We start from the raw sequence: 144179 nt of genomic DNA on the forward strand, positions 1-144179 counted from the left end.
TCTGTCACATACCTTTAACAACAGTCTGAGCCTCAGTGGACGTACAAACTCTAGTAAACATTTTATTCTACCATCAGAACCGATGAATGTGTTGATATCTGATTTCAAACATGGGTTAATGTCAGAGCCTTTAAAGTTCTTTGGGGTGGCGAGGACATTTCGAAACCACACCTTTGTTTCTGTGTGTTAAAGTAGGACAGGTGAGTCTGATTTCATGCCGACACACAAAGAGACACAGACAGGCAGGAAGCAGAGACTAAAGACGAAGAAAGAGGAGAAGGATAACACATTCAGAGGAGGCCAGGTCTGAGTTACCTGTCCACAAACATGATGACCAGGTCCTTCCTCTCAGAGTGTTTGAGCAGCTCCTTCTTCAACCATCTCACCTTCTGACCTCCACCCACCGTCCGAGCCACGTCGCCTCCCTTCCACTCCTCGCCTAGACCCAGGACCTGCACCACGGTCATGGTTATATCGTTATATAGATTTGTTTTTATTTGGATATCTCACTACTTAGAGGACACAAAAATGTCTATTTTTACACAGTCATAAGCATGTGTGTCCATGACGTTTTACCTTCACGGTGTAGTTGAACTCTCGGGCCGTCCTCATGAAACGGTTGAAGCCGTCCGTCTCCTCAGTGGCCGCGGTGATAACCAGCAGATTATCTAAACACATAAACAGAAGTCGATGAAACACAGGAGGGAGAAAACGAGTCTCAGACCCAGAGAAGAAACGGTTTTATACTAATAACAGCCCATACATCACTGCTGTGGCTCTGAGGATCACCGTGGTTTATTTAAGTAAACTCCAGCCTTCTGTGAAAGCTTTTAAAGAGTCACCACTCCAGAACATTCACCTAGTGTAGATGTTAATGTAGGGTATAAACGGGCCCTTGGTTTCAGACCTTTTCTCTCAGTTAAAACACATTCAGTAGTCTCATGATGATGTCTTTTTCTAAAAAGCCCACAAAGAGCTTTAACTATGAGTATGGCTGATCACAGAGGTAAATAAAGACTTAAAAAGTCCACTAATGAAGCACTTTAAGTCCCAGCACTCTGTAAAACCCTGATGATCCTCCATCCCCCCTCCTTCCTTCCAGGCTGTCGAGGAATTTCACTCCTGAAATTCCTCAGGAAAACCTCTGAGAGGTTACAGGGGGTGAGAAGGCAGCGGGGGAAAAGAGAGTTTAGTGACAGAAGCCTCCTTGTTGGGAGTCTCTCCAGGTTTCCTTCAGGAGTGGAAACTGAAGGAGGAAGCAGCTGCTGCAGCTCCTGATGTTGGTGCTGGACAGTTAATAATTCCCAGGTTTAACACCCAACATCCCAACAAACATGTAGACAATATAACAAAGATTACTGGGACACATGCTGAGCGCTGGTTTATGGGTTTTCATCATCTGAGGCCAAACTTTTAACACTAGTAGATCACTGATACAGCATGTTTCATGTGTTATCACCTTTACATAATGATTGTTTTTGTATCCAGTTTTGATGCAAAGATTAAAACTTTGTACCAACAACATCAACTGTTCCGCTCTGGCTGCAGCAGCCAATCAGAGCATCTTCTCCCCTCGCCGTCCTCTCATTGATCAGACGGCAGCAAACATGGCTGACAGCTGGCAGAGGCGTGCTACACCAGCTCTGCAGATGCTCACACTGGTGGACACAGACCAGATCTCCAGTCCTTGGACACTGAAACCCAGATCTAGAAGGACCCGCTTCTGCATTTTTCACAACCTGCAAACCAGTAACCCACTGATCATCAACTGGCAGCCCACGGCCCATATCAGGCCCTCCAAAGCTTCCTGTCCGGCCCCCGAAAGATCATGAAATTCAGAAAAGATGTTGTGGTTTTAAGAGTATTCGTTGGCTTTCAATGTCTGCAGCTGTTATATCCACCCACAAACAATTAATACTGAAATAGTTAGAGCATGACTTCACATTTGATCTGGTTTTACTAAAATTTACTGTCAAAATTAGTAGATATTTAAAAATAGGGTTAAGAATGGCTAAAATGACCAGGTTAAGTGGTGAAAAGAGGTTAAAAAGTGGCAAAAATTGGTTAAAAAGGGAAATATGGGCAAAAAGTGTCATAAATCGGTTACAAATTAAAAAATAGTTCAAAAAAGCAATAAAAATGGATTAAAAAGTGTTAAAAATGGATAAAAGAGAGGCACAAAGGGGATAAATATACATGAAAAGGGGGTTTAAATGGGTAAAAGAATGGCATAAATTGGGTTAAGGAAGCAAAAAGTGACAAAAAAAAAAGTATCAAAAATTGGTTAAAAGTGACAAAAACAGCCCGACAAATCAGTGAAAAAGTGTTCAAGAGTGGTACACAAGAGAAATAATTGGTGGGAAAGTTGCAAAAGGAGGTTAAAGAGTAGCAAAAATTGGTTAAAAGTAGCAACTTTTATTAAAAAATGTAATGAAAAGAGGTTAAAAAGTCTTAAAAATATAAGAAAAGTGGCACAAATGGGATACAATATACAGGAAATGTGGTTTAAAGGGGTTAAAGAATGGCTAAAACTGGATTAAAAAGGCAAAAAGGGGGTAAATGAGTTAATACTGGTACTAAATCACAGTTGTGGAGGGTTCAGTCTCTGGGATTTTCAGGGGTCCAGGTCTGCTGTCAGGCCTGTCTCCTTATTTTCTGCTGTGTTTGAAATAACAGGATAGATCTCTCTGGTAATGACTAAATCTGTCCTGTGTTTAGAAAGAAGATACAAATATTACTACAAAAATGTGTTATCCAGACCAAAATAATGATTTAATTTTTGTGGATTTGAAAGTCCGGCCCCCATAGTTCCTGTCCAGACTAAATCTGGCCCCCAGAGTTCCTGTCCAGACTAAATCTGATCCCCAGAGTTCCTGTCCAGACTAAATCTGGCCCCCAGAGTTCCTGTCCAGACTAAATCTGGCCCCCAGAGTTCCTGTCCAGACTAAATCTGATCCCCAGAGTTCCTGTCCAGACTAAATCTGGCCCCCATAGTTCCTGTCCAGACTAAATCTGGCCCCCATAGTTCCTGTCCAGACTAAATCTGGCCCCCAGAGTTCCTGTCCAGACTAAATCTGATCTCCTGAGTTCCTCTCCAGACTAAATCTGGCCCCCAGAGTTCCTGTCCAGACTAAATCTGGCCCCCAGAGTTCCTGTCCAGACTAAATCTGGCCCCCAGAGTTCCTGTCCAGACTAAATCTGATCCCCAGAGTTCCTGTCCAGACTAAATCTGGCCCTGGTGCAGATGGACTTGATGACTCCTGCAGTAACCCTTTATCTCGCTGCTGTTGAGTGCTGTGGCTCCGTGGCGTTTAACCACAGGTTTAGAAACAGGCGTCAGTTCTTACTACAGCGAACGAGAACACGTGAAACCACCCTTACACACATGCTATAGCCGTGTGATTTCAACACTGGATTGACACTTTACCTGACAGGACTTCCTGTTCTGGAGCGCTTCACGGCTGGTCTTCTTTTGTTCTGACACTACATTTTGGTTTAATCCGACGCACACGTCTGTTTTTGCTCCAGTGGTTTGATAAAACGATATTTGGTCAGCTGTAAGAAGCACTGAGAAGCCACACATCACTGATTTCAGCTTTAGATGAATGCAGAAGTGGGTTTCCACCTCCATGCCTACTAGACCCTAAATACTGGCTAGTTTCTTGATTTTGATCGCCAAAGCCTGCAGGCAGAATCCTGCAGAGCGTCTGAATAGCATCAAACATGCACAGATAGCCTCGTGGTCATGTCTGTTCTCCTCATTAACAGAGGCTGTTGTCTTTAAAGGTGGCAGCCTGGACTCAAAGCCACTTTATCCCCTGTCCTGTCTAAATATTACAAATGTATGCATTTCATCAACCTTTGACTAAATCAGACCAGAGATTATGAAGGATATCTGCGGCTATACCTGAAGGTAAGTAAAGACTTCTGGTTAAACATGAAGTAATAAAGGTTTATTAGCTCACTGGTAAACATTTTAAACTCTTCTACTGCTCTGGTGTAAAAAACCAGCCCCCACAGACACACACAGCTGTCCAAACACAAACACATGTTCATCTCCACAGAGGAACACATCAGCTCCCTGAGTCACGTCTGCTGATGCCTCACTTTAGAGAAAGAACACAACAGGACCGCTAATGAACCCAGCCTGAATCCAGATCTTTGGTTCCTGAATATCAGGGTTCTCTCTCACTAGGGCACTCTGTCACTAGGGCGCTCTGTCACTAGGGCGCTCTGTCACTAGGGTGCTCTGTCACTAAGGCGCTCTGTCACTAGGGCGCTCTGTCACCAGGGCGCTCTGTCACTAGGGCGCTCTGTCACCAGGGCGCTCTGTCACCAGGGCGCCCTCTCACTAGGGCGCTCTCTCACTAGGGCGCTCTGTCACTAGGGCCCTCTCTCACTCGGGCGCTCTATCACCAGAGCACTCTGTCACCAGGGCGCTCTCTCACTAGGGCTCTCTCACTAGGGCGCTCTCTCACCAGGGCGCTCTGTCACTAGGGAACTCTGTCACTAGGGCGCTCTGTCCCTAGGGCACTCTCTCACTAGGGCGCTCTCTCACCAGGGCGCTCTGTCACCAGGGCGCTCTGTCACTAGGGAACTCTGTCACTAGGGCGCTCTGTCCCTAGGGCACTCTCTCACTAGGGCGCTCTCTCACCAGGGCGCTCTGTCACCAGGGCGCCCTGTCACTAGGGATCTCTGTTACTAGGGCGCTCTGTCCCTAGGGTGCTCTCTCACTAGGGCCCTCTCTCACTAGGGCGCTCTGTCCCAGGGCGCTCTGTCACTCGGGTGCTGTCTCACTAGGGCCCTCTCTCACTAGGGGGCTCCGTCACTAGGGCCCTCTCTCACTCGGGCGCTCTATCACCAGAGCACTCTGTCACCAGGGCGCTCTCTCACTAGGGCTCTCTCACTAGGGCGCTCTCTCACTAGGGCTCTCTCACTAGGGCGCTCTCTCACCAGGGCGCTCTGTCACTAGGGAACTCTGTCACTAGGGCGCTCTGTCCCTAGGGCCCTCTCTCACTAGGGCGCTCTGTCACTAGGGCCCTCTCTCACTCGGGCGCTCTATCACCAGAGCACTCTGTCACCAGGGCGCTCTCTCACTAGGGCTCTCTCACTAGGGCGCTCTCTCACCAGGGCGCTCTGTCACTAGGGAACTCTGTCACTAGGGCGCTCTGTCCCTAGGGCACTCTCTCACTAGGGCGCTCTCTCACCAGGGCGCTCTGTCACCAGGGCGCTCTGTCACCAGGGCGCTCTGTCACTAGGGAACTCTGTCACTAGGGCGCTCTGTCCCTAGGGCACTCTCTCACTAGGGCGCTCTCTCACCAGGGCGCTCTGTCACCAGGGCGCCCTGTCACTAGGGATCTCTGTTACTAGGGCGCTCTGTCCCTAGGGTGCTCTCTCACTAGGGCCCTCTCTCACTAGGGCGCTCTGTCCCAGGGCGCTCTGTCACTCGGGTGCTGTCTCACTAGGGCCCTCTCTCACTAGGGGGCTCCGTCACTAGGGCCCTCTCTCACTCGGGCGCTCTATCACCAGAGCACTCTGTCACCAGGGCGCTCTATCCCTAGGGCGCTCTGTCCCTAGGGCACTCTCTCACTAGGATGCTCTCTCACTAGGGTGCTCTCTCACTAGGGCGCTCTCTCACTAGGGCGCTCTCTCACTAGGGTGCTCTCTCACTAGGGTGCTCTCTCACTAGGGTGCTCTCTCACTAGGGTGCTCTCTCACTAGGGCCCTCTCTCACTAGGGCGCTCTGTCCCAGGGCGCTCTGTCACTCGGGTGCTGTCTCACTAGGGCGCTCTGTCCCTAGGGCACTCTCTCACTAGGATGCTCTCTCACTAGGGTGCTCTCTCACTAGGGCACTCTCTCACTAGGGTGCTCTCTCACTAGGGTGCTCTCTCACTAGAGTGCTCTCTCACTAGGGTGCTAGGGTAGAAATGAAAGCCCCCGTAACACCTGCTTTGTTCTCCTTAATTAACGCCGACTCTGCCAGGTCTGTTTCAGATTAAAGCTTTGGAAGCTGGATCTGCCTGACGGCAGACACAGATCCAGACTGTCTATTACCTCTGCAAGGTTATTAAGGTGTTTTGTAAGGGTTTTTTTAAGGCTGTAGTTTTCAAATGGTGGTTCAGGTCAAAATAGTGGATCGGTGAACTCTTCTTTGTAGGGTCACAGATCTGTACCTGGAAGAAACTGTGTCTGAGTCTAAACCCTGAGTGGGTGTTCTTATTCTTGTCATTTTTCTCCAGTGGCAGTGATAATGACCACATCTTTCTAAAGGATCCTGACTCTTCTGTCTCATTATAAATCTGGATATCACAGGATGATGTGTTGATTTCTCTAAGTCTTAAAAATAAACCCCTAAATGTCCATTTTATCCCAGGAAACCAATTAAAATCAAATGTATGTATGCATGTCCTCTCTGGGCTTCAGTAATGATGTGATTATTAAACAGGATAGCTCTGTCAAACATTCATTTAAATACATGTTAAAGGGTTAAACACTCTCATGAATTTAGCTGTGATTTCTCAGTAAGGAGACTGTGCAGAGTCCTGAGGATAGACAATAAGAACTAAAGCTCTGAGGTCCATGTAGTCTTCTTTAAGTGTTAATATTAAGGTTAAATGTAATTATTCACTGTATAAATGCTATAAAATGCCACTTAAACACGATAAATCACACATAAGACTGCGTCCATCTTTAAGGAGAAAGGCTTATATTAATACATTTAAACAAAGGGAACTTTAGAAGCTTTTAAAAAGCAGAAATAACAGAAATATAAGAGACGAAGGGGTAAACCGAGCTGTTAATGCTAATTAGCCTGCGGGCTAACTTAAAGTTAGGAAGTTAGGACTGTGGAGGTTTTAAAACAGCTAAAACTACATTAATTATTACTACTCATACCATTATATACCACTTATTCTGTGATTTATGGTGCTGTTTAGTGATTTAAATACATATTAACGTGAATAACGCTGTTATTAGCAGCAGTTAGCTCCGAGACCCAAAGCCCGGCAGCACCAGCGGGTCAGGGTGGTCCGCCTGGCCGGGCAGAGGACCCTCTATAGCGGCCTTACCTGGAGAGAGCTTCCGCTGTTCGGCTGACACGGAGCTCTGGAGGAAGGCGAAGGCCAGCAGGCAGAGAATAAAGACAAACATGGCGGATTTTCTCTGAAAGTCCCAATAATTCTTCTGATTTTATCCCTTTTTTCCTTCTCTTCGTCCTCACTCCATCAGTGCTCCTCTCGCTCTCACGCTCGGATTCAAATCTCGCGATACTGAAATTTTAGAAACATGTCAACAGAGGCCAAAAGACGAAGCCCGCCCATTTTTGAAGTATCAGCCAATGAAAAGCGTTATACATCAAATTGACGAGCTTACTGACGAATCAGCGCGCAAACAGCGGTTGAGAGGAGCCAATCAGGACAGGACAGATGGAAAATGAGGGACTGTGATTTTTTTCCGTGGCTTCGGGCTACAGAAAGTTCGTGAAAAGTGGAGAAAGTGAATCTTTGCCACGTCTGTTACATTCCTGAGAGAGAGAGGGAGAGAGAGAGACATAGAGAGTGTGTGAGAGAGAGAGAGGGATAAACATTAATTTTAATAGTTTTAAAATATTCTTATTTTTACCGTTACATTTAAAAGAGTCCTCTGCCGTCTTTGGGGACTATTAATTTTAATTTTAAAATGTTTTATTTAAATGTGCAAACATTGGTTTAAAGCACAAAAATGTTTTTAAAAATTATTTTTTAATAGTTTTAAAATATTCTTATTTTTACCGTTACATTTAAAAGAGTCCTCTGCCGTGTTTGGGGACTATTAATTTTAATTTTTAAAATGTTTTATTTAAATTTGCAAACATTGGTTTAAAGCACAAAAATGTTTTTTTAGTTTAATTTTAATCATTGTATTTCCGTTTTAAAACGATAGTAGTTTTTTAGATTTATTTATGTCTCCTTTTACTTTAAATGTTTGATATAAAATATTTTCTCTGTCTCTCAGTCCTGATCCTCCATCAGTCAGCCTCCAGAGCAGGGTTAAAGTCCAGCACTCTCCACAGATCTGTTCTGATCTGCGATGATACAGAAAGTTCTAGAAAAATCCCTCATTAACACAAATGTGATAAAACTGGAACAGAACCTCCTTAACCTTGTCTCCCTCATTCTTGAATATTTATAACATTACATCTTATGCTATCTTTTAAGCTATCGTAACTTTGGGCGGCCCGTTGTCTACGTCACCAGCGCGTCACGTGTTACCATGGTTTCATAGAAACGCCACAGTGACGGACGGAGCAGAGAGGAGCAGGTCATCGCGGTTTAAACCGATTTCAGACCCGTTTTTAGAGTTTTCTGTGGGTTTAAAGTTTAAAGGAGTTAGAGGATGGCAGAGCAGCACAGACCGAGGTTCTTCACTCCAGCAGAAGTCTCCGCCCACAACACCGACACCGACCTGTGGGTGTCCTTCCTGGGCAAGGTGTGTGACCTGAGCCCGCTGATGGAGCAGCATAAAGGTGAGACCCAGTCAATAAATACCTGTGAATATGCTCTATTATTGATTAGAATAAAGATGAGACTCAGTCAATAAATACCTGTGAATATGCTCTATTATTGATTAGAATAAAGGAGAGACTCAGTCAATAAATACCTGTGAATATGCTCTATTATTGATTAGAATAAAGATGAGACTCAGTCAATAAATACCTGTGAATATGCTCTATTATTGATTAGAATAAAGATGAGACTCAGTCAATAAATACCTGTGAATATGCTCTATTATTGATTAGAATAAAGATGAGACTCAGTCAATAAATACCTGTGAATATGCTCTATTATTGATTAGAATAAAGATGAGACTCAGTCAATAAATACCTGTGAATATGCTCTATTATTGATTAGAATAAAGATGAGACTCAGTCAATAAATACCTGTGAATATGCTCTATTATTGATTAGAATAAAGATGAGACTCAGTCAATAAATACCTGTGAATATGCTCTATTATTGATTAGAATAAAGATGAGACTCAGTCAATAAATACCTGTGAATATGCTCTATTATTGATTAGAATAAAGATGAGACTCAGTCAATAAATACCTGTGAATATGCTCTATTATTGATTAGAATAAAGATGAGACTCAGTCAATAAATACCTGTGAATATGCTCTATTATTGATTAGAATAAAGATGAGACTCAGTCAATAAATACCTGTGAATATGCTCTATTATTGATTAGAATAAAGATGAGACTCAGTCAATAAATACCTGTGAATATGCTCTATTATTGATTAGAATAAAGATGAGACTCAGTCAATAAATACCTGTGAATATGCTCTATTATTGATTAGAATAAAGGAGAGACTCAGTCAATAAATACCTGTGAATATGCTCTATTATTGATTAGAATAAAGGAGAGACTCAGTCAATAAATACCTGTGAATATGCTCTATTATTGATTAGAATAAAGGACAGACTCAGTCAATAAATACCTGTGAATATGCTCTATTATTGATTAGAATAAAGATGAGACTCAGTCAATAAATACCTGTGAATATGCTCTATTATTGATTAGAATAAAGATGAGACTCAGTCAATAAATACCTGTGAATATGCTCTATTATTGATTAGAATAAAGGAGAGACTCAGTCAATAAATACCTGTGAATATGCTCTATTATTGATTAGAATAAAGGACAGACTCAGTCAATAAATACCTGTGAATATGCTCTATTATTGATTAGAATAAAGATGAGACTCAGTCAATAAATACCTGTGAATATGCTCTATTATTGATTAGAATAAAGGAGAGACTCAGTCAATAAATACCTGTGAATATGCTCTATTATTGATTAGAATAAAGGACAGACTCAGTCAATAAATACTTGTAAATATACTCTATTATGTTTTAATAATAAAAATAAGTAAACATATAATAAATAAATATACTCTTATCATTGTTTAAAGTGATTTGATGGAGCAAAACTGAGTTTTATTCAACAAACATTTTTTAAACTTGAAAATTAAAAAAAAAAAAAATATATTTTTTTTTTTCTATCATGTTTTCTCGTGTGAATTAGTGATTTAACTCTAAAAGTTCGAGTGATGGTTGTCAAAAATCTGACTTTTAAAGTTTCAAAATCTGGGTTTTTTCTCAAAAATTTCTGAATTCTTAAACTTGAAAATTCTAATTTTGGTTTCTCATAAACTTCTTACATTTTTACATGAACATTTAGAGACTTGGTTCTTGAAAAATTAAAGACTTTTTAAACTCATGAATTTATGACTAGAAACTTGAAAACATCTGGTGTGCTGAAAAATGTTTGCCTTTTTTAACTTTAATTTTTAATTTTTAATTTTTTTTGTGAATTGAGGAAAAAGTTTTCTCCTGAATTTGAGACATAACTCAAAACTTTAATTTCACAAAATTTTTAAAAACTTTTTAAACTCAAAAATTCCAGGTTTGTGTGAATCTGTCACTTTACATAAAAATATCGGGTTTTTTTGTTTTTGTTTTGTTTTTTCAAAAAAATGAATTTTTACACCGGAAAATTTTACAATTACCCTGAAAAAGGCACAGTTGTGTGATTAAAAATGTACTCTTTAATCCATTAAAGCCTAAAAACACAAATTATAGCCAGAAAATTCTATTTTTTGGAACTGAAATGTTTATTTTACTCTCTACTGAAATCCCAAAAATCCTAATTTCCATAAAATATAGCATATATATTTTTTTGTATTTTTTGTCATTTATGATCATGTTGATTAGATGAAGGTATCATACAACAGGCTTTAAGGGGTTAAAATGTGAAAATTTAAACCTTCGTCTGATGAATTTAAGACTTTTTAACTCTAAAATTTAACGTTTTTCATCTAAAAAATCATGACTAACCTGATTTTCTGGGGACCAACCATCCTGGGCCCTAACAGTTAATCCAGACTTGAAAATGAAGAATAAAAAAGTTCAGTATTTGAATAATTTTAATATAAATAGTCATCACGGGTTTCTCTACAGGTGACGACCTCCTGTTACCCATCATGCAGTGCGCAGGGAAGGACATCAGCTCCTGGTTCGACCCTGACACCAAAGACGTGAGTGTTGAACCAACCAGCCAATCAGTGAGCAGCTTTCAGCTCCTGGTTTACCCGCGTATGTTTTCTACCCTCAGATCCAGAGATACATCGATCCAGTGACTAACTGTGAGCGGTACTACACCCCCAGGGGGCGCTTTGTGCACATTCCACCCAGTTGTCCCTGCTCTGACTGGGCCAGCGTCATTGGCGCCCCCTGGTGGAAGGACGAGTGCTACCAGGTGGGACAGCTGTCGACCAAAACCAGGTGGATACGAGTCATCAACACGCTGACGTCACAGGAGCAGAGACTACAGGTGAGTCGTCCAATCACAGCACAGAAACGCAACACCTGTAGCTCCGCCCACCTTCACCCAATGTTTATACGATAAACATCTGCCAGACATTCTGATTTAGTGGCAGCGCCACCACCTGGTAGCAATGGCCATTACTGATTGAAGTATAAAGACAAATGTGTCTGGATGGTGTAGTCACTGGTTCATCAGGATTCCTGGCTACCATTACACCATGAACACAAAAGAACACTCAGAGAAAAGGTTATTGAGAAGTTTACATCAGAGGATAGAGACAGAAGCCTTCAACAGCTGAGAGGGACTCTGGAGACAACAACTGTTTGCTGTGGGGATGCTTCTCAGCAGCATCATGTTGTGGGGATGCTTCTCAGCAGCATCGTGTTGTGGGGATGCTTCTCAGCAGCATCGTGCTGTGGGGATGCTTCTCAGCAGCATCGTGCTGTGGGGATGCTTCTCAGCAGCATCGTGCTGTGGGGATGCTTCTCAGCAGCATCGTGCTGTGGGGATGCTTCTCAGCAGCATCGTGCTGTGGGGATGCTTCTCAGCAGCATCATGCTGTGGGGATGCTTCTCAGCAGCATCGTGCTGTGGGGATGCTTCTCAGCAGCATCGTGTTGTGGGGATGCTTCTCAGCAGCATCGTGTTGTGGGGATGCTTCTCAGCAGCATCGTGTTGTGGGGATGCTTCTCAGCAGCCTGTTCTGGTCTTTTTATTCTCAAAATAAAATTTTCTTCATTACAGATACAACATGCTGACATTAAAGGACATGAAAATTCCAGAGGAGTTTTTATGATCTTACTAACTTTCAAAAGAAGGAATTTAATAACATTTCTTTCAAAGATCTCACCTTAAAACCATGTCAGAAATATGAGCTTAATGATGTTATCCAAACATGCTGAAACTGATAGTTCCTGCCATGACTCGTGTTCTTCAGGTGTGTTCAGAGGAGACTTTGGCTGAGATCCTCCAGCGTTACCTGCGCTACAACTCCCACGCCCACAGCTACACCTGGAAACACAACGGACAGATCCTGGACATGAGCCTGACGCTCAGCGAGAACAAGATCCCAGATGACGACCTGGAGCTGGAGCAGCTGAGACTGGACCCAGACCTCTTCACCCCCGCCATCCTGCTGCACTTCAACGACGACCTGACAGAGGGCTGAGACTAGATGGACCTGAGGGACCAGAGGGCTGAGACTAGATGGACCTGAGGGACCAGAGGGCTGAGACCAGAGGGACCTGAGGGACCAGAGGGCTGAGCCAGGGACGATGACCCACACACAAAGTACTAATGAAGAGCAGGGCTTCTGTGGTTCCTGTGGATGTTCCTGATGAAGGTGTGAATGAAGAAAACCAGCCTCTCTGAGTGGGTTCAGCAGAATTAGTGCTGTCCCTCTGGCTGTGAGCTCTGAATAGACTTTGGCTTTGACTGAAAAACACATTTTTACCTCATTAGTGATGTTGGGACATGATCAAGCCAGCCTCCTCTAATCTTTGTTTTAGTTTTCTTTTGAGTCCAAATTGATGAGCCTAACTGTCAGGGCCAGTCTCATCATATTTACTGCATTTGTTCTCCCCTAATAAACACAGCAGTGAAAAAGTATTTGCCTCCTTCCTGGGAAGGTAAAGCACTATTCCAGTGCTTTCAGAGACTCTGAGCTCCAAAGTTTAGGTATCTAAGATGAAAAAACTGGTAGGAGGAACCTGTCACTGCCATACATGAAACTGCCTGACATTCATACAGCCCCAATTCCAAAAAAGTTGGTACGCTGTGCAAATGTAAATAAAATCAATGATTGTCAAATCTCTTAAACTCACATTTGATTCACAATAGAACAGAAAGAACAGATCAGATGTTAAACTGAGACATTTTACCATGTCATGAAAAATATTAGCTCATTTTGAATTTAATGAAAGCAGCACATCAAATGTCAGAGATGATCTTAGATGATTTTATGGGTTTATTTCCAGTCAAACACCAAACTGATGAACCTGCTGAACAGAACTGTTTCTATTGGCAGAATGTAACGAGTCAAAGTTCAAAACCAAAGAGAAAAGTGTGTTTAAAAACTGTATACAGCATTCTTTCACTGACATATATTTAATGAGAAGACTTTATAGATGAAGTAAGCGTGTGTTTGAACAGAAAAATGGTTCAGTAACAGCTCCATCAGATAAAGCTCTAACCCAGACACAGATTTACAAACATCCATGTTATCTATATTAAACCAAAAACACATTTAAAGACATCACATCAATACAGACAGAAACACTGAAGTCTTCCTCTGATTGGACAGTGAAGCAGGAAGTTAAGGGAATTTTAATGAGCGCATGATTGGTCGTGTTCTTCTTTTCAAGTAAAGACGTATGTTTTCCTAATTTTCCCACAGGAAGCTGTGGCTTCAACCTCGCTTGTTGAATATTTTGTGGTTTTGTAAGTGAGTCAGGTTTCGTCTTCAGTCTGGAAAACAGGAAGTCTTTTTTTCCTCAGCTGTGCACTCTCCAATCAAACTTCCTGTGTTTATGGAGGGTCCATGCATGGTTTATATTTCAGAAATCATAGCGCCTCCTGGTGGGGACAGGAAATTTCAAGGTTTACATAAAAAGCTTCTGTTAACGTCTCTTATAGATTTTACAACATTATTTTATCAGAGAAGTGTCAGGAAGTGGGGTCATGTCTGAAAAAAAGTGTGATTTTTTCGTCAGGGGGCGGAGCCTCAGCAGGGTGACACACAAAAACATCACTATTTTGTCTCGCCATGACTTTTTGGACGGTCGTAACTCGGGTGGACATCACTGCATTTACATATCTTACATATTTGAAGGTCAAGAGTCTGCATCAAAAGGCACGGTGATTTTTTGTTTGCCATGAAACAGGAAGTAGAATTTTTAGCTTAGTTTCGATCATCCACCCATTATCTATACGGCTGATTCCATTCAGGGTCACAGAGGTTGGAGGAAAGCCAAGTTTTCACTGTCCAAGAGGCGGGAAAGACCCCTGACTGGTCACCAGTCCCTCACAAGACCACCCATCATCATCATCATCATCATCATCATCGTCTTTCTTTAGTGTTGACCCACAGTCACTGAGACCCTCTCTGGTAAAACCTTCATTGGGGTTCCATTCCCCATAACAAAGTATGGAGCCATCCTGTCAGTGAAAGTGTGTGTGAAGGAGTGTATGAGTGTGTTAGTATCAGGATCAGAGAACGACAGCTCTCCTCTGTCCCAGTCCAGATTCACTCTGATCCTCTTTGGAGGATTCTTCCCTGAGAGATGAGTGGTGGCAAGTGATGGTGAAAATGCTGCATAAAAACCATAATCAGTTCCTATTTTCCATCCTTCAGCCTCAAAGCAAATCGCCCTGTCAGCAGACTCTGCTAACACACCCAGGTACCAGAGCGTACTGTCTCCAATCTGGACGTCCCAGCTGTGAGTCCCTGAGTTAAAGCCCTCAGAGCCCAGGAAGGAGTAGTGATAACCAATCTTCTCTGGGTTATAAGGACGCTGCTGCTCCTCTCCTCCTCTCACAGCGGTCAGATCATCAGACAGGATGAGGTATGGATCAGCAGTATTTGGGTCCAGAATGACAGGCGTGTAGGAGACCAGGTCCTTCATCTTGGTCCAGATCTTGAAGCCCAGGTTGCCCAGGTGTTTGGCCTGGTCTATCAGAGCTCCTGAGGGCAGCTGTGGCTTCTCCAGCAGGGGGCGCTGCTTGGGCCGTCAGCTGGTCTTCTGTGGCTCTGACTGTCTGTGAAAGATCTGCTATCTGTGCTCTCAGAGCCTCCATCTGCTCCTTCATCCTCTGTCTCTTCTGCTCCTCTTCCTCCCTCAGTGCACGCAGCCTGGCCTCCTCTTCCTCTGCTAGAAACTGATGAAGCTTCTTAAACTGCTCCTTAATCTGCCTCTCTGTGTGTCGAGCCTGGACCTCCATGTGAGCTTCTGGGCTTCTCCGTGAGCTTCTCCATGTGAGCTGGATGTTTTTAACAGGATTGTGGCTTGATTTAAAAAAAAAAAAAATCCAGACTAAATTAGCTTAGGCTGCTAGCTAGCTAACATGTATTTCCTTCTGTGTGGTCCTGGTGATAGCTGAGGGAGTTTGTTTGAACAACAGGAGCTTGTTGAACTTGTTTTACCACTACTGGGGGACTCTGTGTTATTCTGATATAATCAGGTGTCCAATCACAGACCGTCATCTACTGATCATTTTGATATAAACCCAAACTGAGTAGTCAGAGCTCTGCAGTTTGGAATATATTCGTACATTGAAGTCAAAAGTTAGAGGGCATTATAAGATTAAGTAACTGAGTTAGTTTCAACACAACAACCTCAAAAGATAAATAGGTCACGTGAAGGCAGACAGGAAGGTTACAGTGAATGGAGCAGTTTACCTGTAGCGACCTAAAGACATCAGTATCAAAGATTATTACTGTCACTACGACTCTCTTTACCTCTGGCTGTATGGATCCAGAACCTGGTTGCAGTGGGAGTATTCCCAGGATCCCAGTATTCCCTCTGTGCTGTCTGTAAGTCGTTCTCCTGGAATGTGCGTCTCCTCTGAGTGAAGGAACAGGTGAAGGGGCGGAACTTCGTCACAGCAGGAACACCAAACCAGTTTTCTTCATGAAGGTGGAATGTAAGGCTGGGAAATGTGCGTGATATATCAGGAATCATATCTGGACATGTTAGCTCAGTGGTGATTCACCATTATAAAAACAAAATTTTAACACTGTAGGAAAGAGAAAAATTATAATAAAGAAGTAGGATGGGATTAATAAGGACAGTAGCACTGGTCACAATAGAACAAATAAACAGTTAAATGTGGCCTTAGAAACTACAACTCCCATGATACATCAGGGTGAATCATCACAGCTGTCTGTTAAAGAAATCTCTCTCTCTGCGGTTTATTCCAGGTCTGAAAAACATCTTACCTCAGGTCTGAGCCCTCGATGGTCTGGAGAAACCATGGTCCCCAAAAGGGTTTAAATCAGGGGTGAAAAAGGGGCTCATGAGTACCAAAAACCTGAATGTGTGTGTTGTCTACAGCGCCCCCTATCAGGTTTAACCTGCAATCAGAGCAGTTTAGAGACTCTGAGCTCCAAAGTTTAGGTATCTAAGAGAAAAACTGGTAGGAGGAACCTGTCACTGCCATGCATGAAACTGCCTGACATTCATACAGCCCCAATTCCGAAAAAGTTGGTACGCTGTGTAAAATGTAAATAAAACCAATGATTGTCAAATCTCTTTAACTAATATTTGATTCACAATAAAATAGAAACAACATATTTTGAGTTGAGACATTTTACCAGGTCGTGAAAAATATTAGCTCGTTTTGAAATTGATGAAGCAGCACATCTCAAAAAAGTAAAGACGGTGGGACACAAAACAATTTTAAGCTTTTCCAAGTCTGATCCCTGGATGGTCTGGAGGATCCATGGTCCCCCAAAGAGTTTAGATAATGATTGATTATAATGATAAAATAATAATGTAGACTCTGAGCTTCAAAGTTTTAGTAAAAAAAATGAGACTAACACCGAGCTTTATCCAATAAAAAATACTAGTCTAGTACCTTTTGACCATGTGAAGACTGGACTAAGACTAAATGAAAACAGGTCTTTGTTCAAGGTTCAGGGTTCTTTATTAAACCCAAAGGAGAAAATTTGTTGATAACAATTCTGATTAAAATGTTGGCTGTTGAACATCTCTGATATTTTTACACCGTGGATATAACCAGTAAAGTGACTGCTGCATCTCTTACAGCAGCTCTGATCTATTTTAATCATTAGGGCCCTAGCACCCATCATTGGGGTCCTAGCACCGGCCGAGGGTCAGTGAGGACCCTGTTGTATCTGTATGCATCATTTCTATGGTAATCTGTTTTTTTCTGCATATGTTGTTTGCTTCTGCATGTCAAAGCTCTTTGTAAACCCATGTTTTTAAAAGTGCTATACAGATAAAGATGTTATGATAAAGTTATTATTATTATGTCAGAGGAGTCGCTAGTTTGGGGCTTTAACGCGCTCATAAACTCCACTTTACAGACTGTTGTCTCCCACTTGAAATGTTTGCATTTTGGTGAAAGTGTGCGGGTTCATCAAGCAGGGGCCCCAAAACCGAGATAAGGGGCTGGGCCTCAGCTACATGACTTCAAAGCAGCCTGCTGGGGCCCTAAGGCTGGACCAGTGAGGATCCAGTGATAGTTGGATGGGTTGGATTATTGATAGTCTGATTGGATTATTGATAGTCTGATTGGATTATTGATAGTCTGATTGTTTGGATTATTGATAGTCTGATTGGATTATTGATAGTCTGATTGTTTGGATTATTGATAGTCTGATTGGATTATTTATAGTCTGATTGGATTATTTATAGTCTGATTGTTTGGATTATTGATAGTCTGATTGGATTATTGATAGTCTGATTGGATTATTTATAGTCTGATTGTTTGGATTATTGATAGTCTGATTGGATTATTTATAGTCTGTTTGGATTATTTATAGTCTGATTGTTTGGATTATTGATAGTCTGATTGGATTATTGATAGTCTGTTTGGATTATTGATAGTCTGATTGTTTGGATTATTGATAGTCTGATTGGATTATTGATAGTCTGATTGGATTATTGATAGTCTGATTGGATTATTGATAGTCTGATTGTTTGGATTATTGATAGTCTGATTGGATTATTGATAGTCTGATTGGATTATTGATAGTCTGATTGTTTGGATTATTGATAGTCTGATTGGATTATTGATAGTCTGATTGTTTGGATTATTGATAGTCTGATTGGATTATTTATAGTCTGATTGGATTATTTATAGTCTGATTGGATTATTTATAGTCTGATTGTTTGGATTATTGATAGTCTGATTGGATTATTGATAGTCTGATTGGATTATTTATAGTCTGATTGTTTGGATTATTGATAGTCTGATTGGATTATTTATAGTCTGATTGGATTATTTATAGTCTGATTGTTTGGATTATTGATAGTCTGATTGGATTATTGATAGTCTGTTTGGATTATTGATAGTCTGATTGGATTATTGATAGTCTGATTGGATTATTGATAGTCTGATTGTTTGGATTATTGATAGTCTGATTGGATTATTGATAGTCTGATTGGATTATTTATAGTCTGATTGTTTGGATTATTGATAGTCTGATTGGATTATTGATAGTCTGATTGGATTATTTATAGTCTGATTGTTTGGATTATTGATAGTCTGATTGGATTATTGATAGTCTGATTGGATTATTGATAGTCTGATTGGATTATTGATAGTCTGATTGGATTATTGATAGTCTGATTGGATTATTTATAGTCTGATTGTTTGGATTATTGATAGTCTGATTGGATTATTGATAGTCTGATTGGATTATTTATAGTCTGATTGTTTGGATTATTGATAGTCTGATTGGATTATTGATAGTCTGTTTGGATTATTGATAGTCTGATTGGATTATTTATAGTCTGATTGTTTGGATTATTGATAGTCTGATTGGATTATTGATAGTCTGATTGGATTATTGATAGTCTGATTGGATTATTGATAGTCTGATTGGATTATTTATAGTCTGATTGTTTGGATTATTGATAGTCTGATTGGATTATTGATAGTCTGATTGGATTATTTATAGTCTGATTGTTTGGATTATTGATAGTCTGATTGGATTATTGATAGTCTGATTGGATTATTGATAGTCTGTTTGGATTATTGATAGTCTGTTTGGATTATTGATAGTCTGATTGGATTATTGATAGTCTGTTTGGATTATTGATAGTCTGATTGGATTATTGATAGTCTGATTGGATTATTGATAGTCTGTTTGGATTATTGATAGTCTGATTGGATTATTGATAGTCTGATTGGATTATTGATAGTCTGATTGTTTGGATTATTGATAGTCTGATTGGATTATTGATAGTCTGATTGGATTATTTATAGTCTGATTGTTTGGATTATTGATAGTCTGATTGGATTATTGATAGTCTGTTTGGATTATTGATAGTCTGATTGGATTATTGATAGTCTGTTTGGATTATTGATAGTCTGATTGGATTATTGATAGTCTGATTGGATTATTGATAGTCTGATTGGATTATTTATAGTCTGATTGTTTGGATTATTGATAGTCTGATTGGATTATTGATAGTCTGATTGGATTATTGATAGTCTGATTGGATTATTTATAGTCTGATTGGATTATTGATAGTCTGATTGGATTATTGATAGTCTGAATGGATTATTGATAGTCTGATTGTTTGGATTATTGATAGTCTGATTGGATTATTGATAGTCTGATTGGATTATTTATAGTCTGATTGTTTGGATTATTGATAGTCTGATTGGATTATTGATAGTCTGATTGTTTGGATTATTGATAGTCTGATTGGATTATTGATAGTCTGATTGGATTATTTATAGTCTGATTGTTTGGATTATTGATAGTCTGATTGGATTATTGATAGTCTGTTTGGATTATTGATAGTCTGATTGGATTATTGATAGTCTGTTTGGATTATTGATAGTCTGATTGGATTATTGATAGTCTGTTTGGATTATTGATAGTCTGATTGGATTATTGATAGTCTGTTTGGATTATTGATAGTCTGATTGGATTATTGATAGTCTGTTTGGATTATTGATAGTCTGTTTGGATTATTGATAGTCTGATTGGATTATTGATAGTCTGTTTGGATTATTGATAGTCTGATTGGATTATTGATAGTCTGTTTGGATTATTGATAGTCTGTTTGGATTATTGATAGTCTGATTGGATTATTGATAGTCTGTTTGGATTATTGATAGTCTGATTGGATTATTGATAGTCTGTTTGGATTATTGATAGTCTGATTGGATTATTGATAGTCTGATTGGATTATTGATAGTCTGATTGGATTATTGATAGTCTGTTTGGATTATTGATAGTCTGATTGGATTATTGATAGTCTGATTGGATTATTGATAGTCTGATTGGATTATTGATAGTCTGTTTGGATTATTGATAGTCTGATTGGATTATTGATAGTCTGTTTGGATTATTGATAGTCTGATTGGATTATTGATAGTCTGATTGGATTATTGATAGTCTGTTTGGATTATTGATAGTCTGATTGGATTATTGATAGTCTGATTGGATTATTTATAGTCTGATTGTTTGGATTATTGATAGTCTGATTGGATTATTGATAGTCTGTTTGGATTATTGATAGTCTGATTGGATTATTGATAGTCTGTTTGGATTATTGATAGTCTGATTGGATTATTGATAGTCTGTTTGGATTATTGATAGTCTGATTGGATTATTGATAGTCTGATTGGATTATTTAAAGTCTGATTGTTTGGATTATTGATAGTCTGATTGGATTATTGATAGTCTGATTGGATTATTGATAGTCTGATTGGATTATTTATAGTCTGATTGTTTGGATTATTGATAGTCTGATTGGATTATTGATAGTCTGTTTGGATTATTGATAGTCTGATTGGATTATTGATAGTCTGTTTGGATTATTGATAGTCTGATTGGATTATTGATAGTCTGTTTGGATTATTGATAGTCTGATTGGTTTATTGATAGTCTGATTGGATTATTGATAGTCTGTTTGGATTATTGATAGTCTGATTGGATTATTGATAGTCTGTTTGGATTATTGATGGTCTGATTGGATTATTGATAGTCTGTTTGGATTATTGATAGTCTGATTGGATTATTGATAGTCTGTTTGGATTATTGATGGTCTGATTGGATTATTGATAGTCTGTTTGGATTATTGATAGTCTGATTGGATTATTGATAGTCTGTTTGGATTATTGATGGTCTGATTGGATTATTGATAGTCTGTTTGGATTATTGATAGTCTGATTGGATTATTGATAGTCTGATTGGATTATTGATAGTCTGTTTGGATTATTGATAGTCTGTTTGGATTATTGATAGTCTGTTTGGATTATTGATGGTCTGTTTGGATTATTGATGGTCTGATTGGATTATTGATAGTCTGATTGGATTATTGATAGTCTGATTGGATTATTGATAGTCTGATTGGATTATTGATAGTCTGATTGGATTATTTATAGTCTGATTGTTTGGATTATTGATAGTCTGATTGGATTATTGATAGTCTGATTGGATTATTTATAGTCTGATTGTTTGGATTATTGATAGTCTGATTGGATTATTGGTAGTCTGATTGGATTATTGATAGTCTGATTGGATTATTTATAGTCTGATTGTTTGGATTATTGATAGTCTGATTGGATTATTGATAGTCTGATTGGATTATTTATAGTCTGATTGTTTGGATTGTTGATAGTCTGATTGGATTATTGATAGTCTGATTGGATTATTTATAGTCTGATTGTTTGGATTATTGATAGTCTGATTGGATTATTGATAGTCTGTTTGGATTATTGATGGTCTGATTGGATTATTGATAGTCTGTTTGGATTATTGATAGTCTGTTTGGATTATTGATAGTCTGATTGGATTATTGATAGTCTGTTTGGATTATTGATAGTCTGATTGGATTATTGATAGTCTGTTTGGATTATTGATAGTCTGTTTGGATTATTGATAGTCTGTTTGGATTATTGATAGTCTGATTGGATTATTGATAGTCTGATTGGATTATTGATAGTCTGTTTGGATTATTGATAGTCTGTTTGGATTATTGATAGTCTGTTTGGATTATTGATAGTCTGATTGGATTATTGATGGTCTGATTGGATTATTGATAGTCTGATTGGATTATTGATAGTCTGATTGGATTATTGATAGTCTGTTTGGATTATTGATAGTCTGATTGGATTATTGATAGTCTGATTGGATTATTTATAGTCTGATTGTTTGGATTATTGATAGTCTGATTGGATTATTGGTAGTCTGATTGGATTATTGATAGTCTGATTGGATTATTGATAGTCTGATTGGATTATTTATAGTCTGATTGTTTGGATTATTGATAGTCTGATTGGATTATTTATAGTCTGATTGTTTGGATTATTGATAGTCTGATTGGATTATTGATAGTCTGTTTGGATTATTGATAGTCTGATTGGATTATTGATAGTCTGTTTGGATTATTGATAGTCTGATTGGATTATTGATAGTCTGATTGGATTATTTATAGTCTGTTTGGATTATTGATAGTCTGATTGGATTATTGATAGTCTGTTTGGATTATTGATGGTCTGATTGGATTATTGATAGTCTGTTTGGATTATTGATAGTCTGATTGGATTATTGATAGTCTGTTTGGATTATTGATGGTCTGATTGGATTATTGATAGTCTGTTTGGATTATTGATAGTCTGATTGGATTATTTATAGTCTGTTTGGATTATTGATAGTCTGATTGGATTATTGATAGTCTGTTTGGATTATTGATGGTCTGATTGGATTATTGATAGTCTGTTTGGATTATTGATAGTCTGATTGGATTATTGATAGTCTGTTTGGATTATTGATGGTCTGATTGGATTATTGATAGTCTGTTTGGATTATTGATAGTCTGATTGGATTATTGTTAGTCTGTTTGGATTATTGTTAGTCTGTTTGGATTATTGATATTTTGATGGTTTTAATTGTTGGTTAAACCATCTATGGGTAAACAGGGATGAATTTGAGGAAGTGTGGACTAAAAGCTGTGTTCCCTTCCACAAATTCTGATTATTGTGTCAGAATTAAAGGGAAGTGGCTGCTGTGAGCGTTGTCGTGATTCACTGTAAAACCAGAGAGCTGAACATTTGAGAAATGTGATGAAATGTTCGACTAGATCCGGAAAACAACTCAGAAATGATGAGCTGGCAGATTTTCAACGGTTATTGAGAGACTGAAGGAAGAAGACGAGGAGAGTTTCTGCAGAAGTTTGAGTCACATCCACTCTTCTCTGGATCTGAGCTGGTTTAAACGGAGACCACAGCGAGCTTGGTGAGTTTGAGTTTCTTATTTTCTCCATTTTTACCTGTTTTTGCTTCTAATATTTATAACAGATTTATCCTGTACCGCTGTATTAAGGTGTTTGATGTGTGCTCCCATGCTGAATGCAGCCTCCTGAGACCTGCATGCATTTATGAGGACAGGACAGTTCAGCCCTAACAGAGTAATGAATTATTCTCTCAGGGTTTCTGGATCGTCCTTAATCCTCAAAGAAGTTTAAGAAACTTGTTTGGAATGTTGGGGAGGGGTCATTAAAATTTTCAGGAATTTTCAAGACAATTCTTGAAAGTTAAAGGTATACTTATGGAAATATGGTGAATTTATTCAAACATTTAGGATTTGGGGGTTGAAACTCTTCTGCAGGTTTGCATTCTTCAGCTGAAAGCCAGGGTTTAGTCATCTGGATGGTCGATAGAGGTTTGAGCATGAAGCCTTACCTCCCTCTTAATGGATGGAAATGTCAAGAATTTGCCTGAAAATTTCTTACGTTTTTGATGACATCTGGTGAAAATTCATTAAGCTCTTTAGGCTTTATTTCCAGGAAAATTCACTAAAATGTTTGGGATTAAGAACATTTTGGGAATGTTTTCCTTTTTTTTTTTCTTTAAGAAAAAAAAATGTCTTGGAAATGTCTTGGAAATTTTAGGGGATTGGGACTTTTAGGTTTTAATTTTAGGGATTTGTTATTTTTATTCAAATTTGGGATATTATTTGTAAACTATGAAGTGGTCAGGCGTGATGGTTTGTCTGAGAGTTTGTCTATTTCATAACTTGAAAACATGCTAAAACATTTGACATTTTGTTAGCGTTAGCATAGCTAAAGCTAAAAACCTGTTTAATAAAGCCGAGTAAACAGTCTGCTAACAGGAAAAAAGCCCCTCCTCCATAAAAACATTCTCACTCAGCAATTATAGCTGATGTAGTTCTGTTAGCTGTGTTAGCTATGATGATTTTCAGTCTGTGATGTTTGTAAAGTAGTAATTTGTGAGTTAACAGCCACACCTTGTTTATGAATAAAGCTGAATTTAAAAAATTAAAATATTTTGAAATAGACAGCATCTAAAATGATCAGCTGTTAACTGTTTTGTTAAATTTGGGAATTTTATTGGGATTTGGGGATGGAAATGACTTCTATATTTTCTGAATTTCATGGAAGTTTTATGGAATTTGATTGGGAGCATTTGGAAAAATAAAATCCACAATTTTTTCATGGACTTTTGAAAGAATTTATTTTTAGATTATTGTGAATTTGATTAGAGGATTTCAGTGGAATTTTATATGAACTTTTGAGGAATTTACTTGAACATTTTCAGGAATTTTCAAGACAATTTCTACTGTGAAGAGTTAGATGACACCGCATTCCACATTATTATTTAAATGATATTTTTCTCTGATTTTCCTAAATATTAATGCAAATGACAGTCATAATATTTTCAAGTCATCAGCCGTTAGAGCATAATTCAAATGTTTTTGAACAAACTTCATAATGACAATAATTATTTTTTAAAAAATAAAAACCTCAAAATGCACTGTTCCACATTATTAAGCACAACAGCTTTTTAAAACATTTTATAGGTTGTAAAGAAGTGAAAATGGTCATTTGTTCAATCTGCAGCATTAGGAGGTCATATTTACTGAAATCAAAGCTATTTCAATCAAAAACATCTGAACAGGCCAAGTTCATGTTAACATAGGAGCCCTTCTCTGATATCACCTTCACTATTCTTCATCCATTGAACTTGTGAGTCTTTGGAGAGTTTCTGCTTGAATTTCTTTGCAGGATGTCAGAATATCCTCCCAGAGCTGCTGTTTTGATGTGAACTGCCTCCCACCCTCATAGATCTTTAGCTTGAGGATGCTCCAAATGTTCTCAGTAGGGTTAAAGGTCAGGGGAGGATGGGGGCCACACCATGAGTTTCTCTCCTTTTATGCCCATAGCAGCCAATGACACAGAGGGATTCTTTGCAGCATGAGATGGTGCATTGTCATGCTTGAAGAAAATTTTGCTAAAGAAGGCACGGTTCTTCTTTTTGTACCATGGAAGAAAGTGGTCAGTCAGAAACTCTATATACTTTGTTAAGGTCATTTTCACACCTTCAGGGACCCTAAAGGGGCCTACCAGCTCTCTCCTCATGATTTCTCATGACCTTGCTTATTATGTCTTTATCTGCACAAACCCCTCTGTGCTCTGAATCAGCCACAAATTTCTTCACAGTATGATGATCATGCTTTAGTTTTCCTGAAATATCGAATGTTTTCATTCCTTGTCCAAAGCATTACACTATTTGACACTTTTCAGCAGAGAGATCCTTTTTCTTCCCATATTGCTGAAACCTGTGGCCTGATTAATAATGTGGAACATGTGGAAAAGTGCATTTTGATGTTTTTATTTAAAAAGAAATAATAGTTATCATTATGAAGTTTTCTTAAAAACATTTGAATTATACTCTAACTGTTGATGACTTGAAAAATATTATGACTGTCATTTGCATTGATATTTAGAAAATCAGAGAAAAACATTGTTTGCATAATTACGGAAGAGTATTGGGGCCACTGAAAAAAAAAATTTTTGAGACGAAATTTCTTTTTTTCACTTGTGAGAAAAAAGTCAGAATTCTGAGATTAAAGTCAGACTTCTGAGAAAAAAGTCAGAATTCTGAGAAAAAAGTCAGACTTCTGAGAAAAAAGTCAGAATTCTGACTTTATTCTTCAAATGAAAAAAAAAACTCTCAAATTTTTTTTTCAGAATTCTGAGATTAAACTCAGAATTCTGACTTTAATCTCAGAGTTCTGACTTTTTTCTCAGAATTCTGACTTTAATCTCAGAATTCTGACTTTAATCTCAGAATTCTGACTTTTTTCTCAGAATTCTGACTTTAATCTCAGAATTCTGACTTTTATCTCAGAATTCTGACTTTTTTCTTAGAATTCTGACTTTAATCTAAGAATTCTGACTTTTTTCTCAGAATTCTGACTTTTATCTCAGAATTCTGACTTTAATCTCAGAATTCTGACTTTAATCTTAGAATTCTGACTTTTTTCTCAGAATTCTGACTTTTATCTCAGAATTCTGACTTTTTTCTCACAAGTGAAAAAAAAAAATTTCGTCTCTAATACTCTTCGGCCCTAATACTCTTCCGTACATAATAATGTGGAACACGGTGTAGATATTCTTTGGGAGCAGTGGGGTTGTTTTGAATTCTTTTCATAGGAAGTTGGGGAGTTTTTTTGTAGTTGTTTGAGCACATAATTGGAATTTGTGTTTGAAAATTACTCAAAGTTTTAAATGAAATTTTTACAGATTTATTTTTTTCTATTATTATTATTTATTTATTGATTTATTTATTGATTTATTTTTGGTGTTTGGCTTTATGTTTTTAATTTAATTTTTTTTTTTTTTTTTACCTTTGAAGGAACTGCTTCTTTTTCAAATACAAGGCTTAGGATTTATATCATCAGGTCCTACTTTTACCAAACAAGAGGGAGAAACTAGAAATTCACCCTAAACTGAAGCTTTGGTTCTCAGGAGGATAAGAGATTTATCTGCACATGCATGGCTGTAAATCTGACTGTAGCTACATAAACGTGCTGACCCCTAAAGCAGAGTTTGATCTCACTGTCTTCTTCTAAAGGAACAACAGACAATCATCAGCATAAGGATGGAGTCAGACACCAGCGCCCTCTGGACTAAAGGTACCCACCTGTTCAACGTCTGACTGCTGTTCATAGGAGGTCAAACTTTAAGAACATTTATGGTCCTGTACTAATCTGTATATCACCTGTTTATAGACACACAGCTGTTTGTCAGGTTTCATTAACTTGGTATCCAAGTCTATTATGGTCATGTTATTGAAATGACTATAATAATATCATTGTTATTTTATTATTATTATTATCCAAACCTTGTGTCTCTCTCTCTCTGTCAGATCGTGTCCCCCTCCCTCTCTCCGTGGTCACCTTTGGCAGGCGTTGGCTATTTCCCGCTCTGACGGCCACGTTCATCCTGATTCTCATCATAGTCCTCGGAGTGACCAGTAAACAAACACACACAGCACACACTCTCATGTTTTTAGTACTTATGGAGTCCTTTCACCTTGTTATTGAAACACATTTCTTTATTATTTTAAATCACAGCTGTCATTTGTCACCCAGATGCATTATGGGAGTTTTAGTGTTTATCAGAAATGAATTTAATCCAAAAGCAGACATTTTTTGTTCCTTTTTTTTTTTTTTTTTTTTTTTTTTTTTAACGACATTGGCATTTTGGTTGCCTGAAAAAAAGTGCCTGAATGATTTAATTAATAGGTGAATATCAAAAATGTGCTCTTTTTTTTTAATTGCAAAAAGAAAGATGTATTGATTGTGATGAATCTGTTTATTAAGATTTTTTATGCTCATTGCTAGTAATTCTATTGATTATTGATGATAGATTTCTTATGTTTTTTTTTTTTTCCAAAAAAGGACATTTAATAAAATGTTTGAATAAAAAGATTATTGGTTGATTATATAAGGGCATGTTTTAGTTAGATTTATGTCTGATATTTTCTCTGCAGTCTAAATACCCAAGGCCTGCTCCCTACCTGAGTTTAATGATATCGGGGGCTCTACAGTCGGGCCATGTTTTTTAAGTGTTCATACATGGATCAGGATTTCTATTTTCATTCACTTTCACTTTAATTCAGTTTTAGGAGAGCAATGATTCAGGTTACTTTAAGGTTAAACATGTGTTTGTCGTTGATTTTGTTTGTGGTCAGACACAAAGACGTCCAGTCGTCTGTCGTCTATGGAGACGAGCGTTTCAAACCTGAGTGGCATCATCAAATCGATGAACACCTCCCTGCAGCAGGCACAAGGTAAAACACACACACACGTACTTAAATATCTATGTAAGATCTGTCCTAATTCATGAGGCCACACTTTCACTGTTCATTAAAAATCAGGAGTGTGTCCAAGAAACGTGAAAGTGAGAGGGTTTAAAGACAGATTTTTGAAAGTCAGTTTGAAAAGCGCTTTAAAAAAGCTTAAGAAAGGGAAGAAAAAGGCGGGAAAAAAGTGTAATTTGACATTTTATAAACGTCAGCATTCTGACAGCATCATCTAAATCTATACAGCAAACATCATGAAGCGTAGAGGGATTTAAGGACCCAGTTTTTTGTACCAGGCTGTGTGCGTGTTTTTAAAGTGGGACATTTTAACATGGGGCTCTATGGGGAGTGGCTCACTGCAGGAGCAAGCCTCCAGTGGACACTAGAGGAACTGCAGCTTTTTTAAAATGTCCTGTTGTTGGTTGGCTATAACCAACATTTTTAAGACCATCCATAACTAGATATTGGGTGTTCAGTTTCTGAATGCAGGTGAACTCCTGAACATTGTCTAAAATATTGCACAGGTGCATGAGCAACCTCTGGAGGCCCTAGCTTCCTTCACACTTTTCCAAATGTTGCCAACATATTTACCTTATTCATTGCCAGTTCTGTCTTTTTTTTCCAAAGGTTGCTGATTATTATTTGGATTATTTGGACAGTTGTCTTTCTTTTATGGTTAGAAATATGTCCGAAGATCATGGAGTTTCACTACTTTTTGATTTAAAAAAAAAAAAAAAAAAAGGATCATTTTGAGTTTATCTTCTAATGTAAAATTTTTGCCGATGTTTTTGGACAGTTTAGATCGTGTATATGCTGTGTTTTGTATTTTGTGCTTTTTACTAAAATACTGCTGTTTCTGCTGTTAGTTAACTGGACAGGGGCCTCATGTTGGTCTTTGCCCGGGCCTCCAAATTTCTAAAAGCGCCCCTGACCATAACAACGCTGTTTAATCCCCTGATCTGCTGGTTTTCTGATACGTTTGGGTTCCTTTTGTTGGTTTTAGAGCGAGCTAAAGAGGTGGAGAAGATGCGGTTTGCTGTGGAGAACAACAAAGACCAGCTGAACTCAGGTCTGTGACCGATCAACGAAGACACCCCTCTGACCCCGTTTAAACCTCACACTAACATCCCATCTGGTCACACAGTTCGGTATCTGATAGCTCACACTGAGCTCAATGACAGTGCTAATGCTAATGGCTAAAGCTAACACTTTACAGTGGGGCCAAGCCAAAGAAGGTAACAAAGCATTAGCCTTCTGATAGACATCTTCTGCTAATTTCATGTATTTCCTTATTTCTTTTAACAGATGACAATGTTGTTGTTCATTTCCATCATTCAGTGTCTTCTCTTGTGTAATATCTGATATTTTCCTCTGTAAACGCTGTGCTAACTTATTTTCTCTCTGTTCAGTGTCAGAGGCGATGAAGCAGCTGGCGATGGTGGATTATCTCAGCAGGACAGTGTCTACACTCAAATGTTCCCTTGAACGCATCATCAGCAACAGTAAACAAACACACAGACGCTGCATTCAAACGTCAGCTACACTAGCAGTACACACTAACTCTAAAATTAACTAGGTATTGTCTCCAGAATGGAAGGAGCCAAGCTGGCACAGACTGAACTAGCACTAGCATTAGCATTAGCATTGGCGTGGATGAAATGGCAGAGACACAAGTCTCTCTTTGACATATGTTATTGAGGTTACAGCTATTGTCAAGGCTTTCCATTAAGGGGTTAAAAGGGAGAGCTTCCTGGGGCCCAGAGAAACCGGGGGTCCAATCGAGGTCACCAAAACCATGACCTATTATGAAGTTAATATGGGATAACCTTATTTATTCTTAACCAGAATAATAACCACTCTAGTCAATGCTACAAAACATTGAATTTCATGTATTTAACCCCTTCTGCTAAAACAGAATGACCTTTTTACTAGAGATGTTAATAATGTGGATGGACACACTGAACAAAACCATTAAGGAAGTAATGTTGGACTAAAAATTAGCAGAAAAACATTGAGAAAAGTAGCAGAATGGCATAAAAGTGGTGGAAATGGCTCATGATCAGCAATAAAGATTCAGAAATGGGCAGAAAATTTTGTGAAAAGCAGTTAAAAAGTGGCAAAATGGGATAGAGGTGGCATAAAAGGGCCAAACTGTGTGTAAAAATGGTGAAAAAGGGTTCAAAATAGGACAAAAGTGGAAAAAGTTGGTCAAGAAAATGCAAGAAAGTTTTAAAATGTGTGGAAAAATGAAGACAAGCAGTTAAAAAGTGAAAAAAATTACAGCCTTCAGACAGTCATATGTAGGTGGTTTAAAAATCAGTCACATGACCTCACATTTACAGCTTTCAGACAGTCGTATGTAGGTGGTTTAAAATTCAGTCACATGACCTCACATTTACAGCTTTCAGACAGTCGTATGTAGGTGGTTTATAATTCAGTCACATGACCTCACATTTTCAGTCTTATGACAGTCGTATGTAGACGGTTTATAATTCAGTCACATGACCTCACATTTACAGTCTTATGACAGTCATATGTAGACGGTTTATAATTCAGTCACATGACCTCACATTTACAGCTTTCAGACAGTCGTATGTAGGTGGTTTATAATTCAGTCACATGACCTCACATTTACAGTCTTATGACAGTCGTATGTAGACGGTTTATAATTCAGTCACATGACCTCACATTTACAGCCTTCAGACAGTTGTATGTAGGTGGTTTATAATTCAGTCACATGACCTCACATTTACAGCTTTCAGACAGTCGTATGTAGGCGGTTTATAATTCAGTCATATGACCTCACATTTACAGCTTTCAGACAGTCGTATGTAGGAGGTTTATAATTCAGTCACATGACCTCACATTTACAGTCTTATGACAGTCGTATGTAGGTGGTTTATAATTCAGTCACATGACCTCACATTTACAGCTTTCAGACAGTCGTATGTAGGTGGTTTATAATTCAGTCACATGACCTCACATTTACAGCTTTCAGACAGTCGTATGTAGGTGGTTTATAATTCAGTCACATGACCTCACATTTACAGCTTTCAGACAGTCGTATGTAGGTGGTTTATAATTCAGTCACATGACCTCACATTTACAGCATTCAGACAGTCGTATGTAGGTGGTTTATAATTCAGTCACATGACCTCACATTTACAGCTTTCAGACAGTCGTATGTAGGTGGTTTATAATTCAGTCTCATGACCTCACATTTACAGCTTTCAGACAGTCGTATGTAGGCGGTTTATAATTCAGTCACATGACCTCACATTTACAGCTTTCAGACAGTCGTATGTAGGCGGTTTACAATTCAGTCACATGACCTCACATTTACAGTCTTATGACAGTCGTATGTAGACGGTTTATAATTCAGTCACATGACCTCACATTTACAGTCTTATGACAGTCGTATGTAGGTGGTTTATAATTCAGTCACATGACCTCACATTTACAGCTTTCAGACAGTCGTATGTAGGCGGTTTATAATTCAGTCACATGACCTCACATTTACAGCTTTCAGACAGTCATATGTAGGCGGTTTATAATTCAGTCACATGACCTCACATTTACAGCTTTCAGACAGTCGTATGTAGGCGGTTTATAATTCAGTCACATGACCTCACATTTACAGTCTTATGACAGTCGTATGTAGGCCGTTTATAATTCAGTCACATGACCTCACATTTACAGTCTTATGACAGTTGTATGTAGGTGGTTTATAATTCAGTCACATGACCTCACATTTACAGCTTTCAGACAGTCATATGTAGGTGGTTTATAATTCAGTCACATGACCTCACATTTACAGCTTTCAGACAGTCGTATGTAGGTGGTTTATAATTCAGTCACATGACCTCACATTTACAGTCTTATGACAGTCGTATGTAGGCGGTTTATAATTCAGTCACATGACCTCACATTTACAGCTTTCAGACAGTCGTATGTAGGCGGTTTATAATTCAGTCACATGACCTCACATTTACAGCCTTCAGACAGTCGTATGTAGGCGGTTTATAATTCAGTCACATGACCTCACATTTACAGCATTCAGACAGTCGTATGTAGACGGTTTAATGTTCAGTCACATGACCTCACATTTACAGCTTATGACAGTCGTATGTAGGCGGTTTATAATTCAGTCACATGACCTCACATTTACAGCCTTCAGACAGTCGTATGTAGGTGGTTTATAATTCAGTCACATGACCTCACATTTACAGCTTATGACAGTCGTATGTAGGTGGTTTATAATTCAGTCACATGACCTCACATTTACAGCTTTCAGACAGTCATATGTAGGTGGTTTATAATTCAGTCACATGACCTCACATTTACAGCATTCAGACAGTCGTATGTAGAAGATTTAATGTTCAGTCACATGACCTCACATTTACAGCCTTCAGACAGTCGTATGTAGGCGGTTTATAATTCAGTCACATGACCTCACATTTACAGCTTTCAGACAGTCGTATGTAGGCGGTTTATAATTCAGTCACATGACCTCACATTTACAGCCTTCAGACAGTCGTATGTAGACAGTTTATAATTCAGTCACATGACCTCACATTTACAGCCTTCAGACAGTCGTATGTAGACGGTTTAATGTTCAGTCACATGACCTCACATTTACAGCTTATGACAGTCGTATGTAGGTGGTTTATAATTCAGTCACATGACCTCACATTTACAGCTTTCAGACAGTCATATGTAGGTGGTTTATAATTCAGTCACATGACCTCACATTTACAGCATTCAGACAGTCGTATGTAGACAGTTTATAATTCAGTCACATGACCTCACATTTACAGCCTTCAGACAGTCGTATGTAGGAGGTTTATAATTCAGTCACATGACCTCACATTTACAGCATTCAGACAGTCGTATGTAGACAGTTTATAATTCAGTCACATGACCTCACATTTACAGCATTCAGACAGTCGTATGTAGAAGATTTAATGTTCAGTCACATGGCCTCACATTTACAGCCTTCAGACAGTCGTATGTAGACAGTTTATAATTCAGTCACATGACCTCACATTTACAGCTTTCAGACAGTCGTATGTAGGCGGTTTATAATTCAGTCATATGACCTCACATTTACAGCTTTCAGACAGTCGTATGTAGACGGTTTATAATTCAGTCACATGACCTCACATTTACAGTCTTATGACAGTCGTATGTAGGAGGTTTATAATTCAGTCACATGACCTCACATTTACAGTCTTATGACAGTCGTATGTAGGTGGTTTATAATTCAGTCACATGACCTCACATTTACAGCTTTCAGACAGTCGTATGTAGGTGGTTTATAATTCAGTCACATGACCTCACATTTACAGCTTTCAGACAGTCGTATGTAGGTGGTTTATAATTCAGTCACATGACCTCACATTTACAGCATTCAGACAGTCGTATGTAGGTGGTTTATAATTCAGTCACATGACCTCACATTTACAGTCTTATGACAGTCGTATGTAGGCCGTTTATAATTCAGTCACATGACCTCACATTTACAGTCTTATGACAGTTGTATGTAGGTGGTTTATAATTCAGTCACATGACCTCACATTTACAGCTTTCAGACAGTCATATGTAGGTGGTTTATAATTCAGTCACATGACCTCACATTTACAGCTTTCAGACAGTCGTATGTAGGTGGTTTATAATTCAGTCACATGACCTCACATTTACACTCTTATGACAGTCGTATGTAGGCGGTTTATAATTCAGTCACATGACCTCACATTTACAGCTTTCAGACAGTCGTATGTAGGTGGTTTATAATTCAGTCACATGACCTCACATTTACAGTCTTATGACAGTCGTATGTAGGCGGTTTATAATTCAGTCACATGACCTCACATTTACAGCTTATGACAGTCGTATGTAGGTGGTTTATAATTCAGTCACATGACCTCACATTTACAGCATTCAGACAGTCGTATGTAGAAGATTTAATGTTCAGTCACATGACCTCACATTTACAGCCTTCAGACAGTCGTATGTAGGCGGTTTATAATTCAGTCACATGACCTCACATTTACAGCTTTCAGACAGTCGTATGTAGGCGGTTTATAATTCAGTCACATGACCTCACATTTACAGCCTTCAGACAGTCGTATGTAGACAGTTTATAATTCAGTCACATGACCTCACATTTACAGCCTTCAGACAGTCGTATGTAGACGGTTTAATGTTCAGTCACATGACCTCACATTTACAGCTTATGACAGTCGTATGTAGGTGGTTTATAATTCAGTCACATGACCTCACATTTACAGCTTTCAGACAGTCATATGTAGGTGGTTTATAATTCAGTCACATGACCTCACATTTACAGCATTCAGACAGTCGTATGTAGACAGTTTATAATTCAGTCACATGACCTCACATTTACAGCCTTCAGACAGTCGTATGTAGGAGGTTTATAATTCAGTCACATGACCTCACATTTACAGCATTCAGACAGTCGTATGTAGACAGTTTATAATTCAGTCACATGACCTCACATTTACAGCATTCAGACAGTCGTATGTAGAAGATTTAATGTTCAGTCACATGGCCTCACATTTACAGCCTTCAGACAGTCGTATGTAGACAGTTTATAATTCAGTCACATGACCTCACATTTACAGCTTTCAGACAGTCGTATGTAGGAGGTTTATAATTCAGCCATATGACTCAGAGGCTATCATCTTTGTACCTGTCACCCTGTCTGTGCCAAAGGGTCCGGCGGTGAAGCTGCCTGCTGTCCTGCAGGCTGGGATCAGTTTGACAATAACTGCTATTTCTTCAGCGCGACGTCTAAGCCCTGGAACGAGTCCAAAGCGGAGTGTGAAAAACTTGAAGCTCATCTACTCATCCTGCACAGCGACAAGGCCTGGGTGAGACAGTGGATAAATACTGCTCTAAGTGCGGTCAATACATGTTAATCAGTCTCTAATTTCTACATCATTCCTCTCCATCTGTATGTGATCAGGACTTCGTGACCAAGCACTCAGTCCCTGTCTGGTATTGGGTTGGTCTGTCCAAGTTGAGGACGGGTCGTTGGGAGTGGGTCAGCCAGACACCGTACACCATGGAGCCTAGGTACATCTACCTTAGACTGTTTGAACCATATTTAACGGTGTATTTTTTTATGTTAGCGTGACTAAAAGTTGACTTTGAAATCCAAGCTCGTATCGTATCTTGAGGTATCATACAACATTGTACCGTATTTCTATGTTTGTCCGTATTTGTTTAGCAGCAGCTAATAGATGACAACACCAAAGAGAGCAGGTCTAGACGTTCTCCCTGTTATATCATATCATAGATGAGCTCAGCATCATTACAGTGGAGAGGACACTTTTTAACAGGCAGAAACCTGGAGCAGAACCAGTGTCCAGAGGTCTTTATGATTCTGGTTCTGTGTTTTCAGCCGCTGGATGCCTGGTCAGCCCTACAGCTCCAACGGTCGAGATTGGAGCTGCGCTCACTTGCACACCAGCGGGCGCCTCAACGTCCAGTACTGCCCCACTAAGATGCGCTTCATCTGCCAGAAACGCAGCGTGAGGAACTGAAGAGAACAAGACCTGTCCACATGGATCCAGGGTCCACATTCAGTTCATGCTGCTGTGGAGTTTAACAGTTCTAAAGATTTACATAGGAGAAGAGATCAGAGAGGACATCAAACAATCCTGATACATAGGTTTGAGAGTTGGAAGAGCACGTCCCATCAGCCTGTCCTAGCAGTGTGTCCCATCAGCCTGTCCTAGCAGTGTGTCCCATCAGCCTGTCCTAGCAGTGTGTCCCATCAGTCTGTCCTAGCAGTGTGTCCCATCAGCCTGTCCTAGCAGTGTGTCCCATCAGTCTGTCCTAGCAGTGTGTCCCATCAGCCTGTCCTAGCAGTGTGTCCCATCAGTCTGTCCTAGCAGTGTGTCCCATCAGCCTGTCCTAGCAGTGTGTCCCATCAGCCTGTCCTAGCAGTGTGTCCCATCAGCCTGTCCTAGCAGTGTGTCCCATCAGTCTGTCCTAGCAGTGTGTCCCATCAGTCTGTCCTAGCAGTGTGTCCTAGCAGTGTGTCCCAACAGCCTGTCCTAGCAGTGTGTCCCATCAGCCTGTCCTAGCAGTGTGTCCCAACAGCCTGTCCTAGCAGTGTGTCCCATCAGCATGTCCTAGCAGTGTGTCCCATCAGCCTGTCCTAGCAGTGTGTCCCATCAGCCTGTCCTAGCAGTGTGTCCCAACAGCCTGTCCTAGCAGTGTGTCCCATCAGCCTGTCCTAGCAGTGTGTCCCATCAGCCTGTCCTAGCAGTGTGTCCCATCAGCATGTCCTAGCAGTGTGTCCCAACAGCCTGTCCTAGCAGTGTGTCCCAACAGCCTGTCCTAGCAGTGTGTCCCATCAGCCTGTCCTAGCAGTGTGTCCCAACAGGTGTGTCCCATCAGCCTGTCCTAGCAGTGTGTCCCATCAGCCTGTCCTAGCAGTGTGTCCCATCAGCATGTCCTAGCAGTGTGTCCCATCAGCATGTCCTAGCAGTGTGTCCCATCAGCCTGTCCTAGCAGTGTGTCCCATCAGCATGTCCTAGCAGTGTGTCCCAACAGCCTGTCCTAGCAGTGTGTCCCATCAGTCTGTCCTAGCAGTGTGTCCCATCAGCCTGTCCTAGCAGTGTGTCCCATCAGCCTGTCCTAGCAGTGTGTCCCATCAGCATGTCCTAGCAGTGTGTCCCATCAGCCTGTCCTAGCAGTGTGTCCCATCAGCCTGTCCTAGCAGTGTGTCCCATCAGCCTGTCCTAGCAGTGTGTCCCATCAGCCTGTCCTAGCAGTTTGTCCTAGCAGAGTTCCCACAGAATGTCTATAGAAAATCAAACCTACTCTCTGAATGTTCTTGTATTGAACCATTGAACCAGCTCCAGGCTGGTTGAGATGGCGGTTCATTAATACTGTCTTTGATTAAAATGTTAGGCTTTGCTTTTGTAACATGGAGGCAAAGCTCACTGCTGTCAACACCAATCACTTCACTTTCATTTCTTCACCTTCAAAATAAAAGCACTAGATGTCATATTTTTACTGCTGATAATTCAATATTTAAGACAGGCAGAGTGGACAGCAATCATTGATGCTCTGTGATGATATCAGACATTTACATGCTGTTAGGACACAGTGTGATCTTAGCAATGAAAATAAATAAATGTAACACTTTTTTCTGCTGGAGCAAATCATCTACAACATTGTACTGTTTCATGTTAAATAAAAAAATGTAAATCTCAATGCTTGGTTTCTCTGTTTGAACCCTGCTGCTGCATCACTCAGTGCTGTTTAAATTTCAATGAACCATTTCAGTCATGTTCCAACTAAAGTCCCATGATACCACGAGAGGTCTCTTTAGTCAGACTGACACGCTGGTAGACTATTTAGCCAGTAGATCTGAGTGGATACTGGTTAGACTGGAATGACAATCTTTGGCCTAGGCTGGCATGCATGCAATAGAAAAGGATGGAATGTTTCATGAACTTTGGTTACATCTTTAGAAGCCAAGGATGGAATGTTTTGTAAGTTCTAAAGGCTGACATCGTCTTTCTAAAGCATCATTAAAGGAAGAGGATTGAATGTTTTATAAACTTTGATAACATCATTGTTAAAAGGAAGGATGGAATCTGTTCAAGGCTGAGTCCTAGAGTGGATGGATAACTAATCCAGGAGGTCAGGAAAGAGTCCAGAACATCTAAAGATCTCCAAAGGTAAAGTATTTTTACCAAACAGGTTTAGGGTTCAACTTCCCTTCCTCCACCCCAGCCTCCTCCTTTATAGACTAAAGCTTCACCTCCTCCACCCCAGCCTCCTCCTTTATAGACTCAAGCTCCACCTCCTCCACCCCAGCCTCCTCCTTTATAGACTCAAGCTCCACCTCCTCCACCCCAGCCTCCTCCTTTATAGACTAAAGCTTCACCTCCTCCACCCCAGCCTCCTCCTTTATAGACTCAAGCTCCACCTCCTCCACCCCAGCCTCCTCCTTTATAGACTCAAGCTCCACCTCCTCCACCCCAGCCTCCTCCTTTATAGACTAAAGCTTCCCTTCCTCCACCCCAGCCTCCTCCTTTATAGACTAAAGCTCCACCTCCTCCACCCCAGCCTCCTCCTCTATAGACTAAAGCTCCACCTCCTCCACCCCAGCCTCCTCCTTTATAGACTAAAGCTTCACCTCATCCACCCCAGCCTCCTCCTTTATAGAGTAAAGCTCCACCTCCTCCACCCCAGCCTCCTCCTTTATAGACTCAAGCTCCACCTCCTCCACCCCAGCCTCCTCCTTTATAGACTAAAGCCTTCCCTCCTCCACCCCAGCCTCCTCCTTTATAGACTCAAGCTTCACCTCCTCCACCCCAGCCTCCTCCTTTATAGACTCAAGCTCCATCTCCTCCACCCCAGCCTCCTCCTTTATAGACTCAAGCTCCACCTCCTCCACCCCAGCCTCCTCCTTTATAGACTAAAGCTTCACCTCCTCCACCCCAGCCTCCTCCTTTATAGACTCAAGCTCCACCTCCTCCACCCCAGCCTCCTCCTTTATAGACTCAAGCTCCACCTCCTCCACCCCAGCCTCCTCCTTTATAGACTAAAGCTTCACCTCATCCACCCCAGCCTCCTCCTTTATAGACTAAAGCTTCACCTCATCCACCCCAGCCTCCTCCTTTATAGACTAAAGCTCCACCTCCTCCACCCCAGCCTCCTCCTTTATAGACTAAAGCTCCACCTCCTCCACCCCAGCCTCCTCCTCTATAGACTAAAGCTCCACCTCCTCCACCCCAGCCTCCTCCTTTATAGACTAAAGCTTCACCTCATCCACCCCAGCCTCCTCCTTTATAGACTAAAGCTTCACCTCATCCACCCCAGCCTCCTCCTTTATAGACTAAAGCTTCACCTCCTCCACCCCAGCCTCCTCCTTTATAGACTAAAGCTCCACCTCCTCCACCCCAGCCTCCTCCTTTATAGAGTAAAGCTCCACCTCCTCCACCCCATCCTCCTCCTTTATAGACTCAAGCTCCACCTCCTCCACCCCATCCTCCTCCTTTATAGACTAGAGCCTTCCCTCCTCCACCCCAGCCTCCTCCTTTATAGACTAAAGCTTCACCTCCTCCACCCCAGCCTCCTCCTTTATAGACTCAAGCTCCACCTCCTCCACCCCAGCCTCCTCCTTTATAGACTCAAGCTCCACCTCCTCCACCCCAGCCTCCTCCTTTATAGACTAAAGCTTCCCTTCCTCCACCCCAGCCTCCTCCTTTATAGACTAAAGCTCCACCTCCTCCACCCCAGCCTCCTCCTCTATAGACTAAAGCTCCACCTCCTCCACCCCAGCCTCCTCCTTTATAGACTAAAGCTTCACCTCCTCCACCCCAGCCTCCTCCTTTATAGACTAAAGCTCCACCTCCTCCACCCCAGCCTCCTCCTTTATAGACTCAAGCTCCACCTCCTCCACCCCAGCCTCCTCCTTTATAGACTAAAGCTTCCCTTCCTCCACCCCAGCCTCCTCCTTTATAGACTAAAGCTCCACCTCCTCCACCCCAGCCTCCTCCTCTATAGACTAAAGCCTTCCCTCCTCCACCCCAGCCTCCTCCTTTATAGACTCAAGCTTCACCTCCTCCACCCCAGCCTCCTCCTTTATAGACTCAAGCTCCATCTCCTCCACCCCAGCCTCCTCCTTTATAGACTCAAGCTCCATCTCCTCCACCCCAGCCTCCTCCTTTATAGACTAAAGCTCCACCTCCTCCACCCCAGCCTCCTCCTTTATAGACTAAAGCTCCACCTCCTCCACCCCAGCCTCCTCCTTTATAGACTCAAGCTCCACCTCCTCCACCCCAGCCTCCTCCTTTATAGACTAAAGCTTCACCTCCTCCACCCCAGCCTCCTCCTTTATAGACTAAAGCTTCACCTCCTCCACCCCAGCCTCCTCCTTTATAGACTAAAGCTCCACCTCCTCCACCCCATCCTCCTCCTTTATAGACTCAAGCTCCACCTCCTCCACCCCAGCCTCCTCCTTTATATGCTCAAGCTTGTTGCAGCCTTATATTCAGATTAATGCTACTATTGATTAATTTCTTTTTAACTGACATTATTTATTTGTATTCAGAGCTAAATTTATATATATGTTAAAATTTACTGTTTAGATCAAACACTGCATGCTTAAAGTAATAATTGGCCATAGTTAGGTCATGTATTTGTGCAGATTATGTTATTACATGAATGTGTTAAATTGGTCAAAATGCAGTAAAGTAGATTTAAATTCCTATTTTTATTGTGCTGTTGTGCCCCAGTTCCTGTCTTATTTACTGGAATATTTAGGTCTGACATCAGCTGAACTTCACCTCACAGTCCAAAGTTTGTCCCAGTGTTCATTGACCCCGGCTGGCTGTTTGAACATCACACTGTTTGTCAGACTTCACCGTAGAGACGAAGACGACCACCGCAGCGACTGTTCAAGGAGCAAAGAGTCATCATGACAACCGAGTACCACGACGAGGTGGGGGACGACAGCAGCTCCTTCTGGAACAAAGGTCTGTGTTTGGGTTTAAGGGTCCACCAGACTCTCTGTAGTCCATGTTTCTGATCGATCCTCTCTGTCTGCCTGTCAGAGCCTCGGCCCGTCTATCTGTCAGGAACCTCCGGGGTCAGGCGATGGCTGTTCCCCGCTCTGACGGCCACAGTCTTCCTGATTGTCATCATAGCGCTGGGAGTCAGCAGTGAGTACGCAAACACACGCTTACAGCGCTGTGAAACAGGAGCTACCTTCTCCTGATAACTTACTTTTACACAACTGAAGTGAATACATAAAGTTGGGTTGATTGATGATTATCACACTTTCATGTTTCCGATCATCAGACTGATTTAAATATTAGACAAAGATAACCCGAGTAAATACAAAAGTACATTCTTAAATGATGATGTCATTATTGAGGGGGAAAAGCTGTCCAGACCTACCCGGCCCTCTGGGTACCAGGGTTACAGAGACATTTCTAAGGGTTTGGGATTCCAGTCAACCATGGTGAGAGCCATTACCCACAAATAGAAAACTTAGAGCCAGGTAGGCTAGAAAGTCTCAAAAAGCAAAAAATCATGGCACCATCTTCAGAAATTTAAGAACAGATGAGAAACAAAGTTACGGACATGTACCAGTCAGTAGATCACAGTGAGAGCCATTACCCACAAATGGAGAAAACTAAACAGCGGTGAACCTTCCCAGGAGTGGCCAGCCTACCAACATGACTCCAGGAGCACACAGATGACTCATCCAGGAGGTCCCAGGAGATCTGAAGATCCTCAATGGCAAGGAAGGAATGTTTTATTAACTTTGATGATAAAATGTTTAAAGGCAATAATGGAATATTTTACACGATATGATGATACAATGTTTAAAGGCAAGGATGGAATGTTTTACTCGATATGATGATACAGTGTTTAAAGGCAAGGATGGAATGTTTTACTCAATATGATGATACCAACTTTTCCAATAAATTGCTGACTAGGGTCAGTGAACAAAGATAAAGTTTGTTGTTAAAGACAAGAGTGATGAACCTTCTCAGGAGTGGTCGGCCTACCAACATGACTTCAAGAGAACATGGACGACTCATCCAAGAGGTCCCAGAAGAACCCAGAACCACATGTAAAGACCTGCAGGCCTCACTGGCTCAGTTAAGGTCAGAGTTCATGATTCAACCATCGGAAAGAGACTGGGCAACAATGGCATCATGGGAGAGTTCCAAGTCCAAAACCACTGCTGACAAAAACACAAAGGCTCGTCTCACATTTGACTAAAACATCCTGATGATCCCTGAGACTTCTGGGAAATAATCTGAGGACTGACCAGACTAAAGTCCTGGCAGGTGTGTGTCCCGTTCATCTGGAGAAAAAATAACTCAGCATTTCACCAACAGAACACCAGACCAACAGTCAGACATGGTGGTGGGAGTGTGATGGTCTAGACCAGGACCTGGACCAGTTGTCATAATTGATAGGGTTTAGAGGGCAATGAGTTTTTCCACAAAGGTCCAGTAAGGTTTGGACGGCTTTCTCAATTAAATGTTTGACTCTAAATTTTCATCATCCCAGGTTCTTCCTTTCAGAAATATTTGGGCTTTCATGCTTTTAATTTGAAAGAGGCTGCTGTGGCTCAGTAGGTCAGCCTCTAAACTGGAAGGTCAAAGGTTGACTGACTGAGGTCAGATTCAGATGTGTTGTCACCCTTTATGAGAATAAGTCTTCCTGTCCCTGGGTGTCTGTGCAGACACGAGGACATCAAACCGTCTGTGGTCGGTGGAGAACAGCGTCTCTAACCTCACTGAATCGCTGACGGCAGCACATCAGCTCAGTAAAGGTAACACACCTGTCCATGATCCCGCCGTCCTCAGACGCACTGGTTAGTGACATCATTCTGTCACTTTCTTCTCTCATTTCCAGACGCAGCTAAAGACGTTCACAGAATGAAGTTTGCCGTAGAAAGCAACAGGGACCAGCTGACCTCAGGTGAGTCTGACTGTCCCTCTGTGGACCTCCTTTACCATTACCATACATCTAGAACCAAACTTTCTGTTGGTCTGAACCTACACTGAACAGACCACCACAAGGGGTTTTTATTTAGCCCTGGTATTCAGTCAGCAGCCAAACCCAGAGAACGGACCCTGAGAGACCCAGAGAATGGACCCTGATAAACCAGAGAATGGACCCTGATAAACCAGAGAATGGACCCTGAAAAACCCAGAGAATGGACCCTGATAAACCCAGAGAATGGTCCCTGATAAACCCAGAGAATGGACCCTGATAAACCCAGAGAATGGACCCTGAGAGACCCAGAGAATGGACCCTGAGAGACCCAGAGAATGGACCCTGATAAACCCAGAGAATGGACCCTGAGAGACCCAGAGAATGGACCCTGAGAGACCCAGAGAATGGACCCTGATAAACCCAGAGAATGGACCCTGAGAGACCCAGAGAATGGACCCTGAGAGACCCAGAGAATGGACCCTGAGAGACCCAGAGAATGGACCCTGAGAGACCCAGAGAATGGACCCTGATAGACCCAGAGAATGGACCCTGATAAACCCAGATAAACCCAGATAATGGACCCTGATAAACCCAGAGAATGGACCCTGATAAACCCAGATAAACCCAGATAATGGACCCTGATAAACCAGAGAACGGACCCTGATAAACCCAGAGAATGGACCCTGATAAACCAGAGAATGGACCCTGAGAGACCCAGAGAATGGACCCTGATAAACCCAGAGAATGGACCCTGAGAGACCCAGAGAATGGACCCTGATAAACCCAGAGAATGGACCCTGATAAACCCAGATAAACCCAGATAATGGACCCTGATAAACCCAGAGAATGGACCCTGATAAACCCAGATAAACCCAGATAATGGACCCTGAGAGACCCAGAGAATGGACCCTGATAAACCCAGAGAATGGACCCTGAGAGACCCAGAGAATGGACCCTGAGAGACCCAGAGAATGGACCCTGATAAACCCAGAGAATGGACCCTGAGAGACCCAGAGAATGGACCCTGATAAACCCAGAGAATGGACCCTGATAAACCCAGAGAATGGACCCTGATAAACCCAGAGAGTGGACCCTGATAAACCAGAGAATGGACCCTGATAAACCAGAGAATGGACCCTGATAAACCAGATAATGGACCCTGATAAACCCAGAGAATGGACCCTGAGAGACCCAGAGAATGGACCCTGATAAACCCAGAGAATGGACCCTGATAAACCCAGAGAATGGACCCTGATAAACCAGAGAATGGACCCTGATAAACCCAGAGAATGGACCCTGAGAGACCCAGAGAATGGACCCTGATAAACCCAGAGAATGGACCCTGATAAACCCAGAGAATGGACCCTGATAAACCAGAGAATGGACCCTGATAAACCCAGAGAATGGACCCTGAGAGACCCAGAGAATGGACCCTGATAAACCCAGAGAATGGACCCTGATAAACCCAGAGAATGGACCCTGATAAACCAGAGAATGGACCCTGATAAACCCAGAGAATGGACCCTGATAAACCAGATAATGGACCCTGATAAACCCAGAGAATGGACCCTGAGAGACCCAGAGAATGGACCCTGATAAACCCAGAGAATGGACCCTGATAAACCCAGAGAGACTGGACCCTGATAAACCCAGAGAATGGACCCTGATAAACCAGAGAATGGACCCTGATAAACCCAGAGAATGGACCCAGATAAACCCAGACTGGATTCTACATCATGGATAGATAAAATCATGTTTGGTTGCTCTGATCATTGTGGTTTTCATTCAGGTTAAATATTAAATCTAGTTTTTACAGCTTAACTTTCTAATGGATCAGGACTTTAAGGCCCGTGTTAGTCTGGGTCCCAGAGAGCTCTCCCCTCTACCCCCCATAGGTGGTCCTGTATTAGCGTTCTATGTTCCTGTTCTCTCTCCTCAGTGTCGGACGCGTTGCGGCAGCTGTCCACGCTGGACTCCCTCAGAGACACGGTCGCTTCACTCAAGTGTTCCCTTGAACGCCTCATCAACAACAGTACGTGCTGACCGACGCTCAGACAGTCCTGTAAACGCCTCGCCGCCCCCGTCAGCTGACCGCTCTCCTTCTGTCTCTCTCAGGAACCACCAGCGCCGGGTGCTGCCCTCTCAACTGGGACACTTTCCAAACCAGCTGTTTTTATTTCAGTCCCAACAGTTTGGCCTGGCACAACGCCAGAGACTGGTGCAACGCTCACGAGTCCCACCTGGCGATTCTGCTGTCAGACGAGGAGTGGGTGAGAGCCCGTCTGTCGTCATCCGTCGATGACATCACGTCTATAACGCTTTCTTGGTTTAATAAAGGATCATCCATGTGTTTCTACCCTGTTTTGTTGCTTTGAGGCCTCACCTTTCTGTGGTTTCTCTGCCTCAGGACTTTGTGACCAGGAAGACCAGGGGCACCTTCTACTGGATCGGTCTGACGGATGAGAGGAGCGGGCGCTGGGAGTGGGTCAACCAGACGCCGTACGTCATGAACAGAAGGTGGGCAGGGATCAGCTGAGTTGATTTTGGTGGTCTCAGGTTAGTGACAGTGTGGCTGCGCTGGCGTGGGTTATAGCTGAAAGAAAACAAAAACAAGTAAAACCATCAGTGTGAGATCCTGATGGGATGATGGGCATGATGGGGATGATGGTGGCACTGGTAGCTTCTACCTTCATCTCCTGGGAGGAACACTGAAGCCCAGGCTCCCTCTCAGCGTCCCATCCTGACTAACCCACCATGACCTACAGCAGGGGTCATCCTGTACATCTGCACCAGGGCCAGATTTATTCTGGACAGAAACTCTGAGGGCCGGATTTTCAAATACACAAAAATTAAATCAACATTTTGGTCTGATTTAAATATTATTGTAGTAGAATTTGTTTTTTCAAAACACGGGACATTTTTAGTCATTACCAGTGAGAGCTATCCACATTTTAGCCACATTTGAACCCTTTTCAGACATTTTTTTCAACATTTAAATCAATGGTTGCCACTTTTCACCCATTTTGCTACTCTTAACCCCTTTTTGCAACTTTGCCAGGCTATGTCTGCTGTTTTTGTCACTTTTAACCCTTTCTTGCCTCTTTAACTTGTAATTTCAATTCTTAGCCAATTTTAAACCACTTTTCCAGCATGTTTTATCCTCTTTGTTCCACTTTTCTTCTATTTTTGACACCTTTTAATCAATTTTTGGCACTTTTAGCCACTTTTAACCCATTATTTCCATTCTTAACCCCTTTTAAACAACTTTTCCAGCATGTTTTAACCCCTTTGTTCCACTTTTTATTTTTAACACTTTGTAACCTTGTTTTATTACTTATTTGCATTATTTTTTCCACTTTTAACCCATTATTTCCATGGTTAACCCCTTTTAAACCACTTCTCCAGCATGTTTTATCCTCTTTGTTCCACTTTCCTTCTATTTTTGACACCTTTTAACCACTTTTCATTACTTTTTTTGCACTATTTTTTCCACTTTAAACCCATTTTTGCCACTTTTAACCCATTATTTCCATTCTTAACCCCTTGTAAACCACTTTTCCAGCATGTTTTATCTGCTTTGTTCTACTTTACTTCTATTTTTGACACTTTTCAACCTATTATTGATATTTTTACCCCTTGTTTTCACCAGTTTTTGTCCCTCTGTGCCGCTCCACAACCCATTTTCCCATTTATCACCCATTATTTTTGTAACACTTTCACTAGCCTTACCCCTTTTTTAAATAATAAATAATAAGTTTGACTGAAAAGTACATTTCTGTAAAAAACAGATCAAATGTGCGGTCATTCTAAAACTATTTCAGTATTAATTGATTGTGGGTGGATTTAACAGCTGCAGACATTTAGAGCCAAAGGATACTGTTAAAATCTTCTTTTCCTCCTTTTCTGAATCGTATGATCCTTCGGGGGCCGGACAGAAGGCTTTGGGCCACCAGTTGATGATCAGTGCTCTACGGTTTTGAACATTTCTATTTCCTGTTTTCAGGCGCTGGATGCCCGGTCAGCCTGACGCTTGGACTCACCACGGCCTCGGCCCCGGGGACGAAGACTGCGCCCACCTGCACCACGACGGACGCCTCAACGACCTGCACTGCACCACCAGGTTGCGCTTCGTCTGCCAGAGACACACCATGAGGACCTAAAGGAGCACACGGCCCTCAGACTCAGCACAGGCTGCTTCGATAAACTACCAACCTCTGCTGTTCACACTGAAATAAAGCTCTGATAATCTGATCTGGATTTAGAATCTCATTCAGACAGTGAGGATCTGCAGAAACCATGAAAACAAACATGAAACATGAGCAGATTTATTACAATAAAGCACAAATAAAAACATTTCTATCAAAATATACACGGAGAAAAACTCTAAAACACAGCAGAAACCCTCACTGAGGCTGCTGGGACATAAATACTGAATATATTTAGGGACGTTTCTGTCCACACAGGATTTAAAACGTAAACATGAAGCTTTTAAAACAGAGAGAACTACGGAGACCAGGAGGGGACATGAACCTGTTTACTAAATCCTGCATGCTTTAAAACATTAATCCCGTTCATGTCACCCTATGGCCTCCGTAGCAGAAGCAGGAAGTGCAAAAATAAAATCCTGACAACATAAACAACTCCTCTAACACCCATTCTGACCTCAGCACCGTTTAACCCTTTTTTTCTGCTCTGGTTTAAATAAAAACTCCAAATCTGGTTGTTTCCTCTCATCAGGACAATAAAAATGTCACGCTGTCCCATTAAACATAAATCTTTCATTTTTATACACAGAAAGTGTGAAGAATATTATTGTTATATTTAAAATGAACAAGCTTTAAGGCACAAAGTGATTAAGTTAAATATGAACTAAAGATCCACCAGTGAACCCTGGTAAAGATTCAAACAGAGGGTTCATCATGTAGGGACATTTAAACGTTTAAACACAAAACTCCCATCAGGGTAAAGTGCATTTCCATTCACACGGCCATGTTTAGGCTAGCTCTGCCGTGTCTGGGCCGTTTCCATGGTGACGGCGTTTCTGTGCCTGAACACCGACTCAGGAGTGAGGGGAAGGGGTCCAGACCAGGAACCAAAACCACGATTATGAAACATTAAATAAAGCCGAGTAAGCGGTCTGATAACAGGAAGGAGAGCTGGTCCTCCACGAAGACACTAACCAGCTAATGTAGCTAAGGCTGAAGCTAACAGAGCTATGTTAGCTATGATAGCTACAAAGGTAACTTAGCAAAAGCTGAAGCTAAAGAAATAGCATTGGCTTTCATAACAGTTTTAACTACATAGCTAACAGAGATAAGCTTAAGCTAACAAACCTATGTTAGCTACGTTAGCTATGTTAACTACAAAGGTAACTTAGCAAAGCTGAAGCATTGGCTTTCATAGTAATCTTAACAATGTAGCTAGTGTGGCTACATTAGCTTTAGCTAAAGCTAACGAAGCTAAGGATAATGCAAACAAAGCTATCTATGCTACATAAGAAACAAAGGTAAGAGCATCAGAGCTAACGTAACAAACACAAAAGCTAATGAGCCCACATTAGTTACAAGGGCTAAGTAGGTAACACAGCTTCAGAGCAAACAGAGCTAAAGAAGCTATGTTAGTTTTATTAGCTTCATAAGCTACGAAGATAATGTAGCTAAATAGCCTACTTAGCTTATGCTAATGTAGTTACATTGGCTTATAGAGTAACATTAACGATAAAAGGAGCATAGCTTCATTAGCTTTAGCCAAGCTTAAGAAGGCAAGGCTACAGCTAACAGAGCTAGCTAAAAGTAGTTATGCAAATGAAGGCTCAATTTAGCTTTGTTAGCTTGCAAAAGTCAACATAACTTTGTTTTCCTACGTAGAAATTTTGTGTACATAGCTAGTTTAGCTATATTGGCCTCATTAAAGCTAATGTAGCAAGGGAGAAAGCTAACAAAGCTACATTTGCTACAAAAAATAGGTAGAAACATCACTATGAAGTATGTATACTAAGCTCAAGCTAACAAAGCCACATCAGTTGGTAGCATAGCTACAGAGCTAATGTAGCCAAAGCTAATGATGCCACCTTAGCTTCATAAGCTACCTAGGTAATGTAGGTATGGACCTTATATAGCTAAAGCTAATAAAGCTACCTGTCATGGGCAGAAAGCTAACAAAGTTGTTTTAGCTACGTAAGACAGGGAGGTAACATCTCTACGGAGTAAGCATTACTAAGCAAAAGCTGACAAAGCTACATTAGTTCCATAAGTTACCTTGCTAATGTAGCTACGGAGTTTATGTAGCTTAAGCAACTGAAGCTACCTTGGCTTCATCAGCTACCTAGGTAATGTAGCTGCAGAGCTAATGTAGCTAAATCTAATGACACTACCTTACATCCGTAAGCTTCCTAGGTAATGTAGCTACAGAGCTTATGTAGGAAAAGCTAATGAAACTACCTTAGCTCCATGAGCTACCTAGGTAATATAGGTACAGAGCTTATGTAGCTAAAGCTAATAAAGCTACCTTAGCTATGTAAGTTATCAAAGTAATAGAGGTATGGAGCTAATGAAGCTACCTTAGCTCCATGAGCTACCTAGGTAATATAGGTACAGAGCTTATGTAGCTAAAGCTAATAAAGCTACCTTAGCTATGTAAGTTATCAAAGTAATAGAGGTATGGAGCTAATGAAGCTACCTTGGGTCTGTAAGCTACCTAGGTAACATAGCTACAAAGCTAGTATTGCTAAAGCCTTTGAAGCTACATTAGCTACATTTACTTGTGCTAATGGGAAATCGATCCCCCTTTCAGTGAATCTCTTCCGTGTAAACGTGGTCTTTCCCATCATGCATCTGGGCTCCCTCAGCCTGTGAGGTGGAAGGCTCGGCTCAGGATCAGTTCAGTTTTAGTACTGCCAAGATGACACGCCTCCAGGACACACACCAGCCTCTGATTGGCCAGCTGTCCGGCCATGGCAATGAGGTCAGCTAGGAGAGAAAGACACGATCTTACAGAGCGGCTCTGGTTTCATAACTCTGACCAACATGGCGTCCTCTCTCCTCCACCAAGGATCTTTCTGGAATCCCCCCACAGGGGGCCAGGATGGCGGTGAGAGGAGGCCTCTGGTTAGCTCAGTTAGACCGGACTGACCTGGTGACGGCGGCGGTGAGTGCGAGGAGAAGGCTCCGTGTGACAGGATGGAGTTCCAGGTGTTGGAGTGACGGTGGAGGGGAGGAGAGAGAGGGGAGGAGGAGGAGTGAGGGAGGAAGATGGCGTCTACCAGCACGCCGTCAGACAGAGCTGCAGAGAGAGATCTCTGTTTTAACCATAGCCCTTATTGGGAAGTGGGCGGGGCCAAGGTGCCATTCTGTTCACTCACCTTTCAGTCTCAGAGTGTAGTAATCTCTAACAGCGAGCTCAAACCCCGCTGCAGCTGTCGCCTCGCCGCCCAGCGCCACCACAGCCGCCTGCTCCTCCTTACGGGCATGGTCAAAACGCATCGGCAGCGTCTCCTCGGAAACCTGTGGGAATGTGGGGAGTAGGGGGGCGGTGGTGTAGGAGGAGGCGTCCTCATCTTCCTCCTCTTCCTCGCCTTCATCAGCATTCGTGTTCTCCAGGAACTCCATGGAGGCTTCAAACAGGATCACTGAGCACAGACATGGAGGAACCCACAAACAGAGGTTCATCTCAACGCTTCAACAAACCGAGACACTGGACTAGGATGAACCTGGTTTATCCATAATCTCTGCCATAGGCACTACATTACCCACAATTCTAGAGTGTCACACTAAGCTAATGCTTCTCTGAAATAGAAAACTAAATATCAGTCATAAAGGAATGAAATCTAACGGTTCAACAGTCTTACCCGTCTTATGGTTGGGTTCAGGTTGAAGAGTGACCCACGGATGTCTGAGAGGAGAGGAGGAACAGTTCTATTAAAGTTTAACAAAAGTTATAAAACAGAACATTTTCAATACTTCCTGTCATCATAACAAACTCACTGTGACAAAAAGAGGTCTAAACTGCTGCTGATCTGAGTGGCTCCCTGGATGTTTAAAACATAAATATATCCCATTAAAGGGCCCTAAAAAACCCAGACAGTGGACCCTGATAAACCCAGAGAATGGACCCTGATAAACCAGAGAATGGACCCTGATAAACCCAGAGAACAGACCCTGATAAACCCAGACAGTGGACCCTGATAAACCAGAGAATGGACCCTGATAAACCCAGACAGTGGACCCTGATAAACCCAGATAATGGACCCTGATAAACCAGAGAACGGACCCTGATAAACCCAGAGAATGGACCCTGATAAACCCAGACAGTGGACCCTGATAAACCCAGACAATGGACCCTGAAAACCAGAGAACGGACCCTGATAAACCCAGAGAACGGACCCTGAAAAACCCAGAGAACGGACCCTGATAAACCCAGAGAACGGACCCTGATAAACCCAGAGAACGGACCCTGATAAACCCAGACAGTGGACCCTGATAAACCAGAGAACGGACCCTGATAAACCCAGAGAACGGACCCTGAAAAACCCAGAGAACGGACCCTGATAAACCCAGACAATGGACCCTGATAAACCAGAGAACGGACCCTGATAAACCCAGAGAACGGACCCTGAAAAACCCAGAGAACGGACCCTGATAAACCCAGAGAACGGACCCTGAAAAACCCAGAGAACGGACCCTGATAAACCCAGAGAACGGACCCTGATAAACCCAGAGAACTGACCCTGATAAACCCAGAGAACTGACCCTGATAAACCCAGAGAAAGGACCCTGATAAACCCAGAGAACGGACCCTGATAAACCCAGAGAACGGACCCTGATAAACCCAGAGAACGGACCCTGATAAACCCAGAGAACGGACCCTGATAAACCCAGAGAATGGACCCTGATAAACCCAGACAGTGGACCCTGATAAACCCAGACAATGGACCCTGATAAACCAGAGAACGGACCCTGATAAACCCAGAGAACGGACCCTGAAAAACCCAGAGAACGGACCCTGATAAACCCAGAGAACGGACCCTGATAAACCCAGAGAACTGACCCTGATAAACCCAGAGAACTGACCCTGATAAACCCAGAGAAAGGACCCTGATAAACCCAGAGAACGGACCCTGATAAACCCAGAGAACGGACCCTGATAAACCCAGAGAACGGACCCTGATAAACCCAGACAATGGACCCTGATAAACCCAGAGAATGGACCCTGATAAACCCAGACAGTGGACCCTGATAAACCCAGACAAAGGACCCTGATAAACCCAGAGAACGGACCCTGAAAAACCAAGAGAACGGACCCTGATAAACCCAGAGAACGGACCCTGATAAACCCAGAGAACGGACCCTGATAAACCCAGAGAACGGACCCTGATAAACCCAGAGAACTGACCCTGATAAACCCAGAGAAAGGACCCTGATAAACCCAGAGAAAGGACCCTGATAAACCCAGAGAACGGACCCTGATAAACCCAGAGAACGGACCCTGATAAACCCAGAGAACGGACCCTGATAAACCCAGAGAACGGACCCTGATAAACCCAGAGAACTGACCCTGATAAACCCAGAGAAAGGACCCTGATAAACCCAGAGAACGGACCCTGATAAACCCAGAGAACGGACCCTGATAAACCCAGAGACGCCATATTTGCAACTTTTTTTTGCTACTTGTAACACTTTTTACTAATTTACGACATTTCAAACCATTTTTAGCCACTTTTTAACTGATTTTCACCATCTTGTAACATTTTTTTGGCACTTTTTTCTACGTTTTCTGGACATTTTTGCAACTTTTTGCCAATTTTTTTTGTTCTACCCACTTTTGTCCCTCTAAACATTTTCTTCATCACTCTTTAACCCCTTCATGGTTAAGGGGGGGTCTCATGTCATGTGTCTGTGGGCTGCTAGTGGAACTTCCCTCTAGATTAATGAAGTTCTGTACAAATGTGCAGTAAATGTAAAGGATAAATCAAACACTGACCTTTTCTTCGGAGTGTCCGTCTGCAGCAGCTGCTTCCTCTTCCTCCACTTCCTGCTCAAACAAACACCATTACCCAGAGTCCACCTGTCTAATAATAAAACTACGTTTCTATGAGGCTCACCTGGATCGGGCCTCTTGAAGGCGGGGTGTCAGCGGGGTGACGGATGACGAGGGAGACGTTGGAGAGAAGGAGGAAGAGGAGGAGAGAGGACGTCCGAAGGAGAGAGGAGTGGAGAGGAGAGGAAGGAGAGGGGAGGAAGAGGAGGAGACGGAGGAGGGGGAGGCAGACGGGTGAGGGGACGGCCTGGAGGGACGCGGGGAGGAGGGGGGGAGAGACGAAGCTCTGTCGGTCCAGAACAAACAGCGGTCCTCCTGAGAGAGACAAGACCGCGTCAGAGTCAGACCGTAGACCCACGGAGGCGCTGTGGACAAACGACCGGGACCTGGACTCACCTCTCCTCTACGGCAGTGGGTAACCATGGCAACAGCTGCCTGGATACAGAAGGTTCGACGCTCCCGGTAACAGAGCCGCTCCACTTCCCTTTGTAGCTCCGCCCCTCGCAGGAAACCCGGCTCACCTGTGCGTGAAAAACAAACAAGCAGCCTCAGTGTCAGAAAACAGATTCATAAAACCTGAAGCTGAACGTGTGAACAGACACAGCGTTACTAAAGATGTTTGTTTATAAAGGTCTGGACCAGACCGCCGGGTCCTGGGCTGGATCAGACTCTTGAAAGCCCCGGACTAGCAGCTACACCGCGGTCCAGCAGGAGGCGGTCTACGGGATAAGACTTTAAAAATTAAACTCTCGTCATAATAACAACAGAAAACCTCTGACCTCTTCTGTGCTTCATGTACGTTTCCAAGGAGACAGGAGGGGGCGGGTACATCAAACATCCTCCAATCAGAGCCCTGTCCAGCACCTGTCCGTCATCCTGGGTCTTCAGCCACTGGAGGAACTGTCGAACTGGGCGGAGCTTACGGTAAGTCATCTCTGAATGGTGGCCGAGTCCTGTGAGGCGACCAATGAGGAGAGAGATGAGATCTGGTTTAAAGCTGTCTAGAGTGTAGCCACCCCTGACCTTTGACCCCTGCTCACACAGATGTAGACACGCCTCACCTGTGCAGTACACCTGTGTGTATGTGGTGTTGGTCAGGTAGAGGGCGCTCTCTGAGCGGTCTGCAGCTCTGACCACCTTCACTCTGCTACAAACGACCACGGACACTGAGGACAGAACATCCTAGCTCACTCATCTGGTCTGAAATAAAAACGCCTCAGGCCGAGGTCAGACGCCACGCTGCAACTACGATTAAAGCCTGCCAGGCAGTCTGAGGGTTAAAGGTCTGCCAGCCCCGGGAATCTATGGTTCTATCCCATTTAGTCACGGGACGCCAAACAACAGGAAGTGGTTTGTTCTGTTGGGTTAGTGATGTTGACCAATGACAGCACAGAGCGTTTGGACAGATATAAATCAGCAAATACAGCATGATTAAGTACAGTCTTATCTCTAAGCCCCGCCCACTTTATTCCAACGCTATCATATTGATCAAAATGATTGGTCAGGTTAGTCACGTCATGAATGTATGGCCCTGTGGTCGTCTCCTCCGACACGTCGACCATCACAACAAACAAAACCATCATGGCGTCTGACCTCGGCGTCACGCTGAGCTGCCATGTTTTATTTTCATGTCTGAGAGTGCGTTTTTGCATCTCACGTGGATGGAGCTTCCTGTGCGATACCGGTTGAGACGTTGAAAAAAGTTTCACCATGATTGGCCGATCGCTTGCCCCATCCTCCAATCGTAGCCAGCGATACTCCAGAAGCTCCGCCTGTAAGCCATCTACCAATCAAAGAAGAAAAATGACTTCTGTGTTTTTGATTTGAACATTAAAGAAGAACCAGTGATATCCAGAGTGATTCTGGTCACCATGGCAACCCTCACCCCTGCTTCTGATTCGCTCTGATCGTCCTGAGAATGTCAGCAGGCCGATGACATCACACACATCGCCATGAGGTCGGTCAGCGAGCTCCTGACTGGTAGAGAGAGGTGGGCGGAGTCAGAATCATAACAAACACAGAGTTTGATTTATAGAGTAACTAAAGCCAGAGTTTGATTTATAGAGTAACTAAAGCCAGAGTTTGATTTATAGAGTAACTAAAGCCAGAGTTTGATTTATAGAGTAACTAAAGCCAGAGTTTGATTTATAGAGTAACTAAAGCCAGGGTTTGATTTATAGAGTAACTAAAGCCAGAGTTTGATTTATAGAGTAACTAAAGCCAGAGTTTGATTTATAGAGTAACTAAAGCCAGAGTTTGATTTATAGAGTAACTAAAGCCAGAGTTTGATTTATAGAGTAACTAAAGCCAGAGTTTGATTTATAGAGTAACTAAAGCCAGGGTTTGGTTTATAGAGTAACTAAAGCTAGAGTTTGGTTTATAGAGTAACTAAAGCCAGAGTTTGATTTATAGAGTAACTAAAGCCAGAGTTTGATTTATAGAGTAACTAAAGCCAGAGTTTGATTTATAGAGTAACTAAAGCCAGAGTTTGATTTATAGAGTAACTAAAGCCAGAGTTTGATTTATAGAGTAACTAAAGTCAGAGTTTGATTTATAGAGTAACTAAAGCCAGAGTTTGATTTATAGAGTAACTAAAGCCAGAGTTTGATTTATAGAGTAACTAAAGTCAGAGTTTGATTTATAGAGTAACTAAAGCCAGAGTTTGATTTATAGAGTAACTAAAGCCAGAGTTTGATTTATAGAGTAACTAAAGCCAGAGTTTGATTTATAGAGTAACTAAAGCTAGAGTTTGATTTATAGAGTAACTAAAGCCAGAGTTTGATTTATAGAGTAACTAAAGCCAGAGTTTGATTTATAGAGTAACTAAAGCCAGAGTTTGATTTATAGAGTAACTAAAGCCAGAGTTTGATTTATAGAGTAACTAAAGCCAGAGTTTGATTTATAGAGTAACTAAAGCCAGAGTTTGATTTATAGAGTAACTAAAGCCAGAGTTTGATTTATAGAGTAACTAAAGCCAGAGTTTGATTTATAGAGTAACTAAAGTCAGAGTTTGATTTATAGAGTAACTAAAGCCAGAGTTTGATTTATAGAGTAACTAAAGCCAGAGTTTGATTTATAGAGTAACTAAAGTCAGAGTTTGATTTATAGAGTAACTAAAGCCAGAGTTTGATTTATAGAGTAACTAAAACCAGAGTTTGATTTATAGAGTAACTAAAGCCAGAGTTTGATTTATAGAGTAACTAAAGCCAGAGTTTGATTTATAGAGTAACTAAAGCCAGAGTTTGATTTATAGAGTAACTAAAGCCAGAGTTTGATTTATAGAATAACTAAAGCCAGAGTTTGATTTATAGAGTAACTAAAGCCAGAGTTTGATTTATAGAGTAACTAAAGCCAGAGTTTGATTTATAGAGTAACTAAAGCCAGAGTTTGATTTATAGAGTAACTAAAGCCAGAGTTTGATTTATAGAGTAACTAAAGTCAGAGTTTGATTTATAGAGTAACTAAAGCCAGAGTTTGATTTATAGAGTAACTAAAGCCAGAGTTTGATTTATAGAGTAACTAAAGCCAGAGTTTGATTTATAGAGTAACTAAAGCCAGAGTTTGATTTCAAGAGTAACTAAAGCCAGAGTTTGATTTATAGAGTAACTAAAGCCAGAGTTTGATTTATAGAGTAACTAAAGCCAGAGTTTGATTATAGAGTAACTAAAGCCAGAGATTGATTATAGAGTAACTAAAGCCAGAGATTGATTTCAAGAGTAACTAAAGCCAGAGTTTGATTTATAGAGTAACTAAAGCCAGAGTTTGATTTATAGAGTAACTAAAGTCAGAGTTTGATTTCTAGAGTAACTAAAGCCAGAGTTTGATTTATAGAGTAACTAAAGCCAGATTTTGATTATAGAGTAACTAAAGCCAGAGTTTGATTTATAGAGTAACTAAAGCCAGAGTTTGATTTTCGATTAACTAAAGCCAGAGTTTGATTTATAGAGTAACTAAAGCCAGAGTCTGATTTATAGAGTAACAAAAGCCAGAGTTTGATTTTTAGAGTAACTAAAGCCAGAGTTTGATTTATAGACTAACTAAAGCCAGAGTTTGATTTCTAGACTAACTAAAGCCAGAGTTTGATTTATAGAGTAACTAAAGCCAGAGTTTGATTTATAGAGTAACTAAAGCCAGAGTTTGATTTATAGAGTAACTAAAGCCAGAGTTTGATTTATAGAGTAACTAAAGCCAGAGTTTGATTTCAGGAGGAACTAAAGTCAGAGTTTGATTTCTAGAATGACTAAAGCCAGAGTTTGATTATAGAGTAACTAAAGCCAGAGATTGATTTATAGAGTAACTAAAGTCAGAGTTTGATTTATAGAGTAACTAAAGCCAGAGTTTGATTTATAGAGTAACTAAAGCCAGAGTTTGATTTATAGAGTAACTAAAGCCAGAGTTTGATTTATAGAGTAACTAAAGCCAGAGTTTGATTTATAGAGTAACTAAAGCCAGAGTTTGATTTATAGAGTAACTAAAGCCAGAGTTTGATTTATAGAGTAACTAAAGCCAGAGTTTGATTTCTAGAGTAACTAAAGCCAGAGTTTGATTTATAGAGTAACTAAAGCCAGAGTTTGATTTATAGAGTAAATAAAACCAGAGTTTGATTTATCGAGTAACTAAAGCCAGAGTTTGATTTATCGAGTAACTAAAGCCAGAGTTTTATTTTTCGAGTAACTATAGCCTGAGTTTGATTTATAGAGTAACTAAAGCCAGGATTTTGGTTTATAGAGTAACTAAAGCCAGGATTTTGGTTTATAGAGTAACTAAAGCCCGAGTTTGGTTTATAGAGTCACTAAAGCCAGAGTTTGATTTATCGAGTAACTAAAGCCAGAGTTTGGTTTATAGAGTAACTAAAGCCAGAGTTTGGTTTATAGAGTCACTAAAGCCAGAGTTTGATTTATTGAGTAACTAAAGCCAGGGTTTGATTTATAGAGTAACTAAAGCCAGGGTTTGATTCATAGAGCAACAAAAGCCAGAGTTTGATTTATAGAGTAACTAAAGCCAGAGTTTGATTTATAGAGTAACTAAAGCCAGAGTTTGATTTATAGAGTAACTAAAGCCAGAGTTTGATTTATAGAGTAACTAAAGCCAGAGTTTGATTTATAGAGTAACTAAAGCCAGAGTTTGATTTATAGAGTAACTAAAGCCAGAGTTTGATTTATAGAGTAACTAAAGCCAGAGTTTGATTTATAGAGTAACTAAAGCCAGAGTTTGATTTATAGACTAACTAAAGCCAGAGTTTGATTTATAGAGTAACTAAAGCCAGAGTTTGATTTATAGAGTAACTAAAGCCAGAGTTTGATTTATAGAGTAACTAAAGCCAGAGTTTGATTTATAGAGTAACTAAAGCCAGAGTTTGATTTATAGAGTAACTAAAGCCAGAGTTTGATTTATAGAGTAACTAAAGCCAGAGTTTGATTTATAGAGTAACTAAAGCCAGAGTTTGATTTATAGAGTAACTAAAGCCAGAGTTTGATTTATAGAGTAACTAAAGCCAGAGTTTGATTTATAGACTAACTAAAGCCAGAGTTTGATTTATAGAGTAACTAAAGCCAGAGTTTGATTTATAGAGTAACTAAAGCTAGAGTTTGATTTATAGAGTAACTAAAGCCAGAGTTTGATTTCTAGAGTAACTAAAGCCAGAGTTTGATTTATAGAGTAACTAAAGCCAGAGTTTGATTTATAGAGTAACTAAAGCTAGAGTTTGATTTATAGAGTAACTAAAGCCAGAGTTTGATTTATAGAGTAACTAAAGCCAGAGTTTGATTTATAGAGTAACTAAAGTCAGAGTTTGATTTATAGAGTAACTAAAGCCAGAGTTTGATTTATAGAGTAACTAAAGCCAGAGTTTGATTTATAGAGTAACTAAAGCCAGAGTTTGATTTATAGACTAACTAAAGCCAGAGTTTGTTTCTGAGGTTTAACCACACTTGAATATAAAAAATGCCTTTGATGACATCACATGCCTTTAATGTCTTTATGATGTCATAAACGCTGGGAGGGAGGGGGGATTAGACACGCCCACTCCTCCTTCCTACTGTCCCCTATCAGCCACATGTTTCTGCTGCTTTTTGGACTGATTATATCCATACTGTCAGAACCATTCAGGGTAGATTTACCAAGAGCTAACTGAGGGAGAATCCAGGACAGACGAGCATTTCATTTCATTACATTACATTACATTACATTACATTGTATTACATTACATTACATTACATTACACTGTATTACATTACATTACATTACATTACATTGTATTACATTACATTACATTAAAACCATTTTTTAAACAAAGAGAAGCTGTGTATTAGAGGGGAAAACTTCAAACTCTTGATGAATAACCACATTGTTTTGCTGCCTGTAAACATGCTACGTGTGTTTGTGTCTGTTCGTGTGCGTACCTGTTGATAAAGTTGTATGTAGGCACAGGTGGAACATATTCAGGTGACACTGAGGATTCTGGGAGAATATTGATGCGAGCGGCAGGATTTCTGCTGTTCACGCTGATTTCTGAGAAGAAGTATGCGACAGAGTGATGCATGTGTTCTCATAGAACCATCTTTGGTCTGTCCATTAGAGGACGGAGGATTCTCTCGCCCTTTTAAAATCGACCATGTGGCGATGACCCTGTGACATCACGCTCAAGGTGTGAGGCTCAAACATGGAAAATGATCCTCTTTTGTAGAGATTTATATCTTTTAAAAATCATAGTTGATAATCAGTACAAAGCTAACATTAGCATTAAGCTACGTCCTAGCTATTTGATAATGACAGATACAGTTTAATGTTAAAGATACACATGAGAGTCTGTTAACATCATTTCTAATAGTTTAAATAAAATCAGGTCAGCGATGCTCTCTGCCATGAGACGGCGAGAGAAGGCTGTCTGTGCGTACCTATCTCATCGGGCTCCGCCTGGTAGTGCTGCTTTACCCGGAAATACGCCAGACTGATGATGTCACCAGGCTTCAGACAGCGATACCATGTGACACAAATGCTGTTCCACATCACCACATACACACTTCCTGTTCGGTCACACACCTCCAAGACTGCCTGGATAGAGAGAGAGAGAGGGAGGGAGGGCGAGATTGAGAATGTGGCATTCCTCAAGGTTCTATCTTTAGTCCTCTGTAATTCCATCTACAGGAAGAGACCGGGGATCAGGGACCACCAGGTCTGTATCAGGGACCACCAGGCCTGTATCAGGGACCACCAGGTCTGTATCAGGGACCACCAGGTCTGTATCAGGGACCACCAGGCCTGTATCAGGGACCACCAGGTGTGTATCAGGGACCACCAGGTCTGTTTTAGGGACCACCAGGCCTGTATCAGGGACCACCAGGTCTGTATCAGGGACCACCAGGCCTGTATCAGGGACCACCAGGTCTGTATCAGGGACCACCAGGTCTGTATCAGGGACCACCAGGCCTGTATCAGGGACCAACAGGTCTGTATCAGGGACCAACAGGTGTGTATCAGGGACCAACAGGTCTGTATCCGGGACAGAACGATGGTTTTAAGTAGAAGCAGACTGGGTGTGGAGCGGTCAGGATCAGGCATAGCGCCTAACAAGAAAACGCCCTAAACATAACATGAAACAGTGGTGGGCGGGTTCACTGACCTTATATGGACAGTCACAGTTCCTGTCTGGTTTCCCATAATACATCAGGTGTGACTTGTTGAGGATGCGCTCATAGTTGATTTCAGTCCGCAGACCGCACAGGTAGGCGTCTCTCAGCTCCAGCTATTTGATACGGCAGATACAGTTTAATGTTAAAGATACTGTAACTAAAACAATCATCGAACATTTTAAAGACACACGGTGACTTTAGTTAAAAAAAAACATAAATCTCAGCCCTCATCGGGCTCCGCCTGGTAGTGCTGCTTTACAGTCTACTGATGATGTCACAGGATCCAGGACCAGTACCTTGGTCCTCTTCCTCATCCCACTCATACACACTTCCTGCTTCTCACACACCTCCCCACTGCCTGGATAGAGGTTCCACAGGGAGGCAGATTGAGAATGTGGCATTCCTGAGGGGAAGGATCTTTAGAACCTGTGGAATTCCATCTACAGGAAGAGACCAATCAGTGATCACATCAGGTCTGTATCAGCCACTCAGTCCAACTCAGGGACCACCAGGTCTGCCCAACCAACCACCAGGTAACTGTATCAGGGACCACCAGGCCAACTGTATCAAACCACCAGGTGTGTATCAGGGACCACCACACAATCAAACAACCAACCAACCACACAATATCAGGGAACCAACCAAACAATCAAACAACCAACCAACCACACAATCAAACAACCAACCAAACACACAATCAAACAACCAACCAGGCCTGTATCCAAACCAACCAATCTGTATCAACCAACAGGTGTGTATCCAACCAACAGGTCTGTATCCACAACACAATAGAAACAACCAACGGTCAGGATCAGGCATAGCGCCCAAACAACCAACCAAACATAACATGAAACAGTGGTGGGCGGGTTCACTGACCTTATATGGACAGTCACAGTTCCTGTCTGGTTTCCCATAATACATCAGGTGTGACTTGTTGAGGATGCGTACGATCAGCTGTTGTTTCACGGTTCCCCTCCGCAGACCGCACAGGTAGGCGTCTCTCAGCTCCGTCACCGTTACGGACGGCCGCTGTTCTGTCGATACAAACGGTTTCTCTGTAACTAAAACAATCATCGAACATTTTAAAGACACACGGTGACTTTAGTTAAAAAAAAACATAAATCTCAACCAACCAACCAAAACAGATATGGTCCAGTCAACCAATCACATGGATCCAACCAACCTTGGTCCTCTTCCTCATCCACTCAACCAACGTCAACCAACAAACTCTCCACTCCTCCCACAACGTTGTTCCAACCAACAACCAACTCCTATTGGCCCTGAAAAACCAAACCTGTGGAATTTAACAATCAAGACAACCAATCAGTGATCACATCAGCGAGGTCAGCCCCCTACTCAGTCCAACTCCTACGAAAACAACTGCCCAACCAATCAAACAACGAACTGACCAAACATTCAAGCAAACCATTAATACATCAGCCAACTGATCATCTAAACAAACCTGGAAGCAAAACAAAACATCCAGGCAACCAACCAACCACACAATCAAACAACCAACCAACCACACAATCAAACAACCAACCAACCACACAATCAAACAACCAACCAACCACACAATCAAACAACCAACCAAACACACAATCAAACAACCAACCAACCACACAATCAAACAACCAACCAACCACACAATCAAACAACCAACCAACCACACAATCAAACAAACAACCAACCAACCAACCAACCAACCAACCAACCACACAATCAAACAACCAACCAACCACACAATCAAACAACCAACCACACAATCAAACAACCAACCAACCACACAATCAAACAACCAACCAACCAACCAACCAACCAACCACACAATCAAACAACCAACCACACAATCAAACAACCAACCAACCACACAATCAAACAACCAACCAACCACACAATCAAACAAACAACCAACCAACCAACCAACCAACCAACCACACAATCAAACAACCAACCAAACACTCAATCAAACAAACAACCAACCAACCAACCAACCAACCAACCAACCATCCACACAATCAAACAACCAACCACACAATCTAACAATCAACCAACCACACAATCAATCATCCAACCAACCAACCAACCAACCACACAATCAAACAACCAACCAACCACACAATCAAACAACCAACCAACCACACAATCAAACAACCAACCAACCAACCAACCAACCACACAATCAAACAATCAACCAACCAAACATGCAATCAAACAACCAACCAACCACACAATCAAACAACCAACCAACCACACAATCAATCAAACAACCAACCAACCAACCAACCAACCAACCACACAATCAAACAACCAACCAACCAACCAACCAACCAACCAACCAACCAACCATCCACACAACCAACCAACCAACCACACAATCTAACAATCAACCAACCACACAATCAATCAACCAACCAACCAACCAACCACACAATCAACCAACCAACCACACAATCAAACAACCAACCACACAACCAACCAACCAACCACACAATCAAACAACCAACCAAACACACAATCAAACAAACAACCACACAATCAAACAAACAACCAACCAACCAACCAACCAACCAAGCACACAATCAAACAACCAACCAAACACTCAATCAAACAAACAACCAACCAACCAACCAACCAACCAACCATCCACACAATCAAACAACCAACCACACAATCTAACAATCAACCAACCGCACAATCAATCATCCAACCAACCAACCAACCAACCACACAATCAAACAACCAACCAACCACACAATCAAACAACCAACCAACCACACAATCAAACAACCAACCAACCAAACAACCAACCAACCACACAATCAAACAATCAACCAACCAACCAACCAACCAACCACACAATCAATCAACCAACCAACCACACAATCAAACAATCAACCAACCAAACATGCAATCAAACAACCAACCAAACACTCAATCAAACAAACAACCAACCAACCAACCAACCAACCAACCACACAATCAAACAAACAACCAACCAACCAACCAACCACACAGTCAACAATCAACCAACCACACAATCAAACAACCAACCAACCACACAATCAAACAACCAACCAACCAACCAACCACACAATCAAACAACCAACCAACCAACCAACCAACCAACCACACAATCAAACAATCAACCAACCAAACATGCAATCAAACAACCAACCAACCAACCAACCAACCACACAATCAAACAACCAACCAAACACACAATCAAACAACCAACCAACCACACAATCAAACAACTAACCAACCAACCAACCAACCAACCACATAATCAAACAACCAACCAACCACACAATCAAACAACCAACCAACCACACAATCAAACAACCAACCAACCACACAATCAAACAACCAACCACACAATCAAACAACCAACCAACCAACCAACCAACCAACCAACCAACCACACAATCAAACAACCAACCAAACACACAATCAAACAACCAACCAACCAACCAACCAAACAACCAACCACACAATCAAACAACCAACCAAACACACAATCAAACAACCAACCAACCAACCAACCAACCAACCACACAATCAAACAACCAACCAACCACACAATCAAACAACCAACCAACCACACAATCAAACAACCAACCAACCACACAATCAAACAAACAACCAACCAACCAACCAACCAACCACACAATCAAACAACCAACCAAACCCACAAACAAACAACAAAACAACCAACAAACAAACCAAACAACCAACCACACAATCAAACAACCAACCACACAATCAACAAACCCACAATCAACCAACCAACCAACCATCCGCAACAATCAACCAACCAACCGCAATCAAACATCAACCGCAACCAATCAAACCAACCAACCAACCAACCAACCACACAATCAAACAACCAACCAACCAACCAACCAACCAACCACACAATCAATCAACCAACCAACCACACAATCAAACAATCAACCAACCAAACATGCAATCAATCAACCAACCAACCACACAATCAAACAACCAACCAACCACACAATCAAACAACCAAACAACCACACAATCAAACAACCAACCAACCAACCAACCATCCACACAACCAACCAACCAACCACACAATCAAACAATCAACCAACCAACCAGCCACACAATCAACCAACCAACCACACAATCAAACCAACCAACCAGTCACAACAACCAACCAACCAATCAACACATCACCAAACAGCCCAACCAACCACACAGTCAACCAACCAACCAACCAACCAACCAACCAACCATCCACACAAGCAAACAACCAACCACACAATCTAACAATCAACCAACCACACAATCAATCAACCAACCAACCAACCACACAATCAAACAACCAACCAACCACACAATCAAACAACCAACCAACCAACCAACCAACCACACATTCAAACAACCAACCAACCACACAATCAAACAACCAACCAACCAACCAATCAACCACACAACCAACCAACCACACAATCAAACAACCAACCAACCAAACAACCAACCACACAATCAATCAACCAACCAACCACACAATCAAACAATCAACCAACCAAACATGCAATCAAACAACCAACCAACCACACAATCAAACAACCAACCAACCACACAATCAAACAAACAACCAACCAACCAACCAACCAACCAGCCAACCACACAATCTAACAATCAACCAACCACACAATCAATCAACCAACCAACCAACCAACCACACAATCAAACAACCAACCAACCAACCAACCAACCACACAATCAAACAACCAATCAACCACACAATCAAACAACCAACCAACCAACCAACCAACCACACAATCAAACAATCAACCAACCAAACATGCAACCAACAATTCAATAAACGAACTAAACAACAAACCTGGTAGGCAACAAAACAGCCAATCAACTATCTAACAAACCAACCATCAACCAACCAACTAACTGATTAATCAACAAAAAAACTAATCAGTTTTTATCAATCAGCCAACTAGCATTCAAACAACCAACCAACCAACCAACCATCCACACAACCAACCAACCAACCACACAATCTAACAATCAACCAACCACACAATCAATCAACCAACCAACCAACCAACCACACAATCAACCAACCAACCACACAATCAAACAACCAACCACACAACCAACCAACCAACCACACAATCAAACAACCAACCAAACACACAATCAAACAAACAACCAACCAACCAACCAACCAACCAACCATCCACACAAGCAAACAACCAACCACACAATCTAACAATCAACCAACCACACAATCAAACAACCAACCAACCAACCAACCACACAATCAAACAACCAACCAACCACACAATCAAACAACCAACCAACCAACCAACCAACCACACAATCAATCAACCAACCAACCAACCAACCACACATTCAAACAACCAACCAACCACACAATCAAACAACCAACCAACCAACCAACCAACCACACAACCAACCAACCACACAATCAAACAACCAACCAACCAAACAACCAACCAACCACACAATCAAACAACCAACCAACCAACCAACCAACCAACCACACAATCAATCAACCAACCAACCACACAATCAAACAATCAACCAACCAAACATGCAATCAAACAACCAACCAACCACACAATCAAACAACCAACCAACCACACAATCAAACAAACAACCAACCAACAACCAACCAACCAACCATCCACACAATCAAACAACCAACCACACAATCTAACAATCAACCAACCACACAATCAATCAACCAACCAACCAACCAGCCACACAATCAAACAACCAACCAACCAACCAACCAACCACACAATCAAACAACCAACCAAACACACAATCAAACAACCAACCAACCAACCAACCACACAATCAAACAACCAACCAAACACACAATCAAACAACCAACCAACCACACAATCAAACAACCAACCAACCACACAATCAAACAACCAACCAACCAACCACACAATCAAACAACCAACCAACCACACAATCAAACAACCAACCAACCACACAATCAAACAACCAACCAACCACACAATCAAACAACCAACCAACCAACCAACCAACCAACCAACCAACCACACAATCAAACAACCAACCAAACACACAATCAAACAACCAACCAACCAACCAACCAAATAACCAACCACACAATCAAACAACCAACCAAACACACAATCAAACAACCAACCAACCACACAATCAATCAACCAACCAACCACACAATCAAACAATCAACCAACCAAACATGCAATCAAACAACCAACCAACCACACAATCAAACAACCAACCAACCACACAATCAAACAAACAACCAACCAACCAACCAACCAACCACACAATCAAACAACCAACCAAACACACAATCAAACAACCAACCAACCAACCAACCAACCAACCAACCATCCACACAATCAAACAACCAACCACACAATCTAACAATCAACCAACCACACAATCAATCATCCAACCAACCAACCACACAATCAAACAACCAACCAACCACACAATCAAACAACCAACCAACCAACCAACCAACCACACAACCAACCAACCACACAATCAAACAACCAACCAACCAAACATGCAATCAATCAACCAACCAACCACACAATCAAACAACCAACCAACCACACAATCAAACAACCAAACAACCACACAATCAAACAACCAACCAACCAACCAACCAACCAACCAACCAACCAACCATCCACACAACCAACCAACCAACCACACAATCTAACAATCAACCAACCACACAATCAATCAACCAACCAACCAACCACACAATCAACCAACCAACCACACAATCAAACAACCAACCACACAACCAACCAACCAACCACACAATCAAACAACCAACCAAACACACAATCAAACAAACAACCAACCAACCAACCAACCAACCAACCAACCATCCACACAAGCAAACAACCAACCACACAATCTAACAATCAACCAACCACACAATCAATCAACCAACCAACCAACCACACAATCAAACAACCAACCAACCACACAATCAAACAACCAACCAACCAACCAACCAACCACACAATCAATCAACCAACCAACCAACCAACCACACATTCAAACAACCAACCAACCACACAATCAAACAACCAACCAACCAACCAACCAACCACACAACCAACCAACCACACAATCAAACAACCAACCAACCAAACAACCAACCAACCACACAATCAAACAAACAACCAACCAACCAACCAACCACACAATCAATCAACCAACCAACCACACAATCAAACAATCAACCAACCAAACATGCAATCAAACAACCAACCAACCACACAATCAAACAACCAACCAACCACACAATCAAACAAACAACCAACCAACCAACCAACCAACCAGCCAACCACACAATCTAACAATCAACCAACCACACAATCAATCAACCAACCAACCAACCAACCACACAATCAAACAACCAACCAACCAACCAACCAACCACACAATCAAACAACCAATCAACCACACAATCAAACAACCAACCAACCAACCAACCAACCACACAATCAAACAATCAACCAACCAAACATGCAACCAACAATTCAATAAACGAACTAAACAACAAACCTGGTAGGCAACAAAACAGCCAATCAACTATCTAACAAACCAACCATCAACCAACCAACTAACTGATTAATCAACAAAAAAACTAATCAGTTTTTATCAATCAGCCAACTAGCATTCAAACAACCAACCATCAACAAACCATCCTACCTGGTGTTTGATTAATCAACCAACCAACAATTAGTCAGCTAGCTTACCAATCGATCAGTAAACGAGCTCTTCCATCAAAGTCTTACCCTCAGGTTCAGCCCGTCCAAACCATGGCAGAGAAGAGTCCCCGCCCACATCGGCCGTCCTGACCTCTCCCTCCTCACCTCCAGCTTCATCTGCGACCTCCACGCTCGTCAGTCGGTAGCTGTAGGAGCACAAACATTAACCACGCCCCTGATGACATCACAGCAGCTCGGTCTACCTGTCCACACTCACCTGTCTCTCTCTTCAGAAGCCCCGGGGCATTCTGGGAGCTGAGCAGCAATGGCGGGGGTGAAGGTTGCGTTACGCAACGACGACCCCGAATGAAGAACGTTCCTCTCCACCAGCCGGTTCAGACCTGGATCCAGAGTGACTCGAAGCCTGCAGTCCCCGTCTGTCAGCGTGATGTCATACAGGTCGTCACCTGGAGACATAAGACCCGCCCCAAAGAGCGCATCAGACCAGAGTTCAGTACTCACGTTTATACTGTCTTTGTCATGTCCCACTTGGTCTCTAAATCTAGATCCCAGTCTACTTTGTCTTGTTTTGTTGTTCGCGGTGTCTCACCCATGAGGACGGCCTGGGGGAAGTAGACCGAGGACCCCTGGTCTCTGCTGTAACGGTGGACGTCCAGCACAAGCAGAGTCTCTCTGCAGACAGCCTGAGAGGATGCCTGCAAGACAAAACACAGGGAAAAGAACAGGGACAGAGTTTAGTCCTAATCCTCTAAAGTCAAACCTTATTTTATGTCCCAGATTTAAAGTCTAGTTTTGGTTTAATGTCACCTCTTTCTTTTTTTTTAAATTGTCCCATTTATATCCAAACTAATGCCATATTTTCTATCTTACGTCCCAAATCTTTCTGTCCTTTAGTCTATTTTTTATTCAGATCTTTTTCATCCTCTATAATGGTGTCTTCATTCTCCTCAGCTCTTAATATCCAGAAAATATCTACAGACATTTCTAAAACATTTATTTATTCTCCTTCTTGATCATTTAAAGTAACTCTGTCTTATCGGTATTAATTTTAGCTTTAGTCCTCTAAATGAGGACAAACTGGATCATTTAATGTATGCGGAAACATTCACGTTTTATTAAAACTTTACCCTTTATAAATAAATATAGGGTTTTTATTTCCTTTATTAAATCCTCCTTAAATATTTGAGTTTTAAACGGAGTCTGGTTTGTGTCCGGTCGGACTGGCAGGACAGTAAAGATGGAGAACCACACCGGAGGATTTTCTCGCCTTCCCGCGCGACAGAAACAAAGCCGATAAACCAATAATGATTAAATGGTGATCGATAATGACTGTGGTGATAATGAGGCGGGTTAGACCTGCTTAGGACCGGATCTGGACCGGGTCAGGGTTCTATGCAGGATGCAGCCTGGAGCCGCCATGTTAGGTGGACGAGCGGAATCATAACAGCGCGGTGCATTATGGGTAGTAGAAACAACGTAGAGCGTAACCTCTCAAACAAAGAAAATGAATCTTTTCTACCTTAAAAGAGATATATATAAATAGTTTTTATTATTATTTTCAGGTTATTTTTAAGGGATGTAGAGGTAACTTTTCGGAGAAGTCATGTAGAAAATGTCCTGATTTTTCAAGGAAATTTGTGGGAATTTGTTCCGAAATTTCCATATTTTCTAAAGCAGTGGTTTTTAAAGTGTGTGAGAGTGTGAGCCCCTCCTAAGGAGAAATTATTTATTCGGTGGACCCCCACCCACAAAAAGGATTCAAACTGAAAAAAACTTAAACAACATTTCAAACATTTATGTCCAGTCTTTACACATTTTAACATGAATATATTTTGGATATTTTGGTTTGTAAACGTCCTTAAACATCTGCCTTTCCCTCTTATTCAGTTACAATGCCATTAAATACCCCTTTTTCATATTTTTAGGGTCATTTTACAACTTCTTTTCGCCTCCTTTTCCCCATTTTTTTTCCACTTTTCCCCAAAATTTACCCAATTTTACCCTTTTTCACCTTTTTGTTCATTTAAGCTACCTTTCATCATCAAATATCCCTTTTTTCCAATTTTTTTTTTGCTCATTTTTGCGATGTCTTTTTGCAACTTTTTCCCAGTTTTCGCCACTTTTTTACCATGTTTTTTTTCTTTTTTACAATTTTTTCCACTTTTTGTCCATTTAAGCCGACCATTGCCATTTAATACCACTTGTTTCTTTTATTCCTCAATTTTTGCCCTTTTTCACATTTTTTTGCCACTTTTCCCCGTTTTTTTTTTCCACTTTTACCTCCTTTTTGTCCATTTAAGCTACCTTTCATCATTAAATATCCCTTTTTTTCACTTTTTTGCTGATTTTTGCTACGTCTTTTTTCACTTTATCCCATTTTTCGCCTTTTTTTTTTGCCCATTTAAACTACCTTTTACCATTAAACACCACTTGTTTCCTCTTTTTTTACCATTTTTGCCAGTTTTCTACCATTTTTTTGCCCCTTTTTTTTTTTTTTTTACAATTTTTGCCACTTTTCGTCCATTCAAGCTGCCCTTGCCATTTAATACCACTTGTTTCCTTTTTTTCCCAGTTTTTATCCTCTATCCATTTTTTTTTTATTTTGCCACTTTATCCCATTTTTGCCCTTTTTTTAAACCATTTTTGCCACTTTTTGCCCATTTAAACTACCTTTTGCCATTAAATACCACTTGTTTCCTCTTTTTTGGACCATTTTTGCCACTCTTGACTGCTTTTTGCCCATTTAAGTTACTTTCCACTAATTTTTTTTTGCCTCTTTTCACTCTTAGATTGTGGCTCTTTCAAAGGTATTTTCATTAATTTGTCTCTTTGGTTGAGTAACACTGCTCTATAGCATAGTCCCATAGTAACTATAAGTTTATCCATTTAGCTCCATGCACAGCAGAGGTTAGCAAAGACAGTCACCTTTTTTCTGGGTTATGGTTCCCCGCCCCCCCTGAAGCTCTGTGGCGCCCCCTAGAGGAGGCCGCCTCACACTGAAAACCACTGTTCTAATGGAATTCTGGGGGAACCTGACAGGGAATTTTGGATGGCATTAACTTCAACATTTCAGGAATTTTCATGGATTTTGTGTTAGGGGGAGCGGTTTATTGGAGTTACACTGAAACATTCTGGAATTATTTGATGGTGATTTTTGTGGAATAAAAAAAAAAAAACGTCCGAAGAATTTTCACAGAAACGTTTGTTAATGTCTTGAGAGTTTTAGGGAATTGGGAGGATTTGTAATGTTTTTGAAATATCTAATGATTTTAAAGGAAATGTTGGGCTAAGGGGACTGAGACCCCATCCTTCTCTTAAATACTGAAGATCTCCAACAACTCTCAGCCTAAACATCTGCTCTAAAACTGATCCAGGTCTGGATCTGCTCCAGAATCAGGACCTTCAGGAGACTTGTGGCCATTGTTTTTGGTCTAAACTACTTCCTGTTCAATCTTTAAAAGGGATGTATGTGAAATATAATGATCATTAAACAGGAAGTGGCTGGGGGAATAAAGAGACGGGACCATAAAGGTGTGAAGTATTTCTTTGATAGAAAGCTGCTAAAACACGACTATCTGCTCCAAACTCAGAATAACTGTTTGGTTTTATTTCCTGTATACTTCTGCCTTCAGACCTTTAGAAGAAAGTTTTTTTTGTTCTCAGCTTGTGTCTTTCTCGTTAGACTAACGTGCCATGTGCTTCGATTCTCCTTGAGTTTGTTCTCCTCAGGACGTCATCAGTCAAGATGATCATGAATCCAGGGTCTCCCCAGACTGTTGTCACACAGTAGGAAGCAGGAAGCATTTCACTCACCTGTGGGTCTGGTTGGAACACCTGCATTCAGTAATGAAGGCCCTTTTCTATTCCAGCATGACTGTGGCCCAGAGACCAGAGAAGGACTAGAAAGATCTGGTTTGAGGAGTTCAGAGTCCTGACCTCATAAATGCTAATGCAAGAACATTCATTAAAAAGGATTTTATTTCATCTGCAGAAAAGTCGATAAACAATAAAAAACGTTTTTATGGTAGATTTAACTTTAATCTGAAAGAATGAAAATAAAGAGACAAAACCAAAAAATACTATAAAGTTAGAGCCAGAACCACATCAAGAAAAGCCCCAGAACAGGACCCAGACTTAAGATCTTCAGTCATGTTAACCACGAGAGAGAGAGAGAGACCGGTCTGGAGACCAGTCCATCCAAGTTCACCAAACTTTACAAAAGTATTCATGGAAATAGACAATGTGGAGAAGTCCTCCTGCATTTTTAACCTATTTAAATCAAAAACTACCCAGGACTGGGACTTTGGGACTAATACTGGGACTCTAGGACTAGTACTGGGACTCTAGGGCTAGTACTGGGACTCCAGGACTAGTACTGGGACTCTAGGGCTAGTACTGGGACTCTAGGACCAGTACTGGGACTCTAGGACCAGTACTGGGACTCATGGCGCTCTCATGCTCTCCGTGTGAAGTGCTGCGAGTCTCTGAACTCCAGGTAAAGGCTGAAGAGCAGGTGCAGGCTCTGGATCCTGGATCCGTGGACGGGGATGTCGAGCAGGCTGCAGATGATGTCGGCGTACTGGGCCGCGCTGCAGCTGAGGCGGGCCGGGGGCAGCTGCAGGCGGCCCAGCAGCTCCTCCAGCTCCGGCGGCCACTCCTGCATCAGGCTGTCGATGTCCGGCATGGCCCGGCCGTACTGCACGCTGGCCGGAGGTTTGGAGTGGTGCAGGGCGCTGATGCTCTCCACCCAGCTGTCCACCACCCGAGGGTTGGACTGGGGGCTCGCCACGCTCGTCACCTTCTGCATCTGAGGGCGGGGAGAGAGGGGGGTCAGAGACAGTTTATACAGTCTATGAAGATATGTGCTGAGCTATCAGGTAGTAAACCTGAATGCTCTGTGACAGAATGAGGGAGAAAAGCTGTTAAAGAGGCTCCGCTAGCCTCTTAGCTAAAGGCTAACTCACCCTCATTCATCCTCAGCAGCAGTGGCTTCATTAAAACATGAGCTAGGAGGCTAGCCGTGCCTCTTTAACAGCTTTTCTCCCCCATGTTGAAACAGTAAATGAATAACTCCTAAACTCAGGAGAAGAGGAGACCAGTGAGGCTGCAGGGATCAGCTAGCTAGCCCACACAGCCCAGACCTGAGTGTAAAGCAGTGTTACTCAACCCAAGAGCCAAACTGTTGAAAAATTAATTTACAAGAGCTACAATCTAAGTGGTGGACAGCGGCAAAAAGGGTTAAAGTGGCATTAAAAATGAGTTAAGGTGGTCAAAAAGCAGCAAACACTGGGAGAAAAGTGGCAAAAATGTGGAGGAAAAGTGGAAAAAAAGGGTGAGAAGTGGGACAAAATGAGTTACAGGTGGCAAAAAAGGTCCAAAAGTGGCAAACACGGGGGGGGAGAAGTGGCAAACACGGGGGGAAAAGTGGCAAAAATGTGGAGGAAAAGTGGAAAACACGGGTGAGAAGTGGGACAAAATGAGTTACAGGTGGCAAAAAAGGTCCAAAAGTGGCAAACACGGGGGGGAAGAGTGGCAAACACGGGGGGAAAAGTGGCAAAAATGTGGAGAAAATGGGCACAACAAGGGTGAGAAGTGGGACAAAATGAGTTACAGGTGGCAAAAAAGGTCCAAAAGTGGCAAACACGGGGGGGAAAAGTGGCAAACACGGGGGGAAAAGTGGCAAAAATGTGGAGGAAAAGTGGAAAAAAAGGGTGAGAAGGGGGACAAAATGAGTTACAGGTGGCAAAAAAGGTCCAAAAGTGGCAAACACGGGGGGGAAAGTGGCAAACACGGGGGGAAAAGTGGCAGAAATTGGAAGAAAATGTGGCAAAAACGGCAAAAAATGAGTGGAAGGTGAAGAAAAAGAAAATGTGCAAAAATTAGCAAAAAGGTGAGAAAATGGGAAATAGGTGGCACTTAATTGAAAAAGGTGGCTTACATGGGTGAAAAGTGGCAAAAAAAGGGGATTAAAGGGTAAAAAAAAAAGCATAAAAGCAGAGAAAAAGTGTCATAAACGTAAATAATGCTTTAAATCCCGACACACAGAGCCTCACGTGGGTCCAGAGCCACGCGTTGACGATCACTTGTGTAAAGTGTAAACGAAGCATCAGGTGTGATATGGTGTAAAGGGTAAACCGGGTCAGAAGGATCAGGTGTGAGATGGTCTATAGTATAAACCGGGTCAGAAGGATCAGGTGTGAGGTGGTGTAAAGTGTAAACCGGGTCAGAAGGATCAGGTGTGATATGGTGTAAAGGGTAAACCGGGTCAGAAGGATCAGGTGTGATATGGTCTAAAGGGTAAACCGGGTCAGAAGGATCAGGTGTGAGATGGTCTATAGTATAAACCGGGTCAGAAGGATCAGGTGTGATATGGTGTAAAGGGTAAACCAGGTCAGAAGGATCAGGTGTGAGATGGTCTATAGTATAAACCTGGTCAGAAGGATCAGGTGTGAGGTGGTGTAAAGTGTAAACCGGGTCAGAAGGATCAGGTGTGATATGGTGTAAAGGGTAAACCGGGTCAGAAGGATCAGGTGTGATATGGTGTAAAGGGTAAACCGGGTCAGAAGGATCAGGTGTGAGGTGGTGTAAAGTGTAAACCGGGTCAGAAGGATCAGGTGTGAGATGGTCTATAGTATAAACCGGGTCAGAAGGATCAGGTGTGAGGTGGTGTAAAGTGTAAACCGGGTCAGAAGGATCAGGTGTGAGATGGTCTAAAGTGTAAACCGGGTCAGAAGGATCAGGTGTGAGATGGTCTATAGTATAAACCGGGTCAGAAGGATCAGGTGTGATATGGTCTATGGTATAAACCGGGTCAGAAGGATCAGGTGTGATATGGTCTAAAGTGTAAACCGGGTCAGAAAGATCAGGTGTGATATGGTCTAAAGTGTAAACCGGGTCAGAAAGATCAGGTGTGATATGGTCTAAAGTGTAAACCGGGTCAGAAAGATCAGGTGTGATATGGTCTAAAGTGTAAACCGGGTCAGAAAGATCAGGTGTGATATGGTCTAAAGTGTAAACCGGGTCAGAAGGATCAGGTGTGAGGTGGTCTAAAGTGTAAATCGGGTCAGAAAGATCAGGTGTGATATGGTCTAAAGTGTAAACCGGGTCAGAAGGATCAGGTGTGAAATGGTCTAAAGTGTAAACCGGGTCAGAAAGATCAGGTGTGATATGGTCTAAAGTGTAAACCGGGTCAGAAAGATCAGGTGTGATATGGTCTAAAGTGTAAACCGGGTCAGAAGGATCAGGTGTGAAATGGTCTAAAGTGTAAACCGGGTCAGAAAGATCAGGTGTGACATGGTTCAGTGAGGACTCCTACCTCTGGCGCTCCGTGCTGCTTGCTCTCCTCTGACAGCCACAGTGACAGCACCGTCGGCTCCGACTGCTTCACGCTGGGCTCGTCCAGAACCAGCAGACCCAGGCTGTCCTCTTTACCGTCGGGCCGTGGAACCTGAACGCAAATCCAGTTAAAGCTGAGTTCAGGACTCATCTACCAGTCTCATTTCCTCTAGGAGTCAGACAGTAGCATCAGCCTCTGCTCAAACACGTCTACAGGTCTATTCTGAAGGTCTGACTGTGAGTCAGAACCATCAGCCTCAGCTCTGACAGACAGGAAGTGATGTTTTTTACCTTGAGGAAGGCGTCGATGTCTCCCACAGCGGGGATGAAGTCAGGGATGAAGGGCTTGAGGCTGTGCTCCAGCTCGATGTTCTGAGGGCTGTATCTGTAGGTGAGATCAGATTGATCCTGTCAGAGGTTAGAGTTCACCTGAGCACAGGTAGAATGGGACCCTGTCATCTGTGTTTCTAGTGCTGCATTCACTCTGAATACCAGGACAGGTAACTACGCTCTGAGGTGAAGAGGTGAGGAACACCTGGTCTGTCCGGACGTCCCGCTAAAGGAGGACTATCAGTCTAAAGCGCATGGGAAATAAAAGCATCACCTGACTGCACACGCTCAGTGCGTCCTCACCGTATGTTGTATTGACTGCACAAGCTCAGTGCGTCCTCACCGTATGATGTATTGACTGCACACGCTCAGTGCGTCCTCACCGTATGATGTATTGACTGCACACGCTCAGTGCGTCCTCACCGTATGATGTATTGACTGCACACGCTCAGTGCGTCCTCACCGTATGATGTATTGACTGCACACGCTCAGTGCGTCCTCACCGTATGATGTATTGACTGCACACGCTCAGTGCGTCCTCACCGTATGATGTACTGGAACAGCTCTTTGATGTCTGTGCTGACAGGCAGGTTGGCGTAGTCCGCCGCATCGTACGCCCCCTCTGGAGCGCCGCTGGGCTCGTCATCATCGTCGTCATCAGAGTCGTCCTCCTCTTCGTCAGAGTCTTCGTCTTCCTCCTCCTCTTCTTCGTGTGGACTGGCCCCGGACGGCCCCCTGCCGGCCTCGCCGGCCCTCTGAGCCTCGTCCTCCAGCTGGTCGATGCCGCTGTTGGCTGACATTCGGCCACGCCCCCTCCTGCTTCTCCTGGACAACGACTGAAAGATAGAGCAATGGTTAGGCTGCCTCCCATCATCAGCGTCTGTAAAAAAGAGAGCGACCACGGACGTTTCTGCTGATGTCGGCGGTTTACAATAAATAAGTCAGATAAAGAGTCTGTTCTCAGGACAAGACCAGGGGAAGACCTGATAGAATCAGAGTCAGGGAGGACCGGGTCTGGTACCTGTCTGTGTCTCACCTGTCCTCTCTCACCTGTCCTTTCTCACCTGTCTGTGTCTCACCTGTCCACTCTCACCTGTCCTCTCTCACCTGTCCTCTCTCACCTGTCCTCTCTCACCTGTCTGTGTCTCACCTGTCTGTGTCTCACCTGTCCTCTCTCACCTGTCTGTGTCTCACCTGTCCTTTCTCACCTGTCTGTGTCTCACCTGTCCTTTCTCACCTGTCTGTGTCTCACCTGTCCTCTCTCACCTGTCTGTGTCTCACCTGTCCTCTCTCATCTGTCTGTGTCTCACCTGTCCTCACTCACCTGTCTTTGTCTCACCTGTCTGTGTCTCACCTGTCCTTTCTCACCTGTCCTCTCTCACATGTCCTCTCTCACCTGTCTGTGTCTCACCTGTCCTCACTCACCTGTCTTTGTCTCACCTGTCTGTGTCTCACCTGTCCTCTCTCACCTGTCCTCACTCACCTGTCCTCTCTCACCTGTCCTCTCTCACCTGTCTGTGTCTCTCCTGTCTTTGTCGCACCTGTCTGTGTCTCACCTGTCCTTTCTCACCTGTCCTCTCTCACCTGTCTGTGTCTCTCCTGTCCTTTCTCACCTGTCCTCTCTCACCTGTCTGTGTCTCACCTGTCTGTGTCTCACCTGTCCTTTCTCACCTGTCTGTGTCTCACCTGTCCTTTCTCACCTGTCTGTGTCTCACCTGTCTGTGTCTCACCTGTCCTCTCTCAACTGTCCTTTCTCACCTGTCTGTGTCTCACCTGTCCTCTCTCAACTGTCCTTTCTCACCTGTCTGTGTCTCACCTGTCCTCTCTCACCTGTCTGTGTCTCACCTGTCCTCACTCACCTGTCTGTGTCTCACCTGTCTGTGTCTCACCTGTCCTTTCTCACCTGTCTGTGTCTCACATGTCTGTGTCTCACCTGTCCTTTCTCACCTGTCCTCTCTCACCTGTCCTCTCTCACCTGTCCTTTCTCACCTGTCCTCACTCACCTGTCTTTGTCTCACCTGTCTGTGTCTCACCTGTCCTTTCTCACCTGTCCTCACTCACCTGTCCTCTCTCACCTGTCCTCTCTCACCTGTCTGTGTCTCTCCTGTTTTTGTCGCACCTGTCTGTGTCTCACCTGTCTGTGTCTCACCTGTCCTTTCTCACCTGTCCTCTCTCACCTGTCTGTGTCTCTCCTGTCTTTGTCTCACCTGTCTGTGTCTCACCTGTCCTTTCTCACCTGTCCTCTCTCATCTGTCCTCTCTCACCTGTCCTCTCTCACCTGTCTGTGTCTCTCCTGTCTTTGTCTCACCTGTCCTTTCTCACCTGTCCTCTCTCACCTGTCTGTGTCTCACCTGTCCTTTCTCACCTGTCCTCTCTCACCTGTCTGTGTCTCTCCTGTCTTTGTCTCACCTGTCTGTGTCTCACCTGTCCTTTCTCACCTGTCCTCTCTCACCTGTCTGTGTCTCACCTGTCTGTGTCTCACCTGTCCTCACTCACCTGTCTTTGTCTCACCTGTCTGTGTCTCACCTGTCCTCACTCACCTGTCTTTGTCTCACCTGTCTGTGTCTCACCTGTCCTCTCTCACCTGTCTTTGTCTCACCTGTCTGTGTCTCACCTGTCCTCTCTCACCTGTCTTTGTCTCACCTGTCTGTGTCTCACCTGTCCTTTCTCACCTGTCCTCTCTCACCTGTCTGTGTCTCTCCTGTCTTTGTCTCACCTGTCTGTATCTCACCTGTCCTTTCTCACCTGTCCTCTCTCACCTGTCTGTGTCTCTCCTGTCTTTGTCTCACCTGTCTTTGTCTCACCTGTCCTTTCTCACCTGTCTGTGTCTCACCTGTCTTTGTCTCACCTGTCCTTTCTCACCTGTCCTCTCTCACCTGTCTGTGTCTCACCTGTCCTTTCTCACCTGTCCTCTCTCACCTGTCTGTGTCTCTCCTGTCTTTGTCTCACCTGTCTGTGTCTCACCTGTCCTTTCTCACCTGTCCTCTCTCACCTGTCCTCTCTCACCTGTCTGTGTCTCTCCTGTCTTTGTCTCACCTGTCTGTGTCTCACCTGTCCTTTCTCACCTGTCCTTTCTCACCTGTCCTCTCTCACCTGTCTGTGTCTCTCCTGTCTTTGTCTCACCTGTCTGTGTCTCACCTGTCCTTTCTCACCTGTCCTCTCTCACCTGTCTGTGTCTCTCCTGTCTTTGTCTCACCTGTCTGTGTCTCACCTGTCCTTTCTCACCTGTCCTTTCTCACCTGTCCTCTCTCACCTGTCCTCTCTCACCTGTCTTTGTCTCACCTGTCTGTGTCTCACCTGTCCTTTCTCACCTGTCCTTTCTCACCTGTCCTCTCTCACCTGTCCTCTCTCACCTGTCTTTGTCTCACCTGTCTGTGTCTCACCTGTCCTTTCTCACCTGTCCTCTCTCACCTGTCCTCTCTCACCTGTCTTTGTCTCACCTGTCTGTGTCTCACCTGTCCTCTCTCACCTGTCCTCTCTCACCTGTCTTTGTCTCACCTGTCTGTGTCTCACCTGTCCTCTCTCACCTGTCTTTGTCTCACCTGTCTGTGTCTCACCTGTCCTTTCTCACCTGTCCTCTCTAACCTGTCCTCTCTCACCTGTCTTTGTCTCACCTGTCTGTGTCTCACCTGTCCTTTCTCACCTGTCCTCTCTCACCTGTCTTTGTCTCACCTGTCTGTGTCTCACCTGTCCTTTCTCACCTGTCCTCTCTCACCTGTCCTCTCTCACCTGTCTGTGGCTGCCTGGTTCCGGGCTATAGACACTCGTCACCTCCTCGGGGTCGTTGACCTCCACCTCCTCGTCGTAGGGCTGGTTCTTCAGTAGGTTTGTGGTTTTACCTCGGTCACTCCGCTCCATGGACCGATAACGGACTACCGAGAGGACGAGCTCACCCACCGGGCCGTTAAACTCCCGTTAGAAGAGTCCTAATACCGAATCAAACCCCGGTCTGATCACATTAACCGACAACCGTTTACTTTAGCTCAGACGGCTAACGTTAGCCTCTTAGCATCAAACTGCTAACGACTACCGGAAACACCGGAGAGTTTAACAAATAAGACAGACAGAGAGATGATCGAGTCTAAAACACCTACAGAAACACCGAATATCTCTGAATGTTTTGATTCCGTTACATCCGGTTAACGTCGACCAGAGATGGACGCTAACAGCTAACAGCTAGTCGCTGCTTCTGTATCCTAGCAACGGGTAACTTCTTCCTCTGTGTTGGCGGACCGGAAACCAACATTTATAAGGGTGCATACCGCCATCTACTGGACCGGAAGGTTAAACATAATTCATTTATGAAGCTTAAATGAGTTTCAAACCTTTTCATCATTAATAAACCGCCATTATCTGCGAATAGAAATACAATCATAATTATTCCATTTTTAAATTAAATAAAAGAATATTAAAATACATGATTTAGTTAAATATTCTTAAATGGAAGAAGTGTGGACCATCCAGGACTCTTCCAGGAGCTGGTCGCCTAAAAGGACCTTAGAGAGACCAAGAACCTGATGGTCCCTCTGACTGAGCTCCAGAGATCCTGGAGGAGATGGAGAACGTTCTAGAAGGAGAACCATCACTGCAGCCCTCGCTGGTCTGGACTTTATGGAGGAGAGATGAAGACTCTAGATCAGGGGGGTCAGACTCAGTCACACGGGGGCCGGATTCTGGATACAGGTCTAACCTGAGGGCCTAACAGGATCATGATAAATCCTTTAGAAATTCAGAAAAAGTAGAAATGATCCGTTTAAAGGCTCAAATCTGAGATAAAAATTCAAACTTATTAGTTCAAAAAATAGAAAAACATTGTTTTTGAAGGGCAAATATATGAGGAGAAAGTTGAAATCATAAGTTTGATAGGTCAAAAATATGAGATCAAATTTGAAATCATGAGTTCAAAAGTCAAAATATGACTTAAAATTTTAAAATGTGACTCTGATTGGTCCAAATATTGGATTAGAAATCCAAACATTAGGAGTTGAAAATGACGAAATATGAGCTAGAATTCAAAATGATGACTTAAAAAGTTAAAATATGATTTAAATTGAGAATTGGGAGTGTAAAAGTCAAAGTATGATGTAAAAAGTAAAAACTATTCAAAATATCAAAATATGAAAAATTGAAATTATGTGTTTAAAAGTCAAAATATGGGACTAAAAAGCTAAAGTAAAGAGTTAAAAATATTACTTAAAATCTAAAACTGGGAATCTTAAAGTTAGAAATGTGACATAGAAAGTCCAAATCCTGAGGTGAAAAGGTCAAAATATGACTTAAAATTAAAAATTGTGAATCTAAAAGATAAAAATGTGACATATAAAGTCCAAATCCTGAGGTGAAAAGGTCAAAATATGACTTAAAATTAAAAATTGTAAATCTAAAAGACAAAAATGTGACATATAAAGTCCAAATTCTGAGGTGAAAAGGTCAAAGCATGAAATGAAAAGTGAAATCATAAGTTCGAGTCGTAATCTTTAGAAGCAAAATTGAAAATATGAACTAAACACAAATTATTCAGATTTTAGTTTCTTAACAAGGATATTTTAAATAACCAAGTTGAAGTGTACTTTATTATACTGGAGGAAATCTGCAGACCTCCCACTGGTGAGTCAGTTATAATACAAATATGATTCAATTCAATACAATTTAAAAACTTTATTTGTCCCCGGGGGCAATTAAAGGCACACAGAGCAGCAAATAAACAGAGTTTGACAGCCGTGCTCTAGAGGAAAACACACAGAAAGCCTGCCTATAGTTTGAGCTTTCATGTGGATGTTTCTTAAGTGCAAACATCAAACTGAGAGAATATTTAACCAATATTAACTTTCATACGTGTCAGTGAGAAACACCATGAGGAAAACACTGAGATTAAGGCTCATTAAAACCATCAGGATGTTGTTTTAATGAGCTTTAGAGAGGCGACAGTATCAGACTGAAGACTCTCTCTCCTCTGGAGGTCATTACTCATGTCCGCTCTCTCGCTCCTCAGTGACGTCAATGCTGATTGGCTGAAGCAGTCTGGGGTGAAAGCAGCCTGTTGCCCGGTGATGGTCAGCAGCCGTGTGAGAAGTTTCAGTGAAGCAGCGAGGTGACGTTTCTGCAGCATGGAGAACAACAGCAGAGAAATCATTAACGTGGAGATATTCAGACTACAGGATAATCAAACACAGGCTAGGCTCAGGTCCCCTAAAGGTCAACAGAGGTCAGATTATTAATGCTAATCTCAGAGACTGTTCATGACTCTGTTTTCCTTCAAAGGATTCCAGTCCTGCAGAACTAAAGGTGTGTCTGGTATGACTACACACCAGCCTGATGAACCTGTTTGTCAGGAGGGTTAGGTCCCGCCTCAGCTCCACCTCTGTCAGGTTGTAGTCTCTGGATCAGCTGTCCTCTGTCGACCAATCAGGTGATGAGTGAGCATGTGGACAGGCCAGAGGGCAACCAAGAAGTTTTTCTCTAAAGTCTAAGTTTAATCCAAGAATTCTGACTTTAATCTCAGAATTTTGACTTTAATCTCACAATTCTGACTTTGATCTCAGAATTCTGAATATAACCTCAGAAGTCTGACGTTAATCTAAAAATGTTGAATTTGATCTCAGAATTCTGACTTTAATCTCAAAATTCTGACTTTGATCTCAGAATTCTGACTTTAATCTCAAAATTCTGACTTTAATCTCAGAATTCTTACTTTAATCTCAAAATTCTGACTTTGATCTCAGAATTCTGACTTTAATCTCAGAATTTTGACTTTGATCCCAGAATTCTGACTTTAATCTCACAATACTGACTGTAATCTCAGAATTCTAACTTTAATCTCACAATACTGACTGTAATCTCAGAATTCTGACTTTAATCTCAGAATTCTGAATATAACCTCAGAAGTCTGATGTTAATCTAAAAATTTTGAATTTGATCTCAGAATTCTGACTTTAATCTCAAAATTCTGACTTTAATCTCAGAATTCTTACTTTAATCTCAAAATTCTGACTTTGATCTCAGAATTCTTACTTTAATCTCATAATTTTGACTTTGATCCCAGAATTCTGACTTTAATCTCACAATACTGACTGTAATCTCAGAATTCTAACTTTAATCTCACAATACTGACTGTAATCTCAGAATTCTGACTTTAATCTCAGAATTCTGACTTTAATCTCACAATACTGACTGTAATCTCAGAATTCTGACTTTAATCTCACAATACTGACTTTGATCTCAGAATTCTGACTTTAATCTCAGAATTCTGACTTTAATCTCACAATACTGACTGTAATCTCAGAATTCTGACTTTAATCTCAGAATCCTGACTTTAATCTCACAATACTGACTTTGATCTCAGAATTCTGACTTTAATCTCACAATACTGACTGTAATCTCAGAATTCTGACTTTAATCTCAGGATTCTGACTTTAATCTCAGAATTTTGACTTTGATCCCAGAATTCTGACTTTAATCTCAGAATTCTGACTTTGATCTCAGAATTCTGACTTTAAGAATTTTGACTTTAATCTAAGAATTTTGACTTTGATCTTAGAATTCTGACTTTAATCTAAAAGTTCTTACCTTAAACTAAGAATTCCGACTTTAATCTAAGAATTCTGACTTTGTCCTCAGAATTTTGACTTTGATCTCAGAATTCTGACTTTGATCTCAGAATTCTTACTTTAATCTCAGAATTCTGACTTTAAGAATTTTGACTTTAATCTTAGAATTCTGACTTTAATCTCAGAATTCTGACTTTAATCTCAGAATTCTGACTTTAAGAATTTTGACTTTAATCTTAGAATTCTGACTTTAATCTAAAAGTTCTTACCTTAATCTCAGGATTCTGACTTTAATCTAAGAATTTTGACTTTGATCTTTGAATTCTGACTTTAATCTAAAAGTTCTTACCTTAATCTCAGAATACTGACTGTAATCTCAGAATTCTGACTTTAATCTCAGAATTCTGACTTTGATCTCAGAATTCTGACTTTAATCTCAGAATTCTGACTTTAAGAATTTTGACTTTAATCTTAGAATTCTGACTTTAATCTAAAAGTTCTTACCTTAATCTCAGGATTCTGACTTTAATCTAAGAATTTTGACTTTGATCTTTGAATTCTGACTTTAATCTAAAAGTTCTTACCTTAATCTAAGAATTCTTACTTTAATCTCAAAATTCTGACTTTGATCTCAGAATTCTTACTTTAATCTCATAATTTTGACTTTGATCCCAGAATTCTGACTTTAATCTCACAATACTGACTGTAATCTCAGAATTCTAACTTTAATCTCACAATACTGACTGTAATCTCAGAATTCTGACTTTAATCTCAGAATTCTGACTTTAATCTCACAATACTGACTGTAATCTCAGAATTCTGACTTTAATCTCACAATACTGACTTTGATCTCAGAATTCTGACTTTAATCTCAGAATTCTGACTTTAATCTCACAATACTGACTGTAATCTCAGAATTCTGACTTTAATCTCAGAATCCTGACTTTAATCTCACAATACTGACTTTGATCTCAGAATTCTGACTTTAATCTCACAATACTGACTGTAATCTCAGAATTCTGACTTTAATCTCAGGATTCTGACTTTAATCTCAGAATTTTGACTTTGATCCCAGAATTCTGACTTTAATCTCAGAATTCTGACTTTGATCTCAGAATTCTGACTTTAAGAATTTTGACTTTGATCAAAGAATTTTGACTTTGATCTTAGAATTCTGACTTTAATCTAAAAGTTCTTACCTTAAACTAAGAATTCCGACTTTAATCTAAGAATTCTGACTTTGTCCTCAGAATTTTGACTTTGATCTCAGAATTCTGACTTTGATCTCAGAATTCTTACTTTAATCTCAGAATTCTGACTTTAAGAATTTTGACTTTAATCTTAGAATTCTGACTTTAATCTCAGAATTCTGACTTTAATCTCAGAATTCTGACTTTAAGAATTTTGACTTTAATCTTAGAATTCTGACTTTAATCTAAAAGTTCTTACCTTAATCTCAGGATTCTGACTTTAATCTAAGAATTTTGACTTTGATCTTTGAATTCTGACTTTAATCTAAAAGTTCTTACCTTAATCTCAGAATACTGACTGTAATCTCAGAATTCTGACTTTGATCTCAGAATTCTGACTTTAATCTCAGAATTCTGACTTTAAGAATTTTGACTTTAATCTTAGAATTCTGACTTTAATCTAAAAGTTCTTACCTTAATCTCAGGATTCTGACTTTAATCTAAGAATTTTGACTTTGATCTTTGAATTCTGACTTTAATCTAAAAGTCACAATACTGACTGTAATCTCATAATTCTAACTTTAATCTCACAATACTGACTGTAATCTCAGAATTCTGACTTTAATCTCAGAATTCTGACTTTAATCTCACAATACTGACTGTAATCTCAGAATTCTGACTTTAATCTCACAATACTGACTATAATCTCAGAATTCTGACTTTAATCTCAGAATTCTGACTTTAATCTCACAATACTGACTTTGATCTCAGAATTCTGACTTTAATCTCACAATACTGACTGTAATCTCAGAATTCTGACTTTAATCTCAGGATTCTGACTTTAATCTCAGAATTTTGACTTTGATCCCAGAATTCTGACTTTAATCTCAGAATTCTGACTTTGATCTCAGAATTCTGACTTTAAGAATTTTGACTTTAATCTAAGAATTTTGACTTTGATCTTAGAATTCTGACTTTAATCTAAAAGTTCTTACCTTAAACTAAGAATTCCGACTTTAATCTAAGAATTCTGACTTTGTCCTCAGAATTTTGACTTTGATCTCAGAATTCTGACTTTGATCTCAGAATTCTGACTTTAATCTCAGAATTCTGACTTTAAGAATTTTGACTTTAATCTTAGAATTCTGACTTTAATCTCAGAATTCTGACTTTAATCTGAGAATTCTGACTTTAAGAATTTTGACTTTAATCTTAGAATTCTGACTTTAATCTAAAAGTTCTTACCTTAATCTCAGGATTCTGACTTTAATCTAAGAATTTTGACTTTGATCTTTGAATTCTGACTTTAATCTAAAAGTTCTTACCTTAATCTCAGAATACTGACTGTAATCTCAGAATTCTGACTTTAATCTCAGAATTCTGACTTTGATCTCAGAATTCTGACTGTAATCTCAGAATTCTGACTTTAAGAATTTTGACTTTAATCTTAGAATTCTGACTTTAATCTAAAAGTTCTTACCTTAATCTCAGGATTCTGACTTTAATCTAAGAATTTTGACTTTGATCTTTGAATTCTGACTTTAATCTAAAAGTTCTTACCTTAATCTCAGAATACTGACTGTAATCTCAGAATTCTGACTTTAATCTCAGAATTCTGACTTTGATCTCAGAATTCTGACTTTAATCTCAGAATTCTGACTTTAAGAATTTTGACTTTAATCTTAGAATTCTGACTTTAATCTAAAAGTTCTTACCTTAATCTCAGAATTCTGACTTTAATCTAAGAATTTTGACTTTGATCTTTGAATTCTGACTTTAATCTAAAAGTTCTTACCTTAATCTCAGGATTCTGACTTTAATCTAAGAATTTTGACTTTGTCCTCAGAATTTTGACTTTGATCTCAGAATTCTGACTTTGATCTCAGAATTCCTACTTTAATCTCAGGATTCTGACTTTGATCTCAGAATTCTGACTTTGATCTCACAATACTGACTTTGATCTCAGAATTCTGACTTTGATCTCAGAATTTTGACTTTGATCTCAGAATTTTGACTTTGATCTCAGAATTCTGACTTTGATCTCAGAATTCCTACTTTAATCTCAGGATTCTGACTTTGATCTCAGAATTCTGACTTTGATCTCAGAATTTTGACTTTAATCTAAAAGTTCTTACCTCAATCTAAGAATTCGGACTTTTATCTCAGAATTCTGACCTTAATCTCAGAATACTGACTTTGATCTCAGAATTCTGACTTTGATCTCAGAATTCTGACTTTGTCCTCAGAATTTTGACTTTGATCTCAGAATTCTGACTTTGATCTCAGAATTCTTACTTTAATCTCAGGATTCTGACTTTGATCTCAGAGTTCTGACTTTGATCTCAGAATTCTGACTTTGATCTCAGAATTCTGACTTTAATCTCAGGATTCTGACTTTGATCACAGAATTCTGACTTTGATCTCAGAATTTTGACTTTAATCTCAGAATTTTGACTTTGATCTCAGAATTCTTACTTTGATCTCAGAATTCTGACTTTAATCTCAGAATTCTGACTTTGATCTCAGAATTCTGACTTTAATCTTAGAATTCTGACTTTAAGAATTTTTACTTTAATCTAAGAATTTTGACTTTGATCTTAGAATTCTGACTTTAATCTAAAAGTTCTTACCTTAATCTAAGAATTCTGACTTTAATCTAAGAATTTTGACTTTGTCCTCAGAATTTTGACTTTGATCTCAGAATTCTGACTTTGATTTCAGAATTCTTACTTTAATCTCAGGATTCTGACTTTGATCTCAGAATTCTGACTTTGATCTCAGAATTTTGACTTTGACCTCAGAATTCTGACTTAAGCTCAGAATTCTGACTTTGATCTCAGAATTCTGACTTTGATCTCAGAATTCTGACTTTAATCTAAAAGTTCTTACCTTAATCCAACAATTCTGACTTTAATCTAAGAATTTTGACTTTGTTCCCAGAATTTTGACTTTGATCTCAGAATTCTGACTTTGATCTCAGAATTCTGACTTTAATCTCAGGATTCTGACTTTGATCTCAGAATTCTGACTTTGATCTCAGAATTTTGACTTTGATCTCAGAATTCTGACCTTAATCTCAGAATACTGACTTTAATCTCAGAATTCTGACTTTAATCTCAGAATTTTGACTTTGATCTCAGAATTCTGACTTTGATCTCAGAATTCTGACTTTAATCTCAGAATTCTGACTTTGATCTCAGAATTCTGACTTTGATCTCAGAATTCTGACTTTAAGAATTTTGACTTTGATCTCAGAATTCTGAATTTAATCTAAGAATTCCGAATTTAATCTCAGAATTTTGACTTTATGAATTCAGAATTTAATCTAAGAATATGACTTTACCTAAGAATTCTGACTTTAATCTCAGAATTTTGACTTTAATCTCAGGATTTTGACTTTAACCTCAGAATTTTGACTTTAATCTCAGAATTTTCACTTTAATCTAAGAATTCTGACTTTAATCTCAGAATTTTGACTTTAATCTCATTAATCTCAGGTTCTGAATTTTTACCCCAGAATTGTAGGGGAAAACAACTTTGTCCCAACTATCTCTAATTCTCTTGTGTATAAATTAGAGTAAAAACCTCATTTTATCGTGGAGACTGTCTGAATCCACTCACGGACCCCTGGGTTCCACCAGAGTTCTCCTGGAAATGTTTATAAGAGCCGATCTGGTTTGTGAGGATGAGTGTGGTGGCGGCGGCAGTGGGGGGCGGGCAGGAATGTTCCTGACTCTGACTGGTTTAGTGATGGGCGACCTCTTTCTCTCTAATCAGGTGATTGATGAGCCGCTCTCTCTCCCTCTGCTCGTCCCGGGTTTATGTGCGTTGTTGATGACGTCAGAGGCTGAATGGGGGGCGGAGTTTCGTCTGACTTGGACAAAGACGGTGGGGGGTCATTAAACACAAACACACACCTATCCTGGGACCATGTGAACCCTGGGAGACCCGCCCCCTTCCACAGGAAATAGTTGCCAAGGAGGATGGAGTCGCCGCGGTGACAGTTTACGAGGAGGCAGGAGGAGCGAGGTCAGAGGTCACGGGTGTCTGAGAGAGAGAGAGAGAGAGAGAGAGAGAATGCTGAGCTGTGATTGGCTGAAACATGATGAGAATGGGGTCACAGATATAGGTGAGACTAACCTGCCCATGTGTAGATCAGATCACCTGGATCTACCTGCTGGTAACCATGGCACCCATGGACCATTTAGGCACCTACGGAAGATTCTCAACCAATCAGAACTGGCTCAAGGACTCCTGGACGACCCAGCTATCAGCCATCAGAACCAATGAGGATGTTAAAGAGATTCCAGGATCTTTGAAGAGATGAAGCCTTTCAGGGATACCTGTGACTGCTGCAAAGATCTGATACCCCCTAACCAGCTCTAAGTCCTGGAACACAATCAAGACCTCCAGAATTATCCAGAAGGACAGCGTATCTTCTAAAACAAATCCAAGGACCTCTGCAAAGGATTCCAGGGATCCTGGACTCTCAAAAAGCACTCACTTAGGCTTCACAGTGGCTTCCCAAAATATCTGTGGCTCTTTCAAGGACCTCCGCAAAGGATTCCAGGCATCTTTACAACCATCACTGTAATCTTTCCAAGGACTTAAAAACATCATACAAAACCCCACTTTGCATCTAGGAAATTTTTTTAAGGACCCTTATTTATTGATGTTTGTTGTGTATTTCAGACCCAGAGCCTTTCCAGGAGCATTAGACCCTTTTTAAGGACTCCTTGTATCTGAAACCCATCCAGGTCCCCTGGTAGAACTCCACTGATTAATATACCGACTCACTGAAGTCTGGAATAATTTCTTTGCACAATTTCTGTCTGGAAGTTACACTTTAGAAATGATCCTGGAATCTTTAAGGAGTGCAGAAGAATCTCCAGTGACTTTAGGAGCCTTTTCAAGGACTTATGGACCCTCAGACATAGCCCAAACATTCTCAAGGCCTTATCATCTCCAGGTTCCCTTTGAAAGCACTGGAGGCTTTACGGTAATATTTCAAGGACCATTCAAACTCTGCCTGATATTTGTAATCCCTTCCAAAAGCACATGACCTTTTAAGGACTCCTTGAGTCACAACTTTGACGTGTGATGATCCTCAAGGACCCTTAAAAGCCTGGGATTATTTCTTCTTACTTTATTTTAGCCTCCTCAGAGGCATACGCTACATTTTCAAGGATCCTGGGATCATTAAAGAACTGCAGGAATCTTCTCAGGACTTAAAAACCTTTACCAGAGCTCCAAAAGACTTTTTAGATCATCTTCAGCAGGGTTCATCAAGTCCATCTGCACCAGGGCCAGATTTAGTCTCAACAGAAACTCTGGGGGCCGGATTTTCAAATACACAAAAATCAATGAACATTTTGGTCTGACTGAAACATCACTGCAGTAGTATTTGTGTTTGCCTTTAAACTACAGGACATTTTTAGTCATCACCAGTGAGATCTATCTCTGTTATCTATAACCCAGCAGGCCTGACAACAGGATTGGCCGGACCCCTGAAAATCACAGAGAATGGGCCCTCCCTGATCTTCTTTTAGCACCATTATTAACCTGTTTTGACACTTTTAACCCCTTTTTGATACTTTTTGCCTCTGTAACCCAATTTTTTGCATGATTTTAACCCCTTTAAAACCACTTTTTCTGCATGTTTTATCCCCTTTATGCCACTATTATCAATTTTTGCCCCTTTTCTTTAATTTTTGCCACTTTTTAACCCCTTTAATTACATTTTTTAACAATTTTTGCCACTTTAAAACCATTTTTCAAACTTTTAACCCCTTTTTTGCCTCATTAACCCAATTTTTTAAAAAGATTTTAAACCACTTTTTCTGCACGTTTTATCCCTTTATGCCACTCTATCAATTTTTTCCACTTTTCAACAATTTTTTTCCACTTTTTAACCCTTTTTCTTTACTTTCTTGCACTATTTTTTATCATTTGTAACCAATTTTTGATACCTTTGACCCTTTTCCTCCTTTACCATTTTTGAGCTTTTTTTTCTGCCAATTTTTTACAACACTTCTGCCAACCTTAACCATTTTTTAAATTTCATTTAATTTTGACAGTAAATTTCTGTAAAACAGATCAACTGGTTTGTCACTCTAAAACTATTTTAATGTTAATTGGGTTGGATTTAACAGCTGCAGACATTTAAAGCAAAAAGATAATCTTAAAATCTTCTTTTCCTCCTTTACTGAATTTAATGATCTTTCGGGGGCCGGACAGGAAGCTTTGGGGGTCCTGATGTGGCCCCCGGGCCGCCAGTTGATGATCAGTGATCTACAGGCTCATGAAGCGCTGAAAGCATCAGAGGAACTTTTCAAGGACTGTTCAAGCTCCCTGTTCAAGGTTTTAATCTTTTTTTACATCTTTATATACCATGAATCTTTCCAGGAGCACTGGGCCCTTTTTGGAGGCTCCTTGGATCATATCACTGATTTGTAAAGACCATCAAGGAGCCCTTAAATCTTTTCAAGGACCTATAAACCTTTATGCAGAGCTCCCAGAATGTCCTCATGGACTTTGCTGATCATCTTTGGAAGGCCTGAAAGCATCGTGGTAATATTTCAGGACTGTTTACGCTCCCTGCTCAATCTTTATTAACTATTTAAACTTTGATTCTTTCCAGGAGCACCGGGCCCTTTTTGGAGGCTCCTTGAATCGTATCATTTATCTGTAACAACCCTCAAGGACCCGTTTGAACCTGTTAAAGTCACCTGGCAGAACTCAAACGATCATTTATCATCCTCATCGGAGCCTGAGATGATTTCCTGAAATCTTCATCCTCACATGCAGACGGGCGTTAGACGTTCCATGATCCTAGAGGACTCACAGATGCTCGCAGGTCTTCTCAGGACCTTTTCACCCCTCGACGGTTCCAGGCCCCCTCACAACAATCCCTGAACTTTTCAAGGCGTCCCGTCCTTCAGATTAAAAACAGATTAGCTTTGTTTTGATTATTTTGGCCAACGCTGGCGTCTGATTGGCTGATATTTTTGTCTTCGTGTCCACTCCGTCCCACAGTCGTCTCATCCATTGACCGTGTCTGTTGGTGGGAGCCGTCGTCGGGGGTAACAGCAGGAAGAATGTGTGACATCACAGCACCGGGTCATATATAACCCAGAGTCCTGGGGTCCTCAGGCAGACCAGCGACCCGTCCTGGATCTGAGACAGGACAGACCCAGACCTCATCCAGAGACTGACAGACTTTAGGACGTCTCCTGTCAGGACCAGAATCGGTTATTTTTGATTACCGGACGACCAGCAGCGCCCCCTGGAGTTTGTTGGGATTTTGATTTAATTTTGGGTTTTTATTGAAGTTTCTGTCTTCACCCTTTGAGACGGTGAGTTCATCTCTAACACTTCAACTCATCTTCATTTAGACGGGTTCTAAAACCTCTCCCGGTCCATTTAAGACCCCTGTTTGATATTTGTTATTTATGAAAGACCTACCAGGAGAGCACCACACCTTTAAAGGAGCCCTTAAATCATATCACTGATTTTTAATGGCCCTAAAAGACCCGTGAAACCCATCAAGGTCACCTGGTCAAGGACCAAAACTTTTATCATAAGGCCTGGAAAGATCTCCTTACTCCAGGGACCCTGGACTCTGAAAAAGCAAAGATTTAGCCTTCTCGAGGATCTCCCTAAATTTCTGTGATATCCCCAATGACCCCTGGAACTCTGAGAATCTCTCAACTCCAGCAGGAGCCCGGGGACAATTTCTAAATGTTCCTTGAATGGTATTTAAAACTCCAGGATGTCTTCAAGGGAAACTTTAAATCTATATAAACCCTCCTAGAGTCCTCGGTTACCTGGAACTCTTTAAAACCTTATCCAGGCCCCCCAAAACATTCTCAAGGACTCCTGATTATCTCCAGGGTCCTCTGGAAGGACTGGAGCTCCAGGGAGAATCCTGAAAAGGCCCATTCAAGCTCCCTGTTTGTCATTTATTCAAGACCTTGAAATTTTCCAAGACTCCTTCTAAGAAGTCCTTGAATCATATCACTGAGAACCTTCTCAGGGACCATTTTGATGAATCCTAACCCTGCAGACCTCTGAACCTCCTCCTGGATCTTCTCATGACCCTTTAGTAGCTCAAGGATTCCAGGTACCTTCACAGCTATTACTGGAATCTTTTAAAGGACTTCTAAATCCTGATCTAAGCCCCCAGGACAATTTCAAGGATGTAAAACTTAATCAACCAGGCTTCAATGATAAAAAACAGACTCTAAAGAGATTTAAATAAAAAAGAATAAATACAAAAGTATATACAAAATCCAGTTTTTAATAATGATTTCATCTATTAAGGGAAAAAGCCATTCAAACAGATCTGGCACTAGATTTACATGTGCTACAAAATCATTTCTAAGGCTTCTGGACTAAAGGGAATCATGGTGAGAGCCATTATCCACAAATGAAGAAAACTTGGACAAATGAAGAGCTCAAAAAGCGGCATGGCATGGAAACATCTAAGGAAATTCAAGAACAGATGAGAAGCAAAGTCACTGACATCTATCACTGACATGACACTGAGAGCCATTACCCACAAATGGAGAAAAACTGGGAACAGTGGTGAACCTTCCCAGGAGTAGCTGGCCTACCAACATGACTCAAAGAGAACATGGACGACTCATCCAGGAGGTCCCAGAAGAACCAGAACCACATCTAAAGATCAACAAAGGAAAGGATGGAATGTTTTATAAGCTGTGATGACATCATTCTAAAAGGCAGGATGGAATGTTTTATATGCTGTGATGACATCATACTGAAAGGAAAGGATGGAATGAGTTATAAGCTGTGATGAAATTGTTCTAAAAGGAAAGGATGAAATGTTTTGTAAGCTGTGATGACATCATACTGAAAGGCAAGGATGGAATGTTTTATAAGCTGTGATGAAGTCATTCTATAATGAAATGATGAAATGTTTTATAAGCTGTGATGAATCATACTGAAAGGCAAGGATGAAATGTTTTATAAGCTGTGATGAAGTCATTCTAAAAAGAAAGGATGAAATGTTTTATAAGCTGTGATGAAGTCATTCTAAAAAGAAAGGATGAAATGTTTTATAAGCTGTGATGACATCATTCTAAAAGGAAAGGATGGAATGTTTTATGAGCTATGATGACATCATTCCAAAAGGAAAGGATGGAATGTTTTATGAGCTGTGATGACATCATTCCAAAAGGAAAGGATGGAATGTTTTATGAGCTGTGATGACATCATTCTAAAAAGAAAGGATGAAATGTTTCATAAGTTGTGATGACATCATTCTAAAAGGAAATGATGGATTTTTAAAAAAAGTTTTGAAGACAACAGCTTGAAAGGCAAGGATGGAATGTTTTTCTAAGATTTAATACCATAAAAGAAGGAATGTCTACAAGCTTTGATGACATCCTCTTCAAAGACAAAGATGGATTTTTTTATAAACTTTGATGACATCATCTTCAAAGAAAAAAATGGAATGTTTACAACATTTAAAACCATTTTTATAGGCAAGAATAGAATGTTTTGTAAGCTTTGATGACATCATCTTCAAAGTCAGACATGGAATGTTTTTCTAAGATTTGATACCATAAAAGATTGAATGTTTACAAGTTTTGATGATACCATCTTCAAAGGGAAAGATGGGATGTTTTATAAGCTGTGATCCATTCCATCCTCTGCCTATGAAAGGAAGAGTATGGAACTTTGGTGAGGCGGGGGATGTTGGGGCATTTTCCCTCCTTTTTCCTATCAGCCATGGTTGAAGAAAGTTGGGTGGAACTGGAGCGGAGAGAGAGAAACCCTCGCTCCTAAAAGTTGCCAACAAAGGGCAGTGAACATGAGAAAGAACGTTCTAGAAGGTGTGTGTCCCGCTCCCCTTTGTAAAACTAACCCAGCATTTCATCAGAAGAACATCAGACCAACAGTCAGACATGGTGGTGGTAGTGTGATGGTCTGGACCAGGACCTGGACCACTAGAACCATGAATTCTGCTCTCTACCAGAAAATCCTGAAGGAGAATGTCTGACCATCAGTTCACAACCTCATTTCAAGCACACTCGGGTTATGGAGTAGGACCATGATCCCAAACACACCAGCAAGTCCACCTCTGAATGGACTGAAGACTAAAAGAAGGTTCTGGAGTGGTCTAGTCAGAGTCTGGACTTAGATCTGACTGAGATGCTGTGGCGTGACCTTAGACAGGCCGTTCATGCTGGAAAGGTTTGGATGGATTTAGCCTTAATAAATGAAATCATCATTTAAACTCTGACGTTAGTGTTGACTCAGGTTATCTCTGTCTGATATGAACACTAGTCTGATGATCTGAAACATTTTAATGTGACAAATATAAAAAATAAGAATTCAGGAAGGAGGAAAATACGTGCCGATCACATGACAGGATATTTGGATGCTGAGGTTTTCTGTTTAATCTGGTTTAATCTAAATTTTTGTCTTCTGTTTTACCTCAAAACAAAGATGGCGTCTTCTTCTTCTTCTTCCTCCCCCGCTGCTGTCCTCACTCTCCTCTTTCTCCTCTTCCTCACCATCGCTGAGACGAGGCCTTCACCTCAGAGAGACGACACACAGGTCTGAGAACATCTTCATCATCATCACCTTCATAGTATCATTTATAACCCATATTCCAAAAAAGTTGGGACGCTGTGTAAAATGTAAATAAAACCAGAAGTCAGTGATTGCCTCATAAACCCATTGTTTTTGTTTACATCTTACACGGTGTCCCAACTTTTTAGGAAATGGAGTTGTAGATATAATCAGTGAGCTCTTTTAAAAACAGAAAACCAGTGTAACTGTTCCTTTAAACAGCCATAACATCACTAGACTTTGTAAAAACAACCATTTTGTCTCCTCAGGTTCTTCACTCTCTGTTTGGTTCTCACCTGTCCTCCCTCATCATGGCCACTCCCACCTCTGATGACATCACAGAGGGCTCAGCCGGACCACCCGCCCCCTCCGTTTCCTCTCCCTTCAGAGGATTGGCCGTGAGTCGGGATGCTGTGAGGGGATTGGCTGGCAGGCAGGAGGCGGTCCCTCAGTTCTTCCTAGACTTCCTGCAGCGGCAGTCGAAGATGAGGAGGCGGAGCAGGAAGTCGATGATGGGAGGAAGAGGATGCTTCGGGATGAAGATGGACCGCATCGGCTCCATCAGCGGGCTGGGCTGTTAGAGACGGAATGTGTTACCATGACTGTTGGAATGGTAGATTTACCGCTGTAGGTCCTCCATGAGGCTAGACGGACTTTCTCTGAGAGAGACCTGAACACCTGTGATGTCACAGCGCCCATAGAGATATACAGGTAGATGCTGCCGGGCTGCTACTGGACGCAGGAGACACATGTCTACGATGGCGCCATACCCAAACAGGCTCAGCTCAGAAAGGTGTCTGAATGTCTAAAATCAATCTACGATAGCAGGTCTATCCACGATTACAGTCCTTATGCTACTAATGGACTGTGTGACTACAGGGCGGCCATCTTGGAGAGAGGTTGCTCATAGTAACTCAAGAGCGCATATTAACACGTTAACAACATAACTTATTGATTTTGGGCTCAAGTAATTCTCCAAACTCTCCATTCAGACTGGCTTTGTGCTCTAAGCCAGTGGTTCTCAATGTGGGGGTTGTGAGACACTGAGAGGGGGGTCTCCAGATGCCTTAAAAAAAACTAAGAATATTTTCAAAATGACACTGTTGCCACTTTACACCAATTTGACAGATTTTTAACCATTTTTCATCACTATTAAACATCAATGTTGCCAATTTTAGCACATTTTAGCCACTTAAAACCCATTTGTGTAAATTTTATACCCTTTCCACCACTTTTTTCTGCCTGTTTTTGTCACTTCCGAACCAATCCTTGCCACTTTCTGCCAATTGTTGCCTCATTATTACCACTGTTAACCACGTTTTATATTTCTTTTTGCCCATTTTAACCACAGTTAACCTATTTTTGCCAGTTTATATCAATTTTTCCTCCCAGTCCACCTACTTTCCCCTCAATTTTTTGCACTTTAAAGCCATTTCAGCCACTTTTTCAATCCAATTTTTGTACCCATTCTTGCCAATTTAATCCATTTTTGGCCACTTTTATCTATTTTTTAATTTTTACCACTTTTTACCCATTTATGTACTTTAAAAACCAATTTCTGCACATTTTCCACCATTTTTTGCCATTATTCACTAACTTAAGCCACATCTTTTACCCATTTTAAATATGTTTTTAACAAAGTTATTTCATTTTAAGCTTAACTTCCCAATAGACCAGGATTTTGCTGGCCCCCAGTTTTGCTGGATCCCAAAAACCTTCCCCTTATAGACGTCCTTGTCTCCACATGACTATTCTTGAATGTGCATGGCTCTGTTCAGCCCCCTTTAGGTACAGTGGGGGTCCCTGGTCTCTGGAACCTACATTTTTGGGGTCCCGGGCTGCAAAGGTTGATGAACCAACCAATAGGAAACAGGCAGAGGAAGGACCAATCCCGTTAGCCCTGCCCGTTGTTGCTGTGCTGTTCTCCAGGAGGTTTGTTAGAACGTTAGAGGAAATATCTGAGCCCTAAATCAATACGTCATGGTTTCTCTAAGTGTTAAAATGCCCTCCTCAGTTTTGCATCAATAATGACTCCATATATTTACCATTCCATAACGCTTCATTTGGAAACATAATGATAGAAATACAGCTACAGATCCATATCTGGAGCCTGACAGCAGCATCTACATACATATATCTCTGAGGTGACTCCAGTCTGACCAAACGTGACCTGTGGCTGTAGGACTCTCCGTCCGTCAGTCCTGGACTCCATGTTTGAAGAGTACTAATAAAGGACGATGTTAAAGGAGGTTTCCTCCTGCTGTAGTGATGTAGAGATAAAAACAGGGAGGAAAAGGAGCTCCTCCTCCTCCCACCCTGACCTCTGATGGATTCCTGGCTCCACAGCCAGCAGAGCACCTTATGTATGTGTGAGACGACCATGGGCTAACCATGATGATGAGTGTTAGTGGACCAACTGCTATGTGACAGCAGGAGAATAAAAGAGAAACTACACCTGGCTCTTATTGTCTCATTTACTCATCTATTAATGTTACTGGAATACTGGAGTGTTCACTGGAGTGTAGGGCATTCACTTTAAATTTATTTATTTATTTAACCTTTACTTAACCAGGATTTATTCCAACTGAGATACAAAAATCTCTTTTACAAGGGAGTCCTGGCCAAGACAGCTAATAAATGTTTGGGGAATTTGACTGAAATTTAAGGAAAACAAAGGGATTGGTTGGGACATTTCAAAGTTTCTTTTTATGGACATTAAGGGAAATGTTATGGGTGTATTTTGGAAATTTACATTGGACATCTTGAAAAAAAAGCTTTCACTGTTTTTGGCATTTTCATTGAAAATAGGAAATGATCTGCTTATTTTGGTGAGTAACATACATTTTGGCAAATTGTAAAATATTATCACAAAGATTTTGAGAATATGTTTTTATATTCTGTGAAGATTCGCTGAAATTTTTTGAAAGACAGCGGATAGAATGTTTTATAAACTTTGATGCATCATCGTCAAAGACAGAAAATAGAATGTTTTATAACCTTTGATGGCATCATCTTCAAAGACAGAGAATAGAATGTTTTATAAACTTTGATGGCATCATCTTCAAAGACAGAGAATAGAATGTTTTATAAACTTTGATGGCATCATCTTCAAAGACAGAGAATAGAATGTCTTATAACCTTTGATGGCATCATCCTCAAAGGCAGAGAATAGAATGTTTTATAACCTTTGATGGCATCATCCTCAAAGGCAGAGAATAGAATGTTTTATAAACTTTGATGGCATCATCTTCAAAGACAGAGAACAGAATGTCTAATAACCTTTGATGGCATCATCCTCAAAGGCAGAGAATAGAATGTTTTATAAACTTTGATGGCATCATCCTCAAAGGCAGAGAATAGAATGTTTTATAAACTTTGATGGCATCATCTTCAAAGAAAGAAAATAGAATGTTTTATAAACTTTGATGGCATCATCTTCAAAGACAGAGAATAGAATGTTTTATAAACTTTGATGGCATCATATTCAAAGACAGAGAATAGAATGTTTTATAACCTTTGATGGCATCATCTTCAAAGACAGAGAATAGAATGTTTTATAAACTTTGATGGCATCATCTTCAAAGACAGAGAACAGAATGTTTTATAACCTTTGATGGCATCATCTTCAAAGACAGAGAATAGAATGTTTTATAAACTTTGATGGCATCATCTTCAAAGACAGAGAATAGAATGTTTTATAAACTTTGATGGCATCATCTTCAAAGAAAGAAAATAGAATGTTTTATAACCTTTGATGGCATCATCTTCAAAGAAAGAGAACAGAATTTTTTATAAACTTTGATGGCATCATCTTCAAAGACAGAGAATAGAATGTTTTATAACCTTTGATGGCATCATCTTCAAAGACAGAGAATAGAATGTTTTATAACCTTTGATGGCATCATCTTCAAAGAAAGAGAACAGAATTTTTTATAACCTTTGATGGCATCATCTTCAAAGAAAGAGAACAGAATTTTTTATATCTTGATGGCATCATCTTCAAAGACAGAGAATAGAATGTTTTATAACCTTTGATGGCATCATCTTCAAAGAAAGAGAACAGAATTTTTTATAACCTTTGATGGCATCATCTTCAAAGAAAGAGAACAGAATTTTTTATAACCTTTGATGGCATCATCTTCAAAGACAGAGAATAGAATGTTTTATAACCTTTGATGGCATCATCTTCAAAGAAAGAGAACAGAATGTTTTTATAACCTTTGATGGCATCATCTTCAAAGACAGAGAATAGAATGTTTTATAACCTTTGATGGCATCATCTTCAAAGAAAGAGAACAGAATGTTTTTATAACCTTTGATGGCATCATCTTCAAAGACAGAGAATAGAATGTTTTATAACCTTTGATGGCATCATCTTCAAAGACAGAGAATAGAATGTTTTATAACCTTTGATGGCATCATCTTCAAAGACAAAGAATAGAATGTTTTATATCTTTTGATGGCATCATCTTCAAAGACAAAGAATAGAATGTTTTATATCTTTTGATGGCATCATCCTCAAAGTCAAAGAACAGAATGTTTTATTAACTTTGATGGCATCATCTTCAAAAGCAGACATTTTGAGTGAATTTGAGTGAAATTAAAAAAAAAGAGCAGTCGGATTAAAAAAAGAGCAGTTATTAAAAAAAGAAGAGCAGTATTAAAAAAAGCAGACTCTTACTCCTATATTTCCTATCCTCTTGCTCCCACCTTTGCTATCCTCTTACTCCCACCTTTCCTATCCTATTACTCCCACCTTTGCTATCTTCTTACTCCTACCTTTCCTACCCTCTTACTGCCACCTTTCCTATCCTCTTGCTCCTACCTTTCCTATCCTTTACTCCTACTTTTCCTATCCTCTTGCTCCCACCTTTCCTACCCTATTATTCCTACCTTTCCTATCCTCTTACTCCTACCTTTCCTATCCACTTACTCCCTCCTTTCCTATCCTCTTGCTCCCACCTTTCCTAACCTCTTGCTCCCACCTTTCCTATCCCCTTGCTCCCACCTGTCCTATCCTCTTGCTCCCACCTTTCCTTTCCCCTTGCTCCCACCTTTCCTATCCTCTTGCTCCCACCTTTCCTATCCCCTTGCTCCCACCTTTCCTATCCCCTTGCTCCCACCTTTCCTATCCTCTTGCTCCCACCTTTCCTATCCTCTTACTCCCTCCTTTCCTATCCTCTTGCTCCCACTTTTGCTATCCTCTTGCTCCCACCTTTCCTAACCTCTTGCTCCCATCTTTCCTATCCTCTTACTCCCTCCTTTCCTATCCTCTTGCTCCCACTTTTCCTATCCTCTTGCTCCCACCTTTCCTATCCTCTTGCTCCCACCTTTCCTATCCTCTTGCTCCCATCTTTCCTATCCTCTTGCTCCCACCTTTCCTATCCTCTTGCTCCCACCTTTCCTATCCTCTTGCTCCCTCCTTTCCTATCCTCTTACTCCCTCCTTTCCTATCCTCTTACTCCCACCTTTCCTATCCTCTTGCTCCCACCTTTGCTATCCTTTACTCCCACCTTTCCTATCCTCTTGCTCCCACTTTTGCTATCCTCTTGCTCCCATCTTTCCTATCCTCTTACTCCCTCCTTTCCTATCCTCTTGCTCCCACCTTTCCTATCCTCTTGCTCCCACCTTTCCTAACCTCTTGCTCCCACCTTTCCTATCCTCTTGCTCCCATCTTTCCTATCCTCTTGCTCCCACCTTTCCTATCCTCTTGCTCCCACCTTTCCTATCCACTTACTCCCACCTTTCCTTGACCCTGTGAGTTTTTTCGTCGGGGTTAAGGAACACTGAAAAGGAAAGGACTTAGGAGGTAATTTTTTGGACTTTTCGACCGGACCCTTGGTCTTACCTGGGGCCTCCCCATCACTGAAACGGTTCTAAAATGTCTAAATAAACAGGTTTATCAACAAAAACACAGCATAAACGCATTTAACAGATGAATTAGCATTAAAATGTTACCTGTTAGCAGCTTAGCTGCAGTAGTTTCTCCACATTATTTGTAAAATCGTCGAAGTTTTGATATTTTTAACAACCACACTGCTGTTTCCCGCCACTTGAGAGCAGCAGTGAGCTACTTTGTCCCTCGTCACGTGACGGGTACAGTCCCTTCAGCGCTAGCTTGTATGCTAGCAGCTAGCCGTCGGTTAGCATCTCCACGGACGTTGACTGCCCAACAACACGGAAACAAACCCCGGCAGAGCTTCTCTTCCAGCGGGACGTTTTCAGCGGCACTGACGGCCTCCCTTCTACCGCTTCTACACCCGGCTGTTCCCGCTTCTCCGTCCTCCTGGTCTCGTCAAAGCCCAAACATGTCGGCGGTGCAGCGGATGAAGGTGGCGAACGAGAGGCACAGCAAGACCATCACACAGCGGGGACACGTCCAGAAAACATCGGTACTGACACCCAGGCTAACGGCTAACAGCTAACTACCAGTGTCTGGGGGCACCAGCTCACGGTTTTAGAGATTAACGGAGTTTAATGGTTGGTTATCAGGCTGTTATTTAGGTTTAAGTAGAAAATGTGACGTCCTGACAGCAGAAACACAGCTAGGTGTTAGCCTGTAGAGCTAACAGTTCTGTTAGCGTTAGCAGTGGGGCTGGGCGATCCTAGCTCTGTTATTGTTAGCTTCATGGTTTTCATGATGTATTAGTCTTTATGTTGCTCTAAGAAATGATGAACTCTGTTATGATTATAGTAAAAATAAAATAACATTTAAATCTGTTTAACAGCACAGTCACTAAAGCTGAAGTCATAGTAGTCATCAGCAATTGAAGAAAAACACAAACACCGTCTGAAATGTACTAAAACTGTCAGCGTCCCTTATATTTAGGTAGTCAGTAAGACTAGACTCTGGCTAGTGGCTTTCCAAAGTTACTAGACACTCAGCATTTCCATTAGCCACACATCTGTTGTTAGAAAGTAGATTTTACTATCAAATCAGGTGTTGGTGGGATGAGACAAAACACATGCTCTGTCTCTCAGCAGTCTGATAACTATGAGGATGTGAACTGATATAATTTTATTGATATATGTGCTATTATTGATTAAGTAACAGCTTTATTGGTCAGGTCTGCTTACACAGCAAGGAACCAGACTTCAGTTAGCTTTGCTTTATAGAAATTAAATGTTAAATAAAACTATTAATTAGAGCTGGGTAATTAATCCCAAATTAGATGAAATCGCGATATGGCCTGCTGTAACAGTGCAATATTTCTTTAACCTGAAATGTGTCAAAATACCAGATACAATTTTGTGCAGTAGCTGTTTTATGCTCTACACCAGTGTTACTCAACCAAAGAGCCAAACTGTTGAAAATACCTCTGCAAGAGCCCCAATCTGAGAAGTGAAAAAAGGCAAAAACAGCATGAAGTTACAATAAAAATAAGTTTTAGGTGGCAAAAATAGTCAAAAAGCAGCAGTGGTTTGTGTGTGAAAAGGGGCAAAAAATGGGGGAAAACATGGAAAATAGTCAGAAAGTGGCAAAAACAAAATTAGTGAAAAGTGTCTAAAATGGGCAAAAAGCTGCAACGAGGAGCAAAAATGGGCAAAAAATAGGAAACAAGTGGTATGTAATTTCAAAAGGTAGCTTAAATGGATGAAAAGTGTCATAATAATGTGAAAAAGGGCCAAGATTGGGGAAAGAAGGAAACAAGTGATATTTAATCGCAAAAAGTAGCTTATTTAGATCAAAAATGGGAAAAAAAGTGGCAAAAAGAAGAAGCAGAAATTTTGGAAAAAATGAAACAAGTGATATTTAATTGCAAAAGGTAGCTTATTTAGACGAAAAATGGGGAAAAGTGGCAAAAAGAAGAAGCAGAAATTTTGGAAAAAATGGAACGAGTGGTATTTGATTGCAAAAGTTAGCTTATTTAGACGAAAAATGGCAACAAAAGGGAAAAAGTGGCAAAAAGAAGAGATTTCAGACCCTGTCTGCTCCAACATTGTCAAAATTAGCTGTTCTTTAAAAAAAAATCATGATTACAAATCTAATGTACAATATTATATAGGAGCCAACCTTAAAGATTACAATATAAGGAGAATCTGTAGATTTCTAATAAAAAAGGTCAAAATTTGTTTAGGAAAAAAATCCAAATCTTTGAGATTACAAAGTCTTATATTTACAACATTTCTGTCTTTCAAAAGTCAAGAATTTACAAAAAACAAAAAGAATTTAAAAAGTCAGGTTAGACTAATTTTTTTAAGGTTTTAAAGTTTTTCAAATCGTACTTTTATAACAGTTTAAAGTCAGAAATTTACAAGAAACCAAACTTTATAATTAAAAGTTGGTATCCAGGGTTCAGGGACATTTACCACTTTTAAAGTCATAAAAATGCATTTTTTTTAATGAATTAACTTTTTAAACCTGATTTTTTCTAAACCTGAAATTAGTCTTACTTTTTCCAAGAGTGGTCCTAATGCACTGTCATAGTAGTGGATGGTTTGGACATAGATCTGTAGTCAAGAACAAGTCTAAAGGTCTGTTATGTTGGGGTTTGTCAATGAAAACAGTTTAAAATGATGTCTCCTTTTTCTGAGGGGGGCGGAGCTTTCTTTGATGCCAGTAGGGGGGTCCTGAGGTGGAAAGGCTGGGAACCACTGATTTAGGATAGTTGATTGGTTCAGTGTACGACTGAGGTGGGCCATTTTACTGCAGAGAGCCTTCTTTAAGTTACAGTGAACAGATAAATGACTTGCAGTGTGTGAGTATAAGTTGTTAGTATGTAAAGTAGATTGATTAGTTTAGTGTATCCGTTCAGTTCTTTATGGCTTTCTTCATGTGATTTTCTTTTTTAAAAAAGTTAACTGTTAACAAATCAAATCGATTAAGCCTCGTCCTGCCTGAGCACTGAAGCAGATGTCTCCATCTTCACTGGGAGTCAGTGAAAAGCTCTTAAATAAAAATGTTAAATATCAGTGTTAGAAGGAGAACGTGCTAAAGTACACTAAAATCCTCTGTTTTTGTTGGAAGTGTCTCAGTTTAAACACACTGCTGTCTGGATCTTCAGTCTCTTTCAGAACTAGAATAAAGTATTTCTGCTCATTTACTTTAAAAGATAAAACCTTAAATTAGAAATAAAACTAGTCTCTGGATCCTAGATCTCTGGACATATAGGTTAAATTTAAATGTAGAAAATCAACAGCTGCTGTGTGTAAAGATGCAGGCCTTGTATGAAATCAGAAGCCTTCATTCAGACCACTTTAGTCTATTTTTGGGACTATTAGCCTAGTTTACTTCCTCCACTTCCCTGTTCTTGCTCACTTTGCTGACTGCCTCTTAGAAGAGCTGGCGTTTCAAGGCATGGACACCAGAATCAGGATTAAATCTAAACGCTGTAGGTCAGGGGTCATCAAGAACATCTGCACAAGGGCCAGGTTTAGTCCCGACAGGAACTCTGGGGGCCGGACCTTCACATGAATAGAAATTAAATCAATGTTTTGGTCTGATTGAAATATTGTTGTAGTTGTATTTATATATATATATTTTTTTTAAAGCAGGACATTTTTAGCCATTACCAGTGAGATCTAGCCCTGTTATCTATAATACAGCAGGACACCAGGAGACAGACCTGGGCCCCTGAAATCCCAGAGAATGGGCCCTCCACAGCTGTGCTTTAGCACCAGTATTAACTCATTTTTGATACTTTTTGCCACTTTAACCCACTTTTGCAAGATTTTAACCCCTTTCAAACCACTTCTCCTGCATGATTCATCCCCTTTGTGCCACTCTTTTATCCATTTTTGCCCACTTTTATAACCCTTTTATAACGATTTGCAAAAATAATCTACTTGCAATTTTTTCCTGCAATATCCCGATTTGAAATGCAATTATTTAGGTTTCTCTGTTGTTCAGCAAACGGCAGCAAGAAATCATTCTATATTATAACACATACAATATTAGAGAAGTTCAACTAGAGCTAAAGTTAGAGTAAAAATATCTCACCACCATTTAGTTCACAGAGCAAATTTGATATCAGTTGCTTTATTGAAGGGGACGAACATTTCTCATATTCTTCTCATTACGATGAAGAAAAATAAATGCATGAGCAAGAAAAGTGAGATTTTAGTAAAAAATAAAATCAGAAAGATACTTGAAGGTTTGAATAATGTATAAAGCAGTGATATCCAACACTGTGACTCTTTTACGTCTTAATTTTAAATATCATTCCCCCAGAAAACCTTTAAAAAAGGAATTTTTTTCACTTTTCACCAATTTAAGCTACGCTTTGCCATTTCATACCACTTTTTGACACTTTTTTTTGCAACTTTTTACCCATTTTTCGCCCTTTTTTCTCTGCATTTTCACCCCTTAAAGTTACTTATTGTCATTAAATACCATTTTTTCCCCTAGTTTTTGCCCATTTTAGCCAATCTTGACTGCTTTTTGCCCATTTTAGTCACTTTTTACTCATTTTTTTTCCACAGTTTTACCACTTTTGTACCATTTTATGCCAACTGTAACTCTTTTTTGTCCCTTCTCACCCATTTTTGCTACTTTCTGACCCTTTTTCCAACTTTCCTCACCATTTTTGCCCCCCTCCACCCATTTTTGCCACCTTTAACTTGTTGTTATTGCTACTTCAAGCTGTTTTTGCCACTTTTCACCACTTGGATTGCTCTCGCTCAGCTATTTTTCAACTATTTGGCTCTTTGTTTGAGTAACACTGATATAAAGCATAAAAAAAGAAAAAGAAGATTCAAACTGGTATTTTGACACTATATTGCTCTGTCTGCGATTTGAATATTGCAGCATGTCATATTGTGATTTAACCTTTTTTGCGATTAATTGCCCAGCTCTATTTGTAACTAATGTTTGATACCTTCTGCCCCCTTTTTTTGCTCTGTTGCCATTTTTTGCCACATTTTAACATCTTTTCACAACTTTTTCTTCTGGTTTCGGTCCCTTTGTGCTGCTCCACGACCCATTGTGTCACTAATCACCCATTTTTGCTGCTCTCTAACCTCTTTCCACCACTTTATCTGGTCATATTTGCAGCACTTCTGCCAACCTTAACTCTTTTTTTAAATGTAGATCAGAGATGACTTTTAAAGTCGATTCAACACTAAACCAATGCTTTGACAATCTCTGTGAGCAACACTGCCTAAAAAAGAAGTTTTATAACGCGAGCTTTCAGCTGATTTCCTCGTTTATATTTGATGAACAGATGTTTCTTTATCGATCTATTTTAAAGATAAAAAAGGCCGGCTTCCTTCAGTAATTATTGGAGTTCCCCGTAAAATCACTGTGAAAATATGGTGAGAGGTTTAAGCAGAAAAGTCCTGCACTTGTTCAGAAAATAAGGAAATGTTTAGCCTCTGAAATAGGAAATATTTCAAACAGCTGTGACTGCGTTATTTGTCTCACTCCAGATAATTTCACTGTTTGTTCAGGATCAGGCTGTAAATAAGCAGAACATTCATTTATAGGCAACTGCTGGTCAATTTTTACCTGCTCAAACAGCAACAGAATACGCTCAGCTTCCGTCGCTGTGGTTTCCTGTACACAGACAAGCAGGAAATGAGGCGATGGGACTGATAAGTGGCTTTAAAATCACACTGCTGAGTAGTCAGTAGGCACAGAGGTACAACTGTGTAGTGTTCACAGTGATGCAGAAGTTTAAACCAGGCTTAAACATCCACCATTTCCACTTGGTGCTACTCCGGCTGGTCTAGTTTTTTATTTCCTTGTACTCGTTCAAGAGCTTTCTACATTTGTCTAGCTTAGAGGTCCTGACAGAAATGCAAATAATTCCCATTTGGAGGCTCAAAGCTCATCAGTGGGTGGAGGCGTGCTGTCACTGATCACATACAAGAGACTGGTTTATTTAAAAAAGTCATTATAGATTCAACAAGGCTCAAGAATGGTGTAAACAATGATTTTTTATATGACTGTTACAGTGAAAGCCTACAACACAGCGTTAACTCAGTTTGGTGAATGAATTTGTTATCAGCACTAGTTTAACAGGCGGCTGTGAGCTGTAACAGCAGTGTGTGAGCTCATGAACCATCCTCTGACATGAATGTGTGAATGCTGGTCAGAATCATCTCTCCATTATTGTTCACTCCAGCAGACTAACAGTTCACACAAACAGCTGATATAACAGGATATAAACTCTGATATAAACAGGGTAAAATCGGATATTTAGACTAGACACATTAATATTCAAACATCTTCTTTTTTAATGATTTATAGAAATCACTAAAACAGAAGATTATTACATGTCTGCTGATGTTCACGACTAATCTAGACTAATCTCATCATGACTAAATATTAGTCTACATCAGCTGTAAATATCAGTCTACATCAGCTGTAAATATCAGTCTACATCAGCTGTAAATATCAGTCTACATCAGCTGTAAATATCAGTCTACATCAGCTGTAAATATCAGTCTACATCAGCTGTAAATATCAGTCTACATCAGCTGTAAATATCAGTCTACATCAGCTGTAAATATCAGTCTACATCAGCTGTAAATATCAGTCTGTATCAGCTGTAAATATCAGTCTGTATCAGCTGTAAATATCAGTCTATATCAGCTGTAAATATCAGTCTATATCAGCTGTAAATATCAGTCTATATCAGCTGTAAATATCAGTCTACATCAGCTGTAAATATCAGTCTGTATCAGCTGTAAATATCAGTCTGTATCAGCTGTAAATATCAGTCTGTATCAGTTGTAAATATAAGTCTGTATCAGCTGTAAATATCAGTCTGTATCAGCTGTAAATATCAGTCTGTATCAGCTGTAAATATCAGTCTGTATCAGCTGTAAATATCAGTCTGTATCAGCTGTAAATATCAGTCTGTATCAGCTGTAAATATCAGTCTGTATCAGCTGTAAATATCAGTCTGTATCAGCTGTAAATATCAGTCTATATCAGCTATAAATATCAGTCTATATCAGCTGTAAATATCAGTCTATATCAGTTGTAAATATCAGTCTATATCATCTGTAAATATCAGTCTGTATCAGCTGTAAATATCAGTCTATATCAGTTGTAAATATCTGTATCAGCTGTGAATATCAGTCTGTATCAGCTGTAAATATCAGTCTGTATCGGCTGTAAATATCAGTCTATATCAGCTGTAAATATCAGTCTATATCAGTTGTAAATATCTGTATCAGCTGTGAATATCAGTCTGTATCGGCTGTAAATATCAGTCTGTATCGGCTGTAAATATCAGTCTATATCAGCTGTAAATATCAGTCTATATCAGCTGTAAATATCAGTCTATATCGGCTGTAAATATCAGTCTATATCGGCTGTAAATATCAGTCTATATCGGCTGTAAATATCAGTCTATATCGGCTGTAAATATCAGTCTATATCGGCTGTAAATATCAGTCTATATCGGCTGTAAATATCAGTCTATATCGGCTGTGAATATCAGTCTTTATCGGCTGTAAATATCAGTCTATATCGGCTGTAAATATCAGTCTATATCGGCTGTAAATATCAGTCTATATCGGCTGTAAATATCAGTCTACATCGGCTGTAAATATCAGTCTACATCAGCTGTAAATATCAGTCTACATCAGCTGTAAATATCAGTCTACATCAGCTGTAAATATCAGTCTACATCAGCTGTAAATATCAGTCTACATCAGCTGTAAATATCAGTCTATATCAGCTGTAAATATCAGTCTACATCAGCTGTAAATATCAGTCTATATCAGCTGTAAATATCAGTCTATATCAGCTGTAAATATCAGTCTATATCAGCTGTAAATATCAGTCTATATCAGTTGTAAATATCAGTCTGTATCAGCTGTAAATATCAGTCTGTATCAGCTGTAAATATCAGTCTATATCAGTTGTAAATATCAGTCTGTATCAGCTGTAAATATCAGTCTGTATCAGCTGTAAATATCAGTCTGTATCAGCTGTAAATATCAGTCTGTATCAGCTGTAAATATCAGTCTATATCAGTTGTAAATATCAGTCTGTATCAGCTGTAAATATCAGTCTGTATCAGCTGTAAATATCAGTCTATATCAGTTGTAAATATCAGTCTATATCAGTTGTAAATATCAGTCTATATCAGCTGTAAATATCAGTCTATATCAGCTGTAAATATCAGTCTGTATCAGCTGTAAATATCAGTCTGTATCAGCTGTAAATATCAGTCTATATCATCTGTAAATATCAGTCTGTATCAGCTGTAAATATCAGTCTGTATCAGCTGTAAATATCAGTCTATATCAGCTGTAAATATCAGTCTATATCAGTTGTAAATATCAGTCTATATCAGTTGTAAATATCAGTCTATATCAGTTGTAAATATCAGTCTATATCAGCTGTAAATATCAGTCTATATCAGCTGTAAATATCAGTCTGTATCAGCTGTAAATATCAGTCTGTATCAGCTGTAAATATCAGTCTATATCATCTGTAAATATCAGTCTGTATCAGCTGTAAATATCAGTCTATATCAGTTGTAAATATCAGTCTATATCAGCTGTAAATATCAGTCTGTATCAGCTGTGAATATCAGTCTATATCAGTTGTAAATATCAGTCTGTATCAGCTGTAAATATCAGTCTGTATCAGCTGTAAATATCAGTCTATATCAGCTGTAAATATCAGTCTATATCAGCTGTAAATATCAGTCTATATCAGTTGTAAATATCAGTCTATATCAGTTGTAAATATCAGTCTATATCAGTTGTAAATATCAGTCTATATCAGCTGTAAATATCAGTCTATATCAGCTGTAAATATCAGTCTGTATCAGCTGTAAATATCAGTCTGTATCAGCTGTAAATATCTGTATCAGCTGTGAATATCAGTCTATATCAGTTGTAAATATCTGTATCAGCTGTGAATATCAGTCTATATCAGTTGTAAATATCTGTATCAGCTGTAAATATCAGTCTATATCAGTTGTAAATATCTGTATCAGCTGTGAATATCAGTCTATATCAGTTGTAAATATCTGTATCAGCTGTAAATATCAGTCTATATCAGTTGTAAATATCTGTATCAGCTGTAAATATCAGTCTATATCAGTTGTAAATATCTGTATCAGCTGTAAATATCAGTCTATATCAGTTGTAAATATCTGTATCAGCTGTGAATATCAGTCTGTATCAGCTGTAAATATCAGTCTGTATCGGCTGTAAATATCAGTCTGTATCGGCTGTAAATATCAGTCTATATCAGCTGTAAATATCAGTCTATATCAGCTGTAAATATCAGTCTATATCAGCTGTAAATATCAGTCTATATCGGCTGTAAATATCAGTCTATATCAGCTGTAAATATCAGTCTATATCAGCTGTAAATATCAGTCTATATCGGCTGTAAATATCAGTCTATATCGGCTGTAAATATCAGTCTATATCAGCTGTAAATATCAGTCTGTTGAAGCTAAATCCACTAATGAAAGCCATCCTCTGATAAGGGTCACTATTCATGATTAAACTAACAGACGTCTTTTTTTGTGTTTCAGCGGCCTGTAAACGAGGAGAAGTCTCCGGTGGGTCCGTGGCTGCTCGCTCTCTTCGTCTTCGTGGTTTGTGGATCAGGTGAGTCTCTCATCGATGACGTTTGTAGGACTAAAGTGAAAATCTAAATCCACTGATCTTTGATCCTCTGTGTTTGCATCGCAGCCATCTTCCAGATCATCCAGAGCATCAGACAGGGAATGTGATGACCTCCAGCCTGAGCCGAGCCTATCACACGGAGGGGGGCGGGGCATGTGGCCATTATGACTCCGCCCTCCACACCTTTACACACACCCACACACTCACTCACACACACTGACTCGTTCCTGTGGAGTTAAATCTGAGCTGTTTTCTTTTTTTTTTACTTCCTTCCTTGTTGATGAAGCTGATTGGTTATTGATTATTGATGGTTTGTCTGATGAAGTCTTAACTCTGCCTCCTGTCGGTCTGTCTGCTGCTTTGATTGGAGCTCATGTTTGTTTATTTTCTGACCTGAGATCAGCTGAGAGGACTCTTGGATTTAAAGGAGCAGACCGCTGTTTTTACCCATCATTCCCTTTATCACCGTCACGTTCTTCATCTGTCTGATGATGACTCTGCACGATGGAAAACCCAGAGCAGAACACTCCTGTAAACAGGGCTGTCATTGGTTGATCCTAGTCCAATCAAATCAATCCATCCTTATCTGATAGTTTCACGACAGAAATGGAAGTCCTGAACACTGTCATTGGCTCATTTCTTTATTTCAGTCATAAATCACCAGAGAACTCCTGAACAGCGTGTCCTAACAGCAAACATCAGCCAATAAATCTGCTCAGTTCACCCGTTTCCTGTCATTATGTCCTGATGGCGTGTCAGCCTTTCACGCTGTTTTACCCCGTAGTCTCGCTTGTGTTTCCTCTCATGTCAGCGTGGATTTAGAGCAGGAAGGGAGGCATATTTAAAGAGCCAGGTCTTCACTAACTGAAGGCCATCTCAGACTCCCAGGACTGGTGTGGAGGGTTTATCAGAGGGGTCCACGGCCCAGCCAGTGAGCTGTCTTTATCAGAAGTTGAGATTTTATTGATTAAAACTGAAGCACAGCTGGGGTAAAATGCCAGCGTGAGTGCCGGTCATGTTCAGAAACATGGTTAAATCAGGCTGATCTAACAACGCCGTAGCGCCACCAACAGGAGAGCCGTTTGGGACCCAACGAGGTCTCCGGTGCGGTTCGTAGTGGTGTCAGAGCAAAGCGGACCAACTCATGAACTGAGGTTTTAGACATGTAGGGTACTACGGACTCATCACGGGGCCCGATGTACCCCGACCTTCGCTCAGCAGACAAGGTCAAGCTTGACGGCGTCTCTTTTGTCCAGCCCCCCCCCATTAATACGCCCAGCGTGTTTCAGGTCCCTGTAACACGCTGAGGGACCGTACCCTCGACTGTGTTTACCCTCCACGTCCAACGGTGTGGACTTCATCTTTCACCAGGTTTTTCCTCCATGCCCCCGGTACTGTGTAAAGACATCCACAGCATGATCGGGTTGTGTCAATCCTCCTCAGTCTGATGGGCCTTCAGCAGGCTCACTCGTCACGTCTACGCCTGACTGCAGCCTCAGTGTGTCGGTCCAAACACGCCTTAACGTTCAGCACAGCTCTGTGTCTGTGATTCAGATCCATTCAGAGAACAACACGCCGGACGGGTCGCTGCCTCGCTAGCAGCTCATACTGACACCAAAGAAACCAGACCGCGTGAGTCTGCTGTTTCCTTGTTTATAAGGTGAAAACAGCTGATGGAGGAGGGTTCCACCCTCTGTTCTGACCAATAATGAGCCGGGTCTTCAGTCCTTCTTCATCTCACCAAGTTTACAGAGAAAGACCAACGATGTTGGGATTCCAGCTCCCTCAGACCATCAGGTGTTAAATCGATCCTAGAACCGTGGCAGATTTAGGAAACTGAGAGTTTAGTGTCTGACCGTGTGATGAGGACAGTGAGCGTGTGATCTGTGATGCTAGCGTGCTGTCAGGACACGGCGTACATCAACGTTTCTGTGCAGTTTAGACTAGAAAAACAGGAGGACGGTTTTAGCTGATGTTTGATGGTAAAACCCTACGGATTCTAGAGCAGTGCTTCACGGGTCTAACCCCCTCCTATACTCCTGAAAACGTCCAACCAGTCAGAGGTTTTAGACCACGGATGGGCTGCTTTAACTACCAGGAGGCCACGTTTATGACTGTTGAAAACCATCAGATACCCTTAATCAGATGTTTAGAATAATTTAAGTCTGTTTTAGACCTTAGATCAAAATTAGTTTAAAGTAGAGGTGACCGATTGGGAAAACATCTCTGAACATGATTATTTTCACTCATCCTGCAAATTTGATCTGAACTGTGTTAAAGAGAATGATCATTTTTATGTTACTCTTGTTTTAAATTAGAAAAAACAAACAAAAACAAAGAAAATATTTAATTCTAGAGGAAACAGACACTGAAATGTTTGCAGGATGTGAGATCAGAACATCATTAAACTGGTTTTCTAACACATTCAGGCACATTTGAAAAATAATACTCCTGTGATGTGATAACTGCAGTAGGACAGCTTCTAATTTAGCCTATTTTTTTATTTATTGTCCAGCCTCAGTTTAAACAGAGCACAAAAACATGATCACTGAAGCCCTGATAACGAGGGAAACAACCTAAATACACTAAACATTGCAGCTAAATGGAGTAAAATCAAATGTATACCTGCCTAGGGCTTCCGTACGTCACAGTCATACTAGATCTTCTTCAGACCCTCTCAGAACTGTGCTGGGACCCACTTTTGGGTCCTAATACACCAGTTGAGAACCACTGCACCAGAGTATTCAGCCTGTTTGTAGTGACAGTGTCTACAGACATGAGATCTCACAGAAACTCTGGCTGGAGTTCTCTGGAACCATGAATATCTATGTTTGCAATAGCAGAACAAGCTGCAGGGATAGGACACCACAGACCTGGACAATAGTCCGTTAGGACACGTCAGCTGACAGCCGTAGACGGTCCCTGAGTGTATGAAGAACAGTGAAGAATGCGTACGACTTTTTAAAACCGATTAAACGGTAGAAATGAGCTCCATAACAATCCAGATCTGTCTGAAACGGACTAAAAACAGCCATCTGGCTCCTTTAAATCAGAGTCACGTTTGGATGTAAATGATTCAAGCGACCAATAAGAAGCTCCGCCACCATCAGATCCAGTCTGAACTCGTCTCACCTGGAGCCTCGCTGCCGTGTCTCTGCAGTGGAGGGTTCAGGTTTCTCAGCTGAAGCAGTCAGAGAGGTGAAGAGCTCAGCGAGCCTCCTTCCTGCTGGACGAACACGCTCGCTTTTATACAAAATAAACCTCTGATATTTTCTCTAAACTTCTCTGATGTCTGTCCTGTCTGCTCCGTCTCCTGCTTTCTACACTTTAGCAACAACAAAAAGATAAAAGAAGGGCTTAGGGAGTTTGATTTATTCTGAGGTTTACACAGAATCCAGATCTAGAAGTCCTAGACAGCCAACTTAGAGGATTTTAGTTTTCAGTCACCAAAAATAAAACCCCCAGTTACTCAAATCCATGGATCATTAGTTCAGTTTAGACAGCACTAATAAATCCTGGGATTGAGTCCGGGGAATATTTATGCAGTAAAGAACCATTTCTTCCTTTGGTATGTTGGTAGGTACATTTTATCTGCTATGGGGTCTTTAATAGAACAAGGTCACAAAGTAGTTCAGAATCACCTGAATAAAAGATTCAGAAAAATTCACAAAGCAACTGAAACAGGAGATCTACACGTGGAAAACAATGGTTGAGAAGTTCAGAAGCTCCTGTTTGGAAGCAGATAGATGCTGAGTACGATGGCAGTGGATTAGAGCTCCAAAGAACCTGCCCACTAATATAAAACCTTTGACCTTAAGGTCAAGTCCACACATAGGCTAGTTATTTTTTAAAACAGGTTTTCTCCTCTGTCTCCTCTTCAAAAATAATCTAATTAAAATTGAGCGTTTTAAAAAACATCCTGTTGTAAAGGTACCGCTGTGTTAGCAGTACTCCATCCTTCACTGCATAGTTTAGAAGCTCACTCAGACTCCAGCGATGACCTGGACATGAACAGTTTCACTCTGTTCCTCTGAAACAAACATGTCATGTTCAAGACCAGCCCACCAACCTGACCCAGGTCTGAGAAAAAAAACACTGATGCTGGGGCAGGGTGGGTGCCTGTATGCAGTAGGTGTGACCTCTGACATCTTTAAAGGCAGGGATGTTTGTTAAACTTTAAAGAATGAGATAACCTTCAAAGGTAGGGACGGAATGTTTGATAAACTTTAAAGGATGAGATAACCTTCAAAGGCAGGGACGGAATGTTTGATAAACTTTAAAGGATGAGATAACCTTCAAAGGCAGGGACGGAATGTTTGATAAACTTTAAAATATGAAAAAAAATTCAAAGGTAGGGACGGAATGTTTGATAAACTTTAAAGGATGAGATAACCTTCAAAGGCAGGGACGGAATGTTTGATAAACTTTAAAGGATGAGATAACCTTCAAAGGCAAAGACAGAATGTTGATAAACTTTAAAGGATGAGATAACCTTCAAAGGCAGGGATGAAATGTTTGATAAACATGAAAATATGACAAAAACTTCAAAGGTAGGGACGGAATGTTTGATAAACTTTAAAGGATGAGATAACCTTCAAAGGCAGGGACGGAATGTTTGATAAACTTTAAAGGATGAGATAACCTTCAAAGGCAAAGACAGAATGTTGATAAACTTTAAAGGATGAGATAACCTTCAAAGGCAGGGACGGGATGTTTGATAAACTTGAAAATATGACAAAAACTTCAAAGGCAGGGATAGAATGTTTGATGAATTTTAAAGGATGAGATAACCTGCAAAGGCAGTGATGGAATGTTTGATAAACTTTAAAGGATGAGATAACCTTCAAAGGCAGGGAGGGAATGTTTGATAAACTTTAAAGGATGAGATAACCTTCAAAGGCAGGGACGGAATGTTTGATAAACTTTAAAGGATGAGATAACCTTCAAAGGCAGGGAGGGAATGTTTGATAATTTTTAAAGGATGAGATAACCTTCAAAAGCAGGGACGGAATGTTTGATAAACTTTAAAATATGACAAAACCCTCAAAGGCAGGGACGGAATGTTTGATAAACTTTAACGGATAAGGTTAACCTTCAAAGGCAGGGACGGAATGTTTGATAAACTTTAAAGGATGAGATAACCTTCAAAGGCAGGGAGGGAATGTTTGATAAACTTTAAAATATGACAAAAACTTCAAAGGTAGGGACGGAATGTTTGATAAACTTTAAAGGATGAGATAACCTTCAAAGGCAGGGAGGGAATGTTTGATAAACTTTAAAGGATGAAATAACCTTCAAAGGCAAAGACAGAATGTTGATAAACTTTAAAGGATGAGATAACCTTCAAAGGCAGGGATGAAATGTTTGATGAACTTTAAAGGATGAGATAACCTTCAAAGGCAGGGACGGAATGTTTGATAAACTTTAAAGGATGAGATAACCTTCAAAGGTAGGGACGGAGTTTTTGATGAACTTTAAAGGATGAGATAACCTTCAAAGGTAGGGACGGAGTTTTTGATGAACTTTAAAGGATGAGATAACCTTCAAAGGCAGGGACGGAATTTTTGATGAACTTTAAAGGATGAAATAACCTTCAAAGGCAAAGACAGAATGTTGATAAACTTTAAAGGATGAGATAACCTTCAAAGTCAGGGATAGAATGTTTGATAAACTTTAAAGGATGAGAAAACCTGCAAAGGCAGGGATGGAATGTTTGATAAACTTTAAAGGATGAGATAACCTGCAAAGGCAGGGACGGAATGTTTGATAAACTTTGAAGGATGAGATAACCTTCAAAGGCAGGGAGGGAATGTTTGATAAACTTTAAAGGATGAGATAACCTTCAAAGGCAGGGACGGAATGTTTGATAATTTTTAAAGGATGAGATAACCTTCAAAAGCAGGGACGGAATGTTAAATAAACTTTAAAATATGACAAAACCCTCAAAGGCAGGGACGGAATGTTTGATAAACTTTAACGGATAAGGTTAACCTTCAAAGGTTGGGACGGGATGTTTGATAAACTTGAAAATATGACAAAAACTTCAAAGGCAGGGATAGAATGTTTGATGAATTTTAAAGGATGAGATAACCTGCAAAGGCAGGGATGGAATGTTTGATAAACTTTAAAGGATGAGATAACCTTCAAAGGCAGGGAGGGAATGTTTGATAAACTTTAAAGGATGAGATAACCTTCAAAGGCAGGGACGGAATGTTTGATAAACTTTAAAATATGACAAAACCCTCAAAGGCAGGGACGGAATGTTTGATAAACTTTAACGGATAAGGTTAACCTTCAAAGGCAGGGACGGAATGTTTGATAAACTTTAAAGGATGAGATAACCTTCAAAGGCAGGGACGGAATGTTTGATAAACTTTAAAATATGACAAAAACTTCAAAGGCAGGGACGGAATGTTTGATAAACTTTAAAGGATGAGATAACCTTCAAAGGCAAAGACAGAATGTTGATAAACTTTAAAGGATGAGATAACCTTCAAAGGCAGGGATGAAATGTTTGATAAACTTTAAAGGATGAGATAACCCTCAAAGGCAGGGATGAAATGTTTGATAAACTTTAAAGGATGAGATAACCTTCAAAGGCAGGGACGGAATGTTTGATAAACTTTAAAGGATGAGATAACCCTCAAAAGCAGGGAGGGAATGTTTGATAAACTTTAAAAGATGAGATAACCTTCAAAGGTAGGAACGGAATTTTTGATGAACTTTAAAGGATGAGATAACCTTCAAAGGCAGGGACGGAATGTTTGATAAACTTTAAAGGATGAGATAACCTTCAAAGGCAGGAACGGAATTTTTGATGAACTTTAAAGGATGAGATAACCTTCAAAGTCAGGGATAGAATGTTTGATAAACTTTAAAGGATGAGATAACCTGCAAAGGCAGGGATGGAATGTTTGATAAACTTTAAAGGATGAGATAACCTGCAAAGGCAGGGACGGAATGTTTGATAAACTTTGAAGGATGAGATAACCTTCAAAGGCAGGGAGGGAATGTTTGATAAACTTTAAAGGATGAGATAACCTTCAAAGGCAGGGACGGAATGTTTGATAATTTTTAAAGGATGAGATAACCTTCAAAAGCAGGGACGGAATGTTTAATAAACTTTAAAATATGACAAAACCCTCAAAGGCAGGGACGGAATGTTTGATAAACTTTAACGGATAAGGTTAACCTTCAAAGGTTGGGACGGGATGTTTGATAAACTTGAAAATATGACAAAAACTTCAAAGGCAGGGATAGAATGTTTGATGAATTTTAAAGGATGAGATAACCTTCAAAGGCAGGGAGGGAATGTTTGATAAACTTTAAAGGATGAGATAACCTTCAAAGGCAGGGACGGAATGTTTGATAAACTTGAAAATATGACAAAAACTTCAAAGGCAGGGATAGAATGTTTGATGAATTTTAAAGGATGAGATAACCTTCAAAGGCAGGGAGGGAATGTTTGATAAACTTTAAAGGATGAGATAACCTTCAAAGGCAGGGACGGAATGTTTGATAAACTTTAAAATATGACAAAACCCTCAAAGGCAGGGACGGAATGTTTGATAAACTTTAACGGATAAGGTTAACCTTCAAAGGCAGGGACGGAATGTTTGATAAACTTTAAAGGATGAGATAACCTTCAAAGGCAGGGACGGAATGTTTGATAAACTTTAAAATATGACAAAAACTTCAAAGGTAGGGACGGAATGTTTGATAAACTTTAAAGGATGAGATAACCTTCAAAGGCAGGGACGGAATGTTTGATAAACTTTAAAGGATGAGATAACCTTCAAAGGCAAAGACAGAATGTTGATAAACTTTAAAGGATGAGATAACCTTCAAAGGCAGGGATGAAATGTTTGATAAACTTTAAAGGATGAGATAACCTTCAAAGGCAGGGACGGAATGTTTGATAAACTTTAAAGGATGAGATAACCCTCAAAGGCAGGGATGAAATGTTTGATAAACTTTAAAGGATGAGATAACCTTCAAAGGCAGGGACGGAATGTTTGATAAACTTTAAAGGATGAGATAACCCTCAAAGGCAGGGACGGAATGTTTGATAAACTTTAAAGGATGAGATAACCTTCAAAGGTAGGAACGGAATTTTTGATGAACTTTAAAGGATGAGATAACCTTCAAAGTCAGGGATAGAATGTTTGATAAACTTTAAAGGATGAGATAACCTTCAAAGGTAGGGACGGAGTTTTTGATGAACTTTAAAGGATGAGATAACCTTCAAAGGTAGGGACGGAGTTTTTGATGAACTTTAAAGGATGAGATAACCTTCAAAGGCAGGGACGGAATTTTTGATGAACTTTAAAGGATGAGATAACCTTCAAAGTCAGGGATAGAATGTTTGATAAACTTTAAAGGATGAGAAAACCTGCAAAGGCAGGGATGGAATGTTTGATAAACTTTAAAGGATGAGATAACCTGCAAAGGCAGGGACGGAATGTTTGATAAACTTTAAAGGATGAGATAACCTTCAAAGGCAGGGACGGAATGTTTGATAAACTTTAAAGGATGAGATAACCTTCAAAGGCAGGGAGGGAATGTTTGATAAACTTTAAAGGATGAGATAACCTTCAAAGGCAGGGACGGAATGTTTGATAAACTTTAAAATATGACAAAACCCTCAAAGGCAGGGACGGAATGTTTGATAAACTTTAACGGATAAGGTTAACCTTCAAAGGCAGGGACGGAATGTTTGATAAACTTTAAAGGATGAGATAACCTTCAAAGGCAGGGACGGAATGTTTGATAAACTTTAAAATATGACAAAAACTTCAAAGGTAGGGACGGAATGTTTGATAAACTTTAAAGGATGAGATAACCTTCAAAGGCAGGGACGGAATGTTTGATAAACTTTAAAGGATCAGATAACCTTCAAAGGCAAAGACAGAATGTTGATAAACTTTAAAGGATGAGATAACCTTCAAAGGCAGGGATGAAATGTTTGATAAACTTTAAAGGATGAGATAACCTTCAAAGGCAGGGACGGAATGTTTGATAAACTTTAAAATATGACAAAACCCTCAAAGGCAGGGACGGAATGTTTGATAAACTTTAACGGATAAGGTTAACCTTCAAAGGCAGGGACGGAATGTTTGAAAAACTTTAAAGGATGAGATAACCTTCAAAGGCAGGGACGGAATGTTTGATAAACTTTAAAATATGACAAAAACTTCAAAGGTAGGGACGGAATGTTTGATAAACTTTAAAGGATGAGATAACCTTCAAAGGCAGGGACGGAATGTTTGATAAACTTTAAAGGATGAGATAACCTTCAAAGGCAAAGACAGAATGTTGATAAACTTTAAAGGATGAGATAACCTTCAAAGGCAGGGATGAAATGTTTGATAAACTTTAAAGGATGAGATAACCTTCAAAGGCAGGGACGGAATGTTTGATAAACTTTAAAGGATGAGATAACCCTCAAAGGCAGGGACGGAATGTTTGATAAACTTTAAAGGATGAGATAACCTTCAAAGGCAGGGACGGAATGTTTGATAAACTTTAAAGGATGAGATAACCTTCAAAGTCAGGGATAGAATGTTTGATAAACTTTAAAGGATGAGATAACCTTCAAAGGTAGGGACGGAGTTTTTGATGAACTTTAAAGGATGAGATAACCTTCAAAGGTAGGGACGGAGTTTTTGATGAACTTTAAAGGATGAGATAACCTTCAAAGGTAGGGACGGAATTTTTGATGAACTTTAAAGGATGAGATAACCTTCAAAGTCAGGGATAGAATGTTTGATAAACTTTAAAGGATGAGAAAACCTGCAAAGGCAGGGATGGAATGTTTGATAAACTTTAAAGGATGAGATAACCTGCAAAGGCAGGGACGGAATGTTTGATAAACTTTGAAGGATGAGATAACCTTCAAAGGCAGGGACGGAATGTTTGATAAACTTTAAAATATGACAAAACCCTCAAAGGCAGGGACGGAATGTTTGATAAACTTTAACGGATAAGGTTAACCCTCAAAGGCAGGGACGGAATGTTTGATAAACTTTAAAGGATGAGATAACCTTCAAAGGCAGGGACGGAATGTTTGATAAACTTTAAAATATGACAAAAACTTCAAAGGTAGGGACGGAATGTTTGATAAACTTTAAAGGATGAGATAACCTTCAAAGGCAGGGACGGAATGTTTGATAAACTTTAAAGGATGAGATAACCTTCAAAGGCAAAGACAGAATGTTGATAAACTTTAAAGGATGAGATAACCTTCAAAGGCAGGGATGAAATGTTTGATAAACTTTAAAGGATGAGATAACCTTCAAAGGCAGGGACGGAATGTTTGATAAACTTTAAAATATGACAAAACCCTCAAAGGCAGGGACGGAATGTTTGATAAACTTTAACGGATAAGGTTAACCCTCAAAGGCAGGGACGGAATGTTTGATAAACTTTAAAGGATGAGATAACCTTCAAAGGCAGGGACGGAATGTTTGATAAACTTTAAAATATGACAAAAACTTCAAAGGCAGGGACGGAATGTTTGATAAACTTTAAAGGATGAGATAACCTTCAAAGGCAGGGACGGAATGTTTGATAAACTTTAAAGGATGAGATAACCTTCAAAGGCAAAGACAGAATGTTGATAAACTTTAAAGGATGAGATAACCTTCAAAGGCAGGGATGAAATGTTTGATAAACTTTAAAGGATGAGATAACCTTCAAAGGCAGGGACGGAATGTTTGATAAACTTTAAAGGATGAGATAACCCTCAAAGGCAGGGACGGAATGTTTGATAAACTTTAAAGGATGAGATAACCTTCAAAGGCAGGGACAGAATGTTTGATGAACTTTAAAGGATGAGATAACCTTCAAAGGTAGGAACGGAATTTTTGATGAACTTTAAAGGATGAGATAACCTTCAAAGGCAGGGCGGAATGTTTGATAAACTTTAAAGGATGAGATAACCTTCAAAGGCAGGGACGGAATGTTTGATAAACTTTAAAATATGACAAAACCCTCAAAGGCAGGGACGGAATGTTTGATAAACTTTAACGGATAAGGTTAACCTTCAAAGGCAGGGACGGAATGTTTGATAAACTTTAAAAGATGAGATAACCTTGAAAGGCAGGGACGGAATGTTTGATAAACTTTAAAGGATGAGATAACCTTCAAAGGCAGGGACGGAATGTTTGATAAACTTTAAAATATGACAAAAACTTCAAAGGTAGGGACGGAATGTTTGATAAACTTTAAAGGATGAGATAACCTTCAAAGGCAGGGACGGAATGTTTGATAAACTTTAAAGGATGAGATAACCTTCAAAGGCAAAGACAGAATGTTTGATAAACTTTAAAGGATGAGATAACCTTCAAAGGCAGGGACGGAATGTTTGATAAACTTTAAAGGATGAGATAACCTTCAAAGGCAAAGACAGAATGTTTGATGAACTTTAAAGGATGAGATAACCTTCAAAGGTAGGAACGGAATTTTTGATGAACTTTAAAGGATGAGATAACCTTCAAAGGCAGGGACGGAATGTTTGATAAACTTTAAAGGATGAGATAACCTTCAAAGGCAGGGACGGAATGTTTGATAAACTTTAAAGGATGAGATAACCTTCAAAGGCAGGGCGGAATGTTTGATAAACTTTAAAGGATGAGATAACCTTCAAAGGTAGGGACGGAATTTTTGATGAACTTGAAAGGATGAGATAACCTTCAAAGGCAGGGACGGAATTTTTGATAAACTTTAAAGGATGAGATAACCTTCAAAGTCAGGGATAGAATGTTTGATAAACTTTAAAGGATGAGATAACCTTCTAAGGCAGGGACGGAATGTTTGATAAACTTTAAAATATGACAAAAACTTCAAAGGTAGGGACGGAATGTTTGATAAACTTTAAAGGATGAGATAACCTTCAAAGGCAGGGACGGAATGTTTGATAAACTTTAAAGGATGAGATAACCTTCAAAGGCAAAGACAGAATGTTTGATAAACTTTAAAGGATGAGATAACCTTCAAAGGCAGGGATGAAATGTTTGATAAACTTTAAAGGATGAGATAACCTTCAAAGGCAGGGACGGAATGTTTGATAAACTTTAAAGGATGAGATAACCCTCAAAGGCAGGGACGGAATGTTTGATAAACTTTAAAGGATGAGATAACCTTCAAAGGCAGGGAGGGAATGTTTGATAAACTTTAAAGGATGAGATAACCTTCAAAGGCAGGGACAGAATGTTTGATAAACTTTAAAATATGACAAAACCCTCAAAGGCAGGGACGGAATGTTTGATAAACTTTAACGGATAAGGTTAACCTTCAAAGGCAGGGACGGAATGTTTGATAAACTTTAAAAGATGAGATAACCTTGAAAGGCAGGGACGGAATGTTTGATAAACTTTAAAGGATGAGATAACCTTCAAAGGCAGGGACGGAATGTTTGATAAACTTTAAAATATGACAAAAACTTCAAAGGTAGGGACGGAATGTTTGATAAACTTTAAAGGATGAGATAACCTTCAAAGGCAGGGACGGAATGTTTGATAAACTTTAAAGGATGAGATAACCTTCAAAGGCAGGGACGGAAAGTTTGATAAACTTTAAAGGATGAGATAACCCTCAAAGGCAGGGACGGAATGTTTGATAAACTTTAAAGGATGAGATAACCTTCAAAGGCAGGGACAGAATGTTTGATAAACTTTAAAGGATGAGATAACCTTCAAAGGCAGGGACAGAATGTTTGATAAACTTTAAAGGATGAGATAACCCTCAAAGGCAGGGACGGAATGTTTGATAAACTTTAAAGGATGAGATAACCTTCAAAGGCAGGGACAGAATGTTTGGTAAACTTTAAAATATGACAAAACCCTCAAAGGCAGGGACGGAATGTTTGATAAACTTTAACGGATAAGGTTAACCTTCAAAGGCAGGGACGGAATGTTTGATAAACTTTAAAAGATGAGATAACCTTCAAAGGCAGGGACGGAATGTTTGATAAACTTTAAAGGATGAGATAACCTTCAAAGGCAGGGACGGAATGTTTGATAAACTTTAAAGGATGAGATAACCTTCAAAGGCAGGGACAGAATGTTTGATAAACTTTAAAGGATGAGATAACCTGCAAAGGCAGGGATGGAATGTTTGATAAACTTTAAAGGATGAGATAACCTTCAAAGGCAGGGAGGGAATGTTTGATAAACTTTAAAGGATGAGATAACCTTCAAAGGCAGGGACAGAATGTTTGATAAACTTTAAAATATGACAAAACCCTCAAAGGCAGGGACGGAATGTTTGATAAACTTTAACGGATAAGGTTAACCTTCAAAGGCAGGGACGGAATGTTTGATAAACTTTAAAAGATGAGATAACTTTGAAAGGCAGGGACGGAATGTTTGATAAACTTTAAAGGATGAGATAACCTTCAAAGGCAGGGACGGAATGTTTGATAAACTTTAAAATATGACAAAAACTTCAAAGGTAGGGACGGAATGTTTGATAAACTTTAAAGGATGAGATAACCCTCAAAGGCAGGGACGGAATGTTTGATAAACTTTAAAGGATGAGATAACCTTCAAAGGCAGGGACAGAATGTTTGATAAACTTTAAAATATGACAAAACCCTCAAAGGCAGGGACGGAATGTTTGATAAACTTTAACGGATAAGGTTAACCTTCAAAGGCAGGGACGGAATGTTTGATAAACTTTAAAAGATGAGATAACCTTGAAAGGCAGGGATGGAATGTTTGATAAACTTTAAAGGATGAGATAACCTTCAAAGGCAGGGACGGAATGTTTGATAAACTTTAAAATATGACAAAAACTTCAAAGGTAGGGACGGAATGTTTGATAAACTTTAAAGGATGAGATAACCCTCAAAGGCAGGGACGGAATGTTTGATAAACTTTAAAGGATGAGATAACCTTCAAAGGCAGGGACGGAATGTTTGATAAACTTTAAAGGATGAGATAACCTGCAAAGGCAGGGATGGAATGTTTGATAAACTTTAAAGGATGAGATAACCTTCAAAGGCAGGGAGGGAATGTTTGATAAACTTTAAAGGATGAGATAACCTTCAAAGGCAGGGACAGAATGTTTGATAAACTTTAAAATATGACAAAACCCTCAAAGGCAGGGACGGAATGTTTGATAAACTTTAACGGATAAGGTTAACCTTCAAAGGCAGGGACGGAATGTTTGATAAACTTTAAAAGATGAGATAACCTTGAAAGGTAGGGACGGAATGTTTGATAAACTTTAAAGGATGAGATAACCTTCAAAGGCAGGGACGGAATGTTTGATAAACTTTAAAGGATGAGATAACCTTCAAAGGCAAAGACAGAATGTTGATAAACTTTAAAGGATGAGATAACCTTCAAAGGCAGGGATGAAATGTTTGATAAACTTTAAAGGATGAGATAACCCTCAAAGGCAGGGACGGAATGTTTGATAAACTTTAAAGGATGAGATAACCTTCAAAGGCAGGGACGGAATGTTTGATAAACTTTAAAGGATGAGATAACCTTCAAAGGCAGGGACGGAATGTTTGATAAACTTTAAAGGATGAGATAACCTTCAAAGGCAGGGACGGAATGTTTGATAAACTTTAAAGGATGAGATAACCCTCAAAGGCAGGGACGGAATGTTTGATAAACTTTAAAGGATGAGATAACCTTCAAAGGCAGGGATAGAATGTTTGATAAACTTTAAAGGATGAGATAACCTTCAAAGGCAGGGACGGAATGTTTGATAAACTTTAAAGGATGAGATAACCCTCAAAGGCAGGGACGGAATGTTTGATAAACTTTAAAGGATGAGATAACCTTCAAAGGCAGGGACAGAATGTTTGATAAACTTTAAAGGATGAGATAACCTTCAAAGGTAGGAACGGAATTTTTGATGAACTTTAAAGGATGAGATAACCTTCAAAGGCAGGGACGGAATGTTTGATAAACTTTAAAGGATGAGATAACCTTCAAAGGCAGGGCGGAATGTTTGATAAACTTTAAAGGATGAGATAACCTTCAAAGGCAGGGACGGAATGTTTGATAAACTTTAAAGGATGAGATAACCTTCAAAGGCAGGGCGGAATGTTTGATAAACTTTAAAGGATGAGATAACCTTCAAAGGTAGGGACGGAATTTTTGATGAACTTGAAAGGATGAGATAACCTTCAAAGGCAGGAACGGAATTTTTGATGAACTTTAAAGGATGAGATAACCTTCAAAGGCAGGGACGGAATTTTTGATAAACTTTAAAGGAGGAGATAACCTTCAAAGTCAGGGATAGAATGTTTGATAAACTTTAAAGGATGAGATAACCTTCTAAGGCAGGGACGGAATGTTTGATAAACTTTAAAATATGACAAAAACTTCAAAGGTAGGGACGGAATGTTTGATAAACTTTAAAGGATGAGATAACCTTCAAAGGCAGGGACGGAATGTTTGATAAACTTTAAAGGATGAGATAACCTTCAAAGGCAAAGACAGAATGTTTGATAAACTTTAAAGGATGAGATAACCTTCAAAGGCAGGGATGAAATGTTTGATAAACTTTAAAGGATGAGATAACCTTCAAAGGCAGGGACGGAATGTTTGATAAACTTTAAAGGATGAGATAACCCTCAAAGGCAGGGACGGAATGTTTGATAAACTTTAAAGGATGAGATAACCTTCAAAGGCAGGGACAGAATGTTTGATGAACTTTAAAGGATGAGATAACCTTCAAAGGTAGGAACGGAATTTTTGATGAACTTTAAAGGATGAGATAACCTTCAAAGGCAGGGACAGAATGTTTGGTAAACTTTCAAATATGACAAAACCCTCAAAGGCAGGGACGGAATGTTTGATAAACTTTAAAGGATGAGATAACCTTCAAAGGCAGGGACGGAATGTTTGATAAACTTTAAAGGATGAGATAACCTTCAAAGGCAGGGACGGAATGTTTGATAAACTTTAAAGGATGAGATAACCTTCAAAGGCAGGGACGGAATGTTTGATAAACTTTAAAATATGACAAAAACTTCAAAGGTAGGGACGGAATGTTTGATAAACTTTAAAGGATGAGATAACCTTCAAAGGCAGGGACGGAATGTTTGATAAACTTTAAAGGATGAGATAACCTTCAAAGGCAGGGACAGAATGTTTGATAAACTTTAAAGGATGAGATAACCTGCAAAGGCAGGGATGGAATGTTTGATAAACTTTAAAGGATGAGATAACCTTCAAAGGCAGGGAGGGAATGTTTGATAAACTTTAAAGGATGAGATAACCTTCAAAGGCAGGGACAGAATGTTTGATAAACTTTAAAATATGACAAAACCCTCAAAGGCAGGGACGGAATGTTTGATAAACTTTAACGGATAAGGTTAACCTTCAAAGGCAGGGACGGAATGTTTGATAAACTTTAAAAGATGAGATAACTTTGAAAGGCAGGGACGGAATGTTTGATAAACTTTAAAGGATGAGATAACCTTCAAAGGCAGGGACGGAATGTTTGATAAACTTTAAAATATGACAAAAACTTCAAAGGTAGGGACGGAATGTTTGATAAACTTTAAAGGATGAGATAACCCTCAAAGGCAGGGACGGAATGTTTGATAAACTTTAAAAGATGAGATAACCTTGAAAGGCAGGGACGGAATGTTTGATAAACTTTAAAGGATGAGATAACCTTCAAAGGCAGGGACGGAATGTTTGATAAACTTTAAAATATGACAAAAACTTCAAAGGTAGGGACGGAATGTTTGATAAACTTTAAAGGATGAGATAACCTTCAAAGGCAGGGACGGAATGTTTGATAAACTTTAAAGGATGAGATAACCTTCAAAGGCAAAGACAGAATGTTGATAAACTTTAAAGGATGAGATAACCTTCAAAGGCAGGGATGAAATGTTTGATAAACTTTAAAGGATGAGATAACCCTCAAAGGCAGGGACGGAATGTTTGATAAACTTTAAAGGATGAGATAACCTTCAAAGGCAGGGACAGAATGTTTGATAAACTTTAAAGGATGAGATAACCTTCAAAGGCAGGGACGGAATGTTTGATAAACTTTAAAGGATGAGATAACCATCAAAGGCAGGGACGGAATGTTTGATAAACTTTAAAGGATGAGATAACCTTCAAAGGCAGGGACAGAATGTTTGATAAACTTTAAAGGATGAGATAACCTTCAAAGGTAGGAACGGAATTTTTGATGAACTTTAAAGGATGAGATAACCTTCAAAGGCAGGGACAGAATGTTTGATAAACTTTAAAGGATGAGATAACCTTCAAAGGCAGGGACGGAATGTTTGATAAACTTTAAAGGATGAGATAACCTTCAAAGGCAGGGACGGAATGTTTGATAAACTTTAAAGGATGAGATAACCTTCAAAGGCAGGGACGGAATGTTTGATAAACTTTAAAGGATGAGATAACCTTCAAAGGCAGGGACGGAATGTTTGATAAACTTTAAAGGATGAGATAACCTTCAAAGGTAGGGACGGAATTTTTGATGAACTTGAAAGGATGAGATAACCTTCAAAGGCAGGAACGGAATTTTTGATGAACTTTAAAGGATGAGATAACCTTCAAAGGCAGGGACGGAATTTTTGATAAACTTTAAAGGAGGAGATAACCTTCAAAGTCAGGGATAGAATGTTTGATAAACTTTAAAGGATGAGATAACCTTCTAAGGCAGGGACGGAATGTTTGATAAACTTTAAAATATGACAAAAACTTCAAAGGTAGGGACGGAATGTTTGATAAACTTTAAAGGATGAGATAACCTTCAAAGGCAGGGACGGAATGTTTGATAAACTTTAAAGGATGAGATAACCTTCAAAGGCAAAGACAGAATGTTTGATAAACTTTAAAGGATGAGATAACCTTCAAAGGCAGGGATGAAATGTTTGATAAACTTTAAAGGATGAGATAACCTTCAAAGGCAGGGATGAAATGTTTGATAAACTTTAAAGGATGAGATAACCTTCAAAGGCAGGGACGGAATGTTTGATAAACTTTAAAGGATGAGATAACCCTCAAAGGCAGGGACGGAATGTTTGATAAACTTTAAAGGATGAGATAACCTTCAAAGGCAGGGACAGAATGTTTGATGAACTTTAAAGGATGAGATAACCTTCAAAGGCAGGGACGGAATGTTTGATAAACTTTAAAGGATGAGATAACCTTCAAAGGCAGGGCGGAATGTTTGATAAACTTTAAAGGATGAGATAACCTTCAAAGGCAGGGCGGAATGTTTGATAAACTTTAAAGGATGAGATAACCTTCAAAGGCAGGGACGGAATGTTTGATAAACTTTAAAGGATGAGATAACCTTCAAAGGCAGGGCGGAATGTTTGATAAACTTTAAAGGATGAGATAACCTTCAAAGGCAGGGACGGAATGTTTGATAAACTTTAAAGGATGAGATAACCTTCAAAGGCAGGGCGGAATGTTTGATAAACTTTAAAGGATGAGATAACCTTCAAAGGCAGGCACGGAATGTTTGATAAACTTTAAAGGATGAGATAACCCTCAAAGGCAGGGACGGAATGTTTGATAAACTTTAAAGGATGAGATAACCTTCAAAGGCAGGGACAGAATGTTTGATGAACTTTAAAGGATGAGATAACCTTCAAAGGTAGGAACGGAATTTTTGATGAACTTTAAAGGATGAGATAACCTTCAAAGGCAGGGACGGAATGTTTTATAATTTTTAAAGGATGAGATAACCTTCAAAAGCAGGGACGGAATGTTTGATAAACTTTAAAATATGACAAAACCCTCAAAGGCAGGGACGGAATGTTTGATAAACTTTAAAGGATGAGATAACCTTCAAAGGCAGGGACGGAGTTTTTGATGAACTTTAAAGGATGAGATAACCTTCAAAGGCAGGGAGGGAATGTTTGATAAACTTTAAAGGAGGAGATAACCTTCAAAGGCAGGGACGGAATTTTTGATGAACTTTAAAGGATGAGATAACCTTCAAAGTCAGGGACGGAATTTTTGATAAACTTTAAAGGATGAGATAACCTTCAAAGTCAGGGATAGAATGTTTGATAAACTTTAAAGGATGAGAAAACCTACAAAGGCAGGGATGGAATGTTTGATAAACTTTAAAGGATGAGATAACCTTCAAAGGCAGGGAGGGAATGTTTGATAAACTTTAAAGGATGAGATAACCTTCAAAGGCAGGGATGGAATGTTTTATAATTTTTAAAGGATGAGATAACCTTCAAAAGCAGGGACGGAATGTTTGATAAACTTTAAAATATGACAAAACCCTCAAAGGCAGGGACGGAATGTTTGATAAACTTTAAAGGATGAGATAACCTTCAAAGGCAGGGCGGAATGTTTGATAAACTTTAAAGGATGAGATAACCTTGAAAGGTAGGGACGGAGTTTTTGATGAACTTTAAAGGATGAGATAACCTTCAAAGGCAGGAACGGAATTTTTGATGAACTTTAAAGGAGGAGATAACCTTCAAAGGCAGGGACGGAATTTTTGATGAACTTTAAAGGAGGAGATAACCTTCAAAGTCAGGGATAGAATGTTTGATAAACTTTAAAGGATGAGATAACCTTCTAAGGCAGGGACGGAATGTTTGATAAACTTTAAAATATGACAAAAACTTCAAAGGTAGGGACGGAATGTTTGATAAACTTTAAAGGATGAGATAACCTTCAAAGGCAGGGACGGAATGTTTGATAAACTTTAAAGGATGAGATAACCTTCAAAGGCAAAGACAGAATGTTTGATAAACTTTAAAGGATGAGATAACCTTCAAAGGCAGGGATGAAATGTTTGATAAACTTTAAAGGATGAGATAACCTTCAAAGGCAGGGACGGAATGTTGGATAAACTTTAAAGGATGAGATAACCCTCAAAGGCAGGGACGGAATGTTTGATAAACTTTAAAGGATGAGATAACCTTCAAAGGCAGGGACAGAATGTTTGATGAACTTTAAAGGATGAGATAACCTTCAAAGGTAGGAACGGAATTTTTGATGAACTTTAAAGGATGAGATAACCTTCAAAGGCAGGGACGGAATGTTTGATAAACTTTAAAGGATGAGATAACCTTCAAAGGCAGGGCGGAATGTTTGATAAACTTTAAAGGATGAGATAACCTTCAAAGGTAGGGACGGAATTTTTGATGAACTTGAAAGGATGAGATAACCTTCAAAGGCAGGGAGGGAATGTTTGATAAACTTTAAAGGATGAGATAACCTTCAAAGGCAGGCACGGAATGTTTGATAAACTTTAAAGGATGAGATAACCCTCAAAGGCAGGGACGGAATGTTTGATAAACTTTAAAGGATGAGATAACCTTCAAAGGCAGGGACAGAATGTTTGATGAACTTTAAAGGATGAGATAACCTTCAAAGGTAGGAACAGAATTTTTGATGAACTTTAAAGGATGAGATAACCTTCAAAGGCAGGGACGGAATGTTTGATAAACTTTAAAGGATGAGATAACCTTCAAAGGCAGGGCGGAATGTTTGATAAACTTTAAAGGATGAGATAACCTTCAAAGGCAGGGACGGAATGTTTGATAAACTTTAAAGGATGAGATAACCTTCAAAGGCAGGGCGGAATGTTTGATAAACTTTAAAGGATGAGATAACCTTCAAAGGTAGGGACGGAATTTTTGATGAACTTGAAAGGATGAGATAACCTTCAAAGGCAGGGAGGGAATGTTTGATAAACTTTAAAGGAGGAGATAACCTTCAAAGGCAGGGACGGAATTTTTGATGAACTTTAAAGGATGAGATAACCTTCAAAGTCAGGGATAGAATGTTTGATGAACTTTAAAGGATGAGATAACCTTCAAAGGCAGGGACGGAATTTTTGATAAACTTTAAAGGATGAGATAACCTTCAAAGTCAGGGATAGAATGTTTGATAAACTTTAAAGGATGAGAAAACCTACAAAGGCAGGGATGGAATGTTTGATAAACTTTAAAGGATGAGATAACCTTCAAAGGCAGGGAGGGAATGTTTGATAAACTTTAAAGGATGAGATAACCTTCAAAGGCAGGGATGGAATGTTTTATAATTTTTAAAGGATGAGATAACCTTCAAAAGCAGGGACGGAATGTTTGATAAACTTTAAAATATGACAAAACCCTCAAAGGCAGGGACGGAATGTTTGATAAACTTTAAAGGATGAGATAACCTTCAAAGGCAGGGCGGAATGTTTGATAAACTTTAAAATATGACAAAACCGTCAAAGGCAGGGACAGTTTGATGAACTTTAAAGGATGAGATAACCTTCAAAGGCAGGAACGGAATTTTTGATGAACTTTAAAGGAGGAGATAACCTTCAAAGGCAGGGACGGAATTTTTGATGAACTTTAAAGGATGAGATAACCTTCAAAGTCAGGGATAGAATGTTTGATAAACTTTAAAGGATGAGAAAACCTGCAAAGGCAGGGACGGAATGTTTGATAAACTTTAAAGGATGAGATAACCTTCAAAGGCAGGGAGGGAATGTTTGATAAACTTTAAAGGATGAGATAACCTTCAAAGGCAGGGATGAAATGTTTGATAAACTTTAAAGGATGAGATAACCTTCAAAAGCAGGGACGGAATTTTTGATAAACTTTAAAATATGACAAAACCCTCAAAGGCAGGGACGGAATGTTTGATAAACTTTAACGGATAAGGTTAACCTTCAAAGGCAGGGAGGGAATGTTTGATAAACTTGAAAATATGACAAAAACTTCAAAGGCAGGGATAGAATGTTTGATGAATTTTAAAGGATGAGATAACCTGCAAAGGCAGGGATGGAATGTTTGATAAACTTTAAAGGATGAGATAACCTTCAAAGGCAGGGAGGGAATGTTTGATAAACTTTAAAGGATGAGATAACCTTCAAAGGTAGGGACGGAATTTTTGATGAACTTGAAAGGATGAGATAACCTTCAAAGGCAGGAACGGAATTTTTGATAAACTTTAAAGGATGAGATAACCTTCAAAGTCAGGGATAGAATGTTTGATAAACTTTAAAGGATGAGAAAACCTACAAAGGCAGGGATGGAATGTTTGATAAACTTTAAAGGATGAGATAACCTTCAAAGGCAGGGAGGGAATGTTTGATAAACTTTAAAGGATGAGATAACCTTCAAAGGTAGGGACGGAATGTTTTATAATTTTTAAAGGATGAGATAACCTTCAAAAGCAGGGACGGAATGTTTGATAAACTTTAAAATATGACAAAACCCTCAAAGGCAGGGACGGAATGTTTTATAATTTTTAAAGGATGAGATAACCTTCAAAAGCAGGGACGGAATGTTTGATAAACTTTAAAATATGACAAAACCCTCAAAGGCAGGGACGGAATGTTTGATAAACTTTAAAGGATGAGATAACCTTCAAAGGCAGGGCGGAATGTTTGATAAACTTTAAAGGATGAGATAACCTTGAAAGGTAGGGACGGAGTTTTTGATGAACTTTAAAGGATGAGATAACCTTCAAAGGCAGGAACGGAATTTTTGATGAACTTTAAAGGATGAGATAACCTTCAAAGGCAGGGACGGAATTTTTGATGAACTTTAAAGGATGAGATAACCTTCAAAGGCAGGGATAGAATGTTTGATAAACTTTAAAGGATGAGAAAACCTGCAAAGGCAGGGACGGAATGTTTGATAAACTTTAAAGGATGAGATAACCTTCAAAGGCAGGGAGGGAATGTTTGATAAACTTTAAAGGATGAGATAACCTTCAAAGGCAGGGATGAAATGTTTGATAAACTTTAAAGGATGAGATAACCTTCAAAAGCAGGGACGGAATTTTTGATAAACTTTAAAATTTGACAAAACCCTCAAAGGCAGGGACGGAATGTTTGATAAACTTTAACGGATAAGGTTAACCTTCAAAGGCAGGGATGGAATGTTTGATAAACTTGAAAATATGACAAAAACTTCAAAGGCAGGGATAGAATGTTTGATGAATTTTAAAGGATGAGATAACCTGCAAAGGCAGGGATGGAATGTTTGATAAACTTTAAAGGATGAGATAACCTTCAAAGGCAGGGAGGGAATGTTTGATAAACTTTAAAGGATGAGATAACCTTCAAAGGCAGGGATGGAATGTTTGATAAACTTTAACAGATAAGGTTAACCTTCAAAGGTTGGGACGGGATGTTTGATAAACTTGAAAATATGACAAAAACTTCAAAGGCAGGGCGGAATGTTTGATAAACTTTAAAGGATGAGATAACCTGCAAAGGCAGGGATGGAATGTTTGATGAACTTTAAAGGATGAGATAACCTTCAAAGGCAGGGACGGAATGTTTGATAAACTTTAAAGGATGAGATAACCTCCAAAGGCAGGGACGGAATGTTTGATAAACTTTAAAGGATGAGATAACCTTCAACGGCAAATTAGAATGTTTGATAAACTTTAAAGGATGAGATAACCTCCAAAGGCAGGGACGGAATGTTTGATAAAGTTTAAAGGATGAGATAACCTTCAAAGGCAGTGATGGAATGTTTGATAAACTTTAAAGGATGAGATAACCTTCAACGGCAAATTAGAATGTTTGATAAAGTTTAAAGGATGAGATAACCTGCAAAGGCAGGGATGGAATGTTTGATAAACTTTAAAGGATGAGATAACCTTCAAAGGCAGTGATGGAATGTTTGATAAACTTTAAAGGATGAGATAACCTTCAACGGCAAATTAGAATGTTTGATAAAGTTTAAAGGATGAGATAACCTGCAAAGGCAGGGATGGAATGTTTGATAAACTTTAAAGGATGAGATAACCTTCAAAGGCAGTGATGGAATGTTTGATAAACTATAATGAATTCAATTAGCTTTCAAGGCAGAGTCAGAATGTTTGATTTTAAGGGACAATATCGTCTTCAATAGCAAGTAAGCAATTTTTTATAACCTTTAAAGGATTTCATATTTTAAGACAAGGCTGGAATGTTTTATAGACTTCAAAATGATATTGAAATCATTTCATGAAATATGATATTTTTCTAAATATTTTAGGTCCGGAGACCTTGATTTATAAATCTCATTAATTAAGGATTTATGTGTTGAGACACTGAGAAATGAGTGAAAGTAACTCATCATTCACAGGAAATAAAAAGTCAATAAATATAAGATGATTTTTTCCTTTATTAGTTAGGCTTATATTATTATTTTTTAAATGAATAATTATTATAAATTGTTGGGTGCATGTCCTTTTAGGGCCTCCATACTGTAGGTAGATTAGGGAGACTATCTTAATGACAGGGTGATAAATATGAGATAAAGTAAAGTTATTAATAAACATATTGTAAAATGAAAACCGTCCACAGCCTCAGACCGTAGTGAGTTATTCTTGAAAAACAGGGGTAGAATAATCCAGAATTTAATCCGGTGATCTCATTGATGGAGGAAGATTTGCATCTTCCACATCTCCCATAACTACGTGATGACGTCAGAGAGGGAGAAGATGGCGGCTGTGCTGAAGGCGGAAGGTAAAGAGCTTTAACTGACTGTTATACCTTTAAACTCCTCTCCTCCTGGTTGCCTTTTACCCCGTTTACTCGTGTTTAGGTAATATTAAACATGTATGGAGCAGCACGGACTGTCTGGCTCGGGTTAGCCCGGCTAATCCCGGCGGTAGCCCCCTATGCTCGGCTGTGGAGGTGTTTAATCACCGGGACCACTGGAGCTGCCGTTAGCTTAGCCTCTGAAGCTAACGCTAGCGGCTAGCTGGACAGCTACTCAGACAAACATCGATTATTGATTTTAAAAATCGGAGATTAAATCTGACTGTGTGGTTACTTACGGCGTAAGAGAGCGAGGATGTACAGGCCGGGCTAAAACGAGCTGTCGTTTACGTAAATGATTTAAAGATGCGAATACTTAAAAGCGATGTAGAAGCTAGTTTAGCTTAGCCTAGCACACCGCGAGGAGTTGGACTGCTGCGCCCGAGAAGGAAGCTCCGAGAGGCGGCCTGATCAGCCAGGCGAGTTCGCGGTCACTGCGCGGCCTTCGGTCTTGTGTGGGTGTGTGGTTCTGTTTATCTGAGGGAAAGATGGGCACGGAGGCTCCAGAAATAAACATCTTAGTGGTTTTCACTCAAGTTATACTACAGCTGTACCTGTTTGACATAATAGCAATAAAATAATGTTCAATTATTACTGATTTATGTATTAATTTATCATATATAGCCGGTTAACTGCTTACATGGGCTTAACAGTACAAAAACACCACCAACATTTCTCCTCTGCAGGAGTTTCTCTTATGATTTTTCAGTTAAAACAGAAATACATTACATGGACAAAAGTATTTGGCCACCTGACCATTCCACCAGCAGGGACTGTAATATTCAGATCCATCTACTTTAATATGGAGTTTCCTTCTCTGCAGTGCTTATGACCTCCACTCTTCTTGGAAGGCTTTCCACAACATTCCACAGGGAATGTGTGTCCATTCATTCTGTGGAGCATTTATGAGGTCAGGCTCTGATGTTGGACCAGAAGGCCTGGCTCACAATCTCTGTTCCAGTTCATCCCAAAGGTGCTGGATGGGTTGAGGTCAGGACTCTGAACTCATCAGACCAGGTCTTTCTAGTCCTTCTCTGGTCTCTGGGCCACAGTCCTGCTTGAATAGAAAAGGGCCTTCCCTAAACTGTTGCCACACAGTTGGAAGCATAGCATTGTCCAGAATGTCTTGGTCTGCTGAAGCATTAAGACTGGCCTTCACTGGAGATAAGGGGTCTAGTCCAGACCCTGAGAAACAGCCTCATACCATTATCCCTCCTCCACCAAACTTCAGCCAGACAGGTAACGTTCTCCCAGCATGCTCCAGACCCAGACTGACCATCTGACTGTAAACAGAGGAGATGATTGGCCACTCCACAGAACACGCTTCCACTGCTCTGGTGTGTTTTACTCCACTACATCTGACTCTTTCAGTGGACTTGGTGATGTGAGGCTTGTGGAATGTTTTATTAGTTTTGCCGACATGTTGAAAGGCAGGGATGGAATGTTTTATACACTCTGATGACATCATCAGAGAAGTGGAATGTTGGTAAAGCTGGGTGATGTTGTTTTTTTTCCCCTCCATCTTTACTAAATAGTAGGCCATAGTAGAAACATAGGTGCAACTGGCAAGGCGCAAAGGTGAAAATCTGTGATTTTACGTGGTCTTCAGATTCATGGCTGAGTTCCTGTTGTTCCTAAACTCTTCCGATTCCACCAACCAGCTTATTGCAAAGGAGGCATCATCACAGTCCCATTCTGGAAATCACTGAGCTCTTCAGGACAGCTCATTTAGGATCACAGATGTTTTTATATGGAGAATGCATGGCTAGGTGATGATTTTATACACCTTTGGTCTGACTGAACACCTGAATTCAATAATTAGCAGGTGTGGCCAAATACTTCTGTCCATATAGTGTACATAGTGTATATATTCGATTTGGGGCCCAGCCTGGCCTGCATGCAAAAGGCAAGGATGTCATCAAAGGCAGAGGATGGAATGCTTTATAAACTATTAAGAATGATGTCATCAAAGGCAGAGGATGGAATGCCGTATAAACTGTTAAGGATGTCATCAAAGGCAGAGGATGGAATGTTTTATAAACTATTAAGGATGTCATCAAAGGTAGAGGATGGAATGTTTTATAAACTATTAAAGATGTCAGCAAAGGCAGAGGATGGAATGTTTTATAAACTATTAAGGGTGATGTCATCAAAGGCAGAGGATGGAATGCTTTATAAACTATTAAGGATGTCATTTAAGGCAGAGGATGGAATGTTTTGTAAACTACTAAGGATGTCAACAAAGGCAGAGGATGGCATGATTTATAAACTATTAACAATGATGTCATCAAAGGCAGAGGATGGATTGTTTTATTAACTATTAAGGATGATGTCATCAAAGGCAGAGGATGGAATGTTTTATAAACTATTAAGGATGATGTCATCAAAGGTAGAAGATGGAATGTTTTATAAACTATTAAGGATGTCATCAAAGGCAGAGGATGGAATGCTTTATAAACTATTAAGAATGATGTCATCAAAGGCAGAGGATGGAATGATTTATAAACTATTAGGAATGATGTCATCAAAGGAAGAGGATGGAATGCTTTATAAACTATTAGGAATGATGTCATCAAAGGAAGAGGATGGAATGCTTTATAAACTGTTAAGGATGATGTCATCAAAGGCAGAGGATGGAATGTTTTGTAAACTATTAAGGATGATGTCATCAAAGGCAGAGGATGGAATGTTTTATAAACTATTAAGAATGATGTCATCAAAGGCAGAGGATGGAATGTTTTATAAACTATTAAGGGTGATGTCATCAAAGGCAGAGGATGGAATGTTTTATAAACTACTAAGGATGTCATCAAAGGAAGAGGATGGAATGTTTTATAAACTATTAGGAATGATGTCATCAAAGGAAGAGGATGGAATGCTTTATAAACTATTAGGAATGATGTCATCAAAGGAAGAGGATGGAATGCTTTATAAACTGTTAAGGATGATGTCGTCAAAGGCAGAGGATGGAATGTTTTGTAAACTATTAAGGATGATGTCATCAAAGGCAGAGGACGGAATGTTTTGTAAACTATTAAGGATGATGTCATCAAAGGCAGAGGATGGAATGTTTTGTAAACTATTAAGGATGATGTCATCAAAGGCAGAGGATGGAATGTTTTGTAAACTATTAAGGATGATGTCATCAAAGGCAGAGGATGGAATGTTTTATAAACTATTAAGAATCAAAGGGAGAGGATGGGAATGTTGGAGGCCCTATGATTTTAAACTGTACACCATATTTGTCTCATTAAATTGGCTCCCTCTCCTCTTTTATGGTTGAACACCGGCCTTTAGAAAAATCTTTGCTGCTTTGTGACTCAGTCCGTCATTGAACTGACAGATTCTAGTGTTTTCTAACCTGTGGTTCCAGGTGTTGGTCATGTGACAGCCTGTTATCAGTAGACTGTAGATGTCAGTGTTAATATTCTAGTGTTTTCTAACCTGTGGTTCCAGGTGTTGGTCATGTGACAGCCTGTTATCAGTAGACTGTAGATGTCAGTGTTAATATTCTAGTGTTTTCTAACCTGTGGTTCCAGGTGTTGGTCATGTGACAGCCTGTTATCAGTAGACTGTAGATGTCAGTGTTAATATTCTAGTGTTTTCTAACCTGTGGTTCCAGGTGTTGGTCATGTGACAGCCTGTTATCAGTAGACTGTAGATGTCAGTGTTAATATTCTAGTGTTTTCTAACCTGTGGTTCCAGGTGTTGGTCATGTGACAGCCTGTTATCAGTGTGTTGTCTGTTAGATAGATGGTGGTGTTTATACCGTTTATTGCTGCTGTTATAAACCATCCTAACTCTCTCGTGTTATATAACCCAGCGCACATAAACTCAGACTAACATACAGTGTTGTTATGAGCACGCTCTCTCTCTCTCTCTCTGTCTCTCTCTCTCTCCATTTAAAGTGGTGCAAATTCAGCTGTTGCTAGGTAACAGGGAGCTGCTGAAGCAGTGCGTGGCGCCGTCCTGTAAGCAGATCTGGTTTCAGGTATCTGGTTCCAGACCGGGTCTCGTTCTGACTCTCTCTCCCTCTCTCTCTCTCTCTCTCTCCCCGTTTGTGCGTGCGTGCAGCGGGGCAGTGTGGGCCGCCGTGCGTTGTGTGAGACTCTTCCTGCATGGACTCGCCGCCATGAGCAACAAGGAGATGGTTTCCACGGAGACAGGTGAGCTCACTCCGTACACTCACACCTGCACGTATACAGCCCCGGGCTGGTTGCCATGGTAACAGCCTGGCACTGATGACATCACAGGGGCTCCCACTTTTGTCCCAGAGGTGATGCTGCAGAGGAAATCACTGAGTCTGTCCTGGACCAGGCCGTCTTCACTGATATAAGGGCTGATTTTATATAACTGTGCATGGATGCTTTTATTAATGGCAGCAAGCAGTCTGATAAATATTCACTCCTATTATCATCAAACTACTACTCCAATTCCAAAAAAGTTGGGACACAATGTAAATAAAAGCAGAGGTCAATGATTGTCAGATCTCATGAACTCATACTTGATTCACACTGGAACAGAAACAGCATGTCAGAGGTTAAACTGAGACATTTTAACATTTCAGGATAAATATTAGCTCAGTCTGAATCTGATGGCAGCAACACATCTCAAAAAAGTAGGGACAGGGCCATGTTTTCCATTGTGTAGCGTCCCCTCTTCTTTTAACAACAGTCTGTAAACATCTGGGAGGTGAAGAGACCAGCTGATGGGGGAGGAATGTTGTCCCATTCTCGTCTGACGTATTCTAGCTGCTCAACAGTCTCGGCTCTTCTTTGCGGTTTTTCCTTTTCTGATGCTCCAAATGTTTTCAACCCCATACCATCAGAGATGCAGGCTTTAGACCTGAGCCAGGAGAACAAGCTGGATGCTCCCTCTCCTCTTTAGTCCACAGGACACGGCCTCTGTGGTTTCCTCTGACCACAGAACAGTTTTCCATGTTTCCTCAGTCCATGTTAAATGAGCTTTGGTCCAGAGAAGACGGACCACGGTGTTTCTGGATCCTGTTCACATATGGCTTCTTCTCTCCATGATCCAGCTTTAACTGTCATTGGTGGATGGCACGGCCAACTGTGTTGACAGACGATGATTTCTGGAATGTTCCTGAGCCCATGCAGTGATTTCACTACAGAATCATGCCTGTTTCTAATGTAGTGGCCTCTGAGGGCCCCTTCAGCCTTGTCCTTGCTCTCAGAGATTTCTCCAGATTCTCTGAATCTGTGGACTGTAGATGGAGGGAGATTCAAAGTCATTTTTCTGAAATTGTTCCATATTTTTTAGACTCAGTTTTTCCCAGATTGGTGAACTTCCGCCCATCTTTACTCCTGAAAGACTCTGCCTCTCTAAAATGCTTCTTTTATACCCAGTCATGTTACTGACCTGTTGATAATTAACCTGAGTAGTGTTAAAATGCTCCTCCAGCTGTTTTCATAATTCCCCTTTACTTTTCCAGCCTTTTTCTGCCCTGTCCCAACTTTTTTGAGTTGTGTTGCTGCCATCAAATTAAAAAAGGGCTAATATTTTTCCTGAAATGGTGAAATGTCTTGGTTTAACATCTGATATGTAGTTTCTTTTCTATTGTGAATGATTCTATTATTTCAAGACAAATGTTAGCATTAATGAAAGAAGCTTTTTGAAAATGAAATCATTGAAATAAGCCCTCATATTTGAATGGTTTAATAAAAATGTTCCAGACTGCAGTGAACCGTCTTTTTCTGCTTTTCTCTCTCGTTCCTTCCCTCACCCTCACATTTCTCTGGTTTAATGAGAGATTTGAACCTCAGATGGTCCTGTTAGGATTTTAAATCAGAGCTGAAATGTGACCGAATGCCTTCCTTGTTTATTTTATTTTTACGGTGTCCTCTAACATGTGAAATGTCTGTCCGTGTAGAGAACAAAGGGCAGAGGAAAGTGTTTCTTCCTAACAAGCTGTTGGAGTGTCTCCCTCGTTTGTCCAGTCTGCCTAACGAGCGGCTCAGGTGGAACACTAACGAGGTGAGTGTCTGAAAGGCGATCAGTAGCTCTGGTTTAAGGTGCAGAGATGTATGTCGGACTCAAACTTCACTACATGAAGGCTTGATAGCTGATCTGATCTGCTAATGATCATTTATTATATTTAAACCCGACGTCCACCTTTACCACTTCCTCATATTTATTATTATTTATATTTGTTTGATATTTAACAACAGTGAGCTCTGTGTCTCTGCAGGAGATTGCTTCTTACCTCATATCATTTGACCGACATGACGAGTGGCTCTCCTGCACCCTGAAGACCAGGTACTGCACCACCGCCTGACAGGCCAAACCCAGGGCGTCAATCACTGCTGACAGCTGATTACTGAAGCCCTGCTGCTTTGTTTTCCTCTCAGGCCAAAGAATGGCAGCATCATCCTCTACAACAGGAAGAAGGTGAAGTACAGGAAGGACGGATACTGCTGGAAGAAGAGGAAGGATGGAAAAACGACGAGAGAGGACCACATGAAGCTCAAGGTCCAGGGCATGGAGGTATGCCGCACTATGTTATTACCACAGCATTTTTACTGTAGTCAAAGAGAATGCTCTGCTCTTCATCTCATGAGCAGCAGCATTATTGACCCAAACACATCAAAACACACATACAGGGGGCAATAAAGACCACCAACTTCTCCACAGTGAACAGTGGTAGATCCATGAACAGGTGACTCATGGGAAATCTTTAAATTCTCAACACACTCGCCTGCGTATGTTTGCACAGATTGGCAAATTCTGGCAAAATACTGAAGTGTTTTATGCATCATGTTACAGCAAACACTCCTAATGCAAAAGAACAGGGATTTATATCTGTAATGGGTGTTCAGGTACCAAGTGGTAATCCTTAATGTCCTGTTTGAACACCCTCAGTTTCCAACTTTGCCTACTATTTGGCAAAAATGGAGGGAAAAGACTCAGCTTTATAAAAACACATCTGTCCTCTGCCTTTTTATGATGCCATCCTTTTAAGTCTTTAAAGACTTTAAAAGATGATGTCATCTTATAAAACATTCCATCTTTGCCTTTGAAGATGAAGTCACCGAAGCTTATAAAACATTCCATCTTTGCCTTTGAGGATGATGTCACCAAAGCTTATAAAACATTCCATCTTTGCCTTTGAGGATGATGTCACCAAAGCTTATAAAACATTCCATCTTTGCCTTTAACAATGATGTTATCAAAGCTTATAAAACATTCCATCTTTGCCTTTAACAATGATGTCATCAAAGCTTATAAAACATTCCATCTTTGCCTTTAACAATGATGTCATCAAAGCTTATAAAACATTCCATCTTTGCCTTTGAGGATGATGTCACCAGCTCTTATAAAACATTCCATCTTTGCCTCTGAAGATGATGTCACCAAAGCTTATAAAACATTCCATCTTTGCCTTTGAGGATGATGTCACCAGCTCTTATAAAACATTCCATCTTTGCCTTTGAGGATGATGTCACCAGCTCTTATAAAACATTCCATCTTTGCCTTTGAGGATGATGTCACCAAAGCTCATAAAACATTCCATTTCTTGTCAAAATAGTATATCAGTGTGTTTATTTAAAGGCTTGTTTATGACATCATGATGTAGAAAAGCTGCTAAAGAGGCTTGATAATTGAACCTCATTTGAATACAGAGTATGGATGCACAGACTAAAGTGTTATCCCCTGGTAGCTGAACGACCAAAGCTCCCTGTTCTTAATGCTAACTGTGTTGTGCTGTTTCAGTGCCTCTATGGTTGCTACGTCCATTCCTCCATTGTGCCAACATTCCACAGACGATGCTACTGGCTGCTGCAGGTATGAACGTACAGTCGATTCTTTCCTACCCCACGTTTTAGTACTATCAGTCTTATTTTAACAAGTGATGTCATGATTAGCACCAGAGCTTTTAATTAGCCTTGATAATCAGTGACGTTTATTTTTACCAACATGTGGTTATGAAGTGTTAAGGGTGGCTGTAGCACATCTAGATGCTCTTATATCAAAAACAGAGGAGAGAGGAAATATGTCACAGTTTAAGTTAAAATCGCCCAGATTCAGAGCTATCTGTTAGCCCGTTAATGGCACTTTCCATGTTGTGTTAGCATGGAGCTAACGAGCTACATCCTGGTCCATCTGTGGTCACATTAAGCTCACAGTTAGCATTTAGGTAATAATTATGATTCATGTGTACATCACAGAACCCGGACATTGTTCTGGTCCACTACCTGAACGTGCCGTCCCTGGAGGATTCTGGGAAATGCAGTCCACTGCTGTGTGCGGTGGCCGACCGCCATGACAGCATGAGGTGGAGCCGAGACGACCTGCTGAACCAGCTGAAGCCCATGTGTGAGTGATTGTACTGTGAGCTGGAGCTCTGACAGGTGTTAGCGCGCTAGCACTGTTAGCCTGTAGCATCCCTGATTTGTGTGTCTCTGTGTGTAGTTCACAGCATGAAGTGTTCGGTGGGCTCAGGTGATTTCAGCATCGAGGAGCTGGTTCAGCACATCCTGGACCGGCAGAGAACCAAACCGCAGCCGCGCACGCACGCCTGCCTCTGTAACACCGGCCAGGGTAAGGCATGGCTGTGACATCACAGTGACATCACAGTGACATAACTGGGCTAACCCTGTGTCTGTCTGTAGTTTCTTCAGGAGTGAACATTCCTCACCGCTGTAACAGCACCAAGCATCGCATCATCTCCCCCAAACTGCCTCCCTCCTCCTGCAGACCCTCCCCCTCGCCACTCTCCTCTGAGGGGGGGGAGTCAGGACGAGGAGGGGGAGGAGAGTCCAAACTGCCCCACCTCCAGACTCAGAGCAGCCCCGCCTCGTCTCCCTGCCCGTCATCCACGTAAGTGTTGCTCCCAGGGAGGTTAGCGTTTATATACGTGGTAACTCTTCTATTCTGACCACATCATTATTTTAGACTGTCTTAAATATTCTAAACAGTTCTTGAGGATTTGCATTCATTCTTTCTATTTTGTCTTTCTTAGCTCCGCCTCC

At 40.4% G+C, this 144179-nt stretch overlaps 9 protein-coding genes across 12 annotated transcripts in view; 6 read left to right on the top strand and 3 right to left on the bottom strand.

The window, feature by feature from the left end:
* The window catches only part of plod3 (procollagen-lysine, 2-oxoglutarate 5-dioxygenase 3), a 26221-nt gene extending 18980 nt beyond the window's left edge, over window positions 1-7241 (bottom strand). Inside the window, exons 1-3 of the mRNA XM_041779296.1 lie at window positions 7068-7241; window positions 577-668; window positions 316-452 (exon numbers count right to left, since the gene is read on the bottom strand). Coding sequence (XP_041635230.1) covers window positions 316-452; window positions 577-668; window positions 7068-7149 — 311 coding nt within the window. The 5' untranslated portion in view covers window positions 7150-7241. The remainder of the gene's footprint in view (window positions 1-315; window positions 453-576; window positions 669-7067) is intronic.
* A 1132-nt stretch (window positions 7242-8373) lies between these two features.
* On the top strand, window positions 8374-12533 carry LOC121504377 (cytochrome b5 domain-containing protein 1). Its single transcript, XM_041779087.1, has 4 exons — window positions 8374-8503; window positions 11000-11076; window positions 11154-11372; window positions 12303-12533. Exons 1-4 carry the CDS (start codon window positions 8374-8376, stop codon window positions 12531-12533), a joined length of 657 nt encoding a protein of 218 aa, XP_041635021.1.
* A 10627-nt stretch (window positions 12534-23160) lies between these two features.
* LOC121504496 (hepatic lectin-like) lies at window positions 23161-37432 on the top strand. 2 transcript variants are annotated; one of them, XR_005991470.1, is made up of 10 exons: window positions 23161-23306; window positions 26948-27008; window positions 27242-27349; window positions 28070-28168; window positions 29184-29249; window positions 29590-29682; window positions 34916-35073; window positions 35169-35278; window positions 35607-36596; window positions 36637-37432. XR_005991470.1 is itself a non-coding variant. In XM_041779305.1 (9 exons), the coding sequence occupies exons 2-9, from the start codon at window positions 26975-26977 to the stop codon at window positions 35746-35748; spliced, it is 810 nt and encodes a 269-aa protein (XP_041635239.1). In that variant the 5' UTR covers window positions 23161-23306; window positions 26948-26974; the 3' UTR covers window positions 35749-37432. The 2 variants fall into 2 exon arrangements, 1 of the variants encoding a protein (XP_041635239.1); XM_041779305.1 differs by having other exon boundaries at window positions 35607-37432.
* Window positions 37433-40548: 3116 nt separating this feature from the next.
* On the top strand, window positions 40549-46942 carry LOC121504495 (C-type lectin domain family 10 member A-like). The gene is given in 9 exon segments (XM_041779304.1): window positions 40549-40707; window positions 40786-40893; window positions 42435-42524; window positions 42608-42673; window positions 44631-44723; window positions 44807-44961; window positions 45099-45208; window positions 46695-46806; window positions 46808-46942. Coding segments are annotated over 9 exon segments (828 nt in total). The 5' UTR covers window positions 40549-40649; the 3' UTR covers window positions 46844-46942.
* Window positions 46943-47000: 58 nt separating this feature from the next.
* On the bottom strand, window positions 47001-61554 carry si:ch73-71d17.2 (RPA-related protein RADX). The gene is made up of 15 exons (XM_041779299.1): window positions 61541-61554; window positions 61234-61418; window positions 59623-59779; window positions 59128-59236; window positions 54612-54703; window positions 54384-54509; window positions 53788-53892; window positions 53506-53679; window positions 53123-53247; window positions 52791-53041; window positions 52670-52720; window positions 50538-50581; window positions 50052-50318; window positions 49823-49972; window positions 47001-49659 (listed from the first exon to the last, which is right to left on the bottom strand). The coding sequence occupies exons 2-15, from the start codon at window positions 61276-61278 to the stop codon at window positions 49535-49537; spliced, it is 1821 nt and encodes a 606-aa protein (XP_041635233.1). The 5' UTR covers window positions 61279-61418; window positions 61541-61554; the 3' UTR covers window positions 47001-49534.
* A 10560-nt stretch (window positions 61555-72114) lies between these two features.
* On the bottom strand, window positions 72115-80013 carry ift46 (intraflagellar transport 46 homolog (Chlamydomonas)). Of its 3 annotated transcripts, none has more exons than XM_041779303.1 (5): window positions 79895-80013; window positions 76344-76636; window positions 75762-75855; window positions 75451-75582; window positions 72115-72942 (listed from the first exon to the last, which is right to left on the bottom strand). In XM_041779303.1, the coding sequence occupies exons 2-5, from the start codon at window positions 76598-76600 to the stop codon at window positions 72589-72591; spliced, it is 837 nt and encodes a 278-aa protein (XP_041635237.1). In that variant the 5' UTR covers window positions 76601-76636; window positions 79895-80013; the 3' UTR covers window positions 72115-72588. The 3 variants fall into 3 exon arrangements, with proteins under 3 accessions (XP_041635237.1, XP_041635236.1, XP_041635235.1); XM_041779302.1 differs by having other exon boundaries at window positions 79572-80005; XM_041779301.1 differs by having other exon boundaries at window positions 79530-80005.
* Window positions 80014-88723: 8710 nt separating this feature from the next.
* On the top strand, window positions 88724-95717 carry si:ch73-265d7.2 (C-type natriuretic peptide 2). The gene is made up of 3 exons (XM_041779088.1): window positions 88724-88831; window positions 95089-95121; window positions 95406-95717. The coding sequence occupies exons 1-3, from the start codon at window positions 88724-88726 to the stop codon at window positions 95715-95717; spliced, it is 453 nt and encodes a 150-aa protein (XP_041635022.1).
* Window positions 95718-101246: 5529 nt separating this feature from the next.
* Window positions 101247-111405, top strand: zgc:85858 (uncharacterized protein LOC405879 homolog). Its single transcript, XM_041779311.1, has 3 exons — window positions 101247-101528; window positions 110589-110664; window positions 110749-111405. The coding sequence occupies exons 1-3, from the start codon at window positions 101259-101261 to the stop codon at window positions 110787-110789; spliced, it is 387 nt and encodes a 128-aa protein (XP_041635245.1). The 5' UTR covers window positions 101247-101258; the 3' UTR covers window positions 110790-111405.
* A 23674-nt stretch (window positions 111406-135079) lies between these two features.
* Window positions 135080-144179, top strand: part of camta2 (calmodulin binding transcription activator 2) — a 55746-nt gene continuing 46646 nt past the window's right edge. Inside the window, exons 1-10 of the mRNA XM_041779289.1 lie at window positions 135080-135114; window positions 139264-139355; window positions 141080-141183; window positions 141398-141465; window positions 141558-141693; window positions 142921-142992; window positions 143376-143523; window positions 143620-143748; window positions 143820-144027; window positions 144170-144179. The exon at window positions 144170-144179 is cut by the window's right edge and continues 906 nt beyond it. Of these exons, the coding sequence (XP_041635223.1) occupies window positions 139322-139355; window positions 141080-141183; window positions 141398-141465; window positions 141558-141693; window positions 142921-142992; window positions 143376-143523; window positions 143620-143748; window positions 143820-144027; window positions 144170-144179 (909 nt within the window). The 5' untranslated portion in view covers window positions 135080-135114; window positions 139264-139321. The remainder of the gene's footprint in view (window positions 135115-139263; window positions 139356-141079; window positions 141184-141397; window positions 141466-141557; window positions 141694-142920; window positions 142993-143375; window positions 143524-143619; window positions 143749-143819; window positions 144028-144169) is intronic.

Source organism: Cheilinus undulatus, linkage group 22 (assembly GCF_018320785.1).
Source record: "Cheilinus undulatus linkage group 22, ASM1832078v1, whole genome shotgun sequence".
NCBI lineage: Eukaryota > Metazoa > Chordata > Actinopteri > Labriformes > Labridae > Cheilinus > Cheilinus undulatus.

Coding starts and splice junctions, on each gene's coding strand:
- LOC121504377 (XM_041779087.1), top strand. CDS start 8,374: ATGGCAGAGCAGCACAGACCGAGGTTCTTCACTCCAGCAGAAGTCTCC. Junction 8,504..10,999: donor GCTGATGGAGCAGCATAAAG/GTGAGACCCAGT, acceptor GTTTCTCTACAG/GTGACGACCTCCTGTTACCC. Junction 11,077..11,153: donor TCGACCCTGACACCAAAGAC/GTGAGTGTTGAA, acceptor TTCTACCCTCAG/ATCCAGAGATACATCGATCC.
- LOC121504496 (XM_041779305.1), top strand. CDS start 26,975: ATGGAGTCAGACACCAGCGCCCTCTGGACTAAAG. Junction 27,009..27,241: donor CAGCGCCCTCTGGACTAAAG/GTACCCACCTGT, acceptor TCTCTCTGTCAG/ATCGTGTCCCCCTCCCTCTC. Junction 29,250..29,589: donor CAAAGACCAGCTGAACTCAG/GTCTGTGACCGA, acceptor CTCTCTGTTCAG/TGTCAGAGGCGATGAAGCAG.
- si:ch73-71d17.2 (XM_041779299.1), bottom strand. CDS start 61,278: ATGTATTATGGGAAACCAGACAGGAACTGTGACTGTCCATATAAG. Junction 54,704..59,127: donor ACATACAACTTTATCAACAG/GTACGCACACGA, acceptor TCTCTCTACCAG/TCAGGAGCTCGCTGACCGAC. Junction 49,973..50,051: donor CTACACTCTGAGACTGAAAG/GTGAGTGAACAG, acceptor CTCTCTCTGCAG/CTCTGTCTGACGGCGTGCTG.
- ift46 (XM_041779301.1), bottom strand. CDS start 79,658: ATGGAGCGGAGTGACCGAGGTAAAACCACAAACCTACTGAAGAACCAG. Junction 75,583..75,761: donor ACATCGACGCCTTCCTCAAG/GTAAAAAACATC, acceptor ATTTGCGTTCAG/GTTCCACGGCCCGACGGTAA. Junction 72,943..75,450: donor AGCAGCACGGAGCGCCAGAG/GTAGGAGTCCTC, acceptor CCCCGCCCTCAG/ATGCAGAAGGTGACGAGCGT.
- si:ch73-265d7.2 (XM_041779088.1), top strand. CDS start 88,724: ATGGCACCCATGGACCATTTAGGCACCTACGGAAGATTCTCAACCAAT. Junction 88,832..95,088: donor CCATCAGAACCAATGAGGAT/GTTAAAGAGATT, acceptor ACCATCGCTGAG/ACGAGGCCTTCACCTCAGAG. Junction 95,122..95,405: donor CTCAGAGAGACGACACACAG/GTCTGAGAACAT, acceptor TTGTCTCCTCAG/GTTCTTCACTCTCTGTTTGG.
- zgc:85858 (XM_041779311.1), top strand. CDS start 101,259: ATGCTAGCAGCTAGCCGTCGGTTAGCATCTCCACGGACGTTGACTGCC. Junction 101,529..110,588: donor GACACGTCCAGAAAACATCG/GTACTGACACCC, acceptor TTTGTGTTTCAG/CGGCCTGTAAACGAGGAGAA. Junction 110,665..110,748: donor CTTCGTGGTTTGTGGATCAG/GTGAGTCTCTCA, acceptor TTTGCATCGCAG/CCATCTTCCAGATCATCCAG.